The sequence below is a fragment of the Equus asinus genome, chromosome 10, assembly GCF_041296235.1.
Source record: "Equus asinus isolate D_3611 breed Donkey chromosome 10, EquAss-T2T_v2, whole genome shotgun sequence".
Classification (NCBI taxonomy): Eukaryota; Metazoa; Chordata; class Mammalia; order Perissodactyla; family Equidae; genus Equus; species Equus asinus.
In genome coordinates, this window is record NC_091799.1 from 18875711 (window position 1) to 19016697 (window position 140987).

The 140987-nt window shown below is 55.6% G+C and overlaps 1 protein-coding gene and 2 long non-coding RNA genes across 5 annotated transcripts; 2 read left to right on the top strand and 1 right to left on the bottom strand.

Moving 5' to 3' along the window:
• Positions 1 to 269: 269 nt before the first annotated feature.
• On the bottom strand, positions 270 to 81907 carry LMX1B (LIM homeobox transcription factor 1 beta). Of its 2 annotated transcripts, none has more exons than XM_044778750.2 (8): positions 81499 to 81907; positions 80513 to 80699; positions 9636 to 9868; positions 7545 to 7726; positions 7268 to 7345; positions 7055 to 7121; positions 4977 to 5141; positions 270 to 4679 (listed from the first exon to the last, which is right to left on the bottom strand). In XM_044778750.2, exons 1-8 carry the CDS (start codon positions 81635 to 81637, stop codon positions 4522 to 4524), a joined length of 1209 nt encoding a protein of 402 aa, XP_044634685.1. In that variant the 5' UTR covers positions 81638 to 81907; the 3' UTR covers positions 270 to 4521. The 2 variants fall into 2 exon arrangements, with proteins under 2 accessions (XP_044634685.1, XP_044634686.1); XM_044778751.2 differs by having other exon boundaries at positions 4998 to 5141; positions 81499 to 81859.
• Positions 81908 to 82255: 348 nt separating this feature from the next.
• On the top strand, positions 82256 to 87783 carry LOC139046335 (uncharacterized). Of its 2 annotated transcripts, none has more exons than XR_011506218.1 (3): positions 82256 to 82426; positions 82533 to 82670; positions 85663 to 87782. It is a non-coding gene; the product is annotated as an uncharacterized lncRNA (long non-coding RNA). The 2 variants fall into 2 exon arrangements; XR_011506219.1 differs by lacking the exons at positions 82256 to 82426; positions 82533 to 82670 and adding exons at positions 83766 to 85043; positions 85150 to 85318 and having other exon boundaries at positions 85663 to 87783.
• Positions 87784 to 106788: 19005 nt separating this feature from the next.
• On the top strand, positions 106789 to 137602 carry LOC139046336 (uncharacterized). The gene is made up of 5 exons (XR_011506220.1): positions 106789 to 106921; positions 117020 to 117109; positions 117264 to 117552; positions 134876 to 135012; positions 135614 to 137602. It is a non-coding gene; the product is annotated as an uncharacterized lncRNA (long non-coding RNA).
• The last annotated feature ends 3385 nt before the right edge of the window (positions 137603 to 140987 follow it).

Here is a 140987-nt window from a genome sequence, read left to right on the forward strand (position 1 = left end):
TGAATGGATGAGTGAGTGTTGGGGACTGGGATAGAGTAGGATGGGACGGACGCATTTGTTTTTGAAGGATGGAGATGGTTCAGGATGAGGATGGGGAGAGGAGGATTATGGGATGGGGCAAGGAATGGGTTGGACAAGACCAGGGACCCCAAGCCCTCTCTCCTCCTGATCGGCTGTCCCTGGTGCCCATCTTGGAACCTCCCATGTCTCATGTGGGACCAGCTCAGGCCCAGCACAGCCCTCCCCCCAAGGAGAGGCAACACAGGCGTGTACAGGTTGGTTTATTTACAAATATACTGACGTCTCATCTTTTTTTGTTGTTGTTTCCATTTTCTGCTTTGTGGGAAGAGGCAAAAGGTGAGAGTGGAGGGCAGGGTGGGAGTGGTGATGTGGTAAATGCTAATAAATAATTTAACAATGACAAGTTATTAAATAAAATGTGTCTGGGGATGGTGGGTGGGCAGTGAGAGTCTGTACAAGGAAAAAAGAATGGCTGGTGGCCCGGTCCCCACACCTGGCTGAGCTGGGCTCCCGCAGGACCCCCGGTGGGGGTGAGGGCACCAGCAAAGAGGCTCATTGGAAATGGCACCTTCCGAGGGCCAAATGTGGGAGGGTCCTTCCTGCTCCCCCGGCCCCAGGCCGCGGGTGCCCGGGAGTGTGGGTGTGCAAGCCTCCGTGTGCGTCCAGGTGTGAGTGTGTGTCTGTGTGCGTGCGTGAGCGTGGACCCTCTTCCCCACAGGGCAGCGTGAGCCCCAGAGCTGCAGGTTCCCCCAGAAAGGAGGGGTGATGCTCACCCCATGTGGTGCCCAGAGCTCGGGCTGGGGCCGGGCAGGGCTCCCCGGGGGCGAGTGAGGCAGCCTCCCGGCTAGCGGGCAGCTGAGCCCCCTAAAGGAGAAGAGGCTGCCCCCGACCTCGTGATGGGGGCCTGACCCTGCTGGGCCCTGCTCACCTGGATGCAGTGGGCCCCCCACCTCCTCCAGGAAGCCTTCCAAGGTGGAAGGGGGCACACCGACCCCTTCTCTTACAGGCTCTGCTGGCCCCGCTGTCTGACCCTTGGAACCACAGTGTCCCCCTGTCTGTGCGGCCTCCCTCGGAGGCCCCGTGGAGCAGGCAGATGAGGCTCTCGCTAGGGGCAGGAGCCCGCCTTCTTGTTCTTCTTCTGCTTCCACTCACTGTGTTACTGGGGGCAGATTCCTTCCTCTCTCCGAGCCTCGACTTCCCCATCAGGGAAGCGGAATTCAGCTTTTCTCCGACACTTGCCCTGCCCACCTCTCACTTTCGACCTCTTTCTCCGGAGACCAGACCATTACCTCCTCTTCCCTTGGGATTCCCACCCCGGTGGTCCCACATCACAGTGGGTGTTGGGGGTGGTCCTGGCTACTCGCTGCCCCCGCCCCCAGCCGAGGCTGCACCTCTTCCACGTGAAGTGGGAACAGCCTGCTCAGCTCAGCTCACCCCCAACCCCCACAAGGCTGCCTGGCTCTGTGCGCTCCTGCTGGGCAACCTTAAACACTTGCCTCCCTTCTCTGAGTCAGGTTCCTCCCCTGAGAAGTGGGTCTCCAGCAACGTCTGGACAGGACTGGCTCGGAGTCTGCATGCCTCTCCTAGGAGATGGTCCCTCAAGGGCGGGCCCTACCTCTCGTTCATCTGTGTCCCCACGCCCGGGCCAGGGCCGGGCAGAGTGGACACCCGCGTCTGGGGGAGCCTGAGGGAGCCTGGGGGCAGTGAGCTGCAGCACACAGGGCAGGAGTCACCCAACCACGGCGGACGGGCCGTCTCTGGCACGAGGGGCTCGGAGGTCCCTCTGGCTCTGACAGTCTGTGGGTCCTGAGTGCAGGGTCCCTGTACCAGCTCCTGGTGGGGGCAGAGCCTGAGCCAGACTCAAGGCTGTGAGGCCCCAGAGTGGGAAGAGGCACACTCCTCTCCTGGAGGCGACTCCCCAGACGGGGGGCGGAGGGGCTGGCCTGGCGTCCCTGTTCTCCTCTGTCACCGACTGGCTGTGAGAGGTCTGGTCCCCTCCCTTCTCCTGGCCAAAGTTTCCCAGCTGCAAAATAATGCAGTGGACCAGATGACCCATTCCTGAGGTTCCTTCCAACTTCAAGAGCCTGGGGGAGAAGGGCCAGGCCTCCTGGGGGTGGGGGCGTCTACCCCTGGACTCATGTGACTGTGTGACCACAGAGGAGGAAGGGAAGTGTCTCTCAAGAAACTAGCATGGCTGCCTAAGGGTCCAGGACCAAGAGGCACAGAGCCCGGAGGACCGAGGCTGCAGAAGGACCAAGGACATCAGCTGAGCTCCTGTGGGAACTCCGTGTGGAGGAAGAGCCCAGGAGGGGGAGGCTGGCTGCTCCGGCCCAGGGCGGGCGCTGAGCCGCATGCCCCCAACTGTCCTGCCTTGGTGAAGAGCAGGGCGAGGCATGAGTGCAGAAGCCCAGGAGGGCCAGGGAGACCGGCCCAGGACGCTCTGGAGGGGCTGAGGTCCCCCCAGTGGACAGAGGAGCAAAACCACAGAGCAGGTTGGCGAACTCTGAGGACCCCGGGGAGGGCCAGGCAGATGCGCCCAAAGGCAGGGAGAGACACCCATTGTCCTACTCACTCCAAGGCTGGACCAGGCAGACCTCAGCGTGGTGGCCAAGGGCTCGGGTTAGAATTAAAGGCAGGGCTGTGAGCACCTGGCTGAGGACACAGTGACCACCAGGGGCCAGGGAGGGGTCGCTGAGAACAGGGCCTATCAGCCTGACCTCGCTTCCTCTTTTGACAGGGAGTAGATTAGGGGCAGGGGTGATGGAGCGTATCTGCCTTCCAGCGGGCACTCGGCAAGATGGGGTGAAAGTGCGGTGGGAACCCACCATCCAAGTAGGACTGGTTAACGGGGCAACGCCAAACAGGAAGAGGCCCCAGGGGTCCACGCTCCCGGGGTGAGATGCACAGGGCCGACTCCTCACTGGGCAGATGTGCTCAGGAGGGAGAGCAAAACAGTGGTCACGGAGCTGGGGTGCAGAGAAACTCCACGAGCTGGACTGAATCAAACAAGAGGAAACGTAACAAGAAAAAAACGCAAGGTCCTTTACGGGGTCTAAACAATAAATACCCTCTTCCCTACCATACACACAGAGAAGAGAGATGTGGCTTAGCCGACATGTGTGTTAAGGTCAGGGAATTTCGTTACAGAAGGGCAGGGTGAGTTTCCAAAGTCATTGGATCTTGGGCCACATTAACAGAGGCAGAGCGCCTAAAGCAGGGGCGGGGATGGGCCTGCTCACTTTGGCTGGCTGATGTCAGCGGGAAGACTGGGTTATATCTGCTCCACACCTTTAGAGGGAAAGCTGGAGCTCAGTTGGGGGTACAGCTTTAAAAGGAAGGGCTGGAGGAGCTGGAAAAGCCTGCCTTGGAGAAGGGAGGACTCAGTTGAAAAAGGCAGAGGTGAAACCAGCAGAAAAGGGCAGCTGACTGGAGTGAAGTAGTGAGCTCCTTGTCACTGGAGGTACGTGAGGAGAGGCAGAGGTGGCTTGGGCAGGAGCCAGGCTTCAGGTGGAATGCCCAGTGAGTGACTTTTGAGGTCCCTTTCCACCTGGGGTTCTGCCATTTGGCCTGACTCTAGCTGGTTTGCGGGCTCCGTCTCTCCCTTGGAGCTGGCTGGGGCTGGGCCATCCTGCCTGCCCAGCAGCCCCATCTGGGCTCGGACACATCTGGATCCACGTGCTTCGAGCCTGCCCCATCCTCTCCCTTTCCTCCTCCCCTCCCCCTTGCTCCCCTATTGTTCTAAGAAGAGGGGTCCCGGCGCCGACCTGGCCTCGTCCCCTTTCCTGGGCTGCTCCACAGAGGCCTCGCTGTCTCTTGCAGCGTCTCTACAGATCTCTGTGCGGGTCTGCGTGGGTGTGCCTTTAAGTGTATGTGTGCACTGGAATGTGTGTCTCGGTCCCTTGGAGTCTGCCTGGGCTCAATCTACCCCCGACCCCCGTGACTCGGAGGGCCTGGCGCCCCACAAGCTCTTCCCCACTTCTGCTCCAGGCTCGGGCGGGGAGGGGTGACACCAGGCAGCAGGTCTACCCGCGGTGGGAGGCAGGGCTCCCTACAGGTAACCGCCCACAACATCGTCATCCTGAGGCACCCAGGGCCCCTGCCGGCCCAGGCCCAGGCCGTGGAGGTTGGCTGGATACAGAGAGGACACTTAAAAAAATAGAGAGAATTTAAGCTTCCCAAAAAAGAGATGGGGAGGGAGAGGAGGCGATGGAGGCTGAGGTGGGGCTGGGGGGCAAGTGGCATCCGCGAGCTCTGGGTCCCCGGGAGTGACATGGTCTCGTGGGCAGGACATAGCCCCTGCCCAGGCTGCGCCCGTCTGCCTGTCTGGCGGTGCCGAGCGGGCGCCGTGGCCAGGCCCGGCCGGCCCAGGGGAGGGCACCGTATGGCTGTCTGCAGAGTCTGTGCGGGCGGCAGGGCCCGGGCGCCGAGGCTGGCTGTGCTGTGCGCCGCAGTCCCACCCCAGGACCCTCGCCCAAGCGTCCGTGCGCCCGGCTGCTGCTCTCAGGAGGCGAAGTAGGAACTCTGCATGGAGTAGAGCCGGTCAATTGGGTTCCCCACCCGCGCCTGCAGGGAGCCCACGTCCGAGGAGCCGAGGAAGCAGTCGCTGAGGCTGGTTAAGGAGGTATCGCTGTCGATGTCGTGGAAGATGGAGTCGTTCCCTGCGGGGCAGACGGGGCATCAGGACCGGGGTGCAGGCTTTTGGGGGCTCTGTCGGTCCTGCGGCATATGTGGTCGGAGGGGAGGGGGACAGGATGACCTGCTGCCGTGCCTGACCAAAGGGGCTGGGGGCTGTGGGTGGGACCTCAGGGTGTCGCCTTCCTGTCCGGAGGAGGCAGGTGGGCTGTGCTGGCCCCTGCCTGGGCCCTGGGGGGACAGGCGGCCGTCATGCTGCCAGGCCTGCCCGGGCAGCAGGGGCAGGGGTGGGGCCGGGGTGGGCGGGGGGTGGGGAGGCTTACCATAGGGGTTCATGTGGTCACCTGGCATTTGGGGCGGCGTGAGGCCCTGCTGGAAGGGGTCGCTGCTGCCGTAGGGGCTCTGTTCCATGGCCACGATCTGCTGCTGTGGCGGGGCCAGCGGCGTGTAGGAGGCCATCATGCCCTCCATGCGACTTGACAGGACCTCTGGGGACAGAGCACACCTTCACCGATGGGCCCTGCCCGCCCTGTCCTGAGCCCCCACAGATGTACCCCAGGCATCCCCACTGACCTCCCACATGACCCCCAGTCCAGGGGGCCAACTGCCGTCCCTCTGACCTTCTCTGGACTTGCCCAGGGACACGCCCTGGCCCACCTGAGGCTTACGGCCTCCCTGGGCCCCCAGGGCTACTGAGCCAGACATCTGATTGTCTCCCCACCAGCTCCCCCACACCCACCTCCAGCTCCTCTTCCAGGATTGAATGATCAAAGGGCAGAGCCCCCCTACCTCCTCCCTCTGCCAATGCCCCGCCCTCCAGGCTCAGGCCCCGGGGGACAGACAAAGTGAACGCCCTGCACCTGAGAGCATCGAGACAGGGCCCACACCCAGGCCAAAGAGGCTCAGGGAAGGCTTCCTGGAGGAAGGGGCCCCCTACTCCCGAGGGGGCTCCACAGGCCCAAACGGGGTCAGGCTTGCCAGGCTGGAGGGCAGCAGAGGCAGGGAGGAGGGACAGCGCCGGTGGGAGTGGGGAGCCCAGTCCACGGGCCAGAGCTGGAGGAGGAGGGAAGGCCGCGTGGGGGAGAAATGGCGTGGGGGCTGAGCAGAGTGAGGATAAAGCCCCAGGCCGCAGGAGGCCAGGGGAGGGCTTGGGGGGTGGAAGGGGAACTGTGGAGAAAGGCTGGGAGGGGAGAGGACAGAGGCGGGGCCCTTGGGAGGAGGAAGTCAGGGGGAGGGGCCGGGTCCCCATCAGGGTATTTGTGGGAGAGACTATAGGAGGGGCCTTAGGGACACCGACAAGAAACCACTGCCTGACTTGGTGACTGAGCAGACATAGCATGTAGCACGGGAATGGCGAGAGGTGACGTGGCGGCAGGGGCAGCAGTGTGGAGCACAGTGTGAGCCAGGAGGAGCTCCAGGGGACTATGGAACGTTCTGGGGGAGGCTGCGTCTAGGAGGCAGCTAGGAGCACGAGAGGGCAGCACAGCTTGGGGGCTGCTGGAAGATCTGAGGCAGTGGCTGCAGCCCCAGGAGGCGGGGCTGTCTCAGGAGAGGGAGCAGAGAAAGAACTGGGCTCCGAGGCCACTGCCTTGAAGGCCTGGGTGCAGCCGGGGACACTAGCCTGGCCCCCAGAGGCCTGACAGAAGGAGCCACCATCAGTGCCCTGGTGTCCATCCCGGGGCCCCTGTCTCACCTGGGAGCAGATGGCTCTGGGGCCCCACTCTGCTTTAGCAGTCTCAGGGGCTCTCTGTGCCCTCCCTTCAAGGCCTTGAAGGCTCCATGTCCCCATGGGGCCTGGGAGACCAGCCCTGGCCCAAGATGTGGAATTTTGGCATAGCCCAGTGTTGGGGGACCTGGCCCTCGCCCTTAAATTTGTCCCTCACCACCCAGCAGGAGCTCGTCCTGGACCCTCAACATCCTGCAGACTTTCTCTGGAGACTTCTGCTGCATTCTAACGTGGGCAGCAGGGTGCATGGTCATGCTAGCACCGGCCTAGGAGCTCCTTGCTCAGGGCTGAGGCCTGGCTTTGCCCCTGACCAGCTGAGTGATCCCGACAAGTCCCTTGGTCTCACTGAGTCTGTCTCTTCATATATGAAAAGGGATGCGACAGTGCCCTTCCTCCTGGGGATCTGGGAGAATTCAGAGAGACGGAGAGCATCGAATGGTGAGAACAGTGCCTGGCACATGGTGACGGGAAGGCAGCGGTGGCCGTTTGGGGAAATTCTGCCACCCCTCCAGGCCGCCCACCCTGCCATCTGTGCTCCTCTCTACTTTATTGATCTCAGCTGGTTCCAAGGCAGAAGTTGCCCGAGCTCCGAGGGCCTTGGTGGAAGGTTTCCTGGGAGTCTCGTCACCAGGGACTGGAGCCCGCCCCCACCCCCAGCCCCCGGCCCCGGCTCACCTTGACCCAGGCGCTGCGAGTTCTGCTGCTCCTGCTGCTGCTGGTGCCGCCGCGCCAACTTCTTCATCTGCAGGAGACACAGTTGGGGCCGGTCCGCCTCCGCCCTGTTCGTTCCCTGCCCCACCCACACCCCCACATCAGGCCCCGGTGGCTCTTCGGCCTGCTCCCCTCCACTCCACCCATGCCTGGCACAGGTGGGAGGGGGCCTCTCACCTTGGCTCTTTGGTTCTGAAACCAGACCTGAACCACGCGCACACTGAGGCCCGTCTCTGCCGCCAGCGTCTCTCGGACCTGCCCGGAGAGAGGGAGACAGGTCAGGCCCCCGTGGGGCCCGGGGTGGGGTGCCGCCAGGAGGGGACGCGTCTAGGGGGACTGTGGGATGGGCGGGAGGCGGAGGGATGTCCTCACCCCCAGCGAGGGCGGCAGGGGAGGTGTCTGGAAAGGCGGCGGGGTGGGATGTCAGGCCCGCCCCACCCTGGCCACCCCTCACCTTCCGGCAGGGCTTGGAGGAGACCTCGAATGAGGCCTTGAAGGCTCTTCGCTGCTGCGTGGTGAGGATGGTCCGCGGCCGCTTGGGCCTCCGCGGGTCCTTCCCGTCATCCCCGCTGCCCTTGCTCTGGCTGCCCTGCCCCTTGGTCGGCTTCATGTCCCCATCCTCGTCCTCGCTCTTTACTGTGGAGGACACAACCCAGCCCATCAGCCTGGTACAGCTGTGTACAGCCTTGAACCCCTGCTGCCTGGTGGGATCCCGTCACCTCCTGCCCACACCGGCCACGCTGGCCTCCGGCCCCCTGCAGACCTGGCCCAGTATGTGGAGCTTGGAGGAAACAGGTCCCCACGGCACTAGCCCAGCGCCAGCAAGGAGACTCCGGGGAGCCTGCTTCCTTGAAGCTTCCAGGCACTAAGACCTGACAGGCAAAACACACTCTCTAGATGTTCTCCCAGGGGAGTCTTCATGACTGTGGCACACACACACACACACGCACACGCACACAGGTGCACCCACCCACCAGCACTCGCACATGCAGACTGGCACAAACGTAGAGCATGTGCAGCTCACAGACATATTTACACACACACAGGTGCACGCTCACAGGCAGAGACATACAGGCATGCACACACCTGACAGGCACACACACACGTGCATGCAGAAGCACCCGTATTCACCCAGAGACACACCCATGCCTACCATGCACACACAGCCACTTGCACACCCTGGAGTTGTGGATCTCAGAGATGCCAGTGCCAGACAGACGGCACAGCTTCCCCACCATGTGCCTCCTGCTGCCCCCACCCCGAGCCTGAACTAGCCTCCCTTCCCCAGGCCTGTCTTCCTCTGAGCATGAGCCCCTGTGGGTGGGGCCAGCCCCTCCCTCAGAGACCCCTCCCCGGGCCTGGTCTGAACAGGCCAGTGGTACCAGGCCAGGGTCTGCTCTCCCACAGGAATCCAGGCAGCTACAGTGGTGCCCTGCCCAGGGATGGACAGAGGGACAGATGGATGGGGAGCTCACTACCTCCACCAAGGGCCCTGGCAGTGACAAAGCCCTTCTGTATGGGCAGATCCTGTGACCGTAGGCTCTCAGTTACCCCAAGGGCCCCAGTGGACCAGGGCATCTCCTCTCCACGCTCCCGGCTCCAGCCTCTCCCCACCACCCCAGGAATGACAGGGCGCAGCCACCTCCCTGGCTTTTGCCTCCTAAGACTTGTTCCCAGCTGGCCCTGCCCTTCCTGCCAAGAGGGCTCCACACTCCATACGGAGTCCTTCTGGGAGCCGGAGCAGAGTAGAGAGGTGACTTCAGCCTGGGAAATGGGGTCTTTCCCTCTCCCCGAGGACCCAGGCCCCACACCAGGAAACAGGGAACGGCTCAGGGCTCCTGCTCCCCAATGCTGAGGGCTCTAGGGGGGCCGATGGCAAGCGGACACATCAGATCCCGGCCCCTGGGACATCAGCAGCCTGCAGACCCGGTGCTGGCAGAGACCCCGTGGTGCTGGGCCGCCAGGGGGCCTCGCAAGGAAAAGAGAGGGGGAGGGGCGGCGGGCCAGAGAGCAGGGTATATGTGCACATGTGTGCAAACCACGGCACCCGTGAGTACGTGGACAAACGTGTGCTGCCATGTGTGGAGGTGCTTAGGGCAGGCGTGTCCTGGGTCAGGTGTGCACACGCATGTGTGTGTGCATGTGTGTGCCCCTGGGTGTGGGCTTTTGCATGCTTGGGCGTGTAAGCACATGTCTATACATGTCTGTGTGTCTGTGTATAAACACTCCTGGGCCTGCGTATCCGCACATGCATTTTATGTGCTTGTAGGTGTGCATTTGTGATCACATGCACGTATGCATGGGCACGGGTATGTGTGCCTTGGTGGTAGTGTCCGCAGGTGCATTTGTGTGCCAGTGGGGGTGTGCACACATTAGTGTCCGTGTGCATGTGTGTCTGTGGACACCAGTGCACATATGCACACGGATGGGGGTGTGCTGTCTGTGGGTCTGGGGGCAGGAGCGAGCCTCTCCGGCACGGGCACCCTGCATGGCACCCCACCAAGCACCCTCCTTGCCGCCTGCCCCAGCTCCCGGCATGGCTCACCCGAGTCGGACTCGTCGGGGCTCACGGAGCTGAGCAGGTCCTTCTCCTTCTCGTAGTCGCCCTTGCACAGCAGCTGGCCCTCCTTGAGCACAAACTCGTCGCCCTTGCGGAGCTGCCGCTCGCACACGCAGCAGCAGAAACAGCCCAGGTGGTACACGCACTCCAGCGCCCGCATCACGAACTCGGTGGGCGCGATCTTCTCCATGCAGCCGCTGCACTTGGCCGCGAAGAGCCTGCGGGTGCACAGAGCGGGCATGCTGGCCAGGCGCAGGGGTCCCTCCCAGAGGCCGCTGCCCACCCAGGGCCTCCGCCTCCTGCCTCCCTGACCGTCCAGCCCGAGTGGGAGAGACCCTCCCTGGGCACGGAGCCAGAGAGGGGCAGGGCCTGCAGCCTTCCCCTTCTGGCCGGCCAGCCCCACGGCCCGTCCCACGGCCCCTGCCCAGAGGTGCCCTCTCGGCTGTGTCAGCTCAGGGCCCTTCCTGCTCAGAGACACAGTAGCCACTAGAGGGCAGAGTGTAGGGTCAGCCTAGACCTTCCCCCAGAGTCAGGTGCCATCAACACTCACTCCTGGCCCTGCTCTTCCTCCTCCCTGCCCCTCCCTCACCCCAATGTCCAAGCAATCCTTGGGCCTGCCCAACCCACCCCCAAGCCTTGGCCCCTCCTTTCCTGCCCCAGCGGCTGCCCCAGTCCCCTGCCTGGGCTCTCAGCCCCTCCCACCCATCAACTCACCCTCCAGGATGAGAGCCAGAGGGATCTTTCTAAACCACATATTCTGATCACGCCACTTCCCTGCTCCAGACTCTTCCATGGCTCCCTAGTGCCTTTGGGACAACATCCAAGTGCTTGAGTCTGGCACTCAAGGCCCTTCAGGATCCTGCCTCGTCTCCCCCAGGCTGTGCCCCACGGAACAGCCTGCAGTTTCTCCAGAGCACCGTCACACTGGCCTTCCCACATGCTCTTTCTCGGCCACTTGGCTTCGCCAACACCTACTCAGCTCTCGTTTCAGCTTAGGCATCTCCGCCTGCACAGAGGTGTTCACTGAGCATGTCGGCTCGCCAGGTGCCCTTCTAAGCACTGTGTGTGCAGAAATGCGTTCAATATTCGCAAAAACCCTGTGACCCAGGAACGAATATTAATCCCATTTTAGAGATTAGGAAATTGAGGTTCTGACAGGCAGAAGCACCTGCTCAGGGTCCCGGGGGTGGTAAATGATGGACCCGACTCTGAGCCTGGGCCTGCTCTGGTCCCTCCATGACACAGTGGATCTGTCTTCCATCTCCCAACAAAGCCGGGCAGGGGCCTCCGTGCCTCCGCCAGCGTGCGCATGTGCAGAAGGGTCTGAGCAGCGTGACCCTCCTCTGCCCACCCCTACTGACCGCTCCTCCAGGCCCCTCATCCCTGTCACGTGCCCTGCTCTGTGGGAACTCAGCCTCAACAACACTTTGATGGAAAAATTTATGAAGAATCAAATTATTGCTGCTGGGAGGGAATTAAAACCATTTTTCATTCCCCGCGTCCCCGGGCCACGTCTGCGGGCGCCACCTTGGGAGCGCTGCGCACATCCCATCCCTCTTTATGGCTTGCCATCACAGGCACAGATTACAGCTGCAATTCTCCACTAATCGGTTCTGGAACAGAAACGGCCATAAATGCAAGGCACTCGGCCTGCCTCCCTTCCCGGGGCTGCCATCAGCACCGCCCACGGCGAGCTGCTGGGGCGCGTGGACAGGGCCAACCCCAGCTCTGCCCGTTGCCCTGGCACCAGCCACAGCACTCAAATTGGGGACATCCCAGCAACCCCTGCCACCCACCTCTATCCTACCCAGCAGGCTCCTACTCATCCTGCAATGCCCAACTCCAACGCCACCTCCTCTGGGAAGCCTTCTTTGACGCCCTGGTCTGGGGAAGATAGCCTCGTCTTTGCTCACCTGAACCTCAGTTCCCTGTACTGTAAAATGGGGATGTCAACAGGACCTCCCTCAAAGGGCTGTCGTCAGGATGCAATGATACTGAGCATGTAACTGGGTGAGTGAGGGTCACATCGGAGTGACAGTGCATGCCCCTTTCAGCTCCCAACTCCACAAGGCAGGACCTGGCTCCACCTGATCCTCCAGGAGGCCTCAATGAATGTTCGAGAAGGTGAGTGAAGGCTTGGGGTGGGCTGACGCTCAGGCCAGGCTGTCTGCTCCAGGAAGACAGGACCCCACCAACCCACACAAGACATGACTTTGCAAGAAGAACATGAGCTGGATTTCGACACCAAGTTGGCCCTTTGGCTGGATACCCTTGTTCAGGGGACAACCTACCCAACTGTCCATGGCAACCTGAGGCAGAGGCCTCGAGGAATCTGGCTGGCCGTCCAGCCCTGCCAAGAGAGAGGCTGGGGAAGGAGCCCAGGTTTGCAGAACCTGCTTCTCTGACACAGAGGATGCCCCTGCCCTGCTCCCCCTTCACTGTCCCTCTGTCTGTCCCCATGCTCCACCTCCTGACTTAGGGGCCCCACTAGGTCTGCAGCCTGGCCTCTGTGGCCCATGAGCGGATAGGCACTGGCCGCATCTATGTGCCAGCAAGGCAGGGCCAGGGTCCTAGGCTGCGGTCAGCAGGCCTTTGTGGTTCCCAGCAAAAGGGATGGGGGCAGCAGGGCAAGTGACCCGCATTTGCAGCCGCCGCCACCGTGCAGGCTGCGTTCAGAAGAGCGAAGAGCCGTGCTAATGCCTTGGCAGCAGGGGGTCGATTGCTACTTTCTCCAAACTCATCAACACAATCTATTATTAATACTTCTCCAAAGGCTCGGTGCCGCCATTACGGAGGCAGCGCCAGCCACCCGGGGCATCATCTGTTATCTAGATTGCAAAAACTCAGGAAATAAAACACGATGCACACACTTTATAAACGGAATGTGCCATCCGTTTGGTCTCCAAGCATCTCTCCACCCAATAAAACATCGGGGGGGATGCATGAAATACTCACTCCCAATTACCGGGCTGCCTTTGTCTACCATGCTGGGTGAGAGCTACTAACGGCATGTGGGAGGAGCTGGGGGCACCAGCAGGGTCCCCTCCTCTCTGTGAGCCCCAACTTCCTGCCTCCATGCCTCCCACCCTGGAAGGATTGGTGGCACTGAGAAGCAAGCCCAGCCATAGACAGGTGGCACTGGAATCAGATGGACTCAGAGGCAAGGCCTGGTCCCACCACTTGCTGGCTGGTGACTGGGCAAGTAAAGTCAGCTCTCTGAGCCTCAGCTTACTTATCTGTATAATGGGCTCAACGACGCTGCCTATTCTCAGTGTGGAGATGCAGTGAGCTGTCAGGGTAAAGCAACAAGCACAGAGGGTGGTCAGGGGGCCAGAGCAGGCTTTCTGAGGCCAGGAGCAGGCCCCTCCAGGAATGCTGCGTGGAAGCTGCAAATCCTGACCAGAGACGCAGAGCTGCTCAGGGTGAAAGGTTCTCAGCCTTCCTGCCTCCCTTCCGCTCCTCCCTGAGGGGCTCTGGAGCCCGGGGCGGGGTCGGGGGGGGGGGTGGTGTGGGGGGAAGGCCCTGCCAGCAGCAAGGCCCTGGATCCAGCGCCCAGGTCCTGATCTCCATCCTGACTCGGGCTCACCGGCTCTGTGACCTTGGGCAAGCCTGAGTGTCAATTTCCTCATCAGGAAGATGGGGACAATAGTTCCCGCTCCCCAGAATTGTGCTGGGCATTCCCGATGGGTGTGTTTCTGCTTGCACACCTGGGCTGGGAGGCCGGGATGCGGCAGGCCCTGGGGGTTAGGGGATGGTGGGGTGCCGTGGGGGGGCGCTCCAGAGCTCTGGCCCAGGGGAGCTGCCTGAGGCTTCCCCTCTGGCCGCCTCGCTCTCTCGTGTCAATCTGCCCCCCACCTCCCCCCTCCCCGTCCTGCTCCTCCCCCAATCCAGAAGCTTCAGACCGAGAGGGCAGCTTCATGACCACAGCACAGGCCACGGGCTGGCTGGTGACCCACACAAGCCCTCCCCATTCTTCATGGAAACCTCCAAGCCCCTCGTCCCGCCGTCCCTACTTCCCGGAACGCCATCCCCCCACTCCCACCCTTTGCCCCGCAAACAGCTGCTTCTTTTGAAGGATTTAGCTTGGGCACCCCTTCCTCCAGGAAGCCCCCCTTCCCCTCTCCAGTCTTGGATGATGTCTCCCTCTCTGAGTTCCCTATCCTCATGCCCCCCTCCCCGTTGTACCCTTTATCCTAAGGGCTCCACTTTACACATTTCCAGGTCCACCTTCCCCTCAGTCGCCTCTGTATCTTAGGTACTGACCACAAGGCCCCACACATGCTAAGGTGAGCAATAAATGTTGAATGAATACTAAACCAACCAATACAGTCCTGTTCCGCCTGTGAGGTAGGGCATGTCAGTCTTAACCCCCAGTCTGGTCTGGTGGGAGCCCCCCCTGCCCACCTGCCCCTGGGGAGACAGTGCCACGTGGGAGGGGAGAAGTGTGTGGGGCCGTGGGAAGGGCAGGGTGCTGGAGTAGGCAGCCTGGGGGTCCATCCTGGCTCCATAACTTCTTTGCTGTGTGACTTTGGTCAAGATATTTAACCTCTCTGAGCCTCAATTTCTTCTCCTGTAAAATACGAATGATGGTTCCTGCCTACGGGGCTGCTGGAAGGCTGAGTGCATGTAATGCCTTGGCACCGTGCTGACATGACGAGGGCACTCCATGACAGCTGGCGTCTGCCTTTCTCTAGTCCCGTGTGTGTCCACACGCCTTTGTTGATCACCCTTACTGGAGTCTCCACGATTCCTGGGAGCAGCTTCCCTGACCCCAGGTTCACAGGCCCCAACCACGCCACCCTCTCGTCACCACCCTGGGTTCAAGGTCAGTCCTAGCTTCTGGCTGGCCTGAGCTGGACAGAGCACTCCTGGCTCAATTCTCTGTCTGTCTCACTAACATGACTGAGCTCAATTAGCATCCACCTGCATCACCTCTTGAAATCCTCAAGGACCCTAAAATGAAGATGTGGGTCCCCTCCCCATTCTACAGATGAGCACATGGAGGTGCAGAGGGCAGGTTCAAGGTCACACGGCAGCATCACCACATATGTCCCCCCTGCTCTGGGCATCCACCCACCTCTTCACTCATCAGTCTCCCTCCCGTGCTCTCTGGGTACCACGCCCATGTCTGTCTGCCCTCAAGGCTCTGAACACCGCAAGTTCTCATTACTCCGCCTAAGCCCGGCACCCAGTAGGTGTGGCTGAGGGTGTGGATTCTCTCTAAACCCAACTGAACATCCCCCCTGACAAACACACGGCCCTCCGCCCAGGATAGCCTGTGACTGCAGAGTACGAAGTTCCCTTTTTAGGGACATCTTTTCCTTGAAGAGTCCCAGGACATGAGCACACGTCTCCATCTCCTCTGAGTTTTTATTGGTTTATTTATTTAATGCTCAATTTATTAAACTCATAAAGCTAATAAAGAAAACTCTGAAAACCAATTTTTTTCTGGAGCATTTGAACATGGATTACAAATCGGATTAATTAATTTCTCTTAAACCACTGACAACTACAGGGACGCACACGGCACGGCTGATGCTGCTTCCTCTGATAACACTGGGGTCCTACCAGCCGGGGGGCCCGCCCTCCTCTCCTCACAGGCCTTCACCCCCAGATCTTGGAGGCTGTACAGCACGCACCAGGGGGAATCCTGGCTCTGTTGCTTCCTAGCACTGGAAACTTACTAAGTCCCTTCTCCCCTCTCAGCCTCACTGTCCCCATCTGTTCAGTGGGGATAATGCCTGGGCACAAGAGACGGGCTCAGTAAGTGGGATCGCGACCACTGTCATCATGTCTCCCAGACTTCCAGCACCCATTCACTGCCCTTGCCAAGTGGAAGCTCCTCTGCCCCACCTCACTGTACTGCCATTGCCATACCCCATTGCTGCACTTTACAGTTTATGTAGCCCTTTGTTGGGTTCTCAGTCCAAGAGCCCCCAACAATTTCAGGAGAAGCCCAAAGACCTAATCATGGCACTCAAGGCCCCGCTCTTCCCCTGTCACACCTGGCCTCAGACCCTCTGCTCCAGCTGCCAGGTTTCTCATTGCTCCCTGAACTCAGCAAGGCCCTTCCCATCTCCTTAACACTGAAAATTCCATCTGCCTCCAAGGCCTGTCTTCTCTCCCTCTTTCCTATGTTTCTTGTTGAACTCTTCTTCATCCTTCAAGAACCAATTCAAGTGTCACCTCCTCTGTGAAGCCTTTCCTGATGCCCACAGACCCAGATATTTGTGCCTGAGGCTCCCAGTGACCCAGAAATCAGGAAGTGGATCTAATTCAAATCCCTACCCCTACCCTGAGCGCTGGCATTGAGTTGGTGGTGTTTGTTGAATGAATGAATAACCTTTCTAGAAATGAAATGAGCAGCCAAGTGGGACAAGAGAATATTGATACTCTGCTTTGAGGAGTCTGAGAATGCTAACAGGTAACAAGATGAGTGAACTTGTCCTCTTCTCCCCCGTCCCTTCACAACTACTCAACCTGGAGTCCAGTGTCCGAACTTTGATCAGGGAAGTTTTATACATGCTGCCTGTCGGCTGGGAGGCCTGCAGCACACCCCCCACTGCACTGCCAGTCCTCGTACACAGGGACAGCCCATGTGGGTTATTAACTGACCCCCCCGACCATAAGTGGTTGGGCCACACCTGGACACCTGCCTCAATGTGGGCCAATCAGATGCTCCGTCCTGTGTCCCTTCCTTCTCCTGCTCATTCTAGAGCTCTCTGTCAGCCCCCTGGCTCAGAGGTGTGGTTTCCACATCTCCAGCATCAGATGTGTGGTCTCGAGTCATTCACATCCCTTCTCTGAGCCTCAGTTTCCTCCTCTGTAAAACGGGGGTGTTGGTCCCTCCCTCGCCTGGGGATGGAGAACCTGGTGAGTTTTAGCCTCTGTGAGAAGGCCTGGCCCAGCGCCTGGCACAGAGGGCGCCGGCAGGTGTGGGCTCCCTCTCCCTCCCCAGTCTAAGTCTCACTGTGGTGCCTGGTACAGGCTCTGGAACCTTCTCTTTCTTACATCCCGTTTCAGTCTGAAGCTCCCAATCATATCATTGGGTCTGTGCTCTCCCAGTCTGTCTGTCTGTCCCTTTGAGGTATAGGCTTCTGTCAGGCCCTCACCCAGGGCCACCCTGGGGACCAGGCAGATTCTGGGCCTGGTGTCCTTTAGGGCCTCTCCAGATCCAAATCCCACAGTCTCTGGAAACATTCCCTCCATGGGGACGGCGAGGCTTGGTGCCTGGAGCCACAGCCCCTCTGTCCCCACTGGCTATGCCTTGTCACATTCACCAGCAAACACCCATGGAGGCCGACTCTGAGCCAGGCTCACGCAAGATGCTTGGGGAACAGACTCAGACTGCATCTCGTCCTCTGGGAGCATCTGAGCGTGATGCATGCTTTGATGAGGTACATGCGGCAAGCTGGGGGGCACAGAAAGGCCTCATAGGCAACTTCCTGGAAAAGGCGACCTGACACCTAGTTCAGAACGTGGTTCTGGAGGCAGAAGGAATGGTCTGAAGGGTCTGAATCCCAGCTCTGCCACTTACTGGCTGCCTGGCCTCGGGGCAAGCCATCTCCACTCTCTGAACCCGTCTTCCCATCTGAAAACTGGGGACCACAATCCCCACCTTACAAGTAATCACGATAGGTGTTTACCCTCTGCGGGTCACACCTCCTCACGGGCTGGTGGCCAGGATAACTGGATGGAATGGTCAGAGCACTCAGGAAGGGCCCCCACAGAGTAAGTGTTCAGGAAGTGGCTCATGGTAGTGCTGCTCCTGGACTGTGATGTCTGTGACCAGCCTGTTGGGGGATGAGCTGGAGTTCACAGGAGCCGAGGGGACAGGACCCTGGACACTCCTGGGGTTCCGGCTGCTGCTGCCAGAGGCTCCCCGTCGCTTGCAGTTGCTGATGGGGGCAGCAGGCATAGGGAGCTGCCCGGCTGCCTCCCTCCCCAACTCGTTGACATCTCCCCCACGTGCCTGCCGCGTCCTTATCATTCCGGGCGTAGCTGTTTTTTATTTTGAGACAAAAAGGGGCCTGTTGATGGGGATCCAACTCAAACCAGCTGCAAACATCTGCTTTGATGCGGCGGCGGCGGCGGGCCAGGCGGGCGGCGGCGGGAGCCGCAGGCGGGGGCCCCGGTGCGCGTGTCAATCAGGGGCTGGAATGCGCGGCGTGGCCGGGCGCTGGTCCGCTGGCCCCGGGCGCGGCCCCGCCGGCCTCTCCGCAGCCTCGCCGCGCCGGCCGGGCCTGCCGTGAGGGCAGCCCCGCGCTTCCTGCAGCCCGGCGCGCACACCCAGCTGTGCGGCCTGGCTCCTAGGCCCTTTGATCCGGGCCGGGGCGCTGTCGGGAGCCCCCAGCCGGGGCTGGAGGTCATAGGTCACGGGCCAGGGGCAGGGAGGGATGGGCACAGCCGGGAGCCCGGGGTACCATCCGGGGGCCATCCTGGCCAGGCAGGCACACGGTCTGTGATTCCACAAATATTTATTTAGCGCCTACTACATGCCAGGCACTGTCTGGAGGCTGGGGATTGAGCAGTGGGCCAGACGGACAGTCCCTCCCAATCCCCCACCCCAGCTTCCATTCTAATGGGAGAGGGAAGAGGCGACAGACAGATAAATCCTGAGTGGACAGAGTATAACAAATGGTGGCAATGCGATGAAGAAAAATGAGGCGAGGAAGAGCCATGGGGGAGGCCAGGGGTTTTACAAAGGGCAGTCAGAGGCCTTACTGAGATATCTGCGGAAAAGGGGTTGCAGGCAGAGGGAACAGCAAGTGCAAAGGCCCTGAGGCCTGAGTGTATCTAGAGTTGGAGAAACAACAAGGAGGCCCACGTGGCTGGAGCAGGTGAGTGAGTGAGTGGGGAGAGGGCTATGCGGTGCAGGTAGAGATAGGGGGCAGATCACGTCCGGCTTTGACTCCAGGGAGGGTTTTGAGCAGATAGGGGATATGATTTGACTGATAATCAACCAGGTTCCTTAGGCAGCTGTGTGGGGGTGGAGAAAGGGGTGGGCACAGGGAGATGCTTTAGGAGGTAATCACAATCTAGGGGAAAGATGACGTTGGCTTGGACCAGGTGACAGCAGGGCAGGCGGCACTGAGAAGTGGTCCAACCTGGCACCTGTTTTGAAGGTAGACAGGGTCACGAGAGGATGTGAGAGAAAAGATGGAGCCATGAGCGAGCCCAAGATTTGGGGGCCTGGGCAACCAGAAGGATGCGTCTGCCATTCAGTGACACGGAGACCCAGGCCGGGTGGGGGAGTGGGAATCGAGAGTGCAGGTCTGGACATGTTACGTCAGAGCTGCCATCTAACAGCCTCGTGGATGCATCCAGAGGGCAGCTGCATACACAAGCCTGGAGTGCAGAGAGAGGCCCAAGCCAGGGATACTGTTTGGGAGCTGCCAGGATAAAGACACACACAGACACACGCTCGCACGCACAGATGCACTCTCTCTCACACATACACACACTCCTACAGACCGAGCTGCCGTGCACACATGGCCTGGCACCTGATTACCAGTCTCTCTCCTTTGCGGCTCTGACCCTTGGGGGTGTGGGAGCAAGGCACAGACTCTGCCCCAGGAGTCTCTTTTCCATCTGGGGATGCTGGGGACCAGACCTCTCCTGGTGACATCAGGGAAAGACAGTGGTCCAGGGCAGGGGCAAGGCGGAGCATCAGGTCCCTCTGACCATCCTCCCACACGCCCCTTCCTGCCCTCTGTGCAGGAAGAGCCGCCAGCAAGCCTGGGCCCAGGAGGCAGCAGAGGGCGTGTGAGCTCTGGGCCAGGCCCCAGGTGAGGGCTTTACCTGGACCGTTGCATCAACCCTCGGCTGATGCTTTTCCCTCTTCTTTCTGCCCCTTCACTGGCGAATCAACCCACCGATGATTCTTTTATTCACGCATCCACCTAACATTCCTTGAGCGCCTGCTAGCAGCCAGGCCCCAGGCTGGGCCCACAGTAGGAGCTTTCTCCTCCCACCTGCTCATCAACTCCTCCAAGCTGACCCCAGGTCCCCCTCCCCCATTCCCACTGAGGCCACCAGCTCCTGGTGGCCAAACCCAGCAGCCATTTTTATTGTTATTACTACTAAGATTTATTGAGTGTTTCCTACATGCCAAGCTCTGTGCCTTATTTGCACATGGACTCCTCCCCCATCAGACCCCTGAGAGGTGGGTACTGCCACTCTCTTCTCACAAGAGCGGAAAGTGGTGCTCAGAGCGGGTAACAGAGCCCTCAGCATCTGATCAGAGCTGGGATGTCGGTCTCCTTCCTGCTCCTGCTCCCTGCCTTGCCTGTGAGCTCTGTGCCCAGGGAGGGCTGAGGGAGTCAGGGCAGGGTCTGATGAGGTGCAGACTTGGCCGGGTGGTGGCAGGGCTGTGGGTCAGGGAAGACTTCCCGGAGAAGGTGGCTTCAAAGAGCGCAAAGGATTATGGATGGAGGGAAGCTGTTGGGCTGGGATGGGAACAGGAGTGTCTGTGACTCCAGAGTTTGTGGGCTCTGTGGAGGAGCAGAGAGGCCATTCTGGGAGGGAGGGGTTGCAAAAAAGCAAGGCATGAAGAAAAGGGAGGCCAGGTTGAGGGTTAGGGGGACGGTGGGTCAGTCAGGTTGGAGCATAGGTGAGCACGGAGAAGGGTCTGGCTGGAGGCCTTGAATGTTGGGCTAAAGAAGATATAGATCAGGATGGGGCTGCTCGGTGGCACAGTGGTTAAGTTTGCATGCTCTGCTTTGGTGACCATGGGGTTTTGCAGCTTCAGATCCTGGGCATGGACCTAGGACTGCTCATCAAGCCCTGTTGTGGCAGTGTCCCACATACAAAATAGAGGAAGACTGCCACAGATGTCAGCTCAAGGACAATCTTCCTCAAGCAAAAAGAGGAAGATTGGCAATGGATGTTAGCTCAGGGCCAGTCTTCCTCACCAAAAAAAGAGAGGCATAGATCAGGTTTCTTTTGTTACCATCTACTCATCCATCCATCCATCTACCCACCCACTCATATAGCCACTGCATCCATCCATCTACCCACCCACTCACATGGCCTCTCAGACAGCTATCGTTCCATCCATCTATCCATCCATCCATCCACCTACCCATCTATCCACCCACCCACCCTCTCAACCATCCATCCATCCATCCATCCAAATACCCATGCACCCAAGCATGCATCCATCCATCTGTTCACTATATACTTAGGCATTCATTCTGTGCCAAGTGCTGGGATGTAATTTCTCTTCTTGAAAGCAGAAACTGCCTTTTAAGACTTTCACTCTAAGACTTGTTGATTCCCTAAGTATTTACCAAGCCCCCATGGTGACCAAGCACTGTGCTAGCTGACGAGAATCAGTGGGAAAAGACACAGGGTCCCTTCCCCTCAGGGAGCTCCTGGTGTAGTGGGAATGAGGTTTTCCATGGGGAAGGGGGCCTAGAAAGAGAAATCCAGGGCACCACTGGAGGGCCTCAACGCGGACCAAGCTGACGTTTTGGCGCCATCCTTCTGACCCCCAGGATCCTGGACTCCCTCTACATAAACCACAGCGTTTTAATTAGGGCTATAACAACATTGATAAACTTCCTTCGAGCAAGTGTTTTCTGGAACAAACTCCATTAAGGCAATTTAGTTTTTTGATCAATTTTCTTCCTGGCGCAGTTAAATAATTTACAACTTTTTCCATTTTCATTTTTATTTCACTAAAATTATTTTCATTGAGATAAATTATTTTCCATGCAAACTTTTCAATAAAGGTTTGCTCCATTGTCAGGTTTGCGCTGGGATTGCGTCTTACTGATTATCGAGACTTGACTCTTCAGTTAATTTGTGGCTAGTGACACATTTCATCACGGTAGTTCCACTGCTGTCGGTTGTATTTCGTCCTGGCGAACTGACCGGGTTAAACCTCCCCCAGGCGCAGGCAGGGTGCTTTTCACTGTTACCGACAAAATCACCAAAGTTTATGATCACAAACTTCACTAGGCAGCCAGTGAAAACACAATCAGGGGCAAAACCATGGGGTCAGGACAGCCCTGTGGGGATCAAACTTTGGGCGCAAATGTCCTGCTTCAGCTGGGACCCCACAGACTTAAGTTTGTTCCTTCTTGCCCTTCAGAGACTTAAAGACTGCAACCCCTCCCCTGACACCTCCCTCTCCTTTTAAACCCTCCAGGTTCTGGTGGCTATTTCTCCACACTCTAGTCACCAGCCTCAGTTTGTCCAATTAGCCCTTAAAGCATGGCACCCAGCGACTCAGTCCTCCAGAGGCCACAAGAGCCATCTCCTCCCTTATTCCCCACTCTATACTCCTCTTAATGCAGTCAGAGATAACTTTGTCAGCCCAATCACACTGAAGGGCTCACTGCTCAATCTCTCCAATGAGATCTGGACTAAGTCCCCCTACCTCTCAGACAGATAGACAGACACACATGCACACACACACACACACAACACCCCTGTGCTCCCGTTGTCAAGTTCTTGAACCCCACCCTGCATACGTTCCTACTAAATGTCAAACTTACAGGGAGCAGCCCAGCCCTGTGCTCAGAGCTTCATAGTAGGGGCCTCACCACGGCCTCATGACCACCCTGGGAGGTGGGAGTCCCATCCTTGAGCAGGTCCCCCTGCTGGTCAGGCAGAGCCAGGGCCCGATCCCAGGTCAGCCGGGCTGGCAACCACCACACTCTCCATCCTTCCTGGAGATTGGGAAGGTGGTTGGGGACAGGGAACAAACGCTCCAGTGGTTTGGGAGCCTGAGACCTGCTCCCAGCGGGTGGCCTGACTGTGTCCTGTTGACCTTTTTCAGGGACACAGGTGGAGTGTGTGGGCAGAGCATGTCCCCCAGGCGAGGGGCCTGAGAGATCAACCTGAGAAGTGGGCGCAGCAGAGGAGAAGGACTCCATGCTGGTGGGAGGCGGGATGGGAAATTCTGGGGGAGGCCCTGGGAGGGGTGGGGGGCACTGATTTCCTTCCCACAGCCGGGACCCCTTGTGAGGGAATAAGAGGCGGCTCTGCGAGACCCCCTTCCTGGGTGTCCGTGCTCAGCTCCGGCTGGCTGGGGGCGGGTCAGGGCCGGGAGCCCGGGGTGGAGCCCCGCCATGCGTGCTGCCCGCCGGCCCGTTTAGTGGGTAACTGATCGCCCCGCGCCCCACCCCAGCGCCCGCCGCCTGCCGGAGCCTCTTAATCACTGCCCGCCCGGCCGCATTAGCATAGTAATGGCCTTTAAATTGAGCCTCTTTGTTTTTTAATTAAGCTCCCAGCAGGTACAGAGAAGAGCGATTATTGAGGAAGCTGCCAGCGCTAATCGCCCGCAGTCATTTGACAATTAAAAAGCGCCCAGCTTTAACCCTTTCCCCGAGCCCGCAGCAGCTCCCTCAGCATTTATCCAGCGCCGACTGTTTGCCCGCCTTCCGGGTGGGATCCGTGAGCCCCACCCCTAGTACCTCGGAGAGGCCCCCGCCAACGCCTCCATTTTGCTGAGGAGCAAAGTCAGGCGCAGAGAGGGGAGGTAACTTGCCCAAGTCACACAACTCGGGTGTGGGGGAGCCGGGATTGGCAAACAGGTTGCTCGGGAAATCCAGCTGCCTGGGCTTTGTGCCTCGCTCTGCCCTCTGCTTGGAGCATCTTCCCGCCTTGTGAGTCGGGCAAAATCCTTCTCAGGCTTCAAGGGGCCAGTGGGCACCTCCCAATCCCCATGGCAACAGCCCTCTCCTAGGAGTTCTCAGGGCATCCTCTTTGGCTGCTAGTTAGTTCACCCAGACCCCAAATACTGATGTAGTGCTTACTGTGTGCAGGTGCAGTGCTGGGCGGGTGCTGGGGACAGCTGTGAACAAGCCCAAAGTGGGCTCTGCCCACACAGACCTACACGCAGAGAAGGGAGACAAGCAGATAGGAAGATGGGTGCGATTGCTCCTAATCCAACCCAGGCTGAGGGGGGTGCATCAGGGAAGGCCACTTTCCTACAGACAGGTTTGGGCTGAGACAGAGAGGGGAGGGAAAATCAGCCAGGCGAGGACGGGAAGGACGGATGGTCCAGGCAGCAGAGGAAACAGGAGTGCAAGGGCAGGGGGATAGGGCAGTGTGAACCAGAAAGAAAGGGTTCAGAGCGGTGTGGGTTGGGGGTGGCGCCCACCAACAGGAGGCTGGCCAGGAGCAGAAGCCAGCTGCAGGGTGCAGGGTCTTGCAACCATCTCCTTTAAAAATGTTGGTACTTTGAAAATGATTGAATTTAGTTTTGAATAGGTAATTTACTGCACGGTTTAATATTCAAATGTACAAAAGGGCATTCACTGCTGTCTGCTCCATCCCCTCCTTGGCCATCCAGGTCCCCTCCCCAGAGGCACCCCAAGTCTTCCATTTGAGCCCCTTCTCTAGATATGCAGTGAATACATATATATATATATAAAATACATACCCGAGCCGGTGGGTATCCATTAGTCCCCTCCCCACCGACTTTTCTTTAAATAGGACTGGTTCGGGCTTTTGTCCACTTTTGTTTTTTACGCAAACACTACTTCACACACTGTTTTCCTTGCGTCTCCTTTTCCCCCCTCCTACCCTCAGGACTGTTGGAGAGGACTCCACATCTTGCCTGGAGCACCTCCTTTCACGCTGCCCGACACTCTATTGTACGGGCAAACCCTGATTTATTTAACCCGTGCTCTGCTGATGGCCTCGTGGGCCATTTAAAGGATTTTTTGTCTCCATCTCAAGAGGCATGGGAAGCCACTGACACATTTTCATTGGGGAGTGGCTTGAGTGATTTACATTTTCAAAAGATCATTTTGGCTGCAAAGCAGGGACCAAGGGTGGGAGGGGGCCCAGAGCAGGAGCGGGGAGAGCAGCTAAGAGGATCCCTGTGCTCTGCAGGGGAGAGGCACAGGGGGTGCAGGCGGTAGGTGCAGGAGTGGGAGAAGGGGTGGGCTATTAGAGAGCGATGGAGGGCGTGAAATGGACTGGGCTTTGGGGTGGGTGGGAGGAGCCCGGGTGGCTCCCTCGGCCCTATCTGGTGCCGGATGGATGGAAGAGCAGTGACTGAGATGGGGACAGGTGGTGGGGCATGGGGGACCACGGTGGAGACACCAGGCTGGCAGTCACCCTGGCCTCACCGCACTGACAGCCAGCACAGCCTCAGATTCATCACTGGGTCCGGGATCTCTCCCCAGCTCAGGCTCTCCGGATCTGAGCTCAGCTTCCCCCGCAGCCAGCCCCAAACCCCATCTCGCCTACTCACACTTCAGAGGTGCTGCTCGTGGCCCTGAACTGCCCTTCCTCCACTCCGGGCTGAGCTGGCATTTGTGAAGATGGGGCTGCCCTGAGAAAGCCTGGCAGCTGGCTTTTTAATACATGTAGAGGAGGCTCCCGAGGGCACGGGAGTGGGGGTGAGGAGAGCAGCTCTGGACAGACTGGGACAGACTCTGCCCCTGGTCGCCCCTGGGAGAGATACCCTCCTCTCCTGCCCTTGGATCCCTGGGGGGGGGGTGCAGGGCAGACTGTCCATGCCCTGGAGCCCCCCTCACCTTGTCCCTGAGCCACTGTCCCTGACTCAGAGCTAGAGGTTTCCCCCCAGAGGGGAGCTGGGGTGGGGGCAGCCAGGAACTCTGGCTCCCCAGTACCCCACAGAAGGAGGAGGTGAGCCTGCGGCACTGCAGGCAGCCAGGGGTTAACAGTCCACTCACCCCCATCTATCAGCCGGCATCTCCCAAACAGACAGACAGACAAGGCAGCTGTCCAAACAGGCCTGTGTACCTGGCCACAGCCGCAGAGAGGACAGGGCACGGTGGCTGTTTACTCTGTTCCCCTCCCCCAGCGCAGTCACACACTCGCACACACTTGCAGGGCATTGCCATGCAAGCTTCCCTTTGGGACGCACCCTCCACCCTGCTCCCCCCACCATCCCTGAGCGAGAAGGTTCCTAGATGCTCATCTCTGAGACAAGGAACGTCCTTGCTCAGGGCTCTGGGCTGGGCTCCAGCCAATGCTCCCCATCGCCCACTCTCCCCCAAGAGCAAAGACGGAGCGCCTTGGAGAGTGGGGACCTGGGGAAACCCGGATGCCTGGAGAATCGCCATCTCAAATCACCCACTCAGGGTGGACGTGGCTCCTGGTGGGGCCCCTCGCCAGGCCTGCCCTCAGCCCTCCCCCTCACAGCTCTCTGGACAGCTCCACCCCAACGTCCAGCACTCCTCCAACGCCTTGGGAGAAGCTGACCTCATCAGCCTCCAGGCCAGTGTGTCCTCGGTCTTCACCTCCCTGAGGCCACCAACAGCCACCCTGCACCTCTGCCTGAGCGACCTCCAGGTGCTCCCTTTCCCTCAACACCTGTCCCACATTTGACCCCTCATCAGGCTCTGATGCAGCTCTCAGGTCTGACCCTCCCCACTGCTGGTGAGCTGGTCGTGGGCCCCAGTGTTAGGTGCCCACACTGCCCAGCCCCCAGCATGCCGTGGCCTCCCCGCTCCTCTGTCAGAGGCCCCAGGTCCTCTCAAGTGCCCGTTCCCTTAGCAGGGGCCCCCGCAGTGCCAGGCTCTCGACTTGCATGGACAGCACTGTGCGCTGCGCACCTGTGAGGCAGGGAAATGACTGCCCATTTCCCAGGTGAGAAACTGAGACTCAGAGCGGCAATGCGCCTTGGGCTGAGACTCACAGCTACAAAGTGTCAGCACCAAATAGGAGAGAAGGTCAGTGTGTGATTTGGCAGAGGACAAAAAGGGCGTCTGGCTTGGTATGTGAGCAGGTTCCTCACACTGCCTGCGCACAGGTGGGCAGCGAAAGGTGCACAATTGTGACCAAGTTCCTGTTGCAAGGTGCCCTGTGGGTCTGGGGACCCCACCACAACCAGGCTAGCACCTGCCTCACAGCTGGCGTTCTTGGGGTGGGGTGGGGGGGTGCATGACAATACCAGCCCTCCCTCACCCAGCACTTTCCACGTCCTGCTCACAGAGGGAGGGGCCCTGAGGCTCCCAGAGGCAAGCTCTGGTCCAGGCTCCTCCGGCTGGGACACGGTGCAGTTGGGATTCTGTCCCAGGCTGCATGCCACTCCCCCCCACCAGGCCAGGCCCGGGACCCCTCCTTAGCACCGCCCCCCCTCCAGTGTGACATCTTTACGGCACATGCTGGGCCTGCGAAGGCCTGGCTGGGGTGAGGGGGAGGCAGGACACCTCTTGAGTAACGGATTGTAAATTCCTGGGCCCCGGCTTTCCATCCCTAACAACCTCCTCCCAGGCCTCACAGCGCCTGTCCCTTCGCAGCCAATTTAAATGAGGGGTCCCAGACCCTGGGCATAAAGCATTCCAGACTCGGGAGAGGGGGCAACTATTGTTTCTCTGGGAAAAAATAAAATAAAATAAAATAAACCGGTTCTCTGCCGCTTCTAATCGCTCTCACATGTGCTATGCGGTTCCCGGGGAGGACCGCCCTCTACAGTGTGTGAGCCCCTCATGGGCACAAGCCCTGCGTCTCCCCAGAGCTGGGAGCGAGGCCCTGCTCCCCATTATACGGCGGAACAAGCTGGGGCTGCGGCGAGGGAACAGAGCTGACACGTCCCGGTCACCCACTCCTCTCATGCCAGACACTGGGTCTCATTTAGTCCCTCAACAACCTCACACTGACTGCTGACTCCGGTTTCACAGAAGGGGCAAGGGAGCGCCTTGCTCAAGGTCATCAGCCAGCACATGGCAGAGCCAGGATCTCCTCAGGCAGACAGGCCCCGTGGGATCTGAACCCTGGTCTTTCCAACTCCAGACATAGCGACCTTAGCCCTGCACAGTGTGGCGTCCCCATGTGAGGAGCATCCAATGCCCCTTGGAAGGGGTCTGGTCCCAGCAGCCCTGCCCCAGGCAGGTCCCCCCACAGCACGTCTGGGGCCTGGAAGCATCAAGCCTGGGTTTTAATAAGGAAGATGAATTTACTTGGAAGCCGCGGCTTGGGAGGAGGGGGCAGTGGAGCCCATGACCCGGGTCTCTCTGCCCGTCTGGTGGGAGGGGAGCGGAGGCCTGGCCAAGTGGCCTCTCAGCCACTGGGGGCCGGGCTGTGGGGGGCCGCTGCCCCGGGCCTGGAGGGAGCTGGCTCTGTGCGGCCTGCGCTCCCCGCATAAGCCCACAGGATATTACACTGCCTTTGTGTGCCTGGTGACCCAGCTGCTGGTTATTGAAAAATTCCACCGCTCGGCGCAGGGCAGGCCCGCTGACCCCTCATCCCGGGACGCGCCTATCTTTCAAAAGATACGGGATTAGAGAGCCAGACCCGACCTGGAGCAAAGCCCCGTCTGGGGTGTCTGTGTTTTCGTGGCCTCTTGGGATACTGGCTGGAGTGGGCTCTTGGCGCAGGATTTAATTAGTTGGAATCAGCCTGCGATTACTGTGGCGACTATTTACCCAGCCACTCTGCAGTCTGAGCCCTGCTCGGAACAAAGATGGGCCCCTCGGCCCCGCTGGCCAGGCCAGGGGCCCCAGCTGAGCCCGGGCCCAGCTGCTGGGAGGGGAGAGCTGCGGGCCTGGCCAGGCCTTCTGCTGGCGCACCTCATTGAGCTGATATTTGTGGGTTTTCGCAATGCAAACCATCTACATGAGGCTTTTAAAAAATTAAAGCATCTCGAGAAATTTATGGCTGATTTCCAAGCGGGGTCTCCTTCCCCCAGCTCACAGCTCGGTGGTGGTGGCAGAGCACAGCCGCGTTTACTGGGGTGGGACTGAGTCCTGCCGAGGGCGCCGGCGAGCTGGGCGTGGAGGTGGTGCCCGGGGTGCCATGCTCTGGGAGAGTTGGGGAGGTGCCCTCTCCCTGTGCTTCTCTTGCCCCCAACTCTGCCACCTTGATGCCCCCTTGGCTGTGTGTCTGTCTGTCCTGCACGCCCCTCCAGGCAACCACAGTGGTAGCAGCTGGCTTGGTCAGGGAGAAGAGGTTTGCATGTGCAAAGCTTCCTGATTCACGCCTACGCACACCCACATGAACTTGTCTGTTACAAAGACTTCCACCAGGGGACACGGGACTCCATGCATACACACACCTCCCTGTACACATGTGTGTGCACACTGGGTTGCACATGCCAACAGTCTACAGGCCCCCACCCATACCCGCCTACACATGCCTGCCAAAACTTCTGTGTATGTTGGCACTATGTGTGCACACGCCTATACACATGCATGCAAGGCCACTCATACCTACCTGAACACCTCTGTCTGCCCACCCCTGCTGTTCACACATGTCGACATGTACAGATACAAGTGTCTGTGCCCCTGTGCATGCACATACTGTCCACATGTAATCACGTGCACACACCGACACATGCCACCCTATATGCACATGTGCACGACTGTGTCTACAGGTTGATCTCTGAGCATGTTCACACATTTATACACATGTACAACTGCTTACACACCTGTGTGCATACACCCATACACGTCCGTTTCCACCTGTGAGGACGTCATGTAAGCATACGTCTAGCCATGGGAGGCTGCTGGCGCTGTTTCAGGGCGCTGCCCCTGAGAGGGGTGTCCCCCAGATCGAGGGTCAGGTGGCTGCTCTGGGGGCCCACCCCGGTCTTGCTACTGCTGCTCCCGCATTATGGGAGGTGGACACACCTGGACAGACTAGTACATGCAGACACACATGCACACATGGGCCCACACAGGTGCCCCAGGATACACCTGGACAGATGTGTACGCACACACAGAGGCCCACACAGGTGCCCAGGGACACACCTGGACATGTGTATACACACACACACACACAAATGCACACTGCAGGCCGGGGTGCATTTTTCAGGAGTACTCTTTTTCAGGAGAAAACCTCCAGGAAGGCTTGGCTAGCCTGAAAGTGGGTACTGGGTTATTGCTGGGTGTGGCGGGAGGCCAAGGCAGGGAGGGGAGTGACTGGTCCACAGGCTGGTGGGTGGCTAGGCCAGGGTCCCCAGCCCTAGGCTTCCCCAGTCCTCACACCCATGGGAGCCACCCATCCCTGCTTCCACCCTCTGGGCCCAGGTCTGCTTAGGCCTCCCTGCCCACAGGCACCATGAAGTCCAACCCTCGCCAGCCGGGCCCCTGCCCTGCGTCCCTGCTGATTCTTGCGCACACACACTGTCACCTCTCCACCCTTTCCTCCTGCTGGTCTGTTGCCTGGAATGCCCTGCCATCTCCTCTGCCTGTGCCAAGCACCCTCTTCCTCCCCACCCCCCACCCCACCTGCCCTTCCTCTCCCACCCGGGCTACGGGGCCCACCCCAGGACCGGCCAGTCTCCGTGTCCCTTTCTAAAGGGCTCACAAGGCTGACTGCATCTTGGTTTCCTTGCCCAGTAAAGCGTCTGTAGGGGGTTAACAAAGGAGGAAACTGCCAACGCTTTCCCCACCCTGGGTCTCAAAGGAACCAGCTCTCTGCTGGAACATCACCTTGCCAGACATCACCCCAGGAGGGCCCGGGCGGGTGAGGGCTGGGAGCGCAGAGGTGCGGGCTTCCCTGGAGTCTGGAAGACATGGATCCATCCTAGCTTTGCGACCTTGGGCCCACAACTCCACCTTGGCCCTTGGCCTCAATAAGAGCCCCCATCCCTGAGCCCCAAACACCAAAGCACGTCCTCTGCATCTCTTCCTCTGTCTTCCCTCCCCCAACCCGCCAGGACACTTGGCTTCCCTTCACCCCCTCCACCTGCCCACTGCGCCCCCTCCCTGGCCAGCCTCGCTCTGGGGAAACTGTCCACACCCAGTGCTACTGCATCTTCACCTGTGCTTTCCTCCCCAGTCAACCTGCTTTCAGCTCCCTCCACTTTCCCAAGACCACCATTCAGCTGAGAACACACAACACCTTCCAGACCCAAGGGCCTCATCCATTCATTCATTCACTCAACCAGGCAATGTTTATTGGGCAGCTACTATGTGCCGGGATGGCGCAAGGGACTGGACACAAGCTCACACCCTCCCCTGCCGTCTGCCACCTTTAGCCTCCCCCTTTTGCTGGAAACTACGAAGGCATAAGGTCTTGGTCTCTCCCTACATATCTGCAGGTTCCCAATTTTGCACCTGCTCTTAAATGCCAGGACCCCCAGGCCTCTGTCCCCTTATGACTTCGATTGTCATTTGGATGCCAAAAGCCCTCGAGCTACCCCTTCCAGTTCTGTAGCACCAACGCCTCCTTCAAGCCCCCCTCTTCCTCCCCTGGGCTCCAGACCCCTTTACCCACCTGCTTCCCAGGCTGCTCACAGTGGGTCCCCCCAGGGCAGCACAGCCCAATGTGTTTCCACCCCGGTTCCCGTCAAGCGGCACATGTGCACAAAGATATATGGACCAGGATGTTTGCTGATGTATTGTGCGTGTGACAGCAAAGCCCTGGCGACTGCCCAAAGTGCTGTCAGTGGGAGAACTGGGTTAATAAATCAAAGCTCACCCATTACCTGGACTGTTATGTCGTGGTTGCAAAGATGGAGGGAAACCCACGTGCACGGAATGGGCAGATGGCCTCAGCATGTTGCTGGGCAGAGCAAGTGCAGAGCAGAGCAGAGCATTGTGGAGAAAATACGGATCCCATAAAAAGGAAAACCAACTGCACGTGCACAGGACATGCTCACAAAACATGCTCACACACATGTAGGAAAAGTCTGGAACGTTACCCATCAGTCAACTGACTGTCTCTGGGATGGGGCAGGGGAAGGGGTAAGGACCGTCCCATTTTGCTTGACTTACCTCTGCGTTGTCTGGGTTTCTTTTACAACAAGCAACTTTCATCATAAAAAAGACAGGAAATGCCCCAACCCAAATTTGTCACTTCCCCCTAAGCTCAGCTCCTTCTGACCGGCTCTTCTGGAGGTGACACCCGCTGTGCTCCCGGGGATGAGGTTCGGGACTGCTGACCCTTGGTCCTCTCCTCTTCTGCCCACATGGCCCCTCTGCGGGCCCTTGTCCCTGTACACCCACCCTGCCGAGCACCATGGTGGCCTCCTGGCCCCTCTCCGTCTGCCTCCTGGCTCTTTGGGAATGAAAATCCAACCGTGTTACCCTGCTCAGAAGTCTCCAGAGTCCCTTCCACTCAGCAAGAGGACAGGGCAGCCGCACATCTGTGTCACCTCCCTAGTCCTCCTCAGCCAGCCCGAGCTTTCCATCCACGGTTTTTATATGCGTGGAGCACTTAGAAGTTGCCAGCACGGAGGAAAGCTGCAGACGTGTTAGTGTGGTTAACGTCACCACTGGTGCTTCCAACCCGTCTCTTTCCCACCCCCCTTCCTCTTGCCCTTTCTTACCCTGCCCTTGCTTCTCCACCCTTGCTCTTGTGGCCTCCCCTCCTCTTTCTGGAAAAGGATTTGAGGCTCCAGGCGCACAAAGGCAAGCTCTCCCTCCTCTGGCCCCCGTCACCTGCTCGGCCTCACCCTCACTCTGAAATCCTTGCCACTTTGCTCTCACCCATCCCTCTTCCTGGGCTGCCTGCTGCCCCTCCAGGGCTGCCGGTTGCATGCTTTCTATCCTCAGGGCTAGATTCAAGGGGCGCTTCCTTCAGGGAGCCTGCCTGGGCCCCTGGAAGGTCGAGAGCCAAGCAGCCAGGGCTAGGTTCAGATCCAGTCTCTCAAACCTCAGTTTCCCCATCTGTCAACCAGGGCAAATAACAGTAGCTGCCTCACAGGTGACAAGCATCGCTGAGTGCCAGGTCTCAGCACCTCAGCGCAGTGCTGGGTCCGGCCGCCCTGAAAATGGTCCTCCTCTTCCTCTCTTTGTTTTATCGGCACACTGCAGCCTCCCAAAGCACGGTTCCTTCTGGGTTTTGGTCAGGGTTTGCATTAACCCTGGAGACAATGGTGCAGCCCTCAGGGAGGGCCCGCGCCCCCCTCATTGGGTGTGTGTGGGGGTCTCTGTTCAGGGGGACACAGCTGAGATGCCCCGGGCTGGCCCCGCCGAGAGGGCAGGCTACCCCAGGGCTGGTGGGGGGCAGCTGGTGCCTGCTCTGTACAAAGGCCAGCAATTCTCCACGGCTGGCGAGGAGTGGGTGGGGGTGTCAGGCAGGGCCCCTCCTCCTGAACACACCACCCAGGGGAGGGGGTGGTCTGATCAGAGACTTGGTGACCCCGCCCCTGCAGCCCAGCACAGGGAGGGGCCTTTGTTTCTCTGGAAAAGAGGGGCCGCCCCCTTCTCCAGACAGCCCTCCTGGAGCAGCCCCGCTGGCCCAGCCTTTTTGCCAACACTCAGTAAATACTCAATACTGCATTAAAGCAATAAATAGTCATTTTAAGGAAACCGAGACTCAATTTAGCCACCAGAGTCAGGAGCAGCAGTTAGCAGGGCTGCGGAATGTCACCGCACAGCTGGCAACCCCGTCCCCGCTGCCCGCCCAGCTCGGAGGGGAGGCTGAACAATGGGCTGTGCCAGGCTGGCCACCAGCCCCCAAATCACCAAATCAGGTTACCGTTGTGGGGGGTGGGGGCGCGAGGAGGAGAGTGGACTCAGCTGGCAGCTCCGGGAGCTGGAGGAAGCCAGGGGGCAGGAGGGCATGGTGGGGACACCCCATCCCCACCCGAGGATAATAATACTACTAACAACAGCAGGAGCAGCAACCCCAGCAGGAAGGAGAGCAACCCCCACTGAATGGGCACGCGCCCATGCGGAGCACGGCGCTAATTAAGTACTGTGCATGTGTCATTTTACTGAATGCTTCACCCTTCTAGTGAGAAGTGATCTTTATCCCCATTTCACAGCTGGAGAAACCGAGGCTCAGGAAGGTGAATTACTTTGGTCAAGGACAGGAAAGATTCTGCACAACACGTGCATTTATTAAGCACCTGGTACAGACCACAGCACAAGTTCTATATCGTGACACATGTCCATTCTACAGATAAGAGGAGTGAGGCTTCAAGTGGAGAAGGGACCGGAAGCTCAGGCCGCTCGGCTCCCTGTCTGCCTGGTCCAGAGGAGCAGTGTGTGGCCCCCACCCTGGGCCTGGCCATCTGATCAGGTGGGGGAGTCGGCTGGGCTGAGGGGGGATTTGGGAAGCCCCGGCCTGTGACTCGGTCCCCAGAGCTATGCGGGCAAAACAAACAAGGCTCCTCTGTGAAGGGCTGGGGGATTTGTGCTCATTGCCATGGAAACCACACAGAGCATGGGGGGGAGGAGAAGCCAGCGCTCGGCTCCCCTTTACAGATGTAAGACCCCCCCAGCCTCAGACGCGGGCGGGCCGTGGGTGGCCTGGAGGCCGCTGGGGGCAAACGAAGGGTGGCTGGACAGCGTCTCTTCCGCCTGGTGTCTCCCTGGGCTGGGGTGGAGGCAGGACCCTGGCACAGAACTCGGGCCAGGTTCCGTGGGCACTGCTGGCACAGGAGGCAGAGCAGCCCTGTCACAGGATGTGCCAAAAATACCAGGCAGAGATAAGAGCAGAAACTCCTACCCACCCTGCTAAAAATAGCCCCACGCTGGGAGGCAGCGAGCCCGGGAGGGGGATTCCCTACAGAGGCCTGGCTCGATGCCCCTGCGTCCTGGGTGGCCTGGTCTGGGATGAGCCCATTTCTTGAGCAGGGCAACCGAGGCCAAGCAGGGCGAGGGCCCGGCACGCTCTCCCAGAAGAGGCACTCTCGAGGATGAGTGCGGCTCTGTGCCAGGCAGCGCCTGGCAAGCAATCAGCAGGTCTGGTTTCCTCCAAAGCCAATCGGGATGATGATGACAGTAACAATAGCTGCAGCCGCTAACGCTCACTGCACTCGTTATCCGCCAGGCGCCATTCTAAACACCTTCTGTGTCTCATCTCATTTTAGAAATGGGGAAAGCATGACTATGGTCCCCACTCTATAAATGAGGAAACTGAGGCTCACAGAGGTCCCCTACAGCTCACAGAAGGCACACAGCTATGGGAAGTGGCAGCGCTGGGATTTGAACCCAAGTCTCTCTGACCCCAGAGTTCTTAAATCTTAGGTTGTTCAGCTGAGGCCAGCAAGGCACAGAGAAGGGCATTCACCTGCCCCAGGTCACACAGCTGCAGAGCCAAGATTGGAACCCAGGGTTTTCTGACTCCCAGGGCCAGGCCCCTCTCCAAGTCCCAAGTGAGTCATCACACCAACCCTGTCCTCCTCGTCAGCAGTGTCTGGATTGTGCCTGTTTGTTCCTCCGGTTTGGCAGCCCTGCCCGCACCCCAGACTCCTCTGCCTGTCTGTCTGAGCTAAGGGTACCAGCCTTCCTGCCTGTCCCCTGTGGGATAGCCCCGCCCAGAAGAAGGCCAGGCCAGGGCCTGGGGCTGCCCTGTCTAGACACTTCTTGAAACTCGACAGCGGTGGCCGCTCTCGAGGGCCCAGCCCAGCTGGGCCCAGCAACAATGGGCCCTCTGTGCCCAGCTCGGGGCCTGCTCCAACAGGCGGCCCCCCCGGCTCCCAGCCCAACCTCGACCCCACACACTTCCGCAGGGCCACCCCAGGCCCCTGAGCCCACCCTGGGAGCAGGCATCCTTCCCCTGAGGGCAGGGCATGGGAGTCGCACATGGCTAGACCAGGGAACTGGTTCTGCGGAATCCCAGGGCTGAGCTCCCAGGCTGGGAGCCAGGAGGTCTCCAGGGCCAGGAACCACACTGGACGCCACATACAGGCCGTGACAATTCAGTTGCCACCACCGCCCTCAAGCAAAGAGGCTCCTGGCCCCGCTTTACAGCCAGGGAAACTGAGGGTGAAAGGGAGTTCCCGGGCGAGGATCTCTGGGAACTAACTGTAAGTAAACGTGTGTTTCCTGGGCAGGTAGAGTAACGAGGATGACTGTCAGGCTCCCATGTGCTGAGCCGCCGCTCGTGCCAGGCTGTGCTAAGCACCACGCGGCCATCTCCAAGCGCAATGTACCACATCAACCCCATTTGTACTGATGAGGAAACACAGGCCAAGAGAGGCCACACGGCTGGCAAGTGGCAAAGCAGGGCCTGGCAGAGGCCCCCAGTCTGTCTGACCCCAGATTTCTTTAAGTCACATGGTGCTGGGGGTAGGAGCCCATGGCAGGTGGGGTATGGGGGGCTCGGCTGCCCTGCAGGTGCCCCCCGTGCCCGGTGGGCCCAGCACTGGGAGAAAGGCCCGTCCGAGCCATTCCGCCTGCACAATCCCCACATTGTTGATTCATTAGGTAATTTCCCTGGAAGCACCAGCTGTTGGGAGGGTGGGGAGATGAGTGATGGAGGCGGCTGGGGGCTGTGGGGGCCATTGGGCGGGGGACTCTGCAGGCCTGCCCTGGCTGAGGCAAAGGTCGTGCCTGGCCAGGTGTCGTCCTTCACGCTGTGGCAGCCACACCTTGCAGGGACCCCTCAGGGCTCCAAGGATAGTGAGGGGCAGGTCCAGGCCCTCCCACCAGGGCCTGGCATTTCCAGGTGGCTGCTCCATGCACGGCCCCACTGCAGGCTGGTGGGCGGGGAGGGGCCGGCAGGGCCCCCCAGGGCCCACAGATCCCCAGGCCCCCCGCCCCCAAACCTGGGCCCAGCTGAGCTGGGGCAGCAGGGTGAGAGGGAGGCGCTTTCCTCTCCATGGCCCCCGGGCTGGCCCATTAAAGCTGTCCCACTGCCCATAAACAGACAGCCACCATGTGCTGTGGCTCCGCTCCCGTGCCCCCCGCCACCCCCCCGGAGCAGCTGCCTGTCCCCATCCTGCCCTGCTCAGCACCCACCCTGGCCCTTGGGGCTCCTGGCGAGAAACCCCGGCCCTAGACAGCAGCCCTGCCTCCGGGTGTCTGCACTGGCTTCCAAAGTCACTCTGTGTCGGGGTCTCTACAGTGGCCCTGGAGGGCGTCCTGCGTGGGGACATTTTCCATTCTTCTTCCCTTGGCTGGCTCCTTCCCACTCCAGAGCTTAGATGCTGCTTTTTCGGGGATGCCTTCTGTGGGGTCCCCCATCACGGCACCTCCCAAAGATGCACCACTGCCCGTTTTGTCTTCTGTGTCCCCAGTCTGACCCAAGAACCCCAGCAGGTGGGGAGTGCGGCTGGCTTGGTCATGGCTGCAGCCCCGGTGCGCAGGCGTTAGCTGTTAGATGGAGGGAGGACCGGAGAGATAACAGCGAAGATCGCCCAGTGTTCACGAGCCTCGCGTCCCTCTGACCTATTGCCGTGGCCTTACTGTGTTCTAGGCTCTGGTACAAGGGCTTTACTAGTACGACCTCAGTTAACCCTCAGTGCGACCCGTGGAGGCGGGTGCTGGTACCGTGCCCAGTTTACAGATGAGAACACAGGCACAGAGAGGCTAAGTGATCCATCCACAGTCTCACAGTGGTCAAGCTTAGGTGTGACCCAGCCACCTGGCTCCAACATCCCTGCTAATCACTGTACTATTTGGACTGGGCTCAGAAATCACTTCCTGGGAAGCTCCAAGAGGGTCTACACGGACCACAGAAAGCTCACATTGCCTTGGTCACATCAAGACAACCTCTAAGGCCAGTGTAGACACACACAGGACAACCTCTAAGGCCAGTGTAGACAGCCACACGTGGGACAACCTCTGAAGCCAGGCCAGGGGCTGCATCCAGAAGAGCGAGCAGGGTCCCCCCTGCCCTGAATGTGGAGGGGGCTGGCAGGGCCAGCGTGGTCCCTGCTGGGGCGAGGGGGAAGTGGGCCCCTGCAGGGCTGGCCCATCCCTGGCCCAGCTGGGGCACAGGAGGGCCTCCCGGGGGCGGCGTGAAATTGCCATTCTCTGCTGAGGCGCTGCTGCCGGTGGGAGCCTTCCGGGCCCAGCTGGGAGGGGTCAGGGGCGCCCCTGGACATGTTCCGCCCAGGCCGGGGACCCTCCTCACCACCTGCCCAGCACTGGTGGCCAGGACAGGAACCAGACAGGCCTGGGGCATGAGTCGCCTGAAGCTGTCATGCTCCATGGTGGCAGGGGGTCCATTGAGGGGCCAGACAAAAGGGACCAGCTCCCAGCAACAGCAAGTGAGCGTGCCCGTGTGGGTGTGTGTGCGCGCGTGCGGGTGCATGTGTTTGCATGCGTCTGTGTGTCTGTCTGTGTGTGTATATCTGTATGAGTGTGTCTGTGTGTATAAGGAGGGAGAGGAGACCCCTGCAGACCCACCCTCAAACACTCCAGCCCCAGCCCCAAGAGAAGCAGCCTCTGAGCCCCAGAAAGGCCCTCTCCATCCTGCCTCCCAGCCCCGGTCTGGCCTGTCTCGCCTCATGTGGGGCCTCTGGGTGCCGCCCGCCCCCGCCAGGAAGTCCTCCCTCCCCAACCACCAAACCAGGCCTGAGACGGGCAGGGGGCTCTTGGGGTGGGGACGCCCAGCCTTTCCTGCTGCAATTAATGCAAATGATTTTCCGAGGTTTTGGCTTGATAATTTGATTATTTGTTCGGCATTTATCTTAAGCAAAGTGGATGACAAATAACTGCAAACTAATGTGATAAAAACCATTTATAAAGCTGCCTCGTTCTGGGGCCTTCCCCTAACTATTTATGACAAGGTAATAACGCCGCCGCGTGCGTCCGCCTGACTTTAAATTGGTTACTTAGAGGCATGATGGATGAGGGGCGAGGCCACCTTCTTCGGAGGAGAGCTCCGGATTTCTGATCTCATTTTTGAGGACAATGAATTATATCTAATTAGTCCTTCCCAAATCTAATCAGGAGGTGGGAATTTGGACTGGAGGGAGGGGGCTGGCAGGCGGCAGGGAGGGCAGAGGGTCAGCGGGCCGGGTGCCCCCAGGCCCCTGGAGGCCGGGCTGCCTGGGGGAGGGGGCAGGCCAAATTGGAGGCTGGCTTGCTTGCAGCTCCCTCCCTGTGCCCTGGCCAAAGGGACCAAGAGCTGACAAGCCCCTTCCTGGCTGGAGACCCTTCCTGACTCCCTTGCCTCAAACCCCACATCTTCCGATGCCCCAGTGGCCTCCTTTTTCACCTCCCCCACGTCCCTCCACCACTCTCCCCAAATACACTATCCTTCTCCATGCCTGCTGGACCTGTGCACTCTCTGCCCTCCACATCTGGGAATCTCCACCTCTGCTAGCTCATCCCTTACCACTTTTTGAGAAGATTTCTCCCATCTCTCTGCTACTTCCCCATTTTACATCCCTGCACTGGACTGCTAGCCCAGGCTGGACTTGGATGCTAAAGGAAAAGGTACCCTTTCTTCTGGCCAGACAGCCCTGTACCAGGCGAGCAAAGTGCAAGATGGATTTCGGTCTCCTACCCACCCTCTTGGCTGGGTGTCCTTGTGCAGTGAATAAACTACACAATAGTACATGGACAGCCTTAGGTGCTCTCCCAAAATTGGGAGTTCCATGGGGTTCCCTTACTTATCTTTGTATGTTCCATGCCTAATACGGTGGCTGGCACACAGCACATCCTCACTAACTGCTTGCTGAATGCCTGCCTGATTGAACAGACGAATGCATCAAGATCTTCCCACTTCCAAAATTCTGGCTCAGGAGCTGGAGGACCGGGGTATCCATGTTCATGTGGAATTGGCAAGGGCTCCGCAGTGAGGATGCCCTGCCACCCTCCCTTAAGAGGCTTCTGGGATCCAAAGCCCCCCGGTCTTTCCGTCTCCCACGCCCCTCTTCCCTCCCAGCGCAGGCAGCCAGCCCTGCTCCCCTGCATAAGGTGATCCTGGGAACAAGTCACTGTTGGGCAGTGGATTCACACATTACAAGCAGAGTTCTGTTTGCAGGGAAGGAAAAGTATGATCAGATTCCCAAGGACGCTTTGCCTGTTTTGTGCACTTTGTGCACCTGTCCAGCCTTTAAAAACGCTCTCCAGCATTTCTTATGCACGACCAATTCACGTTCGTTTTTTTCCTTCACAATCAGATGGACAGTCTTATGTCCCCTTTGTCAAGCTGGTGATGTCCACCTTCGGGAGAAGGACATTTCTTCTTACCGGTACTAGTGCTTTTATTTTGCCCATTTCCCCACTTGTTTTACCTTTTTAAAAGCTCAGAACAAAATGTAATAAAATATTCCAAAAAACGTACACATGTTGCTTAAAAGGTGGCAATGGGGCCAGGTGAGTGGCTGCGAGGTGGCCAGCCTAGCTCACCAGAGTGTGGCTCCTTCTTTCGGCAGGCGGTGGGCGGCAGCTGGACCCAGGACGGAGGGCAGTTTTGGGCTATCGGTGCCTAATGTCTCCGAATGTGGCCACCCCAAAGTGGACAGTCAGGAGGCCTGGTGTCCTCTGACCCAGTGGTTCTCAACTAGGGGTGATTTTGCCCCCCAGGGGACCTGAGCCATGACTGGAGGCATTTTTGGTTGTCATGACTGGGGTGCGGGGCTAGTGGCATCTGTGGGCAGAGGCTGGGATGCTGTTGATGGTCTTACAATGCACAGGACAACTCCCCCCAACAAAGGATGACCTGGCCCATGACGTCAATAGCACCGAGGTGGAGAAACACTGCAGTCTAACTGAGGTTTACTCTCGACAGAGCGCTCAGCTCCACCAGCCGGGGGCATGGGGACCTGACGGACTGGCAGGAGCAATGTGCCATCAACCTCCCGTTGGGCCCCAGGCCTACCTGGCCCCATGCTCCTCAAGTCCCCTGGAGCATCACATCCCTTTCTTCCTCCACCTATGACCCTCAGAAAAGCCTTCTCCAGGTGGCTTCCGAGGCCTCCTAGGCTGTTTGAACCCATGAGCTGGGGGAGACAGCCTCTGCTGAGGATCTTGTTTAAGATTTCACTTCATCAAAGGTTTGACGACAGCCTCTGATGGGCAGGCACCAGGCAAGGGCTGGGCATGCGACACCAGCCCATTTTCCATTCCTCATATAAGACACTGCAAAAAAAGGAATTTGGTAACAGGAGAAAAAAAAAAAAAATCTCTCCTGATGAACTCATCAGCCTCCCATGGTCAGACCATGGGAATTCTCTACTCCACCCTATTTCCCATTCTGTCTTAGCTGCTAGGAAGCTCAGAGCTCAACTTCATCCTCATCTTGGTAAGGGACGAGCCTGGGCGCTTGATTGACTTCTCCCGCACTCTCCAGGCATTTGATCCACTGCTTTTATTTTAAGAATCTTGGCAGCTGCTCACACCCTTTTAGGAAGCAGCAGGTGTAACACGATAAATAAGGAAACACGCCACCATCCACGGAGCAGCGCGAGCCAGTCACTTTGTGGACTCACCCCTCGCTGTCACTTTCAATGACCAAAACAGCAGCATTCGACCTTTCGACGTAGCAAAAACCACTCGACTGCACACTTTGAAATGGTGAATTTTATGTTATGTGAAATTTTATCTTATCTAAACCAAAACAAAACAGCAGCATTACATCCCCATTTCCCACTGATTTACCCAAGGTTGATTCGTTCATTCAACAATATCTTTTGAGCAGCTACTATGTGCCAAGCGCTGTTCTGGGTGCCAGGGACGCATCAGTGAACAAAGAGCAAAACCCTCGCCCCCCGTGCAGCGTAGGCTGTGCAGAGCTTCTCGGATAGCAGGGCCAAAGCCAGGTGCCCATCATCCTGGGGCTTCCCTTCCCGTCTGCCTGTCTATCCGTCTTCCCTCTTGGGGCAGAATTCCTCTGTGCCTGGCAGGTGACCCCCAACTTCTAGCACCCTGGCCAGCGCCCTCAACCCCACCCACCACTGCCCCCATCTTGCTTGTCCCCTCGAGGAGAACCAGCTGAACGGCTTGGGCAGTGAGGACACAGATCTCATCAAAAGGCGCCACCGCAGGAGGGCTGAGCTGGGGGCACCCTCCAGGTGGTGGCCTCAGTCCAGAGCACCTTTGGGAACCTCCAAAACGTTAATTATCCCATGACAAAAGCATAGCTTTATCACCGTCATAGCCACTGCTTCTCTGGCCCCTCCTGAATACTGCATGTGGAAGATGTTAGCATCACCTCCCAATTTCACAGGATGAAGGGACTTCCCGTGGTCACACAGCTGGGAAAAGTAGACCCAGGACTGCATGTCACAACTGTCCTTACTCTTCCCACTGGCCTGTCTTGTTTCCTGTGGCATGCTCCAGGCCTGGCATCCAGAAAGCACACAATAATAATTCCCTTATTTCCTTTTCCAGAGCCAGCTGCTCGGGCCTTGGTCTCAGGTCACAGGGGAGGTCTGTCCCCACCCTGAGCAGGTATACCAGGTGAACCTGTGTCCATACCACCCACCACCCATCTGTTCATCGTTCACGCAAACTCAATTTGGGTGTCTGCTCCCCGCCATGTAGACACCAGGCTCACGGTGCTGAACCAGACGCAGTCTCTGCCTTCAAGTTATTTGCCGTTTCTGGGGAAGACCAGCAAGTAAGCAGACCATGACAATCCGTGGGATCAGGACTGGGATGGGGGAAGCATAGCGGGCTGCGGGCTGCGGGAGCCCAGCCAAGGGGCAGCAGACCGCACAGAGTTCTCGGGAAGGCTCCCTGGCTGCACCGGAGCTGAAACCTGCAGGAGAGGCAGGAGCTGCCCAAGAGGAGGAAGCAGGGGTGGCCTCCAGACCCCCGCAGAGAGGATGGCATGGTGGTGTGGCATCCCTGGGGGTCCTGCAAGGAGCCCAGAATGGCTGGATGGCAGAGTGAAAGAGAGGGGAGGCCGGAGAGGTGGCCAGGCAGAGGTGGCAGCACGTTCCTGGCTCTTCTCACAGCGGGGCTGCAGGAGGTTTGGGGTACGCAGTGATGTGGCTCGTGTTGCGTCTGGGAGGGAGAGCCTGGTTACAGCGAAGTGGGTGAGCTGGCAGGGACAAGCCTGGAGGGGGAGAGCCCAGGTTCAATGGGGAGATGATCCAGGGCAGTGATGGGAGGCTGGAGGGCAGGGGAGAGTTCCAGAGATGACTAGGATTAAGTGAGTGCCCAGGCCCTGAGGACCGGATGCACGGGGTGGGGAGTGGAGACGAGCGGTATGAAGACAAGAACCTGGTGTTCAGCTTGGGAGCCTGGTAGATATAGAAGTGCTCCTTACCAAGATGAACTAAAACCAAATCCCCCGGGGGGTTGGGGATGGGGGAGAGGGAGATGGGGGTGGTTATAATAGGGCAAAGGAGGGATCCTTGTGATGGACTGTTCTGTATCCTGCCTGTGGTGGTGGATACAGAACCTACACACGTGATAAAACTGCGTAAACCATACACACACACACACACACACACACACACACACACAAATGCACGCAACGCTGGAGAAATCTGAATAAGATTGGTGCAGTGTATTGATGGCAATATCCTGGCTGTGATATTGGACTTTCGATGTACAAGATGTTACCATTTGGAGAAACCAGGTAAAGGGTACAGGGGATCTCTCTCTATTTCTTCCTACAACTGCATGTGAATCTACAATTATCCCAAAATAAAGAGTTTATTTAAAAAACATGTACTCGAAAAAAAAAACCACAGAGGGGCATGGGTTTGGGATGGAGGATGGGGCTCAAGCTAAGTCAGCTCCTGGAACAAAAAAGCCCCAGGCCCCTTGGCAGTCAGGCCCCCTGCTCTGGCCCTGCCTTGGGGCATCCTGGCACTGTAACTGGCTTCCCTCTCCAGTCCTGCCTGGCCCTGGGCTGGACCAGCCCAGCTCACCCGATTTGGCCTCTCCCACAGATTCTCTCTTCTCCATAAACATCCAGGGGCCATGACTCAGCCTCTTGCCCCTGCCTCCTCCCTCTGTACCCACGAGTGACCTGTGACGCCACTCACCTACCCATCCCCTTGGTTCCGCAGGGAAGTGCAGGCCGGCAAGGACCAGTATCACCAGGGACCCTCAGGCCTAGGCCCAGATCGGATCCCCTTGCTTTTGTCCCCCGCACAGAGCACTTCTGCTCTGGACCCACCCACATACACAAAGTCATGCCCAGGTGGGAGATGCACACACGCCGACAGGCGAGCACGGCGCACAGACCTGTGCACACAGAGACCATGGGTGTACGGAAAGATGTGTGCACCCTGGAGCCCCTGACCCACCCAGGCTGCCTCCCCCGCCCCCACCTGCAAGACGGCTTCCCTGCCAGGTGCAGTTAGCACGCCCCAAACAAATCCCAGCTGATAAGAACACTGCCTTTGAACCGGAGTCCTTCCCTCCGCTGTGATCAGATAAGCAGGCCGGGAAGAAAGAGAAAATCCCCGTTCTTTCTCCTCCTCAGTCTCCTGCTGCTCCACGCAGAGGGGCTGCCCCGGGGCCTGCAGCCCCCTCCCGCTGCGCCCTCTCTCAATCATGCTGCGGATCACAGGCACAGTGACAGGCCGCTCCTCCGGTTTGGGTTTCAATCCTGGGAAGTGCAGCCGCGGGCAGCCAAGCCGGGGCCCCTACACCTGGGTCTGATGGGCACTGGGGGCCTCTGTTGTGGGGACCCTGGGACTCCAAGCCTCATACGGTATCCTGTCTAAGGCAGCCCCTACTTCAGGCACCTTGGCTTGTGGGTTTGTTTTTTATCTCAATGGCCCTGGCATGTAGGGTCCCCCACGTCAAGGAGTCTGGTTTATAGGATTTTCCTATTTTGTGGGGTCCCCCAAGCTCAAACCTCAGCTTGTGGGGTCCCCGACTCAAACTAGACTGTGGGATCCTCCATTAAGACCCTGGCTTGGGGGCTGGCCCCGTGGCCGAGTGGTTAAGTTTGCGCACTCCACGTCAGCGGCCCAGGGTGGCCAGTTTGGATCCTGGGCACAAACTTGCACACCACTCATCAAGCCACGCTGAGGCAGCATCTCACATAGAAGAACTAGAATGACTTACAATTAGGATATACAACTATGTACTGGGACTTCAGGGAGAAAAAAAAGAGGAAGATTGACAACAGATGCTAGCTCAGGGCCAATCTTCCTCACCAAAAAAAAAACACACACACAAAAAAACACAAATTATATAAATTCAGAGGAGTAACAATTAAAAATTCATTAAAAAAAAAGACCCTGGCTTGGAGGCACCCCCCTGCCCCACTCAAGGGCACTGTTTGCAGGATCCATGGCTGCCCTCTCTGGCAGGTGAACCCCCACCTCAGGGCCTGGCTTCTGGGGATCTTCATCTCAGAGACCCTGGACACAGGGGTCCTGCTGTCAGAGGCTCTAATCTCTGAGCACTTCAGATTTCAGCATCCAGGTCTTCAGGACCCCTTTCCTGCCCGCAGAGCCGGGCGCTGAGACCCAGGAGGCCTTAGGTGAGGGGCTGGGGGAGAGGGGTCAGGCGGGCAGGTTAAAGGGGCAGCGTTCCCACGGCCCTGCCTGGGGCTGAGGTGTAATTAGAGGTCTCAGGTGTGTGTGTTGTGGGGCGGGGGCGGGCTCGGAGAGCCTTCATTATGTTTATCCTTCACAAAGACCCCAACAGGGGGCCACCGTCCCCCTTGAGGCTACCCCCAGTTCCCTGCACACCCCACCACTCTCTACCCCCGGCACCTGCCAGCTGCCCAACAGGAGGACAGCAGCCCTCGGGGGTCTAGGGACCTGCATGGGGTCTGCCGCCATCTGATGGGCTGCCCTGGAGCCCAGGAACCACCTCCCACTCCTCCGGCCCTCCTTCCAGGTGCCTCCCCCGCTCAGCTGACTCGACAGAAAACCCCATGATTTATTTATGCCCAGGAGCAGCCTCTGCCCAGGATGCAGGAGGAGGAGGATCCTTTCAGCCCCAGAGAGAAGGAGCCAGGAGATGGGGAGAGGGAAGAGAGAGAGGAGAAAGGAGAGAGAGACATACACACACAGACAAGTGAGAAGGGCGCAGGCCTGTCTCCACCCTGGGGCCCCATCCTAGTCCCTGTCCCCACGTCCCCACATCCAACTGCACCCTTCCCCATCACCGCCTCATCTGGGCCTTAGCAGACCCAATTACTTATAATAAACAATTCCGTTTATCTTTATCAGAATCATTATCTAAATTGGCTACATGACACATACTGTTCTCTAAGTGCACCCCGGGGAGGAGGGGCCGTAAAAGCCGGGTTCTGCACTCCGTAATTATCCCTCTATGGGCCATAAACCATTACACTGGTGTTTAAAATAGGTATGGCGAGCAGTTTCTCGGCCTGCGAGGGCCGCCCAGGGCACCCACGGAAAGGATGCACTGGAAGTTTTGCTGCAGCCAACAACTTCCAGCTACGAGGCGGCTCCTAACAGGGCTCCTGCGAGGCCTGGCCATGCTGTTCTCGGACGGGCAGGGCGAGAAGGGCCAGGCCCTATGAGCAGGGGACAGGCCGAGCAGCCAGCGAGGAGGCAGAGGAGGCCGTGGGGCTCTCCCACCACCCTCCTGCCATCACGAATGTTCTCTTTCCAGGACCGCTGCCCCTCTCTCCCCCGCTGCTGCTGACTGGGTTCTCCTCACTGTTTGCAGAAGCGTCTCCACCGCCCGTGGGCCTGCTCTCCCCCTCGCCGTCCCCAGGGAGGCCCACGTCAGCATCTTGCTCATGATTAAAACAAAACACTGGGCTGCCCCCTCGGAGCCCCGCCTGCCTTTCAGCTGACCGGTCAGGGCTGTGGCTCTGGCCTTGTCTTCCTGGAGGCTTCTGGCCTCTAGGAGGGCTTGCCTGAGTCTGTGCCCCCACAAATGCCTACACCCCTGGCAGGAAGACTCTGTGTTTGACATGCCAGGACAAGCTGCCCGGATGCTTGGGTAGAACACTCTATCTGAGGCCTCCTACATGCGGCCCTCAGTGGCTGGACATGGAGACTCAGAGGCGGTCGGACAAGAGTTCCCAGCTGTGCGGGACCAACAGGGACCACAGGGTGCTGTAACAGAGGGGCTCCTGGGGGGCCTCTGCCTGGGGACGTGGGGAGACGATGGACAGGAGTTCATCAAGCTGAGAAGAGAAGAAAGAACATTTTCATCAGCAGGTACAGCAGGTGCAAAGCTTTGGAGGCAAGAATGAAAGTGATGTTTGAGAACAGTAAAAAATTTGGTGTGCCTAGAGCAGCGGTTCTCCAAGTGAGGTTCCCCAGAACAGCGGCCTCAGCATCACCTGGAATCTTATTAGAAATGCAAATTCTCAGGCCCCACCCCAGGTTTCTTGAATCAGAAACTCTGGGGAGGTGGGAGTAGCAATGGGTAGTTTAACAAGCCCTCTGGGCCTGTGGAGGCCTGCTCCGGTTGGAGCACCCTGGTGCTAGGGCAGATATGGGGAGGATGTGGGGAGATATAGCAGGGGAGATGCCTCTGAGGGTCCTAGAAGGCCTGAATCTCTGGAAGGGTACTGGAGAATATGGAAGGCTAAAAGCAAGGGAGTGACAAGGTCAGATGGACATATTACAAAGCTCATCCTGACTTCAGGGTGCGGGGGAAGCTGGCAGGCACGGAGCCAGGAAGAGCCCGACACAGTTTTTCAGGGGAAGCATGGGGAGGCCTGGGTTGGGGGGTGGCTGAGGGGACAGAGAGAAGGGGACAGATCTGAGCAAAGGGTAGGGGTCAAATGGCCAGGATGCAGAAGGTGAGGGAGAGGGAGGCATCGAGGAATCTGACCTAAGCACCCAGGAGGATGATGGATGCCTCTCCCCAAGTGGCAAGTCGGGTTCTGGATGGGGGAGTGTGGGGACCATGACTTCAGATCAGTGGAGCCTGAGAGCCCTGCAGAGCCCTCACGTGAGAAAGTCAAGAAGTAGCTGATGCCCCTTCCAACTGAAGGTCTGGCTCTGCAAGTTGCTGATGTGCAGAGGGGGCTGAAGTCGTTGTCTCCCTCCACCCAATTACTTGGTCCCAAGTTGTGGTCCCCACAGTCACAGCATCCTCAGTCCTGGTGACCCTCCTAGTCCTGGGCATTCCTGTCACTCATTCCTAGTGCCTCCAACTGGCAGCCCAGTATCTACCTACCTGACTCCAGCCATCATCTTCAGCTGAGAGTCATCCCCCCATGTGTCCATCCAGCCATCCAGCCATCTGGCTTACTCTGCCCATCCCTGTGCTCCTCACTTGTTATTCATTATTTTTCCCAGTACTCCCACACTCCATAAATGAGGGATGATTAGCACCATTTTACAGACAAGAAAACTAAGACAGAGAGGCCAAGTCAGCTGCCTAAGGAAACACAGCAAACAAGTGAGAGGAGTTGAGATTTGAACCCAAGTCCTGCCCCCACCATTCCACCAAGATGGCACCTGTGTTGTTCTCCAGCTGCAGAGCTCCAGCCCGGCCAGGTTTTCCCAGGGCGGGAAGACCTCAGGGGCTGGGACCCGCCTTCAAGGGAGGCCCGGGAGCCTCGAGGCCTCCTTAATGTGCCCATAACTCATTCCCTGGGTTCACTAATGTTCCCAGCTATTAGTGCCGAGCACAGCTAAGCAAACTACAAAATATTCCTCCGACTCAACAATCAATTTCCATATTGTTACAAATGGAGTCCACGCCCGCCACGGTTCATTTTTCTTCAAGGGCTGTTTTTTTTTCTCTCTCTCCTCCTCTTTACCCAGTACAGTGAGGAAGTCATTACCGGGTGTTATGAATTTCACAACGTGCTGAAAAAATAAAAATGCAAACCACACAGAGTCAGGGCCACATGCTGGAAAGCTGCCTTTCCCTTCACCCAAGGAGCTGCCAGGTCAAGAGAGTGGGAGGGGGAGGGCAGAGGTGGCAGCTCCCTGGAGACAGCAAGACAGAGGGTTGCGGGCAGATGTCAGATCTCCGGGGAGAGAAGTCTGTATCCTCGTGAACTCACCCAGTCCTTGCCTGGGACTGCCCCGGGCTGGCTGCTGCTGGGACGGAGAATTTCCTGAAGGACAGAGGGTGGGCTTGTGCAGCTGGGCCTGGGGCTGTGCAAAAACCTCTGGGCTTCCTGGAGAGGCTGGCATCCTCATGCACAGGCTGGGGCTTCAGGGAGCCCTGAGCAGGTAGGGCAAGCTCCGAGCCTCCTCCCGGGCTGGCTTCCTGGAGGGCTCAGCCAGGCCTCAGATTCCCCATCAGGCACACAGCATTTCAGCCACCCAGAGCTACTGACCATTCCCAGACCAGGCAGAAGCTCCTCCGCGTCTCTGGGTGTTTGAATACGATTCCATTTTGTCCAAAAGCTATGCATGCAGAACTGAATGGAAATGCATAGGACAACATCTGGGAATTTATCCCACCTCCAAGGGGGCTGATCTCCAGGGACTGGCCTTGGTTGGGTGGAGAGGGATCTTTTGTGTCTTCGTTTATACACTCTATATTTGAATTTTTCCTAGCATGTATTGCTTTGGTAAAAGAATAATAATCATAATAAGAGGATACTTGTTCAAAAGAGTGAGCCCATTGGTTTCCTCTTACCTAAGACGTTCTCTGATCCATGAAAGCAAAATGGGTTAGTCTTTCCTTTCAGCAAACCCCTGAACCTTGATTCTGTAGCTTTGAGGGCATACATCACACTCTCTGTCCCCCCTTTAGACTGTGACTTTGTTCAATTCACCTCAGCAACTCCAGAGCCAGCACAAGGTGTGGGGCATGTGCCACCCCCGCCAAGGGCAGGGAACTTGCCTGTGTGTCCCACTACCAGGGCAAGGTCTGGCCCAGGGGAGGAGCTCAAGAAAGATGTGTGGACCAGACCAAGAGTTTGATTCTGGGAACACTGTCTCTAAGAGGTGGACTCTGCTCATCCCCCAGAAATGGAACCCAGGGGCCAAGGGGCTTATCTTACAGATGCGTAAACTGGCCTGGCCTCGTGGGAGTGGTGGAGTATGCTGTACCTAGTCTCCTGACTACTTGTCTGTCTCCTCCGCTGGGCTCCTCCTCTCCAGGAGGGCAGGCTATGCCTGTAGGTTTCACTGCTGTGACTTCTTCATTTGTCCAACATGGGGTCTGGCATGGAGTGGACCCTCAGTGAATACTGGATGGATGGATGGGTGTGGGTAGGTGGGTGGAGGGATGGGTGGACAGATGGACAGACAGAGAGATAGATGGGTAGATGGACAGATGGGTGGGTGGGTGGATGGATGGATGAATGAGTGGGTAGATGAACATTTGGATGGGTGGATAAATGGATGGATGAACAAACAATGGATAGGCAGATGGATAGGTGGGTGGGTAAATGGATGGATGGATGGATGGGTAGATGAACAGATGGGTGGGTGGATAAATGGATGGGTGGACAGATGGATGGCTAGACGGATAGTTGGGTGGATGGAAAGGGTGAGGTGGATGGTAAAAGAGGTAAGTGGTCAGCACACCTCCCCGCCTTTCCAGGCACTCATACATTCCTCTTGTCATCCACATTCTACTCCGGGGCACCACTCCGTAGCACAGTGGATCAAACTGAGCATCTCTTCCTCTCCTCAAGGGGAAGAACAGAGTTTAGCCAATGTTTTGTCCTTGATCACACTCTGGCCTCTGGCCTCAAACAAGGAGAACTGAGCCAAGATTCTAACCCTCTCGCCTGTGTCAATAATCCACTCAGGAAATATTTACTGAGTGCCAACTGGGCACCAGGCACCATGCTAAGCGGGCTGAACAAGCCAGGGCAGACCATGTCCTCACTACGCTTCCATCCCAGAGACACGGTGTCTTCCTAACCCTCCTCCCTCATCGCCTTCTACCCCCAAGCCCCCCTCCATAGAGCAGTTGGGGTGCCATCGCTCCTTTGCTTAAAAACCCTTTGTAGCTCCCGCTGGACTCAACTCAAACTCTGAGATGTGGAATCCAAGAGTTCTGAGGACCAGCCCCGCTTCCTCTCCAGCTCCACCTGGAGCCATTCCCAGCAACATCATCCCTGCCTGCCTCCCTGTGTGCTCAAGAGCCCTGGAGAGCAGATCACCCACCCTTCAGCCTGTGAGCCCCATTTCTGACTAAAGGATGTACCCAACAGCCTCCCCCTAGACTGCCCTGTATGATGGTGTAGATTGTTCACTGCACAAGATGCTCCTTAGAGAGGTGAGTGGGTTGAAATTCAGTCTGTGCTCAGCTTGCCAAGCCAGGCACCCTGTGGGGAGGGCTGAGTTAGAAGCAGTTCCACTCCCTGCCAGGCCCTAGGACATCCCTCAAACGCAGGAGGGTTTGGTATCACCAGTGTCCATATCTGTCTCCCTTATCAGACTGGGTGCTCCCCCAGGACAGGGTCAGGTCTGAGTCCTCCCTGTGCCCCTCCACAGGGCCAACCTGGCCCAGAGGAGGTGCTGGTGAGAGATCCTCTGAGGGCCAAGTGCTGAGTTCTGGAGAAAGGCTCCCACTCGATGTGGAGGAGGTGGGCTCCCTGGTCCAAGGAAGGTGCTTCACCAGGGACCTCCAGGGGGGCGGGGATGACCCAGCGGAGAACGAGCTGGAACAATGCAGCGAGGCAGGATGCCTGCTGATTGCTGGGGCCAGGTGGGAGAGGGGAGCAGAGTGTCTCTCTGGGGAAAGACTGACAGCAGGTGGGCTGGAAGGGCAGGAGAAGCCCCCGGGGCCCGTCTCTGTCAGCTCTTGGCAAGGGCTCTGAGGAACTCAACACAGTTGCTGAAAGGGCCTGTCTCGCTCACAGAGTGAACACACCCATCCCCACCAGCACCCGACTCAGGAAGACGCACCCGGAAACGTCCCTCAGCGCCGACCTGGAGCCCAGCCGAGTGTGCGCCTGGGTCTCCCAGCACCCTGCAAGGGGCAGTGGTCCCATTTCACAGGAAAGGGAGCTGAGGCTCAGGGAGGGGCGGCCACTCGCCCCAAGTCCCACGGCGAGGATGTGGCAGAGCAGGATTCTCACTCAGTTCAGCTGGAGAGCAAAGCCACTCTCTCCCCCGAGCCGTTTCATGGAGGGCACGACTCTGCGCATTTCACACCAAGGTCCTGGGATGCAGGGGGCGGGAACAGGCAGCTTCAGATTTAGGAAACTGGTCCCCAAAGATAACTGTCCTGAGGCTGCAGGGGCAGCCCCCACAGGGAAGGGGACTGCCACAATGAGGCCCAAGCATGTTACAGTAGGGAGGGGAATAGGCTTGGGGAGTAAGTGAACACTTCCCCTCTCCTTTTCTGCACCCGACCCCACCATCTTCTGTCCACCATTAACCTTAAATGGGGACTTGGAAGGAGACTTCCAGTCGATCAATAGCTCACCCAACAAACAGGTTTTTCCAAATCACAGTTTATGGATTTCTCTCCCCAGCTCATTCTTTAACCCTGACAGCTGCTGAGCTGATGGGGGAGACCCTCCAGCCTGGGAAACCAATTCTGCAGATGCCCTGCTGGCGGGGCGTGGGGTGCAGGGCACGGAGGCCCGGGGAGGCATCGCAGGTCCAAGAGCTGGTGGCCCGGTTACCTGGCAGGGTGAGATGGCTCCCACCTGGCCTCCAGATGGCCCTTTATCAGCCTAGTTGCCTCTCCTCTCTGCTGCTGGGGCAGAGGGACTGGCCCTCTCTAGTGGGGAATGGGCAATGTGGTCCAGGGGTTATGTCTCCAGCTTGGGAGTTGACCAGACCTGCTTTCAGGTTCTGCCGCTTCCTGGCTGTGAGACCCTGGCAAGTCCCTTGAACCCTCTGAGCCTCAGTTTCCTTGTCTGTAAAGTGGGCATAAAAGTGGTATCTACCATTCAGGGCTTTTGACAGTTCCAGGAGAAAACACAGTCACTGGCACACAATAAGTGTTCCATAAATGTTACATAGCGTTTCCAGCTAACCCCTTTTTAAGACCCCAGAGCCCCATGCCTACCAAGAAGCACCCATGCCACCTTGACACACCTTTCCTGACCTGTGGGAAAGCACTTTATTGATAAGTGACCGCAGATCCAGGATGCCTGGGACAGTCCTGGATTACACCTAGGGTCCCAGCATAATTATTAATAGCATCCCCTTTCACTCTGATAGTGTGCCGGTTTGGACAATGAATGGTCACCTAATTTGTTGAGCTGCTCAGCCATGTCAGAGACAAACAGGATGCAGGATGTCAATAAATCTTGTCAACAACCCAGGAATAGGGGATGTGCTCCCAGTTACAGAGTAGGCAACTGAGGTTCAGAGAGGGTGTCTGACTTGCCCAAGGGCACATGGCTGGGAAGTGCCTGAGTTAGGCTCATGCTGATCCCGGTGTGTGACCCCACTGAACTGCACTTGCCCACATTCATCTGTTCTGGGCTCTATCTGGAGATACAGTTGAAAGAACAAGGATTTAAAGCTGGCGCTTCTTGGGGCAGACAGAGGCCTCGGGACCCCAGTTCCTCCTGCAGCTGTCTCCACATGTACAAACAGCCCCTCACCCCTCCACAGGCAGGTTACAGAAAGCAGACCCAGCTACTTGGAGAGCTCTCCACAGCTGCAGCCATGTACACAAGTCAGCCTGCCCCAGGATAACAAGCTGTGAAGATCTTATCAGGCCCTTGATGCTGATGGCTGAGGCTGAGGCTGATGCTGATACTAGCAGGCTGTCCCCCTGCCCACCGCAGCCTCAGCCTCCTCCCAGGCTGGGGAATCCTGTTTTCTTTCTTAAGTGGAACATCAGATTACTCAGGTCTGATTTCACTGCTGATTGGGGGGTGGAAAGCGGGGGGAGTCCACTTAACACCCGGACAGCTCTCAGGACAGGGTGAGGCCGCCAAAGGGGGCTGCTTATCCATCACCTGCTGACAGTGACCCGTCCACACTTGGGGCTGACTGAGTTTCAATCTATTTTCCCTTCCACCCCAGGGTGGGAGTTTCTGAGTGAGCAGGAGGCCAATTTGTCTCAAACCTCCAGGATAGGCAGGGGAGTAATCTGAGATGACCAACAGAAGTGTTTCCTCCTCTTGTTTCCTTCTTTCACTCATTCATTCATTCAATAGACCCTTCCCAGTGTCTGTGCCGTAATGGGATAGCCTCACCTCCCAGTAATGCCAGGGCAGCATGGGACGGTTGGCAAAGCCATGTGATGGGGGCTGGGGCAGTGGGGGCACCCAGAGGAGGCAGGACCACCCCTGCAGGGCATTGTGGAGGCTGCCTAGGGGATGAGCCCCCAGCTGGGTCTCACAGGATGGGTGGACTCTGCCTGGTGAAGGGAAGGGAAAGCTGTCTGGGTGGAGGGACAGCGCGGACAGGGGCATGAGGGCACGAAAGAGAGTTGAGTGTCACCAGGGAAAGTGACAATGCGGAGTGAGAACCGGGCATCTGGGGTGGGGCTGTGGGGCTGGCAATGGGACCTGAGGGGTACGTGGAGAGAAAACTGTGAACAACCTTGGCATCTGGCATCCGGACCGGAATCTCTCCTGAAGGAGTAAGGAGAGGTCAAAAGCAGGCTTTGGGGCTTCACTGTTCATTCCTTCATTTGTTCAACATTCTTTCTGGGACCTGCGGGGTTCTAGGCCCTGTTGTAGCAGCAGGCAGACTCTGAGCAGGACAGACCCAGCCCCTGCCCTGTCGGGCCTCCTAGGCTGTCTGGGGACACACATGTGACACAAATTGCCATGGCACTAGGTGGCATGAGACACACAAGAAAGCCACGGAGTAATCTAGTTGCTCTAATTGGGGGGATGTCAGGGGGAAGCTTTGAGTCCCACTAGGACCCCAGCAGGAACGTGTCCTCTCTGAGCCTCAGTTTCCTCATCTGTAAAATGGTGATAGCCCACTGGAGTTGGAGTTGTGAGGGAATGTGTGTGAAATGCTCCGCCCAGGGCCTGGCCTGGAGCAGTGGCTCCGTGAGCACGGGCTGTTACACACTGCTCACGTGTAAGTGGGCAAAGAGGCTGGTGGCACTGGTATTGCGGAAGCAGGCGTGTGGAAGATGGACTGGACACAGCAGAAACCTGGGGGAGATGGCGAGGCTGGAATCCCCCAGAGGATGGAAAGGACAGCCATTCCTTTCCAAAAGGTACAGAATTCCTCCCAATACAGAACCCACCCACTGTGGCGAAGTCAGTAGCCCAGTGGCTTATGGGGGTGGACTGGCCCAGGGATAGAAACTAGGACCAGTGATGCTGAGGAGGAGCTGGAGGAGGTGGAAGAGGGGCAGGGGCAGGCGGAGGAGGGAAGAGGAGGAGGGCCTCAGCCAGGCCGTGACCATCTCTCTCTGCAGAGGCGCACCCAGCCCAGCCTGGCCCCAGGAAGACCACACTATCAGGCACATGGTTAAGAGCAAGGCCTCGGGAGCTTCACATCCCCGGGTTCGTGTCCCTGCCCCACCATTAGCTATGGCCTCAGGCAGGTGTTGTAAAACTGTCTGAGCCTCAGTCTGTGCCTCTGTGAAGTGGGGATAGTAACGGTCTCTGGCTTCCGGAGGATGCAATGAGATAACGTGTGCAAAGAGCTGGGCACACAGTGAGTGTCCAGCAAAGGGCGGGTTGAATTATTTCTCATCCCCCGAGTCCTGAACTCCAGACTCCCCTGTGCTCCAGGAAAGAAGAAGTTCCAACCAGAACTTGGGGTCTGCAGGCCACAGGGAGCCAGGACAGACCCTCCCTGGAGGGCCTGAGGATGCACTCCCTCCTCATGCCCTGTGCCAGGCTCTGCAGCCTGCCCAGCCCTCTGCCCTGTGGAGCCCTGGAAGGGACCAGGACGGAAGGACCTGGTCTACCTGCCTTGTACCATTTTCCCTGCTCACTTCCAGGCAGGCCACATGGAAGAGTTTCCTGAGTCCTTCTGGAGTCCTTTTCTCCAAAAGATGTTTTAGAAAATCCAGAACAATTGCTGATAGTTTGGCCCAAGCTGTCCTGCCATGGGCAGGCAGCTCCCAAGAGTAGGCCCTCCCAATGTCCCCGTGGCCTCCCCCTGCTACCAAGGGCAGAAGGTCACTCCTGTTCGGCTGCCCAGCCAGTGGACTCTCTGTCAGTAAAGAAGGGAGCTTGGGGGAGCTGCCCCAAGGAGGTGGGGCACCCCGCCTTGCTCTGTGGACTTCAGCATCCTTTCTGCTCTAGGCCAGCCTAGAAAAGGACCAGCACAGCCTTCAGGAGCCCAGGGCCTCCCTGGCCATGCCCCCATGCTTAGCCCTCCCAAGGGGGCCAGGAAGGGCAGGAGAGGTGCAGGCAGAGGTGGGGACATCCCTGACCTGGGACTCGGGAGTGAACACATTTGGTGAATGTGGCTGAGGCCCCACAAGGACTTGTCACACAGATGACAGGCGTGTCACTGAGTCACCTCCAGTCTCAAAGACCCAGGACAGATGTAGCCCCTGCCCTCAGATGCAGGCCACCAAAACTGGAGGCAGTGGGAGGGCTGGTCTTCTTGATGCTGCAGCTGCTCAAAACTGGACAGGGCAGTGGCCTGAAAGCCATCCTTGTGACAAGGCCTACAGGCCACAGGGCTCAGGACAGTGGGAGCAAAGGGCTGCCTGCTGGCCCGTCTGCCTGACCCTGGGTACCACCATCAGCTCCCATACAGCTCAGCTCCAGCTCCCTACACCAGCCATCAGGGATCCCCAATCCGGAGGCAGGTAGGCAGGCACCTGGGCCCCAGGACTCAAAGGGAGAGCTCCCTTCAACGGACACATCCTTAAATACATACAAGGGTGCAGTCTTTTTTCCCCTCTTCTTCTTTCTATACATTGGGTTCTAAAATCTGGGCCATCCCGCCACTTGCATTAACTGTGTTAAGGAGGAATTATAAAAAGAAATCAAATTTCCCATAGCATTTGAACGCCATTAAAATGCCAAACAATAAACTACCAGGCTGCAAATTAGATCAGTGGAAATATCAAACACATTGAGGTATAAAATCCATAATTGCATTTAGTGGCAGCCGTCCCTGGAGAGGCCCTGCTAAAGATCATCACGGCCCCACATATGAGAAGCTATTGACAGAAGAATAAAAATCGACAGGCCCACCAAATAAACCGCACAGGCTTCATTAAATATTCAGCAACGGAAATTTGACTATCCCGGGCCTCTCCCCTTGGTCCCATCCTGAGCCCTTCCCTGCCCAGCTGGGGGCTCAGTCCCTTGCCTCTGCCCGCCTCCCAGTCATGACAGCTTGCAAAAGCAGGACCAGGGGAGGGGGTCAGGCGAGGGTGGTGGCAATGGAGGGGCTCCATCAGGATTATGATCGTTGGAGGCTGTTATGAGTGCTCACGCTGGAGTAGGTGGCCCCAAAGTCTGTAATTAGGTCATTACAGGGGTAATTTTCAGGGAGGTTTTAATTCCTTAGCAGCTCAAGAGCCTGCAGCCGGAGCCCAGATGCCCAGCGGGGCTTGGGGTCCGGCTCTCCGGTGGGTAAGGAGGTGGGGGATGGTCCCGAAAGGAGGGACAAGGCTTTGCTGGAGCCCCTGGGGGACCAGGTTCACCTGCCCAGGACAGCAGACAGATGATGGAGGGGCAGGATTCAGGTGAACCTTCCTCAGGCAGAGCGGGACCCCAGCCCCACTGGGCTCCAGTGCATGGGGACCGCCCTCTGGGGGTGGCTTCTGGCTCTGGCCCCTGCCCCACCCAGTTGGCCTTCCTTTCCCCTTAGCTCCTTTCTGTTCCCTCCTGTTTCTCTTTTCCAGTGATCTCTCCCTTCCTCTTCTCTCCCAGCTCCTTCTTGTCCTCTCCACTTCTCCCCCTCAACTGTCTTTCCCCTCCTCTCCTCACCTAGGAGCTGGCCGGCCCCCTCCATCAGCCTCCTCCCTCCCGGCCTCCCCCTCCTCACCTAGGAGCCCCACTGCCATGTATAATGCATGCGGTGGAAGCGCCCAATAGGATTAGGCACCTCCGCCCGTCTTTGCGGAGAGAAAGTTTATGTAAATGACTGATGACAGCGCTATTGTGTGAGGAATATCAATGGAGTAATTACAGTTACATCGGCGCCCGCACCGCCGGCCCGTGTTAATTTTTCACCGTCTCCCCCGGGAGAGATCGGAGCGCGCTCCGAAGAGCACAGCTAATAATGGGAGCTCGGAGCCGCCGCTGCGCCACGCGCCCCGAGGTCTTTCTGAGCAGACTGCTAAGCACTGGCTGTCTCCCCGGAGAGCCGAGAACAGAGATAAAATGATTAAAAACTGCCAAGCGGGCCTGGCAATCACTCGCTCCACTGTCAGCCCGAGACAAGACAAATCTGTGCGATTTTTCTCTTCCCTCTCGTCCCTTTGTGAGCCCCTGAGCTGGGACATAGGGGGCCGGGTGGGGTCGGGGTCAGCTCCCCGGGGAGGCAGGGCCGCAGGCAGGGCAGCCGCAGTGGCGGGAGGGTACTGGCCTCTGGTCTGGGGGTGGGTGCTGAGGCGGCAGAGAACCTGTGGGAGCCCTAGAGGCCCAGCCACTCCCCTATGCTCCTCCCAGAGACACTCAGTCAGGGCACACCTGTCAGGGCACACCTGTTGGGGCCCACGAGCTGGGGAACACCTGTGAGGACACACCGTCTGGGCACACCCACTAAAGCACACTTGTCCTGACCCACCGGACCCAGGGACACCAGCAGGGGCTTGCCTGAGCTGGGGGCTTCCAGGACCCTGCCCCTGTCTTGGCACTGTGCTGTCCTGACCCCTCTCCGGGCACTTCCAGGCCCTGAGACCCCAGCCTGGGCAAGCTGATAAGGCTCCTTGACCACAGGCCCAAAGTAGACCCAAGTCGGGGCCACAGAAGAGGAAAGGGGAGTGTCTGTCTCTTCCCAGAGTCCGGGTCCGACTTGGGGGAGGGTGTCCTGGGTGTCCACACCTTGGCCTTGAAGCTAAGCCTGGGCCCAGCACCTGAGAAGAGAGAGAGGAGGAAGAGGAGGAGTGGGGAGGGCAGGGGAGGGGCCCGGAGGGGCTGCCGACTGTTCCCACCTCGAGAGGGAGTGGGGAGGGTGCCTCCTGCCCCTGCTGCCCAGCCCCAGAGCAGTCATCCATCATCACAGCCCACCCTCCGCCCACCCCACCAGGATAAAGGGGAGAGGAAGTTCCTGCCCAAACCTGGAGCCGTGGCCACGGATGTCACAGGCCAGGTGGGGCCATCTGCTGCTCCCTCGTCACACCCAAGCCCCGTGTCCAAACATACACACGCAGTGCCCTCCCTGGACACGTGTGTACACCCTCCTCGTGGCTGGCAGTATCAGCCCACAATGGCCAACACCCTCACACACACAGCGTCCCCAAGACAGACTCGCACACACACCACACACCATGGAATTACTCATGTCCATACACATGCTGAGAAACACACGCAGCACGCCCTCCCACGCTGACACACACGGATACAGGGAGATAGGTACAAACACGCGTGTGCACCATGAAACCCGAGCTCACTGACACGCTGGCATGCAGGCACAGAGGATGACGTGCAGACACACCGGCAGTGCAGCCTGCCCAGGCGCACAGTAGCACACACAGGGACACACACGCACACAGACACAGGCGCTGTCCCTCCCTACCGCCCGCCCCAGTGATGTCTGCACTGGCATTTGAATGTGGGAGAGTAAGCCACGTCCCCCAGGAGATGCTGAGCCTGCCTCTCCAGATGCTGCCTGTTCCAGAGCGCTGCCCGCTACCCGCCACCCGCCACCCGCCACCCGCCTGCCATCCGCTCAGCCGCAGTAAGCCGGGCAGGTACTGCAGCAATGGAACTGTCCGGGATGTCTGACAGCAGGGGTAGCCCCCTGATGGACAGTGCGGTGCTAAAGCCACGCAGAGGTGGCCCGGCAGCCTCTGGCTGGGGACAGCGTGTCCAGACCGGCCGGTATCTATGCCAGGTTGGGCTGGTCCAGCCGAGGCTAGCAGCTCTCTGCCCTCTTGCCCCAGGCTTCCTGGGCCTCTCCTGGGCAGCACGGCTGACAGAGGGCTGTCATCTCACAATCTGCCATGTGCACACACACACTAATACCCTTGGAGACACACGGGGACACACACCACCATCACTGATGGGCTCACACAGATGTGTGATGCATGCACACGTAGACACCAATGCCTGGTACCCACTGACACGTGTCCCACACATACTGAGTCCCCACCACCAGCCAGGCCTGCACGGAGCTCAGGTTGTACCCACACAGACACCCATGCACACCTGTACTTACAGCCATGTGCACTCAGGTGTGCACATCTGAACACTATGGGCAGCGCCCCCTCCCCACGTCCACAGCTTCCTCTCTGGCCTCGCCCTGCTCCCCCTGTTATCCACACAGCAGTCAGAGAGAATCCCATGCTCACGTCTGACCATGACATCTCTCTGCTTAGAATCGCCCACGGCTTCCAGCAGCCGCTGGAGAAAAGACCCCACACCCCCACCAGGGCCCACCTCCAGGCCCTTGGGTGTGCTGTTCCCTCTGCCCAAAAGCCACTCCCCTCCTCTCTCTACCTGGATCTCTCTCTGCCGGCAGCGTGGACAGCTCTTCCTCCAGGAAGCCCTCCTCCACGACCCCCAGTCTCGGAAAGGAGTCCTGTCCCCTGGGGCCACAATGCCCCCTGCTTCCTCCATCACAGCTACTGCCAGGGACGTGCCTCTCGGTCCTACTGGACCGTGAGCTCTCTGGGCACAGGGTTGTGTCTGACTTGGGTCCTCAGTAGCTTGGCTGAGGCAGACAGTAGCATGGCTGTAAACACCAGAAAAGGGGGAGGAAGCCCCAGGTCGGGTATAAGCTCCTGTGTGATACCAAGGCCTGCAGAAAGGCCAAGGTTGAAAGGTTCATCAGGGGACAGTGCTGGCATGAAGGATGCCCAGAGAACCCCAGGCCATCAGGCTGCCCTTCTGCAGGAAGTGGCTGTCACTCTGTCACCCCCCATGCCCGTTCCTAGGCTATAGGAGCAGGATGCCTTCCCACTGTCCCCCACTGAAGGGCTAGCAACCCCCAGGGTCTGGGTTTAAATCGGGCCTCAGGCTCTCCCCTCCTTTCCCCTGGGAGGCAGAAGCCCACAGCACGAAGAGGGGCAGCCCTCATGCTAGTCACAGCAGCCCGAGTCCAAACAACCCCCTTCTCAGCTGGGTGACCTCAGAGCAGCCACTTAACCTCTCTGAGCTCCAGTGTCCTCAGTTGCAATTTTGTGAGACTTTAATAAAGATAATAATAATTTATAAAATAGCAGCTCCCATTTCTTCATTGCTGAAAATCCTGATTTGGGTTTCTAGATTGCCCAATTTATAGGGGAAGAAACTGAGGTTAAATGGGAGAAAGGGAGGGAACCAAGATCGGGACCTCCAGGCTCTGAAACACACACTTATTCCTCCGAACCTCCCAGGTCATGGGTGTGACTGCATTGTGTCATCAGTCACATAGAGAATCAGTAGTGTGGCCGAGTGCCCTCACCACAGCATCTCCTCCAACTGCAACTGGGTTTTCCAAAACTTCTTTCTTCCACCCCCTCCCTGTGTCTGCTCCCAATCTCCCCAAGCCCCACAGTCCACCCCCTGGTCTGTCTGAGCCACGGTGGCCCTGCCTGCTCCCAGTGTGAGACGATGGTGCATGGGCAGTGCCAGGTCTGGAAGAGGAGCAGGAGGGACCGGGCAGGGCTGGAGTCAGACCTGGCGGGGATGCAGCGGTGTGGCCTTGGGCAAGCTGCATCCGACTTCTGAGCCTAGGTCTCCTCTTCTGTGACAGGGGAACGAGAGTCACACCTACCTCTCAGGCATGTCCTGGGGCTTCACGGGGTGCCCGTGACAAGATCAGCCAGAGCCTGGCATGTGGCAGATGCTAGGACTTTGAATCAAATCTGCTGCACGGCCCTGGCCTGAGCAGAGGACAGCCAGGGACAGAGTGGGAAGAGGAGGGGAGGGAGGGGACACTGTGTTCCTCCTAACAGGCCACCGTCTTCCATGTCTCCGGGCCTTGACCCACACCATTCCCTGCACCTGGAAAGCCCTCCTCCTTGCCCTTCCCAGTGCCATCCAAATGTCCCCTGCTTGGCCAGAGCTCCCCCACCTCCCCAGGCAGCACGCATCGCCCATGCCTCCAGGTCCCCTTCCTAAGCAGCCCCCTCTCTCACAGCCCTCCATCCACAGGACTATCCTCCTGGTCCCTGCCTTTCCCTGGTTCTGTCCCCTGTGAGGCTGGAGCTCCAGCAAGGTCTGGACCAGCTGAATCACCTGTGTTCCTTGCTCCCCGAGCAGGGGCTGGGGGTGGCAGGTGGAGATAGGGGCTGGCCCCCAGGAGGTAGGACATGGGAGGCAAGAAAAGGGGCCAAGTTGGGCTCTGGAGGGCCCAGACAGGGTCGACTGGCCTTCCTGTGGTTTGTTCTGTTAGAATTCTTATTAGTAACAAAAATAATAATGACCACTGCAATAACAATAGCTGTAAAGGAAACATTTCTTTTCCTGGAACTCTCTATTTTTGTTTGAGTAATGAGCTTTGTGCAAAGTGCTTCTCATCCTTCTATTCTTAATCCTTCCAGTGACCTGGAGCACTTGCACCCATTTTACAGATAAGGAAACAGGCTCAGAGAGGTCAAGGGACCCATCTGAGACAGCAGCTCACAGACGTGGCCTTAGGGAGGGCCCAGAGCCAGCACTCTGGTGCTGGCTAACAGGCGCTGCTGCACTAGGTGGGCAAGTGAAATTCATGAGGGTCCCAGAGACCTACTATGTGCTGGGCCTGCTCCTGGCATCTGTCTTTCCTTGGCTGGACCCCACCCCGCTCAGCACCCCGGGGTTTCTCTGGCTGCGTCTCCTCCTTGCTGTCTGCCCCCCAGATCATCAGCTTCCCAAGGGCAAGGCCTACACCCCTCTTGCTCCTCAGGGCTCAGGGCCCACACAGGGCCTGCCGTGCAGGGGGCTTCACACGTGGTTCTGGAATGCCCATAGGACGTGGGATGCCATCTTTGGAGACCAGCCCATCGTTCCTGGGCAAGGAGGCTTTCCCGGTCTCAGTGCCGTGCCACGGAGCTCTCTGGATGCCCCTCACAGCCCATCCCGCCAGAGTCAGCTGCTTCTTTGACCTCCTCTGCCCGTTGCGCATCCAGGCATACGAGGCTGTGAGGATCCTGCTCACCTGAGACGGGGAGGCTGGGCTTCCATCTCCCCCCCACCCCCGCCTTCCTCAAATACTCACTGAGCACCCACATGCGCCAGGTGCTCCCTGGGACATCACAAGCAGGAGCCACAGCGGGGATAAGGCATCTCAGAGGCCAGCTGGTGGAGTGGTTGAACTAAACTGTGTGACCTTGGACAGCTGACTTCCCCTTTCTGTGCCTCAGTTTCCACATCTCTGAAATGGGAATAACAACAGATTCTACCTCATAGACTTGTAAGGGTTTAACGAGATAATTCAAGTCCTTAACTCAGTGACTACACAGTGTAAAGGCTTTAGAAATAAAAAATAAAACCCTTTGCTTCATCGTGCTGCTACAACTGTGTGCAGAGACAGCTGCATTGGGAGCAGGTAGCCCTTTAGGAGTGGGGGGGAGGAAAGCTGGAGAGAGGATGCTGATGGACCCCACGACCTCTGCCCGCCTCCTGCCTCCTAGAGGGTACCAATTTTGCCCTCCCGTTCCCCATTCTGGCCCCCACATCCTGAAGTTTCAGGCAAAGGGGAAGAACCCTAGCCTAACTAGAATCCCCAGGATGGGCCAGGCGTCCTCCCAACCATCCTCCAGCTCCACACTTGCGCTATCCCACCAGCCATCCAGTCAGCCACCGCCCCCCCCCCCCGGTGCCACTCCCCGCCAGGCAATGTGCATCAGGATGGACAGATGACCACAGCTCATTGATTCACTCAGCACACAGACACCGCATACCTGGGCCAGGCTTAGGGTACCCTGGGCAGAGGTTCGCAGCCCTCAGTGCACACATCCCCCCGGCCCAGCTAGGAATGCAGATTCATAGGCTTCACTCGGAGAGTTTACGTCCCCCCATAGACCTAGGAATCTGCACGTTTAACAAGAGCTGAAAGACAGACCCAAGCCTGGGGAGGCGGGGCAGAGTATAAAGCCAGACTTCATGAAACTGGTGACTCTTGTGCCAGGCCTTAAGAGGACGAGGACTTTTGCAGAAGAAGATAGGATGATGGAGGCCAGAGGACATATCCCACACAACTGCTACAGCCTGAGCAAGACCTAGATGGGGACAAGCATCTGAGATGTGTGGGGAACAGCAAGAGAGCTGGGGGCTGAGCACAGAGGATGAGAAAAGGGGGTGGCGCCTGACCCAGGAAGGCCAAGAAGGCCCAGCTGAGAGCCAGGAGGAGGAAGCCATTTGGGAACAAGTCTCAGGCCACCGGAGCAAGGAGATTTCCTCAATACCGGCAGGGCTGGTTCTAGCTCAAGCCCCCCCCAGGCCTCCATTCCAAGGGCCCAGAGCCTGAGACTCAGAGACTAGGACCGGCTTCTTAATTTGCAGGGCCCAGTGCAAAATGAAAACGCAGGGTACGTGTTCAAAAAGTATTAGGAATTTCAAGAGGGCGATGGCACAGCATTAAAGCAAGCACAGAGCCCTTCTGAGTGGGGGGCCCCGTGGGACTACACAGGGCACATGTCCGTGAAGCTGGACCCGTCAAGGACCCAGCCACGTGGGTCATCCTTGCTGGGACCAGCCGAGAGCACTCAGGGCCTGGGGTTCCAGTCACCCCAGCTCCAAACCCTAGGCGTCTTTGAGTCTCCCTTTGCCCTCACCCCTTACAGCTGCCTCCTAAAGTCGGATTACACCTGCCCCCTCTCCTGTCCTCTCCACTGCCCTCCCCTCCAACACCTACAAGGCGGCAGCGGCCCCTCCTGCCAGCCTCCAGCCCCATGCACAGCTGCCAGCGTCATCTCCATAAAGCGCCTCTCCAGGCCTGTCACTCCCCTGTCCAATAATCTGCAATGGCTCCCTGCTGTCCATAGGAAAAAACCCAAGCCCCACAGCACAGCTGTCGGCCCGCTCACCTCTGCAGCCCGGGGGCCCAGCAGCCCTCGGCAGCCCCTCCAGCCAGACTCACTGTCCCAGCCCACTTTTCTCAGCCCACTAATGGAAGCCCTAATCTTCCTGCTACCAGTGTCCCCTACCTGGAGTGCCCTCCCCAAATCCTCCTCAGCTCCAGCCTCCCGTCTCACAGCCACCTGTCCAGGGGAACCCAGCGCACAGACTCTCGCTCCTTTATGTTATAAACCAGACCCCTGCCTGCAGTCCTTCCCACTAACAAACATAGCTCACATTTATGGGCATGGCTCTTTGCACACATCATCTCACTTAATACTCACAGCAACCCTAGAAGCTAGGCTCTGTGATTACCCCCATTTTACCAGTGAGGGAACAGAGGCTCAGAGAGGTTGAGGAACTTGCCAAGGGTCACACAGCTGGAAAGAGGCTGAGCGTGGAGTCCAGACGTCTGCTCAGGCCCAAAACAAAGGACTATGGGCACAGCTGTAAAAGTATAAGCAAGAGCCACACATCTAACATGAGGACACTGCAACCGCTTTCTCCTTTAAATCTCATCATTACCCTGAGGCAGGTGTTTGCTTCTCACAGAGAGGGAAAGCATCTAACCCAAGGTCACACAGCCAGTAAGTGGCCGAGCCGAGATCAAACTCTGAACTCTGAGGTTCCAAAGCACTGGCATCTTTCCTCTGTCTACATTGCTAAGAATCTGGTGAAGTTCTCAGCCTCCCATGGAATCAGTTCTGAGGCCACAAAATCAGAGAAGAGGCCAACATTTCCAAGCATAGGGACTGTGCTGGCATGATTTCTTCTTAACTCTGCCCCCACGCCCACCCCACCTGCTCAGCCGGGGAGCTCTCCGAGGGCAGGGCAGGCCTGCCCCATCCTGGCCCAGCTTGGCCAGGACCCAGCTGAGCAACTCAAAGGCCTCTAACTGGGTTCCAGGTAATGAGGTGCCCAGACGCCAGTCTCTTACCTGATAGCCCTGCTGAGTTCCTGCCACGGGCACGCATCCAGCCGAGCACACATGTAAGTCCATGATACTCCCAGTGCCCCAGGGCAAGACGTTTCCTTTTACAAGTTATTCTTATTACTATCATTACTGTTATTTTAATTTAAATCTTTGACGTTTGGGAAGATGTTTCTCTGCAGCCACAAGGGGATGTCTGTGGGAGGATGGCACCTCGGTGACTGGCCTGAACTCTCGCCATGTGGGACGAGGGGACCAGTGGGCGGCCAGCTCCATCCTCCTCCAGGGGTCTGCCGCAGCTCACTTATCAGGCTGACATCCCACAGGGGGGCCGCCGTCCTACCCGCCCCTCTGGCTCCAGGCCCACCGACTGGAACCAGACGCTGAGGGTTGGGCAGGCGGGGGCACGTGGGAGGGGGCCGAGCCCTCGCCACAGGCCCCTTTGCAGTTCAAAGTGACGCACTCAGGCAGCTGTCCCCTTCAAAGGGCAGACAGCGCCTGCCCCGAGCTGTTGTATGAGCTGCCGTACCAGCAGCCTGTGCCCGGAAGGCAGGGCCAGGTGAAGGCGGCCTGTAAGGGCTGCCCAGCTCCCATGCACGGGGTGGGCCTGCTCCTCTGTCCCCCACCAGGGCAGGAGGCCACACCCCCGCCGGCTATACATTGCGGTGGAATCCTGGGAAAATCTCTGTTCCCTCTCTGGACCTCCCTGCCATCACTGTGTATTTGCAAAGTGCTCAGAAGGCATTCAGGGACGTCGCACGTGATACTGATAATGCTGCTGCTGAAGACGATGATTCGGTATCTCTCGGAGAAACACCACCCCAAATGGCCAGGACCCCAAGTGTTCTCACTAGCTGTGTGACCCAATCCAAGCCACTGAAGCTCTCTGTGCCTGCTTTCCCCATCTGTAAAGTGAGGCTAGGATGGGGCAATGCCCACTTGGCATGAGGCAGGTCACAGACACACCTCTCCTTTCAGTGCTGAAAAAGGTCCCACCCACTGCCAGGAGAATTGTGAAGCCCAAGCGAGACCCACCAAGAAGGCTTGGTCCGAGCGCTTCCCCAACCCCAGGCCCCCTGAAGCTGAGAAGTGGTCAAGAGAATAATCCAGCCTGGTGCAGCTCCCCCATGGCTGTGTGACCCTGGGTGTGCAGCCTCACCTCTCTGAGCCCCAGTTCTCTTACCTGGAAACCTGGGTAGACAACAGAGCTTTTAGGACCTCTCACCAAGATCTGGGGGGCCAAGGGCTTAGCCCCGAGCCTAGACCTAACCTCTGCCCAGTAGGTGGTAGCTCTTACCCTTGCTGTCTGAAACTCTGTGACCTTGGGGAAACCACTGCATCTCTCAGGTCAAGCTTCAATGTTGCAAAATGGGAAATGATAATAATAACAATGCCTGCCCCAGGGCAGTGAGAACATTCACTGAGCTAATCCCCATCAAACCTTTACCACAGGTAGTGCACAGGGAACACTGCCGTCAATTATTAGGCATTCTTTCAACAAACACCATTGAGCTCTGGTGCCAGGCCACCACTGGGGCACCGAACCCAGCAAGGGGCCAGGATCTACCCTCCCAAAGGATCACTGAAAGTTTTCTCCTGACAGAAGTCCAATCCCAGTTCCACTTCCTTGCTGTGTGACCTTGGGCAAGTTACTCAGATTCTCTGTGCCTCGGTTGTCTTACCTGAAAATGAAAATAATAATAGCACCCATGCCATAGCACCTTTAAAGAACTGTGAAGTGCTGACCACAAGCACTCAACAAACCTCAGCTGTGATTATTATTGTTGTTGCTGCTGCTGTGACGTGCTCTCTGGGCCTGCCCTGCCAGCCAGCAAGCCCCCCGCAGCCAGGCCCCCTTCTGCAGCTCACAGACTTGGGAAGCGTTAGCTCCTGAGAGGCGCCCCAAGTCCCCTGCAGAACGGAGGCTTCTGTGAGCTTCCTCCCTGGTCTGTTTGCCCAGCAGCTGGAACACGTAGAAAAAAAGCTCCCAGCCTGCTGGGCTTGTCCAAGCAGGGCCAGCTTTACTAGAACCAGGCTTGGGCAGTAATTTTGCGGTCATAACAACTATTTTCTCTACATACTGCTATAGAAAGGGGAACCCCCTGCTTTTTTTCTTTCACCTAATTGAAGACACCATCAAGCGTAAATACGCTGGAGTTTTTAATAAAAACAGGATGGAGGAAAACATTCAAAGCTCAATAATCAGAAGCAATTTGCGTAGTGAGCAGAGATGTGTCATTCCCACCCCCAGTCCCTGGCTGTGCTCTGTGCGGCACTGGCTTCGGGTTGGCAACTCTAGACCTATGGCAAAAATAATGAACAGCAGCGAGGCTCGGAGATAGCCTGAAAAATATCCTGGAAAAGAAAAACATATGCCAAAGAGTGTGGTGTAAAAGTCATATTTCATGCCTGACTTTAGAGAATGTTAATAAGGATTAGAACCATACTCCAACAGAACGACTATCAGTCAAGGCGGGGTAATTAATTTTGCTTCAGATCTCTGCTTGGGAAAATGAAAGCAGTAAGTGTTGTTTCACAGCATAGAGATCCCATCGCACAACCCAAAGGACTTCCAAACCGTGTCCTGATCCCAGTTGAAAGAAACCTGGCTGTGGCTGACGGCCTCTGCTCATCTGTCGCTGTGTAGATTTGGGGATCTTTTCCAAATCGTAACAATATCAAATTCTTTTTTTATTTCTGGATTGGCTAATAAATACGATTAAGATAACACGTCCCAAACCACATGTCCTCTGCTCGGCCTCCAACATGTGGAGGACAGATGCGTCTTCCGTGTACAGATGACCCAGCCGGCTGCTCCCCCGAGGCAAGGACCCTGGGAGACAGAGCCCCGAGTGGTCCCGGCAGCCCATGGACCCTCTGTGGCCCTCGCCAGGCTGCTGGCCTCCCTGTGACCCGCTGTAGAGAGGAAAGGCCAAGTCCAGGGTGTCCGGGAGTCAGACACTAGAAGGACAGAGGGATGGTGGGATGTGGCACTGTCACCTGGCTCTTGTCTCTTAATGTCCCAATTTAGAAAATAAAATTCCAAAACCCACGTGTCTCCATGCTATCCAGGAAGCTCTCAAAATCACTTCATCATGGAGGCAAGCCTGGCACCCTGTCTCAGGAACCAGGATCCAAGGACCTTCCTCCCACTGACCTCAGCCCGGGGAGGACAGACCAGGCCAGTGTAAAGCCAGAGTCTGGGAGAGGGTTCTAGAAAGAACTGTGGAGTGGCCACATAGATCCCTAAGCTAGCAGTGGGCAGATTGGGGTTTCTGCTTCTGTTCTGCTATGACCGACTGAGCTTTTGGGTGCGTCCTGGCCCCACCTGGGCCTCAGTTTTCCCATTTCTACAAGGACCTTGAGGAGCCCTTCAGATGGGACATTCTAAAGCAGCCCAAGGTTCAGGCGGAGGATGTGGCCCAGCTGCGTCCTCGCTGTGGTCACTAGAGAGGCTTCTCAGAAGCCACGGGCAAAGCCAGGCCCCTGAGACCCGGGCAGGGAGACTCCAGCTGGTGTCCACAGCCCACAGCCCACAGCCCAGCTCCAGCTCTGGGGAGAGGGGCAGCCGCTCAGAGGCCAGGCTGGCGTGGGCAAGTGCCCATCCCACCAGGCCCAGCGGGGCCCCAACCCCTAAGCAAGACTCTGGGTAAGCCAAGGTCTGGGCAAACCTCTTTAGCTTTTCCTTGGGGCTAGGAGAGAGGATGGAGAGGAGTCCTTCCGAGTTAGCCCAGGCCAGACAGAAGGCCTCCAGTGGGCAGCCAGGGGAAGGGCATTCTACCACAGTAGAATGGATGAATGAAGGAATGAATGAATGACACAAAGTCAGAGGCAGGTGGGGGCTTCCCCAACCCATCACAGCAGGCAGGAGGAGGGCAGGGGACCTCCCTGAGAGAAGAAGGTGACCAAGGGTGGGGGGGGAGGGGCACTATGACCCGGATGAGCCCCGGCTGCCTGCAGGGCAGGGGAGGGGCAAAGTCTGGCCGCTGGGCAGAGGTTGGCGGGTCTCCTTTCCGGACCAGTCAATGCTCAGAGGCTACTCTGGGCAGACAAGGAGGGTCAGGCTCCTCCTGAGCCGGATGGGATCAGGACCACCTGGTGGAGGACCTCTGTCAGTGGCCACCGTCCTCCTTGCCGCTGGGGCTGACTGGGCATCGACTGACGGCTGCGTTCCTGGCCCCCTATTACCGCTCAGGTCTCCCGCCGAAGACCCCAGGCCTCTCCCCTGCCGCCGAGGAGACCGGGCCGGCGGCGGGCAGAGGCTGCGAGCCCAGGGTTCGGCCGGGCCGGCCTGATATGAACCATCTGCGTTGTCTTAGGCCGCCCCTCTGCCCACTGTCCCTCTGAACTCGGCTGGTTCCCGCGGGCCGTTTGATGCCTCCCAGGGTCACAGACCCCCGCACACAAATCACCGCCGCGGGGCTGGGGGTGGGGCGGAGGCGCTGAAACCCAATCCGCAAAGTTTGCTCTGCCGCTGGCTTGCTCCTTCCCTCGCTCACCCGACCACCTCCCCCCTTTTCCAAACAAGGCTTACTTTTCTTGCCAAAAAAACAAAGTTGGTATCAAGTGTTTCGAGGGAGAAAGTCTCTCCCCCGCCCCTGGCCTGGGAGGAAGGGCCGGAGCTGCTGGCTGAGCCCGGGATTGCAGAGGGGGCTCCAGGAGAGGACCGGCGGGGAGGTGAGCTCCGGCTTCCCCGTCTGTTGGTCCCCTTCCCCAGCTCCAACCTGTCCCCGTCCCACGCTTAATGGCTGCGGGCCCGACTGTCTCTGACCCTGCCCTGTCCCCCTGGTAGTCCCCCGCCCAAATAAGGCTCCCTCCATCGGGGTTCTCCGTCCCAGGGCAGCCAGAGATGGAAGCATCACTTCCTGCCTCTTCTCCCTCCCCATAAAACAGCCCTTGCCTGTCGCTTTTACGAGGTGACACCCTGCTCTCAGCCCGATCCTCCCCGCGCTCGCTGGGAGCCTGGGCTCGAGAGGGAGGAGACTGCGTGCAGCCAGGCGTCTCCAGAGCGCTCCGAGAGCGCACAGGGGTCCCCAAGGAGGCTGCCCCGGAGCACAGCCCAAGAGCTTTAAAAGGAGACCACAGAGCCGGGTATATTACAGACAAAGTCCTCCGAAGGCCCCCCCCCCCTCCCCTCCAGCTCTGTTGAGTCTGAAGCCTTCGCTCTAAGACCCGAGAAGCCAGCCGGGAGGTGGCCGGCCTGGTTCTCTGGAGGGGTGCAGAACGGAGCCCCAAGGGCGCGCGGGTTTCATTTGCTGGGTGTTGGTTTTGCTTTTGGTTTTTTCAGCCGGTGCAGCGACCCGGAACCGCGTGCGCATGCGGCTGCTTCACCGCCACCCGCGGCTTCCCACTGCACCCGGAGGAACGCCGGCGGCTGAAGTCCGCGCCCGCGGCGCCCGCTGTGCGCGCCGCAGTTCTAGACGTCCAAGCAGGCGGCCGGGCTCGGGCAAGGCGGCGGCGGCGTCCAGGGGCCAGTCGGCGGGCCCGGCTGGGTCTGTGCGGCTGGGGCGCCGCAAGAAAGATTTGCAAACTGCGGGACGAGGGGCGGCGGTGGTGAGAATAAAGGCGCCACCAGTCCAGTGGAGTAGCGGGGTTTCCGCGGGGGTCGAACAAAGGAATTCGCCCTCGGAAGAAAGGGGCTGAGCAAGCAGCGGGAATGGTCAACCCCGGAGACTCGCAGGAGTACGAACGTGGCAACCTCAGTCCCAGGATCCAACGAAATCCCCCCCACCCCCCCAGAAGCGCAGGCCCGCATCTCCATGCGGCCACTCGCATCTTGTCAATCCCGCTTTAACGGGGATGGTGGCACCTTTCCTAGGAAGAGGGGACAGAGCGGGGCCGTGCTCTCTGTCAGTGGAGGCAAAAATTCCCCTCAACCAGTAACCTCTGGCCGTGGGGTCGTTGACCCCATTTTCCAGAAGCTGACCATTGAGGCTCTCGCAAGGGTACCCCTTCCCCTGCTGCAACGCATGGCGGACTCAGGAGACCCAAGCGCGCTCAGAAACGAAAGGCGCCAGGGGGTGACAGGGCCCCCTCCTCCCGCCGCCCTCGGAAGGGGTGGAGGGGACACGGTTGTAAGGTGCTCCGCTTCTTTTCTCTGCTTGACATGAATAAGGGGATTAGGACGGCAAGTTTCCGTCGTTCACTCTGTCGGACAAAGGGCCCCGCGGTTGGAGCGGTGCAGCCTCTGATTAAACGACAGAGCCCTGTCACTCAGCACCATCCTAGGTACTTGAGTTCGTGACATAATCTTATTAGAAGATAAAACCGGCGAAATCCTTTTCATAATGAAAAGTTACATTTAATGGCTGGATTCGCCCCCCCAACCCCTCCCCGACCCTGCGGCCTCCCCCCCGTTGCTGTTGGATATGGCTCGCCTGTAATTGGCATTTAAAGCACCAAGACCGGGAGAAAAACGGGGTTTAGGGTTTTTGTAATCCCCCTAAACTGTCTTTGTTCGAAATCTCCACAGATACAAGTCTGTTAAGAGTAAATATTTGTGGATTGATACGACCACATTTCCCCCCTGCAAACCAAATCTGAAAAAAGCCGGCCCTCCCGCGGCGCTGCGGCTGGGGCGCAGGAGGGAGGGGGCCGGGGTCGGCCGCGCCGGGAACTCGGCTCTCGGGCTGCCTCGCCGCCTCCAGGAGCTGAGGGACTTTGCACATTTCTCAGGCGGGGAAAAAGGTCTTAGACTCTTTTTTCAATTTTCTGTTCCCTCGATAAACAAACCTCCCGAACTCGCTGCTTTGGGGCCTGCCCAAGGGGGTCGGCGGGAGGACTTGGGGAGGGGCGAGGACTTTGCTCAGTTCCGAAGGAAAATGCGAACTCTCTCCGCCAGCCTCGCTCCCTTCCAGCGGGTTTAAGTGGCTCTGAGAGGACTTGGGCCGTGGGAGGCCCCACCCTGCAGGGCGCCCCGAGTCCAGCCCAGGAGCGCGCCTGGAGCCGTCAAGGGCCCCTGAAACGTGAAGGAGCCTGAAGGCTGCCACGGGGGGCCCGGGGCTCCGGACTCCAGCCTAGCCCGTCCCAGGATCGGATTCCTTCATAAATCAGCCGCTGGGTGAAAGGGCTGCGCTTTAGAAAGAGCAGGACCGTGTGCGCGTATTAGAGCGCGCGGTTCCCAAATCCGGGGTAAACCCCTGGTGACACCGAAATTCATCAACCGCCGCTGGCGCCCGCGGCTCGGCCAGGAGCGGAGGAGCCCGTGCACCGTGCTGCCCCGGGAAAGGAAAACGAGGAGCAGGCACCCTCGTGAGGTGGGCCTAGAGGAGGGCGCGGGTGGAGACCCCTGAGAGCTGCCCCACCCGCGCGCCGGGGAGCCAAGCAAGCTCTCCCACCTGGAGAAAGGCCCTTATTCTAACCTTTTTTCCTTCTCTGGCAAGAGCTGGCCCTACAAGGGTATTCTGGTGTGAAGAGGGAAGTGACCCCCCCTTCCTATCCTCGGACTCCCCTACACCTTCGAGGCTGGGCGCTTTGGGAGAATTACAACTGTCCAGAGCAGGAATCTGGGGCTTTGGAAAGGTCAGGCCATGAGGACTCAGGGATCCCATCCACTTTGGGAAGTTAGACGTGCCTGGGGAAAATAAGCCTACAGAGTACCTCTGGACCTGGGGGGCTCTGGACCTGGGGGGAGTTAGCTAACGCCCTCTGCCTGGGTTTTCTCACCTATACATGGAGCTGGAGCTGTAAAGGTCAGTGCATGTGGCAGGCACTCAAGAAACGCCAGTTCCTCTTCCTTCTAGACACACTACTATGGCCTGCCCGTCTGGGGTCAGTAAGACTCTGCTCATCTACACAGGCCATGCTCAGGAGTCGGGAAAAACCAGGAGCTACATGCCTCTGTAGTAATGGGGGCCCATCCACAGGCTGCCGCCTCCAAGGACCAGTTCTGACAGTCAAACCTGCCCCATTCTCTTTGCAAGGGAAAAATTCAAAACACAGGCCTCAGACCTAGGTGAGGGGCAGGAGGGTGGAGTGGGCCCCCCCAGGGAGGCCTGTTTAGAAGGGTGTACCCTCTGGGCCTCCAACTCAGGGCAGACAATGCATTCTTGCCAGGCAGGGCAACTGCTCACTTCCCAGCAGGCAAGAAGGAAACATACATTGACTGAATGCCCAATGCAGGCTGCCAACTTTGAGTTTGTTTCACTTTATTCTGCGACGCTAGAATTATCACCCCTGTTTCACAGAGGAGGAAACTGAGGCTCAAGAAGAGCCACTGGCCTCCCTTAAGGCCCTTGCCGTGTCACTGGGAGCATGAGACAGTCTCAATCAATGGATCATTGATTTGTAATTGCCATCTTGCTCTTTCGTTTGAGAAAACGCGCCCCACCCAGGAGGCCCTCCATTTGGAGGAGGGGGCCCCAGAGCACCTTGGTCCTCTCCATCTCCATAGGCTTGGGCAGCTCGAGGCCTGGGCGGGTGCCCGCACCACCACAGCCCAGTAACTATGGTAATTGGAGAGTCACGTGACAACAGTCACTGAGTCCGGGAGGAAAGCGGGAGGCAGGCGAAGGGGGAACAGCAGTCATACCCAGCTTGTCCCGACCCAGCACTGCTCCTCCTCTCCCGTCATCACTGCTGTAGCACCCAGCGGGGGCACTTAGGGAGGGGCGGACTGCCTGGCAGTCCTGGGTTCCAGCATGCCCACTCATCTTTCTGCATCTAGCCAGCAGCTTGGTGGTCTCCTCCCTCCTGCCAGCCCTGGTGGGCACCTCTGTTGCTCTGGGCAGCCCTCAGAACCCTCCCCGGCTGGCAGCCACCTCTCAGTTCCCAGGGAAACCTCTTAAGCACGGGCCGGCCAGGAAGCAAACATCTTTGTTTCTTCTGGAACCAGACTCCAGGAACCGGGTTTTTCCTTCATCAACACTTCGCTCAGTTCAGCAAGTGCCTGGGCCAGCCAGGTGCTCTGCCATCAGCTATCACACTGGGTCCAGGCCAGCCCGGGTCAGGCTCCCAATTGAGACAAAGCCCCCTGTGCCCCTCCTATCACATACTCACATATTCCCCCCCCACCCCTATATTCCCCCAGACCCCCTTTAGGGCTCCAGGGTCGACAGGGCAGGTCCTGCCGCCGCCAGTCAAGAAGCTGAACAGAAATGGATACAATATTGCCCCAGGAAAAACAAAGGAAGGGCCCTGGCAGAAATTTATTTGTACTGATCAGGCCAAGCAAAGGTAGAGGGCAGCAAGGAAGTGCTGTCAGCTGGGCCTGAAACCCAAGAAACCTGCCACTGCCAGTGCACAGTGGCCCCTTATGCCCCACCACTCTGAGATGCAGCAGTAGTTAAAGCAAACACAGGCCCTTCATTGCCCCGTCAGTTACACCTTCCCCCCCAAAATTACACAAACTTTGCAAGATTTTTCTGAGAGAAGATGGATGCTTGGGGAGACTTGAGGTCAAGGCTAGGCTGTTTAAAGTATATTATTAACAAATAAACATTTACTGCAGAAAAAAAAAAAAGAGAAAAACCTTATAGGCCACCGGGGAACGAAATCATGTTGCTTTTGGCTTCAAATGACAGGAGACATTTATGGCATGAATGGAGAACACCAGCCGGTCGATGAAATGGCAAACGTCTGCCACTCTCCTTCCTCTGCCTTCGTGAATCAACTTTTTCAAATATGGTTTTCAGCCTTACCCTCCCCGCCCTACCACCGCTTCCCCACTTCTGACTGCAGTGGCAATAAATATATATAATTTCGGTTTTGCTCTCTGCTGCCATCAGCACAGAATTTGGGGGTTGGAGAGGGCGGGGTCAGCCAGAGAGCCCAGGCCTTGGGTCTTCCTGCACCCAATTGACTGACAGCTCACCCAGGCTCCCTGGAGCAGCAGACCATCCCTTTTTTCCTCCCTCCCCTGAAGCTGAGGCTTGCCTGTGGTGTCTAACAAATTGAAAGTTATAACTCATGTCGATGAGAGTATTCTCTATTCCTCCACCTAACTAATGCCAAAGTAGGACTGGGTTTCTTTTTTTTTTTTTCCTTTTTTGTTTTAAAAACCTCACAGCCGCAGAACAGAGGAAGTTCCCCGGGGAAGCACTGCCAGGCCATCATGGACCGAAAAACCTCCCCGGGCTGGAGGATCTTTCTGACTGCCTGGGCTGGCATTTCTCAACCTTTTAAACCTCATCTTCTTAACACACAGATTCCTGGATCTCTCCCCTACATGCCCTCTCTTCTGAATCTCCCCCTCAGCCTGAGAGATGTTGGTTGAGGTTTGGTTTTTTTTTCTGTCATTTGAATCACAAAAACAATAAGCGTGAACAGTTTTCCAAATATGAAATTATATTATTGAGTATGTTTTTCCAAGCTTTACAGCCCCTGGAGATTCCAATTGTTCCCCACTGGAAAGATCTTTGCTCTGGACCAACCTCCACCCCCCACAGCCCCCAAGAAACAGGCCAGCACACCAGGCCACCGTGCTGCCTGCCCTTCCTCATAAAGCGTGGTTGGCGTCTGTTCTCCACCCGTACAATCGGAGGTTTTTCTGCCACTCTGGAAGTACAGGATAGGCTACTGGATCCCACAGAGTATCGAACATTCACTGAAGCCCCACCAGGTGCCTTGTGCAATCCTCACAACAAGCCTGGGAAATGATACCATCACCCCCAGTTTGCCGATGGAGAACCTGGGGCTCAGAGATGATCAGCCACTTGGCTAAGACCACACAGCTGCTGCTGAGCGCCGAGGCTGGGAGATGAACCCAGGTCTGTCTCAGAATCTAAAGCTCTTTTCACCCCGAGGGAGGCAGGACCCTCCCAGTGCCCACTCAGGCAAAGGGAATGGTTTTCCCTGGGGGGGGGGGGGAGGGGGCGGGCCCTCATCTTCCCTGTAGAGAGAGGCTCACGGCAAACTAGCATGCCAGCTGCAGCTCTCTCTGGCACGGAACCTATGGGCAGTCTGGTGTGTGTCCTTGGAGACAAGGCATTCCTTGCCATGCTGATGGTGATAACAGTAACAATGATAATTTCCAGAGTATTAACAACATGCCAGGCAAGATGCCAGGTCCTTTGGGGCATGCTATCTCGGAATCCTTCTAAAAGTACTTTCCCCCAGGTGGGTATGTCCCCATTTTACAGAAGAGGTGCCAGGGCTGTGTGGTCCTGAGCCTGGCTCCAATGGACAGGACGGGAGGGAGCGGAGAGTCACCAGTCACATACCCCAGAGGAGATCCTCATAGCCCACTTCCCCTACTGGAGAAAGATTCAGCAAATTAGCCTATACCAGCCTGGAGCCTAGGGAATACCGGGTGAGCCAGGAGTCAGCTGTGAAGAATGCCGCCCCTCAGCAGCAGACAGCAGCAGCCTCAGGCCAGCCCTAGCTAACCCCACAGCCAACGCTCTGGGGGTCAAGGGCGAGGTGCCCTCCCAGGAGCTAGAGGGTCCCCTAACTCTGTTTGGTAGAGTGAGCCCTTCAGCCCTGAGATCCCCAGGGAGAGCGCCACCAAGGCCTTTTGACAAGGCAAAGGGCTGGTTCTTCCTTCCAAGCAGGTCCTTCTCAGGACAGGCCCTCTGCCCGGGGCTGTGGGCAGGGGTGCCTGCAGCCCTGAATTAGTCCCTTGGGGGACATGTCAGCTGGGGTGCCCACTGGTGGAGGGGGTGCTGCTGGTAACTGGCACACTGTGGTAAGGCCTATGCGAGGCCTCCCAAGCTGGGAGAAGCAGCCAGCAGAGGAGCCTGGAGCCTGACTTTGCTCTCCCCCTGCGCCACACCCGCACTCCGCTGGTGCTGCTGCTCCAAGAGAGGTGAGCCTCCCCGGAAGGCCTTTCCCGGTGTAAACACTTCCAAGGAAAGGAATGTGCTGGGAAGAGCCGGGCTGAGCCACTGGAGCCGCAGCCAGCTGGGGTAAATTTAAAAAAAAAAAAAAGCACCCCAGGACTCAGACGGCTTTTTGTGAAACTCAATCAAAGCCTCGCTGGCCCCTTCTGCCGAGGTGGGCGCATCCTACCTGGGCAGGCGAGCCCGAGGGGAGCCTCGCAGGCTCAGCGGAGCCCTGGACCTCCACAGCGGCAGCGGCGACGCGGCGACGCCCCGGGCACTCCCCGCGCGCAAGGGCGACCGCCGCCCGGGCAGGACCCCGCATCCCTCCGCGCGCGCCGCTCCCGCTCGCACACCCGCGAGTCTCGGGTCGCGAGACCTGCGAGCTGTCTTACAAGCGATTAGACTCCATTTTGTGACAGATTTTTGGACTCTCCCACCGACCCTCCCCCCTTCCGGAGCCTCCTCCAGGAATTCGCCACCTCCTCGGGATAGAAACCCTTTCCAGACGAGCGACAGACGGCAAGAAAAGAGAGTTACATAATTCTATTTGGCCTAGCCGCCAAGAAAAAAAAATTGGGGGGGGGGCGGTAAGTTGTCATTTTGTTTTTTCATGTGTTCTCCGGTGGCGGAAGGAGAGGTGTTCGTGATTTTGCGTTTGGAGGCCGCGTTTCCTCCCGGTTTCTAACCGGGTTTTCGGTCCGAGAAGGAGCTCAAGCTGCCGAGGTGCCAAGAGCCTCGTGCACAGGAGAAGGATCCAATGCTTTCATCTTATTTTTTTTTCAGAAGGAGCCCCAAAAACCACGTACGGAGAAAAAGTAGACTTTTTGAGTGACGCGTGAACACGCCCCAAATGCCGTGGCCCCCGGCCTGCTTCGAGCGTCCGGGACGTGCGGGTGGGTTTTATCTAATGCTATTAAAAGCGCCCGAATGTCCATTAATCACCCCCGTGGTGCGTAGAATAACGTTGCGCTTCTGAGTGTCCCAGATCTTTAAAACAAATCTCAAGGAGAAAGAGACGCTTAATAAAAATAGCAACCTCTTTTCTAAGGACCCAGCCCCGCAGCCCCTCGCCGGGCGAGGACACATTTTTCAAAAGTTACGGGGCGGGGGTTGTTAATTTCCCAATCCTGCTGACGCACAGACTCGACAAGATCGAGAAGGCACGTTTCTGAGCTCACTTGCCTGGATTCTCGTCTGAAAAGCATTTACATACAGATGTAATAAATATGCATCCGCAGTGCTCAAAGCAAAAAATAAGTCATGAAATATATTTTCGTGCAAAGAACATCGCTTCCCCGGCCCCTTCCTGCCTCGCTGCGCTGGCTCTCGCAGAGAAACGCTGAGGCGAGACCCGCGGGGTATCTGTCGCCAGGATTGTCTTGATAACAACCCCTCCTCAGCCCCCAACCGGCCCGCCTAGCGCAGATACCTAACCGGCCTTATTGGAAGAAAGAGGGGGCGAAGGAGGGGGAGGGACCTAGAGGGGTATGAATAATGCCGGCCTGGAGGCTGCACCCCGCAGGACCCAGACTCCCGGACTCGGGACCTGAGATGCGCCCTGATCCCAAATTCACCAGCAAACACACCCCTACCACACGCAGCGAAGAAAAAAAGCTCTTAGGTGCCTTTTTTCTTTTTTAAGCAAATATACTTTCGACGAAACAATTGCAACCATTTAATGTTTAATTGTTTTGTAAAATGATGGGGTTGGCCGCTCAGCTCTAATGAACACCCAGCTCAAATTTTGTGACCTTACAGTTCTGGGCTCTGAAGAACCAGGGAGCATCCTCTCCTTGTTTTAAAGAGAAGCCCCATAAACGATTGGGGGGCAGAGGGAGAGAACCGGTAGATATGTACAAAAGGTTGGAAAGAGTCTTCCAATATGTAAAAAAATTTTTTTTTTTATCAAAAACCTGTGCAAATGACTCGGAGGCCCATTTCCAGCTTCCTGGGCCTTCTGCCCCCACGTGTTGAGTTGTCCAGGCCGGTGGCTGAGCTGAGTGGGAAATGGCATTGCCAGAGCCGAGCTCGGGTGGGGCAGGCAGAGGAGGCCAGGGGTGCAGACCAGGACTCTGGCTAGAGGCTGGTGAGCCCTGCTGAGGGGCCGCTCCCTGGACCGGCCCAGAGCCCCCAGCCACAGCGACCTCAAACTACTTTCTCCGCTTCTTCTGGGCTGCTCCTGCCTGCCTGTGGCTTAGCTGACTGGCTGCCTCACCTTCTCCTGGAACCAGAATCATTATCAGTCCAGGGCACAGCACAAACCTGATCAACAGGAGTGTGCCTCATCTAGGGTGCTCTGGGGAGAGCGGGAGGCTTCAGCTGGGCTCTGGGACCAGCAACAGAGCTGACTCTCTGTACTGGCCCCGATTCCTGCCCGCAGAGCCCCCAGCCAGCGGGAAGAGCAAGGCGCAAAAATGCAGCTCCTGCACAGTTCCCAGACCAGGGGAGCAACAGCCAGGTTAGGAGCTAGCATGGGGCTCAGCCAGAGCCTTTCAGAGTCGAACCGTTGCCCTCTCGAGGGCTCTGGCCGGCAGTCCCTCTATTTCCAGGCCTCAGCCAAGCAGTTGGAGAGGTGGGGAAGGGACACTCCAGCTGCTCCACTTCCCACCAGGGCCTGGATTTAGGGACAATCCCCGGGCAGAGCAAGCAGACTGCCCTTCCCACCAGGCACCCGCAGCCTTGCCTTTTCCCGGAGACTTGGGCACACGGCCCCCTCCAAGCCCCAAACCGCCTGAGCAGCCTACCCACCCTGCAGCCCCATCTGAAAGGGTTTTCGGGGCCTCACTAGAAAGTTCTCGCAGGCACCCACTTGTCTACACAATGCTGCCCTGGGGATCCCCACACCCCTCTTTTGGCTGTTGCTTCTCTCAATCACACTACCAGGCATAAAACCCAGAGGGTCAAAAGAAAAAGCCTGCATCTGCTCTTATCTGTCCCGGGCCGCTTGCCAGACAAACCCATACTCTCAGCTCAAAACAAGTCAGCAAGTAGGGCTCACCCCACCGTCTCTGGCCCCCGACTCTGACGCTTGGGCTACACCAGGGCAGGGCAGCCACCCCTCCCCAACACAGACACACTGCAAGAAAGAAGGCCTGCTGGGGAAGGCTGACTCGGTCAGTTCCTCACCCCCTTGGGGAGCCCCAGACTGTGGTTTGCCACTTCTTCAGGTCCTCTTCCTAGACAGCTTCTCCAGCCAACGAAAATCAAAAGTGCAAAATTCCCGCATGGAACGCTTTGGAGAGAATGGACACTCCTTTCTCTGCATCAGAGCCTAAAAGTGCAGCAGGGACCCTGGCAGGACAGGGGCATCCCAGGCCAGCACCACCCCCACTCCACCGCCCTGCTCCTGGAATTCCAACCCCTCCACAAAGCCCGCCTTTGGGCTGAGGAAGCACACCGCCAGGGCCTGGCTCCCTAAAGCGCTGCTTTCGTTTGGAAATCAATTCTTGGTCCCCAATTCAGGCCTCAGCGGGGCCAGGCCCTGTCCCAGGACCACGGCATCATATCCCCCAGTCGGCCCCCGGCCTTGTCCCACGCCCCGACTCAGTGGCCCAGAGCAGGTTTCCCGGACAAAGGATGGCAACGAGGGGCTGCCGGAGACTCCCGGCCACCAGGGTCGGCCGGGATGGGATGGTTCGGCCCTGCCGGAGAGACGCGCAGCCCGCGGAGCCCTCGGAGCGGATGGGCCCAGCGGCGCGCAGAGCCGGCTGTAGGGCGGACGCAGCCCCGGCCTGGCAGGGGGCGGCCGGGCTCGAGTGCCGGCGGCGGCGGGGAAGGAGCAGGACGAGAGGGCTTACTGTTGGTAGTCTTGTTTGCAGTACAGTTTCCGATCCCGGAAGTAGCAGCTGGTGGTGAGGGCTTGCTGACACGCCGCGCACTGCAAACACTCCTCGTGCCAGGACGACTCGTTGACTCGCATCAGGAAGCGGTCGGAGATGGGCCGCTGGCAGCCCTCGCAGACGGCGGGATGCGGGCAGTCGGAGCCTGCAGCGCACAGGGCGAGAGCCGAGCCGTCAGCGCCGACCAGCACGGCCCCAGCGTCCCGGCTGCAGCGGTGCCCGCAGCCCCGGCCAAGGGCGAGGGCAGCCCGGGAGCGCCGCCGCGCCAGGGGCCGGGCAGCCTCCGCTAGTTCGTCCCAGTCCCCGGACTCCGGCGCGGAGAGGCCGCGGGCCTCGAGCCTCGGTTCGGCGCTGCGCTCTCCCCTTCTCCGGAGATCCGGCGCTTGGTGGTAATAAATACGAGAACTAGCACGGCGCGGGGGAGCCGGCTGGGACCCAGACAGGCGAGGGGAGGCTGAGGCGCTCGCTGGCTGACACGCCCCACGGCGTCTTCTGTCCCCAATCTCCCCAAAACCTGTGGTTTGGGTGACCCAGGGGGCATCTTTTTCTTAAAAGCTCCCCCTCCCCAAGTGACCTGGCGCCATTCCCGAGCCTGCCAAGGTGACTATTGGGTCCTCCATCACCCCTGCCACCCGCCTCCCACCTCCTGCCCGGAGTGGCAGCTCTAGAACCGAGGCCCGGTGAGGATGGAGGGAGGCGGCTGGCGAGTCCTGTTCTCCCTCCTCCTGGGTGATGTCCCTGCATACCTCTGTCCCCTTAGGATGCCTGTCTAGGCGTGCCTGTCGCCCCTCTGAAGATCACTCCTGGAGTCTTCTCTGTGTCCCCCACACCCCCATGTCCTGCAAACCATCTCCTTTATCCATTGGCCTGGACGCCTGTGTCCACCTGGGACAAGGCCCCGTCCCCTGCCCGTGATCACTCGGGCGCGGCGACCCCGCACTCACCTAGCAGCACCCCCAGAGTGGCGGGCCCGGGGCGCAGGGCGTGCTCCTCCATCTTGATGCCGTCCAACATCTTGGCGCAGTCCGTCTGCCCGCGGGGGAAACACCTCTCCAGCGACTCGGGACCTGTTGCTATATCCATGGGACGCGGGGCGCGCTGCGGGCCCCGCCAGCCAGGGTGCTCGCCCGCCCGCCCGCCTGCCCGCTCGCCGCCGCCGGGGCCCGGGAGCCGGGGAGGCGCGGCCCCCGCGGAGTTGGGGCTGCGGCTGGGGCCGCCGACTGCCCCCGGCGAGCGCGGAGCGGCAACGCGCTGGCCCCGGGCCCCGGCGTCGTGCGGGCGGGCCGGGGCGGCTGCAGTCGGCGCCGCGCTCCCCCGGGCACTCGCAGCCACGCGCGCCGGCTCCTCTGTCACCTGCTTGTCAGTCCCGGAGCCGGGCTGCGGCGGCGGCGGCAGACGGAGCCGCGGGGAGGAGACGGCGGCGGTGGCGGCGGCGGCGGCGGCGGCGGCGGGCGGGGGAGGGGGCGGGGGTGCAGGGGCGGCCCCGCGGGCTGGGGGGGCGCGGGCGGCGCAGCGGGGTCCCGGGCGGGGCGCAGCGGGCCGCGGGGTTCCGGGCGCGCTCCCCGCACTACTCCAGTGCCATGGTGCGCCCGCGGAGCCGCTCGGTTTAGAGCTGGGGCTGGCGGCGGAGGGATACTGCGCCCGGGAGCCGCCTCACCCCTCCTCAAACTTCCTGACATTTGAACTCATTGGTGCGCCTCGTATCCCTGCGCCGGGATGAGCCGGCGGCTCCACGTCAAATAGTGCCGTCGCCGCCCCCCCGCGCGGGAGGGCTCCCCGCGCCCCCAGCCTGCGCCCCGCGCCGCGCCTGGCCCCGCGCGCCGGTCCGGGCGTCCCGGCCAGGCCGAGCGCCCTGCTGGCCCCTCGCAGAAGGTTGGGTCGCCTTCGAAACAAATCCTTCTGCCCCACTCCTTTGAAAAATTGATTTGGGAGTTGGGGAAAGCAAGCTTCCTTCTTTGCTTTCTTGCTTCATTATTAGTATTTTGTAAAGCTTCGGCGGTAAGAGGAGTGGCCCCGAGCGAGACCAGACTGCGCGGACGGCGGCGAGCACAGCGGCTCCACCAGGAGACGGCGCCGGCCGTGAGCGGCCGCCCGGGGACCCCGACTGTCGGCCGAGGTAGGTCACACCGGGCTGAGTTGGCGTCCCCCGGGCGGCGGCGCCTTGCCGGGGCCGGTTTGGTCCGAGGAGAGGGCTGGCTGCGGGGATCGAGGGACGGGCAACGGCAGGAGGGAAGGGTTGCTGGCTCAGGACTCGCCAAGGGGTCCCTGGCTCAGGGAGAGGGAGGTTGGGCCCCAGATTTGGAGTGAGGGACCCGGGAAAGCTTCAGACGTGGCAGAGATGGGATGCAAGGGTGAGCGAAGATCCCGGAGGGGCCCCGGGATCAAGGATGGGGGACATTGGGCAGGCGAGGAAGGTGAGGCCAGGTTCAGGCGACGGAGAGTTTAGAGGACGATTACGTCTGGGAAAGAGGCCCCCCGGCGGGAGTGGGGGCAATGGACCAGAACCTGGCCTCGCAGGGTTTGGAGCGAGGGGCGCCGGTAGGGGTGGCTCCAGGGTCGGGGACGGAAGGCCCAGGACGACGTGTGTTCCGCCGGCCGCTCGAGGGAAACCGGATTGGCGGCTGGGATAGGCGACCTTTGGTGGCGGAGGGACCCGGCCAGGGGTCCGTAGGCCACGCTTGGCAGGGACAGCGCCCTGGCCAGCCTGGGCAAAGTGGTCCTCGGCCCTGGGGAGCGAAAAGCCGGCAAGACCGAGTGGCTGACTCGGGCACCCGCCGGGCCTGGCATCCACCGGGCCTGGCACCCGCGCTCGCTGCGCTGGCCGCTGCGTCCGGCTGCAGTGCGCTGAGCCTGGCCGGCTGTGTCTTGGGCCCCTGGGTCCCCACGGAGGCGCGGCTCGCCCGGGAGCAGGGGGGCCGATGCGGCCCCGGGGCAGGCGCGGGCTGACCCCTCGAGCCGCTGCGGAGCGGCCCCGGCCCCTCCCGGAGCAGAGCAGCGGCGCGGAGCGGGGCGGGGGCGGAGGGCATGGGAGGCGGGTCCCCTGACCCCGCTGGAGGCGAGAGGGCGGATCGGATTTGGAGCCTGCGGGCGGCTTGGTCAGAAGTGACCCCCTGTGCCGCGGGGCCCCGCGGAGGGGCCCGGCTTTGTGGAGGATTAGAGGCTGCCGCCCCACCCCGGTACCTGCGTGTGTGTCGGTGGGTATCTGTGTGCGCTGTGCGTGTCCATGCTCCCGCCTCGGAGGAGCTTGCTGTCTGTGCACCCGTGTCTCTGTGCGCATGCAGTATTTCTGTGTCCCTGCGACTTTCTCGGCTCCGAGTGTGGCAATCCGTGTCTGATTCCCCTGCTTCGTTGTGTGTGTGTCTGAGTGTGAATCTGCAGGTCTTTCCGTGTCTCCGTATCTTCTGTGTTTTTGTAGGTCTTTGTGTCCCTGTGTCTGTCACTCTATGCGGGTGGGACGTCTTTGTGTGTCAGCTTCTGTAATGTGTCTGGGATTCTTTTTTGTTTATATGTGTGTCTTCGTGTCACCTTTGTGTGTCCGTGTGTATCTCTGAGTTTCTGAATGATTCTGTGTATTTGCGAGTCTCTCAGAGTTTGGGGTTTGGGGGTTTTGTGGGGGTTTTTTGGGTCTTTTTTTTTTTTGGCTTTGTGTCTCCGTGTATTTCTCAGCGTCTTTGTGTGTCTGGATCCAGGACGCTGGATGAGTGGATGTGGAGTTTCTCTCACATGCCCTTGGTCCCCTGTCCTTGCCCAGCCCGGAAACCCCAGGCCTCGAGCTCCCGAGGTTGGGCCTGGGCCTGGGCCGCCTTCTCCGGGCATCTGGGGCGGGGGCGCGGCAGTTGCCGGGAGCAGCCAGCGGGCCAGGTTCGGGCGCGCGGAGCCGCGAGGCGCAGAGCCGGGCGCACAGTTGGCAGACCGACCGGGTGCCTTCTGCCCTCTGCTGGCCGCGCTACGTCCCTGCACCTGCTGTCGGGCAACTGCCTGTGGGCGAGAGGGTCCTGGTTCTAAGCCGAGTCTCTTGCCTTCTCCTTCAGAGAGCACTAAGGAATTCTCTGCCGTCAAAGGCCCAGCAGACCCACTCCGGAGCCAGGCTCCTAGTGCAGCCTTCCACCCTTCTCCCTCTGTCTCCCACTCTCCGCCTTCCCCGTGCCCGGCCTCTTCCTTTCCACATTTCCCTCCTTAGGCTGAAAGGGGGTCCCTGTGGCCAGACTTCCTAAGCTTCTCTGACCTCTGGCTGGCGTCCAGAGCCAAGTTGGGGCCGTGGACTGTGCCCCAAACTCGGACTGCCCAAAGGCTGCGTCTCAGCGTAGGAGGACGTGCCCAGGGCGGGCTTGGGTGCCATGGCTGGTCTGTCCTGGGGTGCACAGGATCTTGGCACGTCTCCCCGTGCTCCTGCCTGCGTCACAGCCCACACCACCAGGGCCCACATCGGGAGAGCCAAGGGTGGTGCTCAGAGCCGCTGGTGGCTGCCGACATGCTGGGCCCAACCCAGGTGCGGGTCTGGGAGTGGGGCTGTTCAGTCTACAAACCTGAGGTCCCCTCTCCAGGTCCTCCCCGCTCACTGTCCATTCGTCCCTGTCCTCCTGATCACCGTATAGGTCCTGTTCCTTGCCCTTTGTCCCCCTTCCTCGGGTCCCTCGGTGATCCCGGCTCCTTCGCATACAGACACACAGAGGCCCCAGGTCTCTCCCCAGCACAACCGCAGGAGCTGAACTGCTGAAGAAGTGGCCGCCTGGACCGAAGGCGGGGGCCTAGACCCCGACTCAGGTACTCCCGGTAGGCGGCGAGCGGCACCTTGCTGCGCCCGGCAGGGGCGGGTGCGATCTGGTACCCACCAATTTCCCCTGGCGACCCTGGACCCACGACTCCGCCGGCGGCTCGCGCCTGGGCGCTGCCTCCGACCCGGGATTTTCTCTGGCTTGGACTTCAGCGGCAGAAACAGCTTCCAATTTTCTCCACCTGGGGATGGATGGAGTCGGCTGTTTGGAATCGCTTGGGAAGAAGCAAGATCGGAGAGGAAAGCTCTAGGGCGGGGGTCTCAGCTCCCCCAATCCCACAGATGCCCCATCTCCACTAAGCCATTCCCTGTCCCCCCTTGCTCCTCTCCTTAGGGCCTGGCACCCCGCACCTGAACTACCAGCCTCCTACGAACACAGTCCTGTGATCCCGCTCCCCGCAGTGGAGCCCTGTCCATCCTCCCTCCGGCTGTCCCGCTGTCCTTCTGACCAAAGCTGAGCGGCAGAGCCCCCTCCCAGTTTACAGCCCGGCTGGAGGGGAGGATCTTGGGCAGGGATGGAGCATGAAGGCGCGGACGAGGAGCTGCACGGATCCGCGATTCCGCCCTGCGGGAGCGCCCAGGCCCGTCCCACGCTGCCGGGGTGCCATTGGTCCTGGCGACCCTCAGATCCAGGGGAGGCAGCCAGACTGGACCAGAGCCACCCCAAGCCATGGTCCGGGTTGGGGGCCGCTATTCCCGGGAGGCGGCGGCACGGTATCCAGAGACCTGGGAATTCCAGAAGTGGAGCCGGATGGCCCTGGCAGTGGTCGAGTGTCCCGGCCTTGGGAGCCAGCCCCGACCACACTCCCCTCCGCGGACCGCAGCGTTCTTGACCCCAGGACACGTGGGTCAAAGGCTCAGGCCCCTTCTCAGCTAGCAGAGCGATGGATGTGTGTGATAAGTAACCCGGCCCCTTCCCACAACCCGGGGAAGAGACTGTGGTCTTCTTGTGCCTGCGGCGAGCTCACAGGGACCCTGAGCCCGGTGGCGGTCCACAGAGGAATGACTGGAGAGAGGTCCACGCTGGGTCCCTCCGACTCAGGGCTGGGAGCAGGTTTGCACTCTCCCATCTGGGGTCTTCTGGGCTGAGGAGAGAGAGATGGCAGGGGACAGGGTTTTAGGCAGAGTTTGCTGGTGAGGCAGGGGGCACGTGGCTCTGAGGCTCGTGACAGTATGTGCCTGTGTGCAATGTGTGGGACCACCCACCCCCAGCAAAGTCCTTCTGTCCTCCCTGTAGCCCATCCCCACCCTCACCCAGCTCGTGGGGTCTCTAGCCGCAGGTCCATGACTTTTCAGCACAAGATCTGGGTGGTTAGTCACGGGATTCCTCCCTGGTGTGTCAGGAGATCCGGCTCCCTCAGATCCTAAGGCTGCTGTCAGCCCTCAGGGCTGGAGCTTGGAGAAGGGCACTGTCCTGGCTAGGTGGCCCAGGGCTGAGGTCTGCCACTGGCCGGGCGGTGGTTAGGAGTGGGTAAGAGCAGGTCCCGGGGAGGCACCCAGGTCTGCTTCAAGATCTGACTGTGGGATGTCAGGAAAGTCTTGCCCTCTCTCTGCACCTCAGCTTCCTCATCTGCAAAGGGAGCATAATCATAGTGTCTATCCTCCAAGGCTGCTGAGAGGATGAAATGTAAGTGGTCACCACAGCACCTGGCACACAGTAGGTCTCTATTAATATTTGGTGAGTAATTGGGTGAAAGGGGGTCCCCAGGACTTGGGGAAATCATGGCTGCTTCCCCCTCCTCCAACCAGGACCTACGGGGGAAGAAAGGGAGGTGCTGAACTCTGTCATCTCTCTTCCTTTAGGAAGGCGGCGGGGGCTGGGTGCAGGAGCCCCCCAGGCAGGGCCCAGATGTCTCCACTCGCCCTGGCTGTGGGGCCTGAGGCTGAGGGTAGCTGCTCCTAACCAGAACCTTGGAAGGGAACAGAACTAGGGGCCTCAGCCCAATGCATCAAAACCGACCATGTGGGACTCTCAAGGTGCCATTTATATTTATTTTTTAAAAGGCACTTTCCTCAAGAATCTTTGCATTTCTTGCCAAATGGATGGGCTGGGTTATTTCAGCAGCCCATCTAGAACCAGGGGCTTCCCCGACTGAGGACCTGAGCCAGAACAAAGAAAAGGCCAAGGACTGTATTTGGAGCCATAAAAGCCCCATTAGGACACTAAGAATAACTTGCAGAAAGGCATTTTATATGAATTGGACACAAATTCACAAAAGCGAGGAAGTTCATTGGTCTCTACCCCGAGGGTCCGCGACTGGGGAAAGGGGTTGGGTGTGATGCGGGGAGCAGCGCCCATCCCATTTGATCTTTATCTTAAATCCACTTCAAAACGCTAGGGATCTGCGGAGTTGGAGGTTTGCCCCTTCCTGTAATGATTTGGTGTCTAGTAAAGTTTTTATGAGTGTCTGTGCAAATAAATGCATTTGATGTGCATTTGTTTTGGCTGGTGTTGCTTTATATAGGAGGCGCGCACGTCTTCTGTTGGCTCTCAAAAGAAAAGAATGAGAGTGAAAATAAAAATAAAACCAAGATATCCGGACCAGGCGGAGGGGCGGAGCGGAGGCAGTCCCGCTGCCAGCCACCACCCCTCTGACGGCGGCGGGCGGGAGCTTGAGGATGCTGCCAAATGAGGTTGCAGGCTTTGGGTTTGCTGTGTGGAGCTGCTCAGGGTGGGGAGGCGGGCTGGGGAGGTCCAAGTTCTAGGAAGGGGTTTTTGGAAACAGAACTCTACCTGCCTTTTGATTACTGTCCTCTGGGTATTCTTGCTGAAGTAAAATGAATAATAAATAAGGGTGAGTTTTTTGGGGCGTCACTTTATCATCTAAGTGGCAGGCTATGCCTATTTCTTTAGAATTTGAGCTCAGCAGAATCTGGCCGAGAGGCAGGTCGAACAGCAATGTGGCTCCCCAGCCATCTCTGGACAAGGCAGCCAGGGAGCCGGGGAAGGAGGGCGGGAAGCAGAGGTGCTCCCTAAGGGTGAGGAGCCAGGCCAGGGTGTCAGGGGCTAAGAGCACCCATGCCCTTGTCCCAAGTGTCCAGCTGGTGCCCAGGATGCAGCGTGCATTCCGGGGGCCCGAGCTGGCTGTGCTCTCCCAACACTGCAGTCTTGATTTATTTGTTCTAAAATTATTTTAGCGTTTTTACTGAAGTATAATATACAAGTAGAATAGTACACCAAGCATAAAATTACAAAGGGGACACACTTACACCCCCAATAGCTCGATGAGGAGAGAATGTTCTGGCTCCCCAGAACCTCTCCTCTTGCGCCCTCCCGGGCACCCCACCCCCTTCTCCATGGAAACCGTCATCCTGGTTTCTGTCACCACACATGAGTTTTGCCTGTTTTTGAATTTCATATAAATGGAATCACAAGTATATGCTCTTTACCATACTTTAATCGTGAGGTTTTGCTTGAGAAGAGGAATTTTTCTCCTGAAAAATCAGAAGTCTGATCACCTTGGACCCTCATTCCAGCGGGGTGTTGACAATCTGGAGCTGAACTGTACCCTTCCCCCTCCCCCATTTAACCCTCACCCCGCCCCAGGCAGGGACCCGCCCTTGCCGGTTTGTCAGGGAGCATTTGTACTGGTAACTGCTGCTGTAATCCTGTGGCTTCTCCCTGAAGGAATCACTGTATGTACACTGGGAAAGTGCATCCAGAATCTTCTCTCATCCCAGCCCCTCCATCTGTATCCAGTACCCTCTGAGGTAGAAATCATGAGACCTTTTAACAAGTGAGGAAATTGGCACCTCAGAGAAGTGAAGTCACTTGCCCAGGGTCACACAGCATTGTAAGTGTCGGATCCTGGATTCGAACCTGGATTGGCCGGACTCCAAACCCCAGGCTCCTGTCGCCTCCCCACAGGGCTCCCCTGAGCATCCAGGCCCAGGCGTGAACAATCCCCTCCTGCCTCCTTCCAGCGGGGAGGAAGCTGGACTTTTTCCAAAGGAAACGCTGGGAAACCCAAAACCCAAAACAGAAAACAGGGCAGGGATGGTTCCCAGGCCCCAGCAGCCTAACCTCGGGTGATGCAAGTCTAGTCTGGGCTGGGCTGGTCTGGGCTGGCACAGCCTCCCCAGATGTGTGGAGGGAGCGCAGCATCATGCCGTTCGCCGAGTATCCAGCACATGCCGGGCGCCTCCTGTAAGTCGTTCCTGAATGCTCACAGTGCGCCTGGGAGGTCGGCGTTACTATTTCACCCCACTTTACAGCTGGGAAGACTGAGGTCCAGAGAGATCAGATGTGTTGCCTTAGCCCACAGGGTACGAGTGGCCAGCCTGTATTCTGAGTACATTAAGTGTGACTTCAGTGCCTTTGCTCTGTGCCACATCGTTCCCATTCTCCTTGGCTCAGTCCTCTTATCTGAGCCACTTCCGCTCTCCTGTTATGATGGAGGGACAGCCAGGACTTCCACTTTGTTGCTCAAAGATGCTGGAGCCTGCCCGGCATGGCTTGGGGCTTACTTCCAGGAGCCATGTGGTGGTTCTCAGGGCCTCAGTTTCTTCATCTGGAAAGTGGGGATGATATTGCTCTCTTCCATTATCATTTGGAGGTTCAATAAGGTCTGTGGGCTTTTGAATCTGGAAGAATTGGCAATGGCCTGTTAGAGGGGGCAGGAGGGTCAGTGATGTACAAAGGTCCTGTGGCAGGAAAGAACTTGATCCATTGGAAACCTGTATGGCTGGGTCAGAGCAAGGACGTGGCTGCAGGTGTGAGCCAGAGCCTGACCACAGGGCATAGTAGGTCATGATGAGGAGTGTGGACTGGAACCTGAGGGCAGGGGGCAGCCATGGCAGGGCTTAAATAGGGTGGTGCTACGGTCAAGTTTGTTTTTTTAGGAAGATCTCTCTGGCCGTGGTGAGGGGTGAGACGAGAGGCAGGAGGCCAAGTGATGAGGCCTTTGGGTTTCAATATCCCTTTTGTGTGGAATGAAGTTGGGCGGTCCGCGGAGCAGCCCTTAGCCTCTAGTTTCCTAGAGAGGTTGTGTTTCCAGATTCAGGGTTTCGTGTTACACAGAGTTATTCTTTCTGGAATGTGTCCCCCGAGCAACCCCGCTGGACCCTCCGTGGAAGGAGGGGCTCTTCTGAATGCAAGATGCACATTTATGCAAAAAAGTGGAGCATCCCAGTCCCGGGGCTCCGCAGTGTCTGTGCCCGAAACACTCCAGCAGCCAGCGGGCTGGGCAGTGCTCGAGGGTTGGGACAGGCTGCCTGTAAGCATCAATAACAACAACAGTGATGATAATAATCATTGCCCTTTGTGAAGCCTCTGACGGCTGTGATCTCATGGAATCCTAAAGCAAGACTGCGAGGTGGCCGGCATTGAGACCCATTGTGCAGACGACAAAAGGCAAGCTCAAGGTCACTGGGTGGCAGGGCGAGGCCGGTAGCCACTGCCCATACACCCCACCTCTGGGTGCTGGACAGCCTCCGAAGGGTGGTGAGCCGGCATGTCGCTGAGCTCTGTGGGATCCAGACAGCCCTGCAACTGTTCCCAGTGCACGGAAAAGCCAGAAAATTCCATGTGTGCGTCCGGCCTTCCACCTACACGGCGGCCCACACAACCTGCCCAGCAGAGTTATCCTCCCGGGAAGAGCTCGGTGATTCAGGCTTTTCCAAACGCAGGAAAAGCCTCCAAGTCTAGCATCCTCCCAGTGGCCTCCGAGGCCTCCTGGCCCATGTCCACCGCCCTGGCCCCGTCTGCACCTCCTCCCCTTTCACTCTCCGCACCGCTTGCCAAGCACACTGGCCTCGTTTCAGTGTCCCCAGTGCTCACGCTCTTTCCTGCCCACAGGCTCTGAACAGGCTGTTCCCTTTGCGTGGAAGGCTCTCCCCACTCCCCTTTCCTAGGTTACTCCTGCTCATCCTTTCTGTCTCCATGTAAACGTCACCGCCTCCTGGAAGCCTTCCTTCACCTCCCAGATCAGCTTACGTGTTTTCAGCAACATGGGTTTCTCCTTCATGGCAGATGGGACTGTCTGTCTGTATTCCCTCCCCCTCCTCCGTCCCCGTGCCGTCTCTGGAATGAGCGATGGGGAGGGCACCCTCCTGTGTCAAGGAAATGGAAGGGGATCTGGAAGATGGAAGGGGACAAGTGCCCTTGAACTATAACACGGTCCACATTGTGCTCGCTCGGTGGTTGGAGGTATGCCTCTCCCGTGGTGACCAGCTGAGGACTTGAGGCAAGAAACGCCTTCGCACGGCCTGAGAGGAGTCTGATTGCTGGTACCGAACGCTTGCCCCATGGCCTTCATCCACCTTCGCTGCCTTCCCTTCTACCCAGGGGCACTAAGGATGGGGGAGAAGCAAGCTTGGACCGGCAACTCGCAACTTGTGCTGGAGAAGATGCAAATGCAGGCTTGGGTTTGCCAGATTCTAGGAGGGAGTGTGTGGAATGGTCTGGGGAAACTGAGGCAGCAGGGTCTTGGGGATGGGGAGGAGCTAAGAGGCCTCGGGGAGGGTTGTGAGAGGGTGACGGAAGGAGAGGCTCTTCTCTGCAGTCCTGATGGCAGCCTTAGAGGCAGCTTCTGGGGGCACTGTGACGGTGCAAGGGGACAAGAGCATGTGGCCAGGAGTCTGGTCCCCATCACAGGCACTCCGTGCATGGAGGTGACTGTCAAGATTCCACCCTCAAGGTCTCAAGCCCTTGTCTGCCACCCGTGAGCAGAGGCCAGCTTCCCACGGCGGGAGCTCATTGTGGGGGAAATGGGAAGGTGACAGCCCTGAGGGGACCCGGCAAAAGAAAAACTATGTTTTCAGGGTGTTGGGGTACAGGTGCAATTTAAAAAATGTGTTTTCAACCATTTCTTTGAGCAGGTCATTTGTTTTAATAAAAGAATATTAACAATGAGCCTTTTAGACACTGAATGCTCTCTGCATTTCGGAAGCACCCCATCGGGAGGGGACAGTCTTTGTGGGAGTCTTGGGGCCCTGAGCTCTGGGTTCTCAGCTGTGGGGGAGTCTGGAACAGTCCGGGACTAAGCCTGAGAAGGCCAGGGTGTCCAAGGGGAGCGGGGCGGGGCATAGCGGTGATGGGAGACGATCCCACATGTGCCCTGAATATGCGATTAGGGGTGGAGAGCACCCTTGCATTTTCCTAATGAGAAGATACCTCCCAGATGTTTTTGGCCAATTCAAGTCTATAAACTCAAGGCGAGGATGTCAAATGCCTACTTAAAATATTAAGTTTATGAGTCGGGTATTACCTGCAAAATTACAATCACAATTTTGATGGTAATTTTAGATGTTTATACCAGTAACGTGACAAATGTGTTAAAAGAGATAATAAATATGGCTATCAATTTTTCTTGCAGTTTCTGAGATGGTTTAATTTCAAACTCTTCACTTGCATTTCTTCCTTTTTTATTATTATGTTTAATTGTGATAAAATACACATAACATAAAATTTACCATCTTAACCACTTTTAAGTGTTCAGGTCAGTGGCATTAAGTATATTCACATTTGTTCTGCAACCATCACCATCATCTGTCTTTACAACTCTTTTCACCTTGCAAAAATGAAATTCTGTACCCCTAAACACTAACTCCCCATTCTCTCCTCGTCCCAGCTCCTGGCAACCACCATTCTACTTTCTGTCTCTAAGAATTGCACTACTCTGGGTACCTCATATAGATGGAGTCCTATATATTTGTCCATTTGTGACTGGCTTATTACCATAATGTCCTCAAGGTTCATGTATGTTATAGTATGTGTCAGAAATTCCTTCTAACACTGAATAATATTCCATCGTACTTATATACCACATTTTCTTTATCCATTCATCTGTCGATAGACACTTGAGTTGCATCCACCCCTTGGTTATTGTAAATAATGCTGCTATGAGAATGAGTATAAAAATATCTCTTTAAATCCATGCTTTCTATTCTTTGGGGTATAAATCCAGGAGTGGAATTGCTGGATCACGCAGTAATTCTATTTTAATTCTTTGCAGAGCCGCCATACTGTTTTCCAAAGTGGCTGCACCATTTTACATTTCTCCCAACAGTGCACAAGGGTTCCACTTTCTCCACCTCCTCTGTTTTTTTGATGGTAGCATCCTAATGGGTGTGAGATGGTATCTCCCCGTGGTTTTGATTTGCATTTCCCTGGTGAATGGTGATGCTGAGCATCTTTTCACGTGCTCGTTGGCCACTTGTATATCTTCTCTGGAGAAATGTCTATTCAAGTCTTTTGCCCATGTTTGGTTTCGTTGTTAAGTTGGAGGGGTTCTTTATATATTCTTATCAGATATGTGATTGGCAAATATTTTCTCCCATACAGTAGGCTGCCTTTTCACTCTGTTGGGTGTATCCTTTGATGCACAGTTTTTAATTTTGAAGCCCAATTTGTCTATTTTTGCTGTTGTTGCCTGTGCTTCACTCGCATTTTTGCATCTGTACCCTTCGTCATTACTAAGCCACTTTTTAAGGTGGCCGGCATCATTTTCCAGAGCACCCATCTCCACTTCTAAGTTGTTTGACATACAAATTCGTGCACAGGGCTATAATTAGCCCACACCACAAATACCTATCTGCCAAACATTACACTGCTACATTACACTTATTCTTCCTGTAGGTATAAATTCATAATCTGCACAGTTTCTTTATTGCATTATAAAGTGGACTGTAAAAGGCTTGTTTGCAACAGTATCCAATGCCCGTGTGTGTGAGGCCACAGTCCCAGGAGAAATTCTAAAGCTGCACAAAATTACTTTCTCTCTTTTAGCCCATTTGTCAGGTTACTGCGATTAACATCCAAAATGAGCATCAAATGAGGTCACTTCAGGCTAATGCATCTTCCCCAAACAGCATGCTTTTGGTCCAAACGTAATAATTGAGAAAGTGCCCTGTAATACAACGTGCTCTGTAAAGAGGCAAATATAAGGAATAATTTTGGGGAAAAAGCCCTACTTTATATTCTGGCTATATAATAATTAATATAAAATAGTGATAATAATCATAACCACAGCAGAAATAACCACCGTTTGTTGGGTACCACTCCAGAATGGCACTGAGCTGAGTGCTTCAGGCACTCGCTTACACTGAATCCACACCCCAGCCTCCCGAGAAAGTACATCTATTGTTCCCAGTCTACAGATGAGGATATTGAGGCTCAGGCAGGTGAAGGCACGTGCTGGGAGAACTGGAATTTGAACCTATGTCTTCCGGAGCCCAGGCTTTTAATCGCTACATGATTCTGCTTTCATCCACCTGGTTTATGCCAGGGTGTGAGCACCCAGCACTGCACAGGAGCCAGAGAGGAGCCTGCCCCGGGACGGGTGGGTTTATAATGCTCCTACCTCGCTCAGGCAAAGCGGGCTGCAGTGCTGGGTCGCAAACCCAGCTCGGTTCCCTCTGCCTGGTGGTTGGTGGTCCTTCCCAGGTGCAGGCTGACATGGGAAGGGGCATCGCCGGTGGCCCTGCCTCATCTCTGCTCAGGCAGGTTAGAACCAGCTCACCAACAGGCGCTCAAAAGAAAGGAGTATTGGGAAGAAAGTAGCCACAATTTACACCAAGAGGCGACAACCTAAAAACACCAGATGCACCAGAGATGCTGGGTGGCCTCTGCCTTTGTTAAAAGGAGCTTTTATTTTTATTTTTGGTAAGCTTTTTTTTTATTATGGAAAATTTCAAACATATATAAAAGTAGAGAGAATAATGGACGTGTCACTCAGCTTCAACGATTATAACTCATGTCCAATCTTGTTTCGTCTACATCCCACCCCAACCCCCATCCCAACGGAGTATTTTGGGATAAATCTCCGACACTGTAACATTTCAACCACAACTATTTTAGCGTATCTCTCTAAAAGATAAGGAAATAGTTAAAAAAAAGATTATAGCCATAACGGCATTATCACACATGGGGAAATTATGATCATCGCGCGTATCTAGTCAATGTTTACATTTCCCCAACTGTCTCATAAACGTTTTTACACCTTATGAAAAAGTCCATATATGTCTCTTCTAATCTGTAGTCTCTTTCTCTCCCCTGCTCCTTCCCCACCTCTCCGCCTTTGCCATTTATTTGTTGAAGGAACCTGCTTGTTTGTCCTGTGGAGTTCCCCCCAGTCTGGAGTGTGCTGCTTGTATCCCTGTGGGTCCCTAACACGTTCCTCTGTCCTCTGTATTTCCCGTAATTAGATCTAGAGGCTTGATCACATTCAGGTTCGATTTTTGGCCACAGTACCTCGCAGGAGCTGTATCCTCCCGTCAGGAGGCCCGTTGTGTCTCGGGATCTCTCTTTTTGTGAAGTTAGCAGCCGTTGATGTTCCTGGCCTAGATTCATTATTTCATTAGGGATTGCAGAAATGATGACATTCGAGTTCTATCTTCCTTCTTCACTTATTAGCTGGAATACTTGTCAAGGGGAAACTTCATCAGCTCTTTAGTTACCCCACAGTACAGTACAATGTCATTCAATATGTACAATACAGACCGTACAAAGTTGATTCTTTAACAGTTCTCCAATAATGAATTGGTTTCCTGGCATCTTTGGAGTTATTTTTTTATTGAGTTTTTTTTTTTTTAGTATCACTATGAATATAGGGATTTAATGTTATTTGACGTGTTTCAATCCCTTGCAACTGTTATTCTTATTGATGCTCAAATGGTCCCGCTCAGCCTGAGAGGACCTCATCAGGTTGGCGCCTGAGCTCTTTTGACCCCAGTAGACTTCGATAAGTTCTTTGCTTTCTGGAACAGCAAGACACTCCAGATTTGTCTTGGATGTTTTCTGCCCCAGACCTGGACTCAGCCACATCTCCAAGGAGCCCTGGTTTCTTTGAGTGGGGAGTGGTTTTTATTTATTTAATTAATTTTATTGAGGTCACATTGGTATATAACATTATATAAAGATTTTATTTATTTTATTTTTTTTCCTTTTTCTCCCCAAAGCCCCCCAGTACAAAGTTGTATATTCTTCGTTGTGGGTCTTTCTAGTTGTGGCATGTGGGACGCTGCCTCAGCGTGATTTGTTGAGCAGTGCCATGTCTGCGCCCAGGATTCAAACCAACAAAACACTAGGCCACCTGCAGCGGAACACGTGAATTTAACCACTCGGCCACGGGGCCAGCCCCTATAACATTATATAAATTTCAGGTGTGCATCATTATATTTTGACTTCTGTATAGACTGCATCGTGTTTACCACCAAAAGTCCAGTTGCAGGGCCTGGCCCGTGGCCGAGTGGTTCAGTTTGCGCACTTTGCTTCAGTGGCCTGGGGTTTCGCTGGTTCAGATCCTGGGCGCAGGCCTAGCACTGCTCATCAAGCCATGTGAGGTGGCGACCCACACAGCACAACCAGAAGGACCTGCAACTAGAGTATACAACTGTGTACTCAGGGGCTTTGGGGGGAAGAAGAAGATGGGCAACAGATGTTAGCTCGGGTGCCAATCTTTAAAACACAAAAGAAAGAAAGAGAGAAAGAAAAAGTCTAGTTGCTATCTGTCACCAAACACATGAGCCCCTTACCCCTTTTGCCCCCCCTTCACCCCTCCCCCTCTGGTAACCACCAATCCTGTCTCTGTATCTATGTGTTTGTTTGTTTATCTTCCACGTATGAGTAAGGTCATACGATAATAGTCTTTCTCTGTCTGATGTTTCACTCAGCATAATACCCTCAAAATCCATCCATGTTGTTGCAAATGGCCTGGTTTCATCTTTTTTACGGCTGCGTAGTATTCCACCATATATAAACCACATCTTCTTTATCCATTCATCCATTGATGGGCACTTGGGTTGCTTCCAAGTCCTGGCCATTGTGCATAATGCTGCAGAGAACATAGGGGTGCACCAATCTTTTCAAATTAGTGTTTTCATGTTCTTTGGATAAATACCCAGAAGTGGAATAGCTGGATCATATGGTATTTCTATTTTTTGTTTTTTGAGGACTCTCCATTCTGGTTTCCACAGTGGCTGTACCAGTTTATATTCCCAGGAAATGGCGTTTAGGGACCACAATTGAGGGTTAAGTGACACTCATTGCTATTGGTTGGTCATTGTTTCTGGGCATTTTTAGTGGACAGAGCAAGGAAATAGGTTTGTTTTTTTAAAGATGGAATACATTATGAGTCATAATTACCAAAACTTGGAAGCAACCAAGATGTCCTTTAGTAGGTGAATGGGTAAACAAACTGTGGTACATCCACACAATGGAATGCTATTCATTGGTAAAAAGAAATGAACTGGAGCCAGCCCGGCGGTGCAGCAGTTAACTGCGCACATTCGGCTTCGGTGGCCCAGGGTTCGCCAGTTTGGATCCTGGGTGCAGACATGGCACCGCTTGGCACGCCATGCTGTGGCAGGCGTCCCACATATAAAGTAGAGGAAGATGGGCATGGATGTTAGCTCAGGGCCAGCCTTCCTTAGCAAAAAGAGGAGGATTGGCAGCAGATGTTAGCTCAGGGCTCATCTTCCTCAAAAAAAAAAAAAAAAAAAAACAGCTATCAAGCCATGAAAAGACATAGAGGAACCTTAGATTGCTATTTAAGGTTCACATATTGCTGGGTGAAAGAAGCCAATCTGAAAAGGCTGCATACTGTATGATTCCAACTTTATGACGTTCTGGAAAAGGCAGAACCGTGGAGGGAGTAAGATCAGTGGTTGCCAGAAGTGGGGGCGGTGGGAGGGAGGAATGAATAGTCATTTTTAGGGCAGTGAAGGTATTCTGCAATGGTGGATACATGTTGTTACATGTTTGCCAAAACCCAGAAAATGCACACCAAGAGTGAACCTTCATAGGAACAAGGACTTTGGATAATAATAATGTATCAACATTGGCTCCTCAATTCTAACAAATATCCCAGGTAATACAAGATGTTGATAATGAGGGAAACTGGGGGAGGGGGCAGATGGAGAGGTATGTGGGAACTCTCTGCACTTTTTGCCCAATTTTCCTGTAAAGCTAAAACTGTTCAAAACAGAAAATCTATTAATTTATTTTAAAAATACAACGAGTTCCTATTAACATTTCTAACTTAAATTCTAGTCTACAGGGTTTTTTCTTTGCCTGATCCCTCTTACACCTGCATATCCTTTCTTCCAAGCTGTGTCCTTTTTCTCCACCTCCCAGTGAAAACAGACTTATCTGTCGAGTCCCACTTCCACAGGACACTCCCAGACAGGAATCCCAACACCACCACCAATATAATTACCAATCTTTTCCTTTTGCGGTTTATTGATTTATTTTTGCTTTCCCTTTAGGAGGCTCTAATTAGGGATGGACAGTCAAAATTACTGTGTTTGAGTCACTTGCAGTAATTTCTCTCCACGTGGTTATTTCCAACTTGCCACAAGTGAGTTTTTTGTTGGTTTTGCTTTGATATTTGGAATTTCTTTTTGAAACATTTAACATGTCTAACGTATGATTATGTAACATATTTGCCTGATTTCCACATCAGGTCTACACAACCTGGAATATTACGCACAGCACAGCTTCTGTTTCTGCCCCTCAACCCCATTCCCCTCCACCCCTTTAGGGAATTTTTGCTGCTTTGGATTTTTGGTTTGTCCTTTGATTTTAAAGTTTAGTGCCTCCCCTTTCCTTAGATAAACGGGAGGAGAGTCTACACACTCTTCTCCAAATTTTCAACCATATTTCTTTCTAGTCTAAATTCTTGCAGAGGCACGCCTGACCCCAGACTTTGTACAGCATCATAATCTACCTGATTTGAAATAAATTATTTCTATTCCTTGTCGAAGGCCTACTGCTATCTTCAGGCATGTTTCCACCTGCTACCTGAGCCTTCAAACAACCCCATGAGGTAGGCATTGTCCCCCTGTTTTGCAGAAGTGGCAACTGAAACTCGATGGGTTGGATTTGAACTCATGTCTCCCTGATTTGGTCCATCTGTTCCTAAGTATTTCTGGAGCTCCTAACTCGGTTTCAGCCCCCATCCCAGATGCTGGGCTACAGAGATGAACCAGACAGAGCCCCTGTTCCCCTAAGGCTCACATCCAGCGGGGTCATCCATGTCTGAGCGTCTGTCCGTCTGTCCGTCCGCCCACTGCACAGGGAGCTCCCTGAGGGAATCTGCGTCTGATCCACCCTGAGCGAGAGCCCAGCTCAGCAGAAATCTGTGGATATTTGTTGAATGAATAAATAAATAAATGAAGAAAGAAGCTTAAAAGAAAAACACAGCTTGAGGTTGTTGTGGAAGCCTTATGCCTCTTATCCTTGGAAACCTTTGTAAAAAATTTAATAACTTTTAAATTATGAATATAATACACTTCATTATAGAAAATTTGGAAAGTATAGAAAAGCACAAATGAGAAAATAAAAATAATCCATAATACTAGCTCCCAGAGTGAGTCTTTTTCTTTATTCCTTTGGTCTTTTTTTTATGTATGGATATCTTCTTTTAAGAAACAAAATTTGGATCATGCTATATATACAGCTCTGTAGTTTGTGTCTTTTAAAAAAGTCACTAACAATGTTTCATGAACATTTTCCTAATTGAACATCCTACGTGTCTAGTTAGAGGTTGGATTTACTTTTACCAGTGATGACATCTTTTGCCATATAAAATAACGTATAGATGCAAGATTAAGGCTGAGATCAAGGGGAATAATATTTAACAGGCTTCTAGGCTGCACACCGTGCCCCTGCCAGATTGCAGAGTCTTCCCCCGGGGAACGCCCTGAGAAATGCTGTGAGGATGTCGGTCGAGGCACTGGCCTTCCTTGGCTCCTTGACTACTTAGAGTTATGCCAGCAGCACATTTGCTTTCTACAGCTCTGATCTCTGCAGGTACCACTAAAATTCTGTGTTGGCTGCAGAGGAACCTTGATACAGGCAGCAGAGCATGTGATTAAAGGCTGGCCGTGGAGTCAGACTCAGCCTAAACCTTGCTGCCTCTGAGATGGCTGTGTGATGTTGGCAAGGACCTTCACCTCTCTGAGCTTCAGTTCCTTCATCTGAAACACAAGGCAGCAACTGTTCCCACCTCCGCGGGCAGTCATGAGGAATCAATAGCACAATGCCTGGCACATGATAAACCACCAATAAATACCAGCCATTGTTATTACAACTTGTGTGTGTGTGGAGGTGCTTCTCTTTTTTCTGAGTGGCACTGGCCATTCACTGGTGTCAGGACTGCTCTTGGCAACTCGTCTTGATGGAAAAGATAAGAAGCAGCTGCATGGCCACATCTTGGAAGGAAGCCTTGGGCACAGGTGTCTCAGCCTTGCCCTGATGCCACACACCCTTTACGCAGCCAGGCACCCCAAACCCATTGATGGGGGCTTATGATTTTATTTTGTTTCTAAATTAATCAAAATACTATTCCGTAATCACAGGAGGCAGTGTCATGTAGTAACTAAGTTTATGGTCTTTGGGGTTAGACAACAGGGTTCCAATCCCAGCCCCCTTATTTAATATGTATATACTGAACAAATTGTTTTCCATCTCTGCGCTCCAGCTTCTTCACCAGTAAGTTGGGGATGATCACTATGGAGGATGGCTTTTCTTTTTTTCCCACCCAGCATTCATTACCCTGCTTTTACTTTTGGAGAACCAATTCTCCCCCCACTCTGAACTGTGATTTGAGTCCCTGGCTCCGTGAGTGGGGCATATGACCCAGGCTTCAGCCAGTCGGTGCATCCATCGCTGGACCACAGAGATTGGTTTGTGGTGGTCATGCGACTCAATCCGTCCAGGGGAGTGTCCCTTAGGGCTTTTGAGAACCACTTCTTTTCTATGGCCTTGCAGTTTTGAGGGTGCCCCAAAGCTACCTTGCTCCCAAATGGCACTGGTCATCGAGAATGGAGTTGCCCCAGAGACACCAGTGTGGTGGACAACTTCTGAGCCCCTGTGTGAGGCCGATCACGGTTTTCCATTGACACGAGCTAATGAATCCTCTTTCTTTGTTTAAGCCAGTTTGAGTTGGGTCTTCTGTCACTTTCAACTGAAATAACACTGCCTGATAAAGCAACAGTACCTGTCTCCCAGAAGCGTTACAAGGATTAGATAAAGAAACATATAGAAAGCCCTCGATACAATGCTTGGCACCCAGCAAGGGCTTACTAAATGGTAATTGTTTATATTGTTGTTGTTATAAATTTATTGTAGAAAAGCAAGAAAATGCAGATAAAACAAAAAGAAAACCTGGGAAAAAGGTGCATGCTATTTCTAATTTCACTTCTTAGGGATAATCAAGTGAATATTTTGGAATAATTTTCTCCTAGACATTTCCTGTATATGTGTTGTTCTTTTCTTTCTTTCTTTCTTTTTCTTTTTTTTTTTTTTTGTGAGGAAGATTCACCCTGAGCTAACATCTGTGCCAATCTTCCTCTATTTTTTGTATGTGGGATGCCTCCACAGCATGGCTGATGAGTGGAGTAGGTCCGCACCAGATCTCAACCCACTAGCCCAGGCCACCAAAGTGGAGTGTGTGGAATTTTAACCACTCGGCCATGGGGCCGCCCCCTATATATATATATATACATGTATTTATAAAAACCAGATAGGATTGTGACCCATGGCACTCAGAAGTCAAACACATCATAAAGATATCTCTGCACAGCACACCATTTGCAATGGCTGCATAGCGTTCCATGTTTTTGGTGAATATTCACATTATCTCCAAGTTATTTTTGTATGAATGATGTGATGGCATTCTTTATTGTCTACCAATCAATTGATCTATATTTGTGCACTTCATAATTTTCTAATCAGTTTCTAAGAGTAGGATTGCAGAGTCAACGAGTTTTACAGATTTAAAAACCTACATTGCAATTTTTATTGAAATGTTTAATTTTTGAATAAAATAGATGTCTTGGTCCATTCAGGCTGCTTTAACAGGATACCAGAGACTGAGTGGATCATAAACAACAGAAATTTATTTCTTACGGTTCTGGAGGCTTAGAAGTCCGAGATCAAGGTGACAGCAGCTTTGGTGTCTGGTGAGGACTCGCTTCCTGGTTCATAGATGGCTCTGTCCTCACATGGTGGAAGGGGCCATGGAACTCCCTGGGGTCTCTTTTACAAGAACACTAATCTCTTCATAGGGGCTCCATCCTCCTGACCTAGTCATCCCCCCTCAAAGGCCCCGCCTCCAAATACCATCACATTATGGATTAGGATTCAACACATGAATTTGGGGGGTACACAAACATTCAGTCCACAGTCATACATTATCAAACATTTAAATGTCTTTTCCAGTGAACAGGTCTGTGACTCCAAATTCCGCTCTGTGTCAGACGCTGTTATAAATTCTCATAGTCCCCCTGTAGGAGAGGGACTGTGGTCTCCATAACTCTGACTGCATCAGTCTACGATGACAATAAGCTGGATCCTGCTAGCTCTCACATCAGCCTCTTCGCTCAGGAGAGCTAGTGCCTTGCAGAGCCCCATTCTTCCAGGTGTTTCTGGGAGACCCCAAGTGGCGTGTAACATGCGCCTACAGGTAAGTTCTGGTTTTGTCATTTTATTTGGAAAGGAAAGAGTAGAATTGAATTTATTTGCAGATGATGTGATCATCTATGTAGAAAATCCAATGTAATCTACAAAAAAGATGATAAAACTAGTGATTCTAGTAAATTTGCAAGATACAAGATCTAAAAACAAAAGTCAACGGTATTTCTATAAACTAGCAATGAATGATCATAAATTACATTTTCTAAACAGCATGATTGAGGTATAATTCACATAAGTCCTGGTTGTCATTTGTCAACTCCTCCATCCTCGCTCACCTCCTGTGCCATCGCACTCCTGAACCAAGTTCACCACGGTGGCCACTGGCCATGCCGGAACTCTACCACGGCCCACTGTCTCCTTGGAGATGCTCCTCTGGTTTTTGCTTGGTCCACGCTGGTGTCAAGACGGCCACACTGCCACCCACAGCAGCCACATCCTGCCCATGCCCGCCTCTGCTCCTCAGGCCCTGGGCTGAGTCTGGCTCTTTTTCTTTCTCAGGGGTCTCCTGCTCCTCCCTGACACCCTGCTCCCATCATCCCAGCTCCCTTGTTACCCCAGGCTGTCACGTGTCTGAACCCACTGTGGGTGTGCCTCACGTCTGCCCCAGGATGCTGCCTGGTCCTCAGTGGACACAAATACTGCTGAGTGGAAGGGTGTCACTGAGCTTGGATGTGGCTGTCCCTTGGCCGCAGTCAGATGGTCCATTCGTGGTGCAGATGCAGAGATGGAGGTTCAGAGAGGACCTGGCCTGCCCAAGGTCTCATGGCAAGTTATGATGGAGCCAGAATTTGCGCCATTTCTCTCTGACACCAAGTTCTGTGCTGGTTCTGCTGTGTCCTCCGGGACCAGCCATTTCTCGCCAGCACCTGAGACCCACGATCTGAGGGGCTCTGCAGACGGAGGCTGGTGGTTGAGGGGGTATGGCGGTGGGGAACGGCACAGCACTCTGTGCAAGGATCACTGGGCAGCTTCCCCGCTCCATGTCCCTGGACTCTCAGGCCCCAGGGCCACCTGTGGGAATCTTCTCTTTCTCAGATCTACCACCAGACCCAGCTTTCTGCCCCTGGGGCTCCTGAGTTTGGAGGCCCTTCACCTGCCCCAGCCCCAGGTGGGGTTGGGATGGGGCTGGACGGGAGGGAGGCTAGGTTTTGATGGGCAGCTGGGCTCACCCGGCCGCAGGCCTGGCCTCCTCCCCCATCCCCATCCCAGCTGGCTCCAGAAGGGAAGCGGGGGTGGGGGCAACTTCACAGGGAAACTTTTGTTCTTGCCCAGAACAGACAGAGGCTGGGGATGGAGCTTCCCCTTGGCTGCCACGGAGACCGGGGCCACTTGAGTTCATGTTTATTTTCACAGCGTGGATTCCATGGAGATAATCGGTCCCGACAGGAGAGCCCTGGGAAGAGGGCTAGGGCCTCTGTGGAGTGCCTACTATGTGCTAAGCCCAAGATAGGCAGGAGCCAATGAAATCCATGGAAAAGCCCAGGGATTAGACACTGAACCACACTTGAGGAGGAGGCAGCCAAGGTGCAGAGAGGCAAAGCTACTTGCCCAAAGTCACACAGCAGGTTAGCGGAGAGCTGGAGGGGAGGCCACCTGCTCCCCTGGGCTCTTTCTACTTGGTGCCTGAGTTAGAGGCAGGGAACTTGGTCTCCGTGGGGCTTCCTGGAGGAGGCATCACCTAAGGTTCCACACAGGCCAGAGTACCTGGAGCAGAATGGATGAGAGTGTGGGCGTCTCTCCCAAGGGGCTCTAATCCAAGCAAGCAACATAATTCTCTGAGCCTCAATCTCCTCATCTGTGTACTGGGGCTAATAACAGTGTCCATGTCATCAGAGAGCTGTGCAGATCTATGAGGAGTAAGAACTCAATAATAACCACGGCGAACGTTATTATTATTACCGCTGTTCTTCCATCTCACTCAGTCCTAAATCCTAGACCCGCAGAAGTCCACATGATGTGTCAGTGCTGTTCCCAAACGGAAGCTTTTTCTGCTAAGGTGAGAGGAAGGCTGACCTGTATCTGGGACCCTGCTGCTGGTCTTCCCTGAGGAACAGACCTGGGGTTTCATGAGGAATCGCCCCAGTCCCTCCCCGGCTGGCCCGCCACCCTCCACCCTGCTACATCCTCCTCAGGGGGCCGCCGGACCAGTCATCCCCCTGCCAGCGCTGGCCCAGGCCATCCTCCAAATCCGCCCTCCACGTTAGTTATTTGCTTTTCTATATTCACTTTCCCCATCAGTTTATTTCATTTCTGAAATGCATCTCGGAGCCCCAGATAGACCCGACTCACCAGGCCAGTTACGAGCACGCCAGTAAGACCAGCATCCGACACGTGAGGACCCGAGGAAACAGCCGAATCAAAAACCAAACATGGAACCAATAAAATCTTTAACCTGACACTACAAACTTCCCACAGACTTCAGAGAAATACCTCGAGAAGTGCACGACCTTTTAGTTTCTCCCCAAGGCCACCTCCTCCTCCGGCGGGGTCTTTCTAAAATACAGATTTGACCTTGTCACTTCCCGGCTTCAAAACCCTCCGATAGCTCCTCATTATTTATTATTCTTATTCGCTAACATTTATCGAGCTCCTCCGCACACCGGGTCCTGGCCTGAGTGCCTTTCGTGCATTTGCTCCCGTGGGGCCCGGGCTGCTGCTCCCCCAGTCCCAGGGCTGAGGGAACAGTGACGTGAGGGATGGCAGGGTCACGCAGCTGGTGAATGGTGGGGCTGGGATGCAGCCCCAGGTCAGGCTGCATCCGCAGCCTGTGTCTGTCCACCTCTCTGCTGCACTGCTGGTTCCTCAGCCTGTCCTTGGAGAGCGCCACGGCCTGGCGCTGACGTCCCCCCGGCCTCATGTCACACTGTGGCTTCTCCCTCTGCCCTCTCCAGGTTGACCCTCCCGGCTCATCAGGGCTGTCCTGCAGTCTCAATGCAGAGGCCCCCTCCCGCCCCAACCATGGGCTCCAGATCTCAACCCTGGCACCCTCCATGGGAATCTCCCTGCCTCCAGTGACTCACCAGCTCCTGCGACTTGAACTTCTGAATCACCAGCAGCTCTTCCCGTTTTGAAATCAAACTCTCCCTTGACCTTGAGCCTCCTGCCAGCTACCATGTTGTCCAGTCCGTCTGTCAGGATTTTAGTTTTCATATTTTTCATCCTTAACATCTCTCTTCTCTGGTGCACCACCTACTCTCCGGCTGCTCCTTCTCCAGCTGCTACTTGGCATCTCTTCCTTTGCTCCACGTCCTAGGGATTGGTGTGGCCCAGCGCTCCACCCCAGGCCCACAGCTCTCCCTGCACTGCCCACCCTCGCTGGGGGCCTTCAGCCACCATGACCTCTGGGGAATGTCCAGAGCTGCATCCCAGCTCTGGCTTCTTTCCTGACCCACATAGCCAACTGCCTCCTGGTGTCTTCGCCGGGACATCCGGTAGGTCCCTCAGGCTCAGTGCATCCCCATCGAACTCCTCATCAGCTCCTCCTGGGCTGCACATCTCACCAGGCGGCATCACCATCGGCTCCACCCAGGCGTGAAATCGGAGCATCCTGTAGACTTCTCCTGCTTCTCCTCCATCCTCCACTCCTGCTCCTCGTCGGGAGCCAAGTCCTGTCAATTCTACCTTGTGCACATCCTGGCTGCCTCTCCTCCTCGGCGCCCCCTGGACCACTACCCTTGTTCAGGCTGCCATATTCTCTGCCTCTGCACTGGTCTCCCATCTCCAGCCTTCCGCCTCCAAACTCTTCTCCCCATTGTACACAGAGCGATCTTTCTCAAATGCAAATTCGATCTGGTTGGGTCCCTTCAACAGCTCCCTGTTGCTCTCACAATAGAACCACCACAATAAACCATCAAGACGTGGTCCCTGCCAGCTTCTCTGTCCTACTTTCTCCCTGGGGAATCTTGGATCTGTTTGCTACCCTTCTTGCCAATCTCCCAGACTCGATATCGACACGAACTACGGGGGTATCCCCATCACTCGAGGCTCTCCTGCCCCCATGCTTTTATAAAAGCTGTTCCTTCTGTCTCGGACACCCTTCCTCTCTGGTCCTCCAGGCGAACTACTGTTCATTTTCAAGTCTTCACTCAAATGCCACCTCCCTTTGATGGCCCTGGAAGACTCAGGTGCCACTTCTCCTACGGTCCTCCTGGAGCTTCTTCAGGCACCCATGAAAGTGAGTATTTATTATACTGTAATAGTCTTATTATATCCGTCCATCTCCCCTAACCCCCCCACACACACCTACGCCCCGCTGGATCGGGAGTTCTTGAGGGTTAGACCCAGGCAGGATTTCACTCTGGGCGTATGGTGCTCCCCAGGGTCTGGTACAGAGGAGCTCAGCAAATATTTGTTGGATTGCCTTCAATGCCAACAAGAAAAAATAACTGGATGGAAAGTTTGGAGGGTCACCTGGGTGGGGTTTGGAGGACCAGTAGCCAGGGGCTGGTCAACTGAGGCTTCAAGCTGGAGCCAAACTGGGGGCCCCTTGGGCAGTAGGACCCAACGTCCCCAACACACATCCCAGGCGCAGAGGGTCCCGTGAACTCTGGGTCTAGAACTGGGCTTCCAGCTTCCTGGATGAGGCGGGCGTCATCCCTGCTGGGGCTCTTGGAGTCAGGTAGACCTTGCTTTGAGTTTTAGCCCCTCTCCCCAGCTGTGTGACCTTGAGTGAGTCCCTTCACCTCTGCAAACCTGGTTCCCCTCTTGCAAGATGAGGATGATAATCTCCCCAGGGCGGCATGGATTCAATAGGAGATTTCAGTAGGGTCGTTAGTGGGGGACTACCTCGTGGATGCTCAGGAAATATTTGTTCACACAGTCGTGCAGCCTGGGGGGCCTCCCCGGCAAGCCCACCCCCTAGCTTTCCCCCTGGCAGACCTGGCTGGGCAGAGCAATGATCAATAACAGTAGCTACTTTCATTTAGCCCTTGTGCCAGGCGCGGTGCTGGGTGCCCACCTGAATTATCCCATGCCATTTGCCAAGGAGGAAACTCAGGTTCAGAGTGGTCAGGCTGTTTGCCCAAGGTCACACAGCCAGTGAGTGATGCTAGGATTTGAAATCAGGCCCAGCTCTTCATGGCTGGTCTGTGTGTCCTTCCAGGCCAGGCTCGCCCAGATGGCCCCTGGTCCTGAAGAGGCCCAGCTCTCTCAGCCAGGCTTTTCCCACTTCCCCCGCCTCCCCTCTGCCTACCACTAGATCTGTTTAAACTAGCTGAGCAGGGTGAGGTGGGGAGGCCGCGGAGAAGGTACGGGGATGTTTGTTTTCCTTGGGGGTTTATATCAACATTGGTCTTGACATTTCGCCTGTTATTATGTGTGGTTCTTTAGAGGGTGAAATAATATTTTCTTTTGCTTGAGAAAAGGACAAAGTTCAGACAGAGCTCTTGGCCCCAAATGGATTTTCCTCCTTCTCTGCTTTCCATGTGCCAAAGCTCCTCCGAGTTCCTCGGAGCCGTGTCTCGGCAGACATCCACCCTGGCTGCGGACAGCCACAGCGCGCCCCGGATGCGCCCGGGCGCAGCAGATTCGCTCGGCGCTGCGAACACCGCCGGTTTCCCCCGGGTGCAGTCTGGGGCTCTCCGTGCACACGTGCGCTGCGAGCCCTGAGTCCTCCCAGCGTGCTCACCCCTCCGTAGACACACGCGGGGAGCTGTGTCAGTACACTTACCGCTCTGGGCGCTGTCGCCGCCCTGGACACACCCTGGGGGCGATGCACACAGGTAGCGCCCACGGGGTACACCACGTACTGTCGGTAAATCCCGCAGGCTCTAGAGATCCTCCGTGAGATTCCCGGACTGCGTGCTCTAAATATAACTGGGTATCTGGAGATATAGACGTTCTCCCCGCCCCGTGGAGGAAACCCCGGAGCTCCAGACGCAGCCTGGGTATCCAGCTGCGGGCAGCACGCTGGAGAGTGAACATGTGCACATCCTCTCAGAGAATTCGGGGCCTCTGCGGGTTCTGGACGCGTCCCCTCAGTGTGCCACTGATAATTATAATAATAAGCACTGTATGGCCACAGCCTGGATTAGCTGGCTAGTAAAAAAGTACCACAAACTGGGTGGCTTAGAATGGCAGAAATTTATTCTCTCACAGTTTTGGAGGCCAGAAGCCCAAAATGAAGGTGTCAGCAGGGTTGGTTCCTTCTAAGGTCCTGGAGGAGAACTGGCCTCTCTCTTTGATTCTGGGGGTTGCTAGCAATTCTTGGGGTTCCTTGGCTTGTAGATGCCTCACTCCGGTCTCTACCTCTGTGGTTACCCGGCCTGCCCCCTGTGTGTCTCCTCTGTGTCCCTGTGTCTGAATGTCCCTCTCCTTTCTCTTATAAAGACATGGGTCATTGGGTTTATTTAGGACCCACCCTAAACCCGTATGACCTCATCTAAGCTTGACTAATTCTATCTGCAAAGATCTTATTTCCAGATAAAGTGGCAGGCTGAGATTCCATTTGGACGTGAATTTGGTGGGGACGCTATTCAACCCAGAAGAGCCCCACATCCCTCAAGCTCTCTTTGCAAAGAACTGAGTTAAACTCTTTTTATACATTGTCTCATTTAATCTTCCTGCAACCCAAAGGGGTGGGTGTTGCTTTCCCTATGATGTAGTCTAGGAAGCTGAGGCTCAGAGGGGGAGCTTCACTTGCCCCAGGACACACAGCCGCTCTAAGGGGGTCCAGGCTTCAAACCCAGGTCTGCTGGGGTCCCGCGGCCACACTGCCCTGTAGGGGCCTGAGGGTACGTTCCATATACACTCTGCATCCTCTAAATCTGGGTTTCTCAACCTCAGCTCTATAGACATTTGAGACTGATTAATTCTTTGTTGTGAGGGGCTGTCCTATGCATTGGAGGATTAAGCATCCCTGGCATCTCCCCACTAGATGCCAGACACACCCTCCCTCCAGTTGTGACCACCAAAAATGCCTCTGGATGTTGCCAAATGCACCCTGGGGTGTGACAGTGCCCTCGGTAGAGAACCACTGCTCTAGATCCACTCCTTTGGGGGCAGGTGTGGTCTGTGTGGGAGGACCGAGGCTTGCCTCCCAGGTTTGCAGGAAGGTTCAGGGTCAGAGGCGAGAATAATAAAGGTGATGGTGACGACACTGTATGTGTCAGGTGCTCCTGCCATGGGGTTGGTGAAGGAGATCATGAACCCCCAGCCCTGCAGTACCCGGGGAGGCCACCGTTGCCACTTTGCAAAAGCAAGTCCCTGTCGGCAACTCCCCAGGCTGCTCTCCGGGGCCTGAGGAGACTTCCTAATATCCCAGCTGCCTTAGAAGCTCAAGGCCATCAAAGCCCCTGGGGAGGACTGTCCTGCCCAGAATTGCTCAGAATGCTCTCTGACTGGTCGATTTCAAGACTTGCTTCTTTGTTGAACTTTATCTCCTTCACCGGTAAGGTCCCTCTAGCTGGATCCAAAGGTAACATTCTATTTTTATGAAGAGCACGGGGACTGGCTCCGTGGCCGAGTGGTTAAGTTCGCGCGCTCAGCTGCTGCGGCCCAGGGCTCCGCTGCGGCGGCCCAGGGTTCGGATCCTGGGTGCGGACATGGCACTGCTCACCAGGCCACGTTGAGGCGGCGTCCCACATCCCACAACTAGAAGGATCTGCAACTAAGATATACAACTATGTACTGGGGGGGTTGGGGAGATAAAGCAGAAAAAAAAAAAAAAGATTGGCAACAGTTGTTGGCTCAGGTGCCAATCTTAAAAAAAAAAAAAAAAGAAGAGCTCATCTTCTCTCCCTGGAATAAAGACCCATCAGCTTACGAGATATTCTATCCCAAATATGCCTGATCCCAGCTGATCAACGGAGAGGCGGGGTCTCTCAGCCTCATGCCCCTGAAAAAGGGGCAGTCGAGCTGGCTCAGGGCCATTCTCTTCAGTCGACAAATATTTATTGAGCACCAATATGCGCCAGGCCCAGTTTCAGGTGTTGAGGATGGAACTCCCATGGAGCCCGCAGTCTTGTTGGGGAGAGAGGCAAATACGAGTCAACAAACAAATGAACATGATGGTCAGAAGCGTAAAAGGTGCTGCTGAGAGAGAAAGGGATGCGCCGTGATGGGGGATCTTGGGGGCTGGGGCTGGGAGGGCCTCTGTCTTAGGCTGGGCTCCCCAGAACCAGGGCCTGAGACAAAGGCTTCAGTGCAAGTACTTTATGGGGAGCGTGGTCCCAGGGAGGAGTGAGGGACGCAGAGTGAACCAGGGAGCGGGGAGAGCCAGTGTGAGGATGTGTCATCAAGTCAGCCACTGTCATATGGGCACAATGTCTGCTCAATCCCATAGGACAGGCGGCGATGTAGTGCGAAGCATATCTCAGGACGGTCCATCTGGGGCGAGATGGTGGAAGCGTTGTCCACCGCACCAGTTCCCCATTGGTCCAGGTGTTACCCGACTGGGAGTTAGCTCTTCCTGAATGTTTGGGTTGCAAATGCATGAGCCTGAGTGGGTTTCCACTGTGCAGTGTGCAGCGAGAAGCCCTGAGGCAGGAGGTGAGCAGAGTGTGGCCCGGCTTGAGTGAGGCACTGTCCTGTTGCCCCTGCGTGGAGATGGAAGGGGGACAGAGAGCCCGTTGGCATCCAGAGTGCTCAAGAGTATCCAAAACAGCATCTCTGAGGAGGTGACATTTGGGTTGGGACCCGAGATGAGAATGAGCCAGTCTCATGCCTGACCTTCTGAGCTGCCTGTAAGGAAATCTTCCAGAAGGAACATGTGGTTGTGGCTTTTATGGGTCATTCCTTGACCTCTGGGGAGGCCTTGCGCCAACCCTCCTGAGCCTAGCTGGTTTCTGACACCCACGCAGAAGTGACGCCGGGGCCTGCAGAGTTAGAGCCATAATATAACAGGCAGCGCCTCCTGGGAAGTCTGAAGAGGCGCCCAGTGACACCAACCAGGGGTGTGTTCCCATTGGATCTGACGACAATTGTAGATACTTGGGTTACTCTGGAGCGGTGCTGTCCAACAGAAATATAGAAAATACATGTGATTTTAAATTTTCTAGGAGTTGTATTAAAAAAGAAACAGATGAAATTAATTTTAATGTAGTATATTATTTAATCCACTATATCTAAAATGTTATCATTTCAATATGCAGTCGATATAAAAACTTACTGAGGGCTGGCCCAGTGGTGTAGCAGTTAAGCTCGTGCACTCCACTTCGGTGGCCTGGGGTTCTCAGGTTCAGATCCCGGGTACAGACCTACACACCACTCATCAAGCCACACTGTGGCAGCGTCCCACATACAAAATAGAGGAAGGTTGGCATAGATGTTAGCTCAGCAGTAATCCTCCTTGCCAAAAAAAAAGAAATAAAATTAAAATAAGTAAATAAAAATTAAAAAAATAAAAAATTAGCGAGAGGGGCTGGCTGCGTGGTGTAGTGGTTAAGTTCAGCACCCTCTGCTTCAGCGGCCTGGGTTCGTGGGTTTGGATCCTGGACGCCATGCTGTGGTGGCGACCCACATGTAAAGTGGAGGAAGATTGGCACAGATATTAGCTCAGGGAAAAACAAAACAAAACAAAATTAGTGAGATAGTTTTCATTCTTTCATTCGAAATCTGGCGTGCATTTTTCACTAGCAGAACATGTCAATTAGGACTGGCCATATTTCACGTGCTCAGTTGCTAGTGGTTACTGTTGGACAGCACTGCTCTAGATGTTAGAAATTTAGCTTATTTTGTGTATTCAGATAATGCGTTTCTTTTTTTTTAAATTAAGATTATGGTAGTTTACAACCTTGTGAAATTTCAGTTGTACATTATTGTTAGTCATGTTGTAGGTGCACCACTTCACCCTTTGTGCTCTCAGTGCATGAAGTTAAAGGTCAAAATGGACTCCCCACCCGACCGTGGTCCTTACCCATCCCTGTAAAGGGAATTCCCTTCTGCCTCTTGCTCAGGCCAAAAACCTTGACTCCTCTTTCCCTTACACTCACTCCAGTCCATTGGGAAACCTCAGCTCTGCCTTCTTGGACTCTGACCTCAGCTCCCACACCCTCATCACGTCACTTCTATGTGGTCCAAGGCACCATCACCTCCTCCTTGAGTGACAGCAGTGGCCTCCTCATTAGCCTCCTTGCTCTGCCCTTTGCTCACTACATGCTCTTGGCCACACATTCGCTGGCGTGATCCTCCTAAAGCCCAAGTCAACTGTGTCCTGCCTCTGCCCACAACCGCCGGCATCTCCCAGCTGACTCAGGGCATCAGTCACAGCCCTGAGATGATCCCGTATGACCCTTGCTCCTGTTTGAACTTGCTCTGTTCCAGTCCCTCCTTCCTCAAATACGCCAGACTCTCCTCTCTCTTGCCTCAGGGCCTTTGCACTTGCTGTGCCCTCTGCCTGGAACTCTCTTCCCCAGATGTCCACATGGTTCCCTCCTCGCCTCCCTCAGGTATTTGCTTAAATGTCACCTCCATAGCCCTTCCACTTGGCTGTCCTGTTTGTAACCTCTTTGTAACACCCACCCCAGCACTCCCCACCCTCCTTCCCTGCCCTATGTTTGTCTTGAGTTCTCAGCACCATCTAAACTATTGCATTCTTTGCTTATTCATTTTGTTGAGTGCCTGTCCCCGCTTACCAGAAAACGAGTGTGTGAGGACAGGGATATTGTTCTGTTGCTCTCGGCTGCTGCTTGGCAGGCCCGCCAAATGCTTGTGGAAGGGCCGGCCCCCAGCGGCACGCATGACCTAGGCTGCGCTCACCGGGCGTGAGTGGTACTTACTGCACAGACGAGACTCATGACCCACGCTGGACTCACTGGCCCAGAGTTAGGTCTTCCCCGGCCCCATGACCAGGCTTACTTCCTGCATCGTCGTCATGGTTACCAAAAGTCCAGAGGGGCCCCGGCTGTGGTCCCCATTCAGCAGGTGCCCATTCACCCAGGGACTCAGCCCCCAATGGCTGCAAACTGGTTCCAGTGGGCAGTGGAGGCAGAATTGAGTTGGACACTTGTCCTTCAATCCAGGCCATGTGTCAGGGGCCACCCTGGGCTCCAACACTGCCCAATGCCCCTGGGCGGCACGGCACCCCCTGATCTTACCCTATTTTGGGTCCTTCATACTCCGTTACTCCCAGTAGAGCCACGGAGATGGCAGGGTTGCGGAGAGGGCGTCATATGCTAACTCAGGGAGGCCCTACTCTGTGCTGTGCTCTCATTGGCTCCTAACGTCAACCCAGGGGATGCAGGCACCGCCATCCGCCCATCCACCCTTGAGCCACTGAGAGCCGAACAACTTGCCCAGGGGCCCCAGCAAGGATGAGGTGGAGCTGGGTGTTGACCCGGGATGTGGGGCCCACCCCTGTGGTGTGGAGGGGTGGGGTGGGGATGGGGGCCTTGGGCCAATGTCTGCAGGTCAAGGGCTGCCCCAGGATCTGCATGCCCCCGTGTCCCCAGAGCCACCTGCAGGCCACCTAGGATGAGGTGTTAGCAGGAGGCTGGGGTCGGGGTGGAGGTACAGCGCCCTTCTAGCCTCTCCCTTTGGGTTCCATCTGCTGCTGAAATGTGGGGGTTGCAGGGGCTAGGGTAAGCCCCTACGCCCTGGCCCACTGAACCAGGTTGGGGCTTGGACTTCCCCTCTCATGGCACAGGGACCCTGATGCCCGGAACGTGAGTGCCATCCCCGGGCAAGGGCAGAGCAGGCAGTGCTGTAAAGGGCGTGGGCCCTGCCACAGGGACATGGGTGGGGAGAGGGTGGGCTCACACAGCGGCTGGGATGCTAGGCACACCCCTGAACAGTGGGCATGAGTCTCGACTGGACAGAATCATGGACCCTGTGGACTGTGGCCTGGAGGAGCAGGACAGGTCTTCAGATACAGGGGACAGTCCTGGGGAACACAGCAGTGTGGACAGGGCTCTGGGGAACCTGGTCCGGAGCTGTCCCTAGTCTTCCTACCTCTCCCGTCCTCAGGGCTCAGCCCCCTCACCGCCCCCCGCCCCCCCCAGTCCAGGTCCAGGCGCTGCTCCTCGTGCTCGCTGCTGCCACCGGCTGAGGCGCCTTTGAAATCTTATCTCTCATCTTGTTCTCCGTTTCCTCCCTGTCCAGGCCTCATCTGTCTCCTGCCTCCCACCCACCCCCCACCTGCTTCCCATCTGTGACCCCTCCTCCCCTTCCAACATGCCTGCTGGCCACTGCCTCCGTCCTGTCGTGTCCTGTCAGCCCGGCTCGGGCTCCAGCCCTTCCCTGCCCTGCAGGGGAGGTTTCAGAGATGTGGGGTAGGACGCTGCCTCCTGCCTGCCCTGAGCCCCAGACCCCAGACCCATTCATCGGTTCTGCTTCCCTCCCCTGGAGATGCTGGCTAAGCCCTGGTCCAGCCCTGATCCAGCCCTCAGGACTCCCAGCTCCCCGGCGAACTGCTCCTGCTCCCCAGGGCTGGCTTCCAGGGCCCCTCCTCCAGGCAGCCTTCCAGACCCTTCCAGAAAAGGCAACCCATCCACCCTCTGAGCTCACCCAGCCCAGCCTTGGCCTGGATCACGTGGGTCACAGCTGCCTGGGGTTCAGCCTCCACTTACTTCAGTCTGTGACCTCCTCAAGGGCAGGGACAACTCCACCCTGCCTTCTTCACAGATGGGGAAACTGAGGCTCGGTGAGCAGGAGCATGATCCCCAGCTCTTCACGAGTCTAGCTCCATTCCATCTTTCAGGACTCAGCTTCAGCGTCGCCACTTCAGTGAGGCTGACATGACCACTCGACCTCCCCCCGCTGCTGCCCACCCAGCCTCCACGCCTGCACCCTGGTTTCATTTCCTTTGGGGCTTCACCTTCTTTATGGAGGAAACAGATGGGAGCGGCTTCATCTTCCCAGGGACCCAGGGCAGTTGACAGTGGGCCACACAGTGCCCAGGGTTACCCATAGAGCTCTCCAGCCTCCCGTCCCTCATCAAAGCCAGGAGCCCCTGGCTCTGCCCCTGTCCAGGGGTCCCAGCTGCCTCCAGGGGCCTCTGGCTTGTGGAATCAAACTTGGAGTGTAGACCCAGCCTGCCTGGATTCAAATCCCAGCCCTACCCCTCAGTAGCTGAGTGGTCACAGGCGTGTTCCCTCTCGCTGGGTCTCAGCTTCTACACCTGTGACTTGCCGAGGAGGATGACGACGGTGCCCATCTCAGGGTCGTTGGGAAATTTAAATGAGTTAATGTACATAAACACTTGCAGCAGGACCTGGCACTTAGTCAGTACTCAATAAATAGAACCCCCACCCCCAGGTGTTGTGGGCACAGTGGCAGCAAAAATAAAGGAGCAAATCCTGTACTCAAACGTGAAGGTCACCCTCATTGGATATCAATAATAACTCGTCAATCTCTTCCGTTGCCATGGTCCAGTACCTCCCAAGCGCTTTACAAACCAAATCTCTTTGAGTCCCCTCAACACACCCGGAGGTGTGGACTCTTACACCCATCTCCCAGAGGAGCCGACCAAGACGCAGAGGCCAGAGACCCATCCAGGGCACACCAACGGCATGTGGGAGGTGGGATCCAGAGGCCAACAGTGGGGCTTTGGGCTGTTCCATCCCGGGTCTCATTCAGCTCAGGCACTTCCCACGGGGTGACCTGGGGCAAGTCGTGCTCCCTCTTGGCCTTGGCTTATCTGTCTGTAAGATGGGGATGCTAACAGACCTTACCTCCCCAAGCCACAGGGAGAATTCAGTGCCTTCTAGGGCTTACCGCATGATCGCTCAAGGAACGGTGGCTGACGCCAGAAGCTCAGGGCTGGGGTCTGCCCTGGACCTGTCGACCCAGAGGCTGAGCCTTCCCACTCCACAGCCTGGCCTTCCAGAAACGCATGTGGCCCTTTCCTGCTCTGCCAGGGACCCTCAGGCATCTGAAACCACGTGCACATCAGCCACAGGTCCTAGAGGGGTGAGATCCACTGCCCCGTTCAGAAGCAATTGGGGCCTGAGTCTCTTGGGCCTCGAGCCCATGTTGAACTTATCTGACACATTGGTGTCTTCAAAGTCAAAACCTAAACAAGGAAGGGAGGGTGACAGGGCATTTTGATGTTTATTCCAATTGTCCCCTGAAGTGTATCGCTGGTAGACATCTCAATGGCTATGTGGCACAGGCCTGCCTGGGTGGGCGGTGAGCTCCTGGGATCAGCCTTCCCTACCCCAAACCTTCCATGGCTCCCACCGTCCACAGGGACCAGCCACACACCTTAGCCAGAGGACAGCTCTGGAGCCCACAGACCTGGGCCTCTTCCTGGCTGTGGGGCCTGGGGCAAGCGCCTTTCTATTCTGAGCATCAGTTTCCTCACCTGAAGATGGAGAAAATGTTCTCTACCTTACAGGTTTGCCCAGAACTGAGGGATTTCTTGGGAGGCAGGACTTTCCTCCTTCTCCACGGATGCCAAAACCCCGGAAGTTCCAGGCAAACCAGGGTGAGTTGGTCCCTTATAGGGTTGTTGTGAGGATGAAAAGAGAAAATTCATAAAAAGTGCTCAGTGTGGTGCTTGGTAAAGAGCAGCAATGGCTGGGCCCTGTATGCACTGCACTTCACAGTTTACACAACCCTTTCACTCTGTTATTTCCCAGGCCTCCCAGTGACCCTGCTTATTCTCCCTACTTTAAAGATGAGAACACTGAGGCCGGAGAGAAGAGGCGGCATATCCGGGTGGAGATTTAATGCCTTAAGTTCCGTGGGTAGAGGAGCCCGCCCCTGCGTCTGGAGGGGGAAGAACCTGGGAGAGCGGCAGTCAACAGATAATGTCTTCCCCAGGGGTAGAGACGGAGCCCAGAGTCTGCCGCCTGCCACGAGGGAAGCCCTTCCCCCTGCCGGTGCCATCTCACCTCAGAGTGGTGAAGCCTGGAGGGGCGGATGGAGGTGAGTGATAGGGGGCTGTGAGTCTGTCAGCCCTCCTGCTGACGTCCCCTCTGCTGCCACTGGACTGTGTGTCCTTGGGCAAGCTACTTTACTTCCTGGGCCTCGGTTTCCTCGTCTGTAAATAGGGAGCAATCACAGTACTTACCCAGCAAACGATAGCTGACAATAAGATTATAGTGAATACAATCCACAAAATGTTTTCCCCTCCTGGATCCCATCGAATCCTCACATCAGCTCTAATTTGAGGCGTGGCTGTGATTCTCCCCATTTTCAAGATGAGTAAACTGAGGCTTGGGTCAGGGGAGGAAGCTGCCGGAGGCTCCCCAGGAAGTGGGGGGCGGGGCTGGGAAGCCGGGCGATGGGAGCAGGCAGCAGCATCCTCCTCTGACAGCCTTTCGGCCTGTCGCCCTCCCGACCCTGCCTCGCGACAGACTTTGTCCTTCTGGACCAGCTCGATTCCCCACCCTCTGTGTTTTTTGTCTTTTTTCCTTTTCCTTGTAGTTACCACCAGTGGAAATCAGATCTTTGTTTTTCTTGCTTATTATCTATTTCTCCCACAAGAATGTCAGTTCCAAGAGGGCAGGGACTTTGTCTTTTACATTCCCCACAATGTCCCCAGTGCCTGGCACAAATCAGGCCCTCAGTAAACAACTGGCAAAAAATTCGATTATCCTCTAATTATTTGAACAAATAAATGAAGCTTGGCGTCCCACGGCGCCAGCTGGGGTGCAGTGCCCCATTGCAGCCAGCAGATGGCAGCAGAGAACAAGGTACCTGATGGGTGGAGCCCAGGTGAAGTGCACAGGTTTGACCTTAGAGGGGAGCTTCTGGGTGTTGCGCGCGCGTGCGTGCGTGCGTGTGTGTGTGTGTGTGTGTGTGTGTTACCTCTAAACACTGTTCAAGCCTGCAGATCGAAACCCGACAGATGGAAGCCTTTTCCAATAATATATAATAATAGCTATCATTGATTAACTACAAAAGCAGTGTGTGACAAGAACCATATATGAATTATCTCATTGAATTCTAACAATAATCCTATTGTTAACCTCATTCTGAGACAAGGAAACAGGTGCAATAACGTGCTCCAGGTCCCACAGCCGGGGGGCGGAGCCAGGACTAGTAGGGCAGGGTGAAACCATCCTTGGCCATCCCTTGACCGTCAAGAGATTAAATCCTCTGAGCTTCAGTTGCCCCTCAGCGGACTCAGTGAGATGCCCCAGAAGGAAGTGAGTTCCTCATCGCTGGAGGTGTGCAAGCTGTGCCAGACAAGGACCCACCAGAGAGGGTGTTGGGCACCAGATGCTCAAAGCCCCTCCTGGTCAGGCAGGACAGGCTACATAATTTTCAGGGCCCCGTGCAAAATGAAAATGTGGAGCCCTCTGCTCAAAAATTAAGAATTTCAAGACGGTGACAGCAGAGCATTAAGCCACACTTGGGGCCCTTGTAAATGCGAGGCTCTATGTGATTGCATAGGCTGCATGCTCAGGAAGCCACACGCTTAAGGTCTGGGAAAGGTGGGTCAAGGACAGGTCTCAGGAGCCCTGGGATGTCACCAGCCCAGCTCAGCAGGAGTCCAGGGAAAAAGTCCCCCTCAGCACATTTCTTCTCATAAGACGGCACCCTGCCTCCCTGCACCTTTTATCTTCCTTCCCTTGGCTGTGATTTATCGCCATGTGAAGGGCTGGGGTGGCCTCGGAGACACAAGTCCCGTTTGATGGTCCATGAATCTTTCCTTTGCGGATCCTCCGGCCACTCTGGGCGGACCCACCACTTCCTTTCTGCCAAGTGAGGATTAGGAAGCCATAAAACAAGGAACCCGAACCCCTGGCTGGGAGAGCGCACACATGGACCTCAGATGCGCCAGCCGGCTGGAGGAGATGGATGGGGCTGCAGGACTCGAGCCCCAGAGGGGGGACCCCTTCTCTTGGGGGCCACCATTTCCAGTCCCCTGCCCCATGGGGAGGGGACTTCCTGGCTAAGCCTACCCCCAGGGGAAGAGAAGATCGTGGATGAAGCCAGAGCTAGATGTCGTCCTGGCTGGGCAGGGAGCGAGGGAGCCCAGGCTGAGCTGAGTGTGAGGGCCCTGGGTGAGCTCAGATGGGAAGTGCTAAGCACCTGCTCTGCACCGGGGGCTTCATACGTGCTGTTCTCATGTCGCACAGGGTCGTTCCCAACCAAATAGTGTAGACGGAGAACCTGGGGCTCCAAGAGGTGAGGCCACTTGCTAGGGTCACACAGCCAGGAAGTCATGGGGTTAGGATTTGAACTCAGGTGAGTAGATAACAAACCTCTACCCGCAAAGGGAAATTCTAAAGCTGTAGCATTTGAAAAACATTTATTTCTTGGATGTTATCTATTTTTAAAAATCAGCTATAAAAGGCATGGAGAACAAAATTCAAAAGTGATATAAAATATGATGACATTGAAGATCATGCCTTCCTCTCCCCTTGCGTGTTGTCCACGGCCCCCTGCTTTCAATTCTTTTGAGTATATACCCAGAGTGGAACTGCTGGATCCTGTCGTAATTCTATTTTTAATTTTTTGAGGAACCTCAATACTACTTTCCACCAGGGCTGTACCATTTCACATTCTCACCAATGGTGCACAAGGGTCCCAGCTTCTCCCCATCCTCGCCAACACTAGTTCATTTGATAACAGCCATCTTAATGGTGTGAAGTGGCATCTCATTGCAGTTTTGATTTGTATTTCCCTAACGGTCACTGCTGTTGAGAGCATCTTTTCATGTACTTGTTGGCCATTTTTATATCTTCTTTGGAGGAATTTCTCTTCAAGTCTTTTGCCTATTTTTGGATTGGGTTGTTTGTTTTTGTTGTTGTTGAGTTTTAAAAGTTCTCTCTCTATATTCTAGATGTTAATCCTTTATCAGATGTTTGATTTGCAAATATTTCCTCCCATTCTGTGGGTTGCATTTACTCACCATCTCTTGATGGTGTCTTTTGATGCACAAAAAAGTTAATTTTGATGAAGTCCAATTTGTGTATTTTTTTCTTTTGTTGTCTGTGCCTTTGGTGTCATACCCAAAAAACCATTGTCAAATCCAATGTTGCGAAGCTTTTGTCCTATCTTTTCTTCTAAGAATTTTAATATTTTGAGGTTTTAAATTTAGGTCATGGATCTTTTTGGGGCCAATTTTTATTTATTTATTTATTTTTAAAGATTGGCACCTGAGCTAACAACTCTTGCCAATCTTCTTTTTTCTTTCTTTCTTTTTTTCCCTCCTTCTTCTCTCCAAAGCCCCACAGTACATGCTTGTATATTCTAGCTGTGAGTGCCTCTGGTTGTGGCATGTGGGATGTCACCTCATCATGCCCTGATGAGCGGTGCCATGTCTGTGCCCAGGATCTGAACCGGCGAAACCCTGGGCGGCTGAAGCAGAGCGCGCAAACTTAACCACTCGGCCACGGGGCTGGCCCCTGGGGTTAATTTTTGTATACAGTGGTAGGAAAGGGTCCAAATTCATTCTCTTGCATGTGGAGATCCAGTTTTCCTGGCACCATTTGTTGAAAAGACTGTCTTTCCCCCATTGACTTGTCTTGGCATTCTTGTTGAAAATCATTTGACCACGCGTGTGAGGATTTATTTCTGGATTTTTTGTTCTATTCCATTGGTCTATGTGTCTGTCTTTATGCCAGTACCACACTGTTTTGATTAATGTAGCTTTGTAGTAAGTTTTGAAATCAGGAAGTGTGAATCCAAATTTGTTCTTTTTCAGGACCGTTTTGGCTATTTTGGGTCCCTTGAGAATCCATATGAATTTTAGGATTTTTTTTTTTTATTTCTGTAAAAAAGTCATTGGGGTTTGGGTAGGGCTTGCATTAAGTATGTAGATTGTCTTGGGTAATATTGACATCTTAGAAATGTTAGTTCTTTCAATCCACGTTCTTCGGATGTCTTTCCATTTATTTGTCTTCTTAGTTTCTTTTTGGAAATGTTTTGTAGCTTTTTTGTACAAGTCTGTCACCTTCTTGGTTAAGTTAATTCCTAAGTATTTTATTCTTTTTGATGCTATTGTAAACGGAATTGTTTTCTTAATTTCCTTTTCAGATTGTTCATTGTTAGTGTATAACACAACTGATTGTTGTGTGTTGACTTTGTATCCTGCTACTTTGCTGAATTTGTTTATTAGTTCTAACCATGATATTTGTGGAATTTTAGGGTTTTCTATGTATAATATCATACTATCTGTGAGCAGATATCATTTTACTTCTTTTTTCCCATTAGATGTCTTTTTTTTCTTTTTCTTGCCTAATTGCTCTGGCTAGGAATTCCAGTAGTACGTTGAATAGAAGTGGCAAAAGCAGAATTCTTTGCCTTGTTCCTGATCTTGGAGGAAAAGCTTTCAGTCTTTCACCACTGAGTATGATGTTTGCTGTGGGATTTTCATAGATGGCTTTTATTTTGTTGAGGGAGTACCTTCTATTCCTAGCTTATTGGGTGTTTTTTTTAATCATGAAAGGGTGTCGAATTTTGCCAAATGCTTTTTCTGCATCGATTGAGATGCTCATATGGTTTTTCCCCTTCATTCTGTTAATGTGGTGTATTACATCAATCAATTTTGCACTGCAGAAATAAATCACATGTGGTCATGGTGTATAACCCTTAAACTATGTGGTGCAGCACATTTTACACTTGAGGTTCAATAACATAGATCTGTTTGCCTATTTCATCTCCTCCCGTTATGTTAAGCTCACTGAGGGCAGGGACCAGGTTGATGTTCACCACAGTTTCCCCAGCACCATGCACAAAGCTTGGCACAGAGTAGGGGCTCACTAAATACTTACTCAGTGAGGGAATGAATGAATGAGCAAACAGGAAATGACAGAAAGAAATTGACCCAAATACCTAACAGTAGTGGATTACAGGCAATTTCAATCTTCTTTTTATACTCTTCTTTTATACATGTTTATCCTGACTTTATTTTATAATGAAGTAAAAATCAAATATACATTATTTTAATGATAGAATGGGAGACTGCTCTGGGTTCCCAGAGGAGAGAAGACTGGAAGGCATGAGATCAGGGTGGGAACCCTGATAAGGAGGCTGCTGGGATGTCCAGGTGTGGGGTGATGCAAGAGGGGGTGTACAAGGCATGGTGGGAGCCAGAGCCTCAGTTTCCTCATTTGGAAAACTGGGCTAAAGATCAAATAAAAGCAGCCATCATTTATTGAGATGCATTCCATGCCCTTCATTGTCCTATTTAATGCTCCCCACTCCTAGTTGAGGGTCATTATGTTCATTTTTAAAGGGGGGGAAACTGAGGCTGTGGTTCATTCAAATCCTGGCTCAGCCGTAGTACAAGCTGTGTGACTCAAAGGTAAGTTGTTTCTGAGCCTCAGTTTCCCTATCTGTGTAATGGGGAGAATAACGGTCTCTACTTCTTGGGGGTATTGTGTGAGGTCAACAGGGTTGCACCCATAGATTACCTGCTGGGATGGGCCAGCGTACCTGAGCTGCCCATCACCATCATGACCAAAAGAGGTGATGTGACCACCTGGGGTCACACAGCAAACAAGTGGCTGAGCCAGGATTCAGCCCCAGTTTCTCTGACCGGGGAGCCCGGCTCCTTCGGTTCCTGGTGTGAGGGGCTCCCGTGCTCAGCAGGAGCCTTGGGTGGCAGCGCCTGCCTGGAAGGTGGTCGGGCTGAGTGTGAGGGCGCCCTGTCCAGAGCTTCTCCCTGGTGGCACAGTGTGGACAGGGGAGGGTCAGGGATTCTGACCCCATCGGGGATCTCACCCGGCCCACGTGTCCAGTGCAGCCAGCGGTTTCCCAGCAGCAGCAGTGCTGCTAATGGGCCTCCCTTCATAACAATACGCCGCGATAACAGACAGATTTAATTAAAAAGAACACACATCCTCCTCCGCAAGGCCGCCACGGCCGGGGTGTGGGGCCTGCAATTAAAACTTAGGTCTATAAAGTCTGCGCACAGGCATGGGTGCCCGGAGCTGCCGGGTTTTCTAAAAAGAACACCCACCCTCTCATGGCCATGTTATTTATCGAGTTAATTTTGTCCTCTGGCCACAGCATGAACCAACTCTGAGCCCGCGAGCCCCGACCCTGACTTGCTTCCCACTCCCGGGCTGTGCCAGGCTCACACTTCCTCCTTTGGGGAGGAGCGAGGCCGTGGACGCCAGCTTCATACGGGGAAGACCCGGGCAAGACTCTACCCAGCTTTGTGGTTTCCAGCAAGTGAGCCACCCCTCCCAGATCTTCTGTCTGTGCATCAAGAAATAAGGCAGAAGATGAACTGCCTCCTGAGCGTGGGCCAGAGCTGAATGGGGCACACAGTGAGCAGTCAGCAGACGTTGGCTATTATTATCGTCGGTGTCTGACCACTAGTGGTGGGAGCTTCTGGATGGAGCCCAGGAGGCCTTGGCGAGAGGGAGGCTGGGCCAGGCCGGGAGGCCCAGGCTGGGCACTCAGAGTGGTAGATGTGGCAGTTCAGAGTGGAGACTTTGGAGTCAGATGGATCCAGGTTCAAATCCTGGGTCTGCCACTTCCTAGCTGTGTGGACCTGGGTCAGGGACTTCCCCCTCTGGGGCTCTGTTCCCTCATCTGTAAAATGGGAATGATAACAGAACCGTCCTTTTAGGGCTGAAGCCTGAGGAATCCTCAAGCCGGGCACCACAGCTGGCACCCAGTAAAAACTCAAAAGGTGTGGGCTTGGGAGCTGCGGCCCATGAGGGTGGCTTTTGAGGCTGAGTGGGGGGTCGCAGACGCCTGGTTTTCTGGCCTGGCTCCGGGCAGTTTCCCTGGAGGACCTCAGGCCAGCACCCAGCAGGCGCCTCCCATGTGTTTACTCTCCAGGTGCCTGCTGCTGTCAGGCTGGGGACAGGGGCGGCCGCCTTGCGACCAGATAGATGGCCTGATAGCAGGGCCCGTGAGACAAAGCTATCGGGGATGTCTACGGGATGCTGAATGGGCTTCTCTGGGCGGGCGGGTGCAGAATTGCATTCGGCTCGGATTTAATTAAAAAGACTGAAATCTTTCTGATAATCCTCCCAGCAACGGCGGGAGCAGGGCCTGAAGCGGGCTCCCTGGCAACGGCGCATCCTGCCGATAAAGAACTTTGAGGGGAGGACACTGGGAGCCCCCTCGGCGGGCCCATCATCTCTGCTATCTGCCCTGCCTATCGCCCAGCCAGCGAGGGACGGTGAGGCCAGGGAGGCAGCTGCCACCACCCTCGAGCCCCCACTCCCGCCGGCTCCCTGAAGAACCGCCCCTCCTAGCTCAGTGCCCCCCACCCTGTACCACGGCACACATTGGTGGGCTGCCCTCTGTGTGAGTCTGAGCCCTATGCCTGGCATTCACACCTGCTCCCCCAGTGCATCGACATTGAGCCTGGGGTGCCCAAATTTTGGTGTTCATGCAATGGGCAGGTCTCCAGCTCGGCTCAGAGGCGGAATCCCGAGGGGAAGGGTGAGGCGGGACACCTGTGTCCTCAGCAGTTCCGCTCCCTCCCACCTCCCAGCCTTTGCCTGTGCTGGGCCCTCTGCCCAGCCTCTGGTTCGTGGATTCTGACTTGTCCTTCAAGTTCCAGCCTGAGATGTCTCTCCCTGCCCTCCTCTGATTTACATACGGGTCCCCCACACCCAGTCTAGAGCTTGGCAGAGAGCAGGAGCTCAAGGGATATCTGATGCTTGAATGAATGAATGAATGAATGAATGAATGAAGTAGATGAGCAAGTCTGAGCTTGGTACAGGGGCCCTATACCAGTTTTACTTCACTACCAGGCCAGGAAACTGGCAGGCAAAGGACTCCCCTTCTCTGTGCCTCAGTTTCCTCCTTGCACGTCAGGAACACCCATCAGGAAGGTGGGCTAATTTGCCTGGGGAAGGGGTGTGTCCCCTGCCTGTTTATCACCCCCTGCACCCACCCCCCAGGTAGAGGCCTGAGGATGCTCCACGGTGCATCTGGCGCCAACAGCCCAGGGTTCCCCTAGGTCAGACAGCAGGGCTGAGCTGAGCCTTCCTCTCCGCCTCTTCTCCCTGGACCCCGCCTCCCCTGGAACTGGTTACAAAATAGTTTAGGTTTAATTGTTTAAAATATGTAACAATTCACATGGTTCAAAGTTATTTATAGAAGAACAGTGTAGTCCCCCGTCCCCACCTCCTCAGCCTCGGAGAACTACTGCTATCCGGTCGGGGATGTTCCCTGAGCTTGTTTACGCTCATGTACATTTAGATACAATTATTAGGTGTGAACAAAACAAAAGAAAATGCTGGGCTGTGATCTCTATGTTGCTCTTTTCACTTGTCCCATCCTGAAGATCTGCCTATGTTGCTGTGGAAGGGTGCTCCCCTTTTTACAGCTGCATAGTATTCCGCTGTGCAGACAGCCTTGATTTATTCAACCAGCCCTGTCTGATGGATGTTTGACTGGGGACCGTCTTCGTCTTTTGTTATCATTACAAAGCTGCATGGAAGAACCTTGTACACACATCATTGCGTTGTTTGTCTGTAGAACAATTCCAAGAATAGAGCTAGTTGGGTTGAAGGTGGAATCCATTTTAATGCAGTGACCTTATTCATCCATCCATCCATCCTTCCACCCATCCATCCATCCATCCATCCTTCCATCCATCCATCCATCCATCCATCCGTCCTTCCATCCATCCATCCATCCGTCCATCCATCCTTCCACCCATCCATCCACCCATCCATCCATCCTTCCATCCATCCATCCATCCATCCATCCATCCATCCATCCTTCCATCCATCCATCCATCCATCCATCCTTCCATCCATCCATCCATCCATCCGTCCTTCCATCCATCCATCCATCCGTCTATCCTTCCATCCATCCATCCATCCATCCATCCTTCCATCCATCCATCCATCCATCCATCCTTCCATCCATCCATCCATCCATCCGTCCATCCATCCATCCATCCATCCATCTATCCTTCTATCCATCCATCCTTCCATCCATCCATCCATCCATGCATGCATGCATCCATCCATCCATCCTTCCAATGTTTGCTAGGCACTAAGTGAGGCACAGAGGGCTCAGTGGTGAATGAGCCCGGCCTGATCCTTGCCCTCTTAGTGTAAGCATCTGCCCCATGGACACGGTGCCTTCCACTCACCCTGCCCACTGCTGCCAGAGGGCCCGCCCCCCCCCCCCACCCCGACCTCAAGAACCTGCTCTGGCTCCCTGTGGCCATGGACTCTCATTCAGACTCCCAGCCTGAAGCGTGAGTTTTCCCGTCCTTTCTTGTCTAGACTGGTGTGTCCTTACTTTCCAGAAGATGCCTTCACCATCATAGGCTTCTTTACTGACTCTTGGAGCTTCCATGTCTGGTCAGCCCTGGAGAGTAAGCCCCGTGCTGGGTGGGCACCCGGCACCCTTGCCACTGGAGCACCTGTGACCTGCCGGGCTGCTGTGCTGTGCTTGGGAGCACTGGCTCTGGGGTCAGGCTACTTGGGTTCAAATCCCATCCCCATCACTCTTGAGCCCTGTGGCCCTAGGTGAACCACCTAACCTCTCTGGCCTTGGCTTCTGCATCTGAAAAGCAAGGACAATAACCTGCCCTGCTTCCAGGCTTGTGGGGAGAGGAGACAAGCTAGGCCCCTAAAGTAAGCACCTGACAGGAGCGAGCCGGTGTCATATGCTTGCTTAATCCCCACAAACACCTTCCCAGGGGCTATCTGCTCCCCTCTACAGATGAGGACGCAGAGGCCCAGGAGGCAGAGCAGAGTTGGAATCCAGTGTTGTCTGGCTCCACGGTGCTTACCGCCCTCAATCACCAGCCTCTCTGACCTTGTAGGGGTCCCTGTGTGCACAGTGATGCCCACTCCGCCCCGCCGCAGTGGCCCTTCCTGCCCGCCCTGCCTTCTGGAGCTTCTCAGCCCCTTTCCCCTCTGCTGGCCTCTGGCTTCTCTCCATTCATTCATTCATTCACTCATTCAACTGTGCCGGGCAGCATGCTAGGTGCCCAGGACTCAGCGAGGAACAGAATGGCTGTTGCCTGTGAAGATCAGAGAGCTGGGGGGCCCGGGGTGCAGAGGTTGAGGGAGGGCCGAAAGAGACGGAGCGACGCAAAGGAAGGCGGGAGGGAGGTGGGAGGGAGCCGCGCCTGGAGTCAGAGCTGGGACGGAGGGCTTTGTGGGGAGAGGGGAGGTAGGCAGAGTGGGGGGTGCTGCAGGAGCAGGGGAGGCCAGGACCCTCCTGGGAAGTCTGTCTGTGCAGGGGAGGAGCGTGAGAGGGCACGGCTAGGAGGGAGGGAGGCAGACAACTCTCTTTTTAAATAGGGAGAGACCCGAGCAGATTTACAGGCCAGGGGAACATGGAGAGAGAGAAAGGGGGCCTCTGATGAAGGGGCTGTAGGTAGGCCCAGTGTAACGGGGCGGCCACAGGCTAGGTGGGCCCTGGGGACCCTAAGAATTCAAGAGGAGTTCCTGCCTGATGGCCCCGACCCCCTTGGGAAGGGGAGCTTGTAGGCTCAGGATGGAGGGGGCTGCGGGCAGGTGAGAGGACGAGGGGCTGGCAAGGGGCCTTGGGGGAGGACGCGAGGGCCCTAGTGAGGTCTCCTTGTCACCAGGTGAGTGGTCACTCAGAGCCGGCCCCAGGTTGAGCGTTTACATGGACATTCTCATCAAATCCACATGACAACCCAGTAATGTAGACACGAGCATTGTGCCCATTTAACAGAGGAGAAAACTGAGGTTAGAGGGTATGAGTTTGCCTGAGGCCACACAGCTGAGGAGCCAGTCAGTGACAGAGACAGGATTTGATGTCCAGAGGCCAGGCCTTGGGCGGGGCTCACTTCAACCAGGACGGGATCAACAGCATCCCCTCCGGTAAGACCCCATACCCTCTGCGCTGGGCTCTGAGCCCATCATTCACCTGCCCTCTCCCTCAGTCTTCCATTCTCTCATAGTCGGTGTTCGAGTCTCTGAGGGAATCAGGTGCCAACCCCTCCAGGGGCTCTCTGCACCCCTTGGGTGTGGGGGCGCATCAGAGGGGCAGCCAGCCGCACTCCCCTGCCTGCTCTCTGGTCCTGCCCATTGCTGCCATCCAGCCTCTCTCACGATGAGGGCTCCAGAACCCTCCCAACTCTCACCAATGACCAGGCCGAGCCACCAGATTTGCCGAGACCCAAACCAGAGGGACAGACGGACAGTGAGAGGAGCTGGAGTCCTTGAGCCCCAGGCGCGGGACCTGCCTCCCTCAGTTCACCTCACCCCGTCCTGTCCCGTGTGGGTGTGGGGAGTCTGGTAAAGATGGGGAGGAGGGGGCAGATAGCAAGGCCGTGCTCCAGGGCCCTGTGGGAAACGGGGCATGCAAGGACGAGCCCACGCAGACCCCAGGGCCTTCAGGCTCCCCTCCCTGACAAATGTCACCCTTTCTTCCCGTCCTTCTGTCTCCAGGATGTCCAGGGCCTGGCCCTCACCTGCTGGGAGTGAGGTTCGATGAGGAGGATGCTGGGAGGATACAAGGGGTCGAGAGAGATTATGAGACCCTGTGTGCAGGGGTGTCAGGTGCTGAGCCCAGCTGGAGAAGCTTGGGGTAGGGTTCGGGTCAGGTGAGGGGCGAGGGAGGGGGCCGGAGCCCCCGCAGGCCGGGACCAAGCTTGGACCCCGCTCCTGATTCCAAGATGGTTCCTGAGCCATTCGAGGTTCTGTGTGGATTGGGAAGCCGCCGCCCAGGCGCTTGTCAGAGGATCAGCATTTTTCTAATGGACTGCTAGACTGTTGCTTATCAATGTGTATGAATCCTTCGTGAGCCAGCAGATGTGACGGGTAAGGGGCTGGTCAGGATAGTGCCGGCCTCCCTGGGCATCAGTGACCATATCTGTAAGAGGGGATGGTTCTAGAGCATTCCGCTTGAGCATCCTGTCTCCAGGATGGACACAGCACCCAGCAGCAGCTTCAGGGCTGCAGGCGATCTGCCCAGAATTGGGCTGGGAGGGGTGATCGGAGTCCAGGGCGGGTGGGGAGTTGTTCCCGAGACCCGGGGACTCTGGGTGCAGGGCAGCTGCGGGCTATTTCCCGACCACACTTGTTAATGGGGGTGTCTCTGAATGCACATTCAGGATTGGCTTCCACGGGCAGGAGTGTGCCAGGAGGCAAAGGGGGGGCATCCCAGATTGAAGGGCTGTACATACAAAGGTGTGAAGGGGCCAGGCCTATTCCAGGAAGAGAGACAAGTTTGGTGGGTGGTGGAGGGGAATGCGGTTCAAGGGAGATGGGTTGCCGTGTGACCTTGGAGCAGTAACCTGAGGCCGGATCTTGAGAAGACTTGAACTCAGGGACATCAGTGGGGCAGTAGCGTCGCACCCTGATCTGTGGGCTGCCCCAGGCCCTGGCACCACACGGGGCTCCAGACCACAGCGCCCTTCGCCACCTTCAGCGAGCTGGCCGCTCTGGGCTGGGGCCGGGCAATACCTGTTTTTAAGGATGCCTGGTCCCTCTGGTGCATCTTCTGCGATGTCGCCAGACCTCAACCACTTGGCCCATTTTGTAGAGAAATGATTAGCTTCTATTTTTTTAATTGAAAAAATTATGAGAGTAACAAACACAATACCTATTTATTGAAGAAACTTTAAGAAAAAATGACAGATAGAAGAAAATAAAAACCATTCATAATCCTATCACCTAGGGACGGACACCACTTAAGATATTAGTGCCTGTCTTCCAGAAATATGCATTTTGATTTCTCCAACAAATGTTTATTAAGCCTTGACTTTGGCCCAGCAATGAGATGAAATGATGAATAAGCCGGATGCAGACAACACACCTCCCCCACCCCGTACACGTATATTTGGTTGTCTTTTAAAGATGGTATCATGTTATTTTGTGCTATTTATAACCTGATAATTTTTGACAGCTCACCCATGTGAAAATACACACACACGTATTTAGTGTGACTTTCTTGTTTTATTTTTGTTAATAAAAAGCTAATCACAAGATGAAAAATTTTAAAGTATAAATAGCTATATACCCCTCACCATCCATTGTTAACAGTTTTTGTGCACATCTTTTCAGGATTTTTAAAACAATTATTTTATCGAGGTCATATTGGCTTATAACATTGTGTAAATTTCAAGTGCACACTATTATATTTCAGTTTCTGTATAGACTGCGTCGTGTTCTGCAGCAATAGTCTGGTTTTTATCCATCACCGTGCATATGTGCCCCTTTCCTCCTTTTTCTCTCCCCTACCCCTTCTCCTCTGGTAACCACTAATCTGTTCTCTTTGTCCATGTGTTTATCTTCCACAGATGAGTGAAATCATACAGTGTTTCTCTTTCTCTGTCTGGCTTATTTCACTTAGCGTGATACCCTCAAGGTCCATCCATGTTGTCACACATGGCACCATTTTGTCTTTTTTATGGCTGAGTAGTATTCCATTGTATATATATACCGCATCTTCTTTATCCAATCATCAGTCGATGGGCACTTGGGTTGCTTCCACGTCTTGGCTATTGTGAATAATGCTGCAATGGACATAGGGGTGCATAGATCTTTTTGAATTATGGATTTCATATTCTTTGGATGAATGCCCAGTAGTGGGATAGCTGGATTTTTGTATGTATAAGTGTAAATATATATATTTTTTCCCACAACTGTGAACATACTATACACATCGCTTGGCCTTTGCTTTTCCTCCTTAACCAGAGTCTCGGAGATGGTTCTCTGTCAGCCCACAAAGATGTCCCTCCTTCTTTTGAATGCTGCTTAGGATGACGTGCAACAATTTATTTAGCCATTTCCCTAAACTTTTAGCTTGTATCCAATTTTTCATGTATTTATAAACAGCGCCTCATTGAGTACTCTTTTGTGTGGAACCTGTCTGACTACTTGAAGTGCTGGGTAAAAGGATAGGTGTATTTTGGCTGCTATTATTGTATGTTGCCCCCTCTAGAAGGTTGCCCCAGTTGACTCTCCCACCAGCAAAGCACGGGAGTGCCATTTCCCCTGCATCTTCATCAGCACTGAGGATTATCATTTTCTTGAATCTTGCCCAATCTGATAAGCAAAACATGCTATCTCGATGTACTAAGCTGCCTTTTTTTGCAGTATTGTGTAAAGTTGGGCACCTTTTCTTATGCATATGGACCATTTTTATTTCTTCTTTTGTGAATTGTCTCTATCATATTTTTAGATTTGTAAGAGATACTATAAATAAATATATTCACTTTTTTCTGTCACCTGGCAAATGCTCCTCCTCCCTCCAATTTAGAGTGTCTTTTATACTTTGCTCAATTGGAGTACTTTGATGTACCAAATATTTTATAATTTTATGTAGTTAAATATAGCAGTTAAATTTTTTTTGGCTTTGGAAGCATATTAAGATCTTCCCCACATTCAATGTTATAAAAATACTCACCAATATTTTCTTCTGGTAATTAAAAAAAATAAATTCCCTTCTAAAAGCTTAAATCTTTGATCTATCTGGGATTTATTTTCACATAAGGTAGGAATCTAACTTTAGTTTTTTTCCATGGTTCCCCTAGTGTCTCCAGGTTGTTTATTAAAAGTTCCATTATTTCCTTATTGATTTGAATTCTACCTTTTGCTGTACTTAATTCTTATTGTCTCTGGACCTGTCTCATTGACATGCTTGTCCTTTCCTCTGCCAGTATCACTCTGATTTAATTACTATAGTTTTATAGTATGTTTTGTTATCTTTTAAGCAAATATTCCGCATTAATTTTTCTTTTCAAAAATTTCTTGATAATTCTCATACATTTATATTTCCAGATGAACTTCAGAATTATTTAATTAAAGAAGTAAAATTCCACTGACTTTTTGTTTGTACTTGTGTTAAGTTTGTCGATTACTTTGGAGATGTGGGCGTTTTTATAGATGTTTGTGGTAATCATTCTTCCCATCCAGTGAAATGCTTTCTCCTCAATTATTTGAAAGTTCTTCTTGTCCCCTAATACAGGATTTTAGTTTTATTTGCATAGGTCCTCTCCCTTTCTGGTTATGTTTATTTCTAGGCATGTGGTACTTTTTTTAATTTTAATTTTTTAAAGATTGGCACCTGAGCTAACATCTGTTGCCAATCTTTTTTTTTCTTCTTCTTCTCCCCAAAGCCCCCTAGAACATAGCTGTGTATTCTAGGTCCCTCTGGTTGTGCTATGTGGGACGCCACCGCAGCATGGCCTGATGAGTGGTGCCGTGTCCGCACCTGGGATCCGAACCTGTGAAACCCCAGGCCACCAAAGTGGGATGTGAGAACTTAACCGCTCGGCCACAGGCCAGCCCCTATGGCTTTTATAAATGGGATTTTGTTCTATTTTATTTTCTAACTGCTTGCTACTAGAATATAGAAAAGTATTTCTTTCCTCTTATCTAACCACTGACTATTTTACCAAACTCTCTTTTTAGTTCTAGAAGTTTTTTATTTGATTGTCTTGGGTTTTATGGGCAAACGGCATCTTCACTGGAAAATGGTAATACTTTCTTTTCCAATGTTGATACTTCCTATTAGCTCACTGGTGTGTCGAGATCACTTGGAGCGGCTGGGTTACAGTCTGTGGTCTGGGGATCAAGAATAACCTCCGGCGTGGTGTAGTCAGGCTGAGCACCACTTTTAACACGTGGGGCCGGCCATGAAGGGAAGGGTATGTAAATGTGCATCCGTGTCATGAAGACACAAGGAAGAGGACTCCTCAGCCCGAAGAGCCAGCACAACTTTGCCCCAGAGCCACATCACAGGCATCCTTGTCAGCAGCCTGGGCTGGTTCATATGCCTGCTGCTGGTGTGTCACTCTTACATACAGTCTGCATAATATTTAAATTGAGAATGGGCATTGAGTATAATGGACTATGTAAGTGGCTCTTCCTCATGTTGGCCATGCATTCTTGGACCCGCATTCCTGCTATTTAATCATGGTGTATTATGCTTCTAATGTGCCACTAGATTCTCTTTGGTAGTGTTTGATTTCATATTTCCCCATCAATATTTCAGATGCGATTGGTCTATTGGGCTTGTGGTGCTGTCTTTGTTGGGTTATGGCATTAGAATTGTATTAGCTTCATAAAATTATAAGGGAAATAGTCCATCTTTTCCTAGTAAGTATTAACTGCTTGTGAATTATCTATTCTTTGTGAGAGCTCATAAAACCATCTGGGCCTGGTGCCATTTCAGGGCATGTTTCTAAAACTGAAATTTGACTATGCCACATGCTTTCAACAGCTTCTCGTCGATCACAGGGTAAAGTGCAAATTCATTAGCCTGACGTTCAAGGCACAGGATGATTTAACTCTGCTCCAGCTCTCCAAACCCCCTCCCTCTCTGACTCTCTGGCCACACCCAACTTCTGGAAGTTCCCCAAACCCTGGAGGGGCAGATGCAGGAGGGTAGGAACGTGTTTGTTTTGTTGAGGGCAGCATCTCCGGCACCCTGTAGAAGCTTCCCTTTGACAGATGGCCTTCGGGTTCTTGTCAAATGGCATTCCCTCTGTTAATATCACCGTATCTTTTAGTTCATGTCAAGATGTGTTCACTAAGCATCTCCTTTGTGCCTGGTCACACGTTGGCCCTGGGGAGAAAGAATCGTGGCCCCTGTACTCAGGTAGCTGTTTGGCTGTTGGGGAAACAGGTGAGTGAGCAGACGTTGTGAACAGTGAGGGGGTATGAATGGGCATGGCGGGAGCGCCGGGAAGGGCCACCTGACTCAACCTGGGAAGAGAGATCAAAAAGGCTTCCTGGAGGAGGTGGCTGTGGATTTAGTCTTACATGATGAGAAGTGGGGACAGGTCATTCCAAGCTAAAGGGATACCATGAGCCAAGGTCCAGCGCAGCCTCCAGCATCTCTTCTCAGGATGATTGCAGTCGCCTCCTCACATGTCACATCGCTCCTCTGCTGAAAATCCAATAATGGCTTCTTAGTTGACTCCAGATAAATTCCAAAGTCCTTGGCATGAACAAGGGCTGATGTGAGCTGGCTCCTGTATTTCTCTGAATTTACCTGATCACTCTGTTCCAATCACGGCTGTTCCTTGGATAGCCCAGAGTCCCAACCCAGGGCCTTTGCACTGGCTGTTCCCTTTGCCTGGAGACTCACACTGTCACTTTCTCCAGGTCTCTGCCCAAATATCACCAATTGGTGAGGTTGCCTTCAACCCCTGTATAAAGCAACATCCCCCTCAGTTACTCTCTGTCCTCTTCCTGCTTTATTTTCCTCCAAGCCAGTAAAGCCACCTGATGTTATACACACACACGCATATATACACACATACATATGCATATGTATACATATACACACATATGTATATGTATATATGTATATTCCTAATATATGATAGAATTGGTACATATGATTTTTAACTTTCTTTTTGGCCTGCTAGTATGGGAGTTTCAGGAGAACAGGAACTTTGCCTTGGTCACTCTTGCAGCCCCTGTACCCAGAACACCATCTAGAAAACGTGCTCAGCCCATATAAGCAGTTCGGCGTTGCTGGAGCAGAGTGTACCCGAGGGAGCAGGTAGGAAGTGAGGTTGGGAACCAGTAGATAGCAGCAGCAGGCCAGGGCAGCCATAGATGGGGACAAGGAGCTTGGACCTTCTCTGGGAGGTGATCAGGAGCCAGGAAGGGGTAACAGCGTCAGATTTATGTTTGTGGATGGTCACACTGCCCGTTGGGAGGGGTGTGGACTTGAGGGAGCGAGACGGCAACCAGTGAGAGTGAGTCACCCAGTGCAGGCAAGAGATAGTGGTGAAGGGTTGGTTGTGGGGGTGGGGGCCAGGGAGGAGGCGGGGCTGCTGGCCTAGCTGCTGGGGGGTGAATATTCCACTCACTGAGCTGGGGAGTCCTGGACGGGAGATTCTGTTCTGGATGTGTCAAGTCCAATGGGCTCTTGGGCATCCTAGTGGAAGTGGCCAGGAAGCTGGGGCCAGATGGGTCTGGAGCTCAGGAGCGCAGGCCTGGGCTGGAGAGAGAGGTTTGGGGGTTGAAGCATGAGGAGCATGACATCATTGGCATTGTTGCCATCACCACCACTCATAGTCTTCATCAAAGCAATGTTTAATTGAGTGCTCAGAGCTCTAGGTGGATTTCTTCATCGACTCTTCTCTATAATCCCGCAGGGTGCTGGTACCAGTCTCACAACCAGCTCTCTGGAGAACAAACAACCAACCCTGATTCGTGGAGTTTGCCAATTTCCGTGATGTAAATACTCCGACCGTGGGTGATTTCAAACTACCTTCCTGATGTCACCGAAGGTGGAGCTGGGAAGAGATGGGCAGTAGGTGGTGATGTGCAGGGGGTGGTGTCCACGCCATCCTATGGTGTTTCCCCCACACGGACACAATAGACGCAGACAACCTCGAGCGCCGATGATGGCAAAGTGAAGTGAATTGATAGGAATTGATGAGTTTGGAGTATTTGTTACTTTTAATTTTAAGGCCATTTATTGAATGGTAAGTTTGTATAACTTTATTTTTAACAGTGACTGCTTTTAACAAGCAGCTCACAAAATTAATTCCTGAAAATTTCACAAGCACCTCTTGAGAGCCAGTATGAACCGATTGCAGCACACCACTGCCCGAACCCTGTGATGCAGACGCTGTTGTCAGGGAGGTGAAGCGAGGCCACCCAGCTGGTCAATGGGACAGCTGGAGATTCTTGAGCAAGTAACTTCCTGTCTCTGAGCCTCAGTTTCCTCATCTGTAAAATGGGGACAATAAAACGGGGTGCTGCGGAGGTTTAACAAGCCAATGCTTGTAAAGCACCTGGTGTTCAGGACATGCTTGACAAGTGGGAACCAGTAGTGTGTTAAACTTCTTTTTATGATAATAATGAACACGGATCCTGCCCTCAAGGTCTTCATGGCCTAGTGGAGGGAGGGGGCCAATGATAAGACATATATACAGTCACAGGAATCTGATCCAGGCAGAAAAGGAAGGCTTCCTGGAGGAGGCTGCATTTGAACTGGGCCTGGCAGGTAAGGGAGAAGCGGGGTCCCTAGGGGTTAGGAGGAGGCATTCCTGGCTGACGGTCCACAACAAGCAGAGGAGGGACCCAGGAGGCGTGAAGATGAGAGTGAGAGATGAGACTCGAGGCAACAGGAAGAACGTCGGAAGCCAAGACGGAGTCTGAACTCTCCTCTGAGGGCAGTGGGGAGCCACAGCAGTTGTTCAGCAGGGCCTGATGCCATCAGACTGGCCTCTTGGAACGTCAGTGACCGCAGTAGGGAGAAGGGCTGGGAGGGGGCAGGAGTGGAGGTGGCATTGGCCATGGAGCCGGGGGTATGGAAGCCCACCCATCTGGGCTCCTTCACTGTGCCTGGGTGGGGCTAGAGTGTCCAAAGACACAGGCCCCCTTGACCCCTCCTCTCCTGTAGCCACTGGGGGCGCGGCACAGTGGAGTCGCCGCCCCAGCCCTGCCCAAGCCCAGGTCCAGCTCCAGCCCCCGCAGCTAATCCTAGTGTCACTGGGTCCCGAGGCCGGGGCGGGGCAGCCTGGCAGCTGGCCTCAATTAGGTGGGGAGCCTGGTCTGGACAGTGTCATTAGGAGAAAACCAGAGCCCGGCCATAAACTCTAATGAATGCATTAATGGAAGGCTTGTGCGCCTCAAAGGGAAAAAAAAAAGCAGGTCTAAATAAAGTTATTAACACAGCCCACCTGTGTTCGGCTCTTGGCCTATATTGTTCAAATAGCCCATTAACTCCTGAAGCATCCAGTCTTGAAAGCGAGGCCTGCCTCTCTGAAGCCGACGTTTAACTGCGTTCATATAATTCAATTAGATTCCGCAGTCCTGGGCCAAAGGCATTCTCCCGGCTTTCATCTCGGTAATGGCCTGCAGGCCGGAGCGGGGAACAGGGGGTTAAAAAGAGGGGCTTGGAACCTGCCTTTTGGCCTGACTCACCCCATCACCTGGAGCGGCCTCCAAATGATTTCCTGGGGCGGAACGTGTTCATCACCCACCCAGGCTCCCCGTGGTCTTCAGTGCCTGGAATTCGAACCCAGACCGTCCTCACGCGTTCTCTGTCCAGCATCCAGGCCCCGCACCCGCTCCAGTCGGCTCCATTCCCCTTGTCCAGTGGTCCAGCCATCCAAGGACCCTGACTCCGCTCAGCCGACCCTATTAATAAAGAGTAAAGAAAATTCATTAGGAAGTGGGCCTTTTATAGATTCCGTTAAAGCGTTCTTCCTACCTCTGTCACTGAAAAAGGATAAAAATCCTTTTATCACTCTACAACTTGTTAATGTTCCACCCCGGGAGCACTTCATCTGTAATAAACATCTTCACGAAATATGCATCCCCAGGGAGGAGCCGTTAATTTCCTCAAGGCCTCACACATGTAAAGGGTTTTATTGCCTGCAGGTGCTTCACGATATTGCGTGGGCTTCTAATAAACGTCCAGTAAACCGCAGGTAGCGCCTCGGAGAGAGATGGGCCCGTGCACCTGTCCACAAAGGGCCTCCACATGCTGCAGCTCCGCCTTCCGTGGCCCAGCCCTGGCACGGTCGGCTCCGGAGACGATCCTGCCCCTCGGGACGCCTGCAGGTAAGTTCTCACAGCTCTCAACTCTAGGCGACCCACTTACAGAGAGCCAGGGGGGAGCCAGGGACTTTCTGCCATTGATGCCAGGAAAATTCCGACCCGTAAACCCACACACCTTGGCAGGAAAGGCAAGCACGCCATAGACGTCGAAGGCGTGTTCTCGGGTTTATTTCCCGGTTTCCTTTCCTTGTTCGCTGTGGGGGAGTCACCCCATTAGGATCTGCGGGCGGAAATGTGATTATCGGGAAATTTGACTTCCCATTTTCCTCCTAATGGAGATGAAGGGAAAAGAGAGCTTGCCTCTCTTAAGCGCCGTTCATGCAAAACGTGTTTTGCGTATCTTTGGGGCAATTTTTGGGATGTTACAACATATTCTTCTAGCAATTATTTTTAACTCGATCACTAGAAAAAAAAGATTACTTAAGGAGCAGTTTTCATCGGCATTCCGCGAAGTAATTAGAAGTTTGCATTGAATAAATATCTCTTGAGTCTCGGGGATTCTTTCCCAGTTGTGACCATCAAGTTAACCGTGAGGCTTGTGCTGGGGGTCTGTCTGCAGATGCGATGACATGTGGTGGGGGGACCTGGGGATGCTGCCACTGGCTCTTTTGTAACCTCAACGTGAGCTGGAGAGCAAGCCCCAGGCGGGGGGCTTGCAGAGATCCAGGGGAAGGAGATGGGGGACCCCCCATGGCTCTGCAGCCCCGTCTAGGACCAGGCCCCTCCGAGAACCAGAGGTCGGGATGGTGTGATCATGTCGAAATCAACGACAGCTTATGCAGCTTCTGGACACTAAGCACCTGGCATTTCTGGGGACTTCCATGGTGGGGGGGGGGTCTCTGAGGGACGTGCCCTGATGGCTGTACTGAAGCTGGAAGCTTCTGTGAGCTTGGGTTTTGTTCCAATCTGTAAATGCTGAGCGGTGGAGTTCAGCTGCACTGGCCTTACCCACTCAGCACCCGTGCCAGCCTGGGGCATGCACACCCTGCCCCAGGGAAGCCGCCCAGCCTAGGGAGAGAACCACTGGACTCAGCCCTCCTGTGACCCTGAGGCCTGCAGAGATGCCGCACTGGGGCCACGGAGGCTTCTGGAAGGAGGAGATGCCCTAAATCTGTCTGGAAGACCCAAGGAGGAAAATTTGCGGGCCCCCTCCTTCCCAGCCAGGGCAGCTGTGGCAGAATTCAGTAGGCCCAGGATCTGGGACCACGGCGGGAGGTGGAGCAGGGCCCATGCAGCTGGGCCTTTGGGATGTGCACGTTCCTGGTCTGGGATGATAAGTAATAACAATGGTGCTGCTACTGTGCAGGGCACCCTTGATAGTACCAGTCCTAACACTCCTGAGCTGTCGCTGTGGGTCAGGGCTGAGGACCCTGAGGGGCTTGTGTCTGGAATCTCCCTACCTACCTTTTTTTTTTATAGGTGAGGAAGGTCAGGGTTAGGAGGCGAGGTTGCTGGCCTAAAGCCACCCCACGGAGAAAGGGGAGTTCGGGATAGCCTGGAACGGAAGCGGAGGCCTCTGTCCGTCTCACCTCCCAGCATCCCCCTACCAAATCCTCCAGGGAGGGCATCGAGTCCCCAGTTTCCAGAGAACAAGCTGAGGCTCCCCTGGCGGGGGGCGTAACCTGGCATGGCCCTGACATCTACTGCCTTGCCCTGACACGGCGGCCCCCAGCCCTCACTTCTCTGGGCCGGGAGGAGAGAGGGGTCCTTCACCTCCTGCCCCCGCCCTCACTGGTCAGCCTGGCCCTGCCCAGCAGAAGCCACAGGGGGGCCAGGGAGCCTGGAGTGGCTTCAGAGGCCAGGATAGACATGATGAAAGCCCCGGAGCACGGGACCCAGCCGAAAGGTTAGAGGAAGCGGGATTATTCCGCCTGGGGAACGGAAGGCCCAGGGGGCAGGGGCCCTGGCTAATGGAGAGTGCCAGATGCTGGCCAGCTGTTCTCCATCTCCCTGGAGGCCCAGCAGGACTAGAAGCGCTCCTACAGCAGGAGGGAGTTCGGGGGGATAGGAGAAGGGACTGGCTGAGAGAGTAGGGGAGCTGGCCTTTGAGGAGCTGTAAGACGAATCAGGACGGCAGCTCCTAACTAGGGCCTGGGCCCAGAGAGAGAGCGAACTGGAAAGTTAGCACTGAGACACTGTCCCTCACCCACCAGGCCCGCCTCGGGGACCAGAGGCCCCACCACCCCAGCAGGGCCAGCCGTCTGAGGTCTCAAGCCTTGGACAGGAGCCTCTGAGGCCAATTCCCAAGGTGGCACCCTAGGGAGCCCCACATCTTGGAGTCCTGGGCCCACGCAGGCTGGGGACAGCCACACCCTGAAGTCAAGACCTTCAGCGCCTAAAGTCGCTGAATCGTCATGGTGCCCCTACCCGCCACAGCTCATCAAAATAAACGATACAGAAAGTAAAGCGTAAGGAAGGCCCGCAGAGTCCTACTTCCCCCACAACGAATACTGTGGCGCTTTAAGACAGGCCAGCTAAGCGGTCTAGTGTCCACGTTCGGGGGGTGCCCTAGCCGCAGGCTCCGTCTGCTCGTTGGTCATCCAGCCTGGCGCTTCCTCCCTCAGATGGGGGTCAGGGTCACTGACCTGCGGGCCTCATGGACGGAGGACGGGGAGAGACCCTGGAAAGCCCCGCTCAGGGCTGGCACCCAGCTGGTTGGCTTCCTTCCTTCCTGCAGACCTCAGACCTCACCCCAACCCCCATCTCATGGACGGGGAAACTGGGGTTCAGATTGAGGATGGGATATAGGTCCGTGGGTCACACAGCAAGCCGATGGAGCCAAGCGTTGTTCCCAGCCCAACCCAAAGCCCTGTTTTTCTTGAGGGATTCGATTCTGCTTCTGGATGGAAAAACTAGGATATCCCTGCTCAGCTTTCTCTACCCCATTTGCAACCCAGACCTAGGATTATTAGATAAAATATAGGATCCTCCATTCAACTGAAATTTCAGATAACA

What these genes read in the sequence shown, in the direction of transcription:
- LMX1B (XM_044778750.2), bottom strand. Translation starts at nt 81,637, where the DNA reads ATGGATATAGCAACAGGTCCCGAGTCGCTGGAGAGGTGTTTCCCCCGC. An exon ending in TTCAGAACCAAAGAGCCAAG is followed by an intron (nt 7,122 to 7,267) that starts GTGAGAGGCCCC and finishes TGTCTCCTGCAG; the next exon opens with ATGAAGAAGTTGGCGCGGCG. An exon ending in TGACCACATGAACCCCTATG is followed by an intron (nt 4,680 to 4,976) that starts GTAAGCCTCCCC and finishes TCTGCCCCGCAG; the next exon opens with GGAACGACTCCATCTTCCAC.